Below are 108,437 nucleotides of genomic sequence, written 5' to 3' on the forward strand. Positions count from 1 at the left end.
CTTTCTTTGGTGCAATACGCCAATTCCAGTTCAGGTTCTACTTGTGTTTTCTTTTCTGATCTTATTTTTCAACTTCTGCCTGAGAGTGAGATCAGCCCATATTCATTCTGTTTCTGACTTATTTCATTTAACATGAATTTTTCAAGGTCCATTCAAGATTGGCTAAAAACGGTGAAGTCACCATTTTTTATAGCCGAGTAGTAGTCCATTGTGTATATATACCACAACTTGCTCAGCCACTCATCTGTTGTTGGACACCTGGGTTTCTTCTAGGTTTTGGCTATTACAAATTGTGCTGCCAAGAACATATGTGTACACAGATATTTTTGTATAGGTGTGTTGGGTCCCCTTCTCAATTTTTGACTGTCTCTATATAACAAATAAATAAAGATAATAAAAAATTTTTTAAAGAAATCCAATTTTATCATAGGCTACTTGATAGGAATCATAATTAAGCTCCTATAGCATAGAAGCATAATGAAGACATCACAAAAGTTCCATAATCAGTGCTCTGGTTTCCTCCTCTTCCTCCTCCTTCTTCTCTCCCCTCTGTATCTCTCTCTCATTAAAATAATTAAAATATTAAAAAATAAAAGCCTTTTAAAATTCAACTATAGGTGCTTTTAAAAGAAAAGATGTATTAATAACAGAGAAAGAAAGCCAGAGCATCATTCTGACATATGTGGTGCTAGGGAGCAAACTTGCTAGGAATCATGCTTGTAAATTCAGTACTCTAGCTATTATGCTATCTTCTGGGCCATGTACATCATCACAAAACTTCTACTTTTTTTTTTTTTTTAACCAGAGCACTGTTCAGCTCTGCTTATGGTGGTGCAAGGGACTGAACCTGGGACTTTGGAACCTCAGGTATGAGAGTCTCTTTGCATCATCTTTATGCTATCTACCCCCACCCTCCATTCACTCATTTTCAAATCCACGTGTTTATTCTAATTCAGGATAGAAGGCAGATAGAATCTATCCTGGCAGCTCAGGGTCCAGGCAGGACCCAGTCCTGGACGCAGTGCCCTTCCATCACAGGGCACTTGGGCACACGCATGCATGCGTACTCACTGACGTCCAGACTGAGACTACTGAGGCACACCAAGCAATCTCACATGCAGTTCGGTGGCTTACAACCTGAGCCCCCTTCTGCTGCTGTCCTGTCCCCCACCCTACTGTGACTACCCCCAGGCTGGTTCTATAGCCCAGGAGGAAGCGTGAATCCTAACTCTCAGTGCTAGCTTCCACTTTGGCTTTATTTGAATGACTCTGAGTTGGAGCTTTGTTTTGTCCTGGTGGTATTTTCTCTTTAGTGACCTGACTCATGGAATATTTTTACCATTTACCATTGCAGTTGGAATCATTCATATAAGCTTTATAATGAAAAGCATGGGTCTTATGTATTTAGTGTAGTCTACCTTTATGTTGTCATCCCTTTTCTTTTAAAATTATACAGGTGATACATGAGTATGTTCTTAGATGAAATTTAAATGTATACACGTCAAACCAGGCAATGTCCCCTTCACCTACCCTCTTCTCTGTGACTCCACCATCAGCTGCACTGTGTGCACAGCCCTCCTGGACACTTTCTGGGCATTTGAACATCTCAAAGTCATAACACTACATAGTTGAATTTCTTGTACATTTTTCTTCTTTATGTGAATATATATTAACTGCAACTTGTTTTCTTCATTTAAAAGTATATCTTGAAGATAGTATATCTTGAAGATAACTTTCTTAAATTTTTTAATTTATTAATGAGAAAGATGGGAGGAGAGGGAGAAAGAACCAGACATCCCTCTAGTGGTACATGTGCTGCTGGGTATGGAACTGGAGACATGTTTGAGAGTCCAATGCTTTAGCCACTAAGGCACCTGCTGGATCACAAGATAACTTTCATTTACTTTCTTTCTCTGTGTGTGTGTTCTGTTTTGTTTTCCAAAGCACTGCTTAGCTCTGGCTTATAGTGGTGCAAGAGATTAAACCTGGGACTTCAGAGCCGAAGGCATGAGAGTCTGTTAGCATAACCATAATGCAGGGAGCCGGGCGTCAGTGGTGCAGCAGGTTAAGTGCACATGACGGAAAGCATAACCATAATGCTATCTACCCCCACTCAACTTTTCTTCTTTTTTTTAAAGATTTTATTTATTTATTAGAAAGATAGGAAGAGAGAGAAAGAACCAGACATCACTCTGGCACATGTGCTGCCAGCGATCGAACTCAGGACCTCATGCTTGAGAGTCAAAAGCTTTATCACTTTGCCACCTCCCAGACCACCTCGACTTCTATCTTCTTAGCATGATAAACTTTGACTTATTTACTGCACCAAAAATGTTCTTTCTCCAGCTGTTCTAAATTTAGAAAATCATTTTTTTTCATGTGTTTGACAGTTTCTATTTTCTTTGTCTTATAACATTTAAAAAGTATTTATTGTATAGAGAAAGATCTAGAGGGAAGGGAAAGATAGAGATGGAGAGAGAAAATAAGACACATGCAGCACTGCTTCATTGCTCGCAAAACTTTCCCTCCTACATGTGGGGACCTAGGGGTTAGGCCCAGGTCCTTGCACATTGTAAAATGTGTGCTCAACCAGATGTGCCACTGTCTGGCTCAACATGTCTTTCTTATAACATTTTTATGGCTCAGTCTTTATTAATGTTCAGGTAGAGTTTTCTTGCACTGTATGAAATGAAAATATAATTTCCCCCCTGAAATTGACAGCCCAAACTAAATTTTAAACTAACTTTTTTGGGCTGGGGTGATAGTATAATGAAAAGAGACCACCATTCCCAAGATGCCATACTCAAAATCCATTATGGGGGAGTTGGGTGGTAGCGCATGTGGTGCCAAGCGCAAGGATGGGCGTAAGGATCTTGATTCAAGCCCCCAGCTCCCCACCTACAGGGGAGTCACTTCACAGGCAGTGAAGTAGGTCTGCAGTTATCTCTCTTTCTCTGCCCCTCCTCTCTCCATTTCTCTCTGTTCTGTCCAACAACGACACCAATAATAACCACAACAATAAAACAACAAGGGCAACAAAAGGGAAAATAAAAAATAAATATTTTTTACAAATCCACTATGGGTGGGATAGATAGCGTAATGGTTATGCACGAGACTCTTATTCCTGAGGCTCTAAAGTGCCAAGTTCACTCCTCCACACCACCAGTAAGCCAGAGTTGAGCAGTGCTCTGGTGTAAATAAATAAATAAGCAAGCAAGCAGCTAGGGTCCTCTCTCCAGCTCCCACAAAACCCATCACCACCATTAATCAAAATTGAGCTGTTAAAAGGGGCAGGGGGTGGTCCGGGAGGTGGTGCAGTGGATAAAGCATTGGATTCTCAACCATGAGGTCCTGAGTTCGATCCCCGGCAGCACATGTACCAGAGTGATGTCTGGTTCTTTCTCTCCTTCTATCTTTCCCATGAATAAATAAATAAATTTTAAAAAATCTAATAAAAAATAAAATAAAAAAGGGGCAGGGGATGGGAGTGGGAGGGTGGAGGGAAGCCTGGGAGGTCAAGTCAAGTAGCACTCTCAAGCATGGGGTTCTTTTGCATATGCCAGAGTGGCACACTGGTTGGTTTTGTTTCATGCTCCCCTCTCTCATTAATAACCCAGCTGATAAATAAATAAATAAATAAATAAATAAATAAATAAAATAACCCAGCTGAGCTCTTTTGCCAACCCAGTAAATAAACCTTTAAGGGGCGAGAAGTGAGGAGGCGGGGAAACAGCATAATGGTTACTTGCAGAGTCTCTGCAGCTTCAGAAGCCCCAGGTTCATCCTCCTACCCTCACTGCCAATATAAGCCAGAGCTGAGTAGTGCTCTAGTAAAAACAGTAAGTAAATAAAATAATAAAACTAGAAGTTGGGAAAATAGTCCGGTGGTAGAGCAGCAGACTTCAAAGCCTAAAGTTCCTGGTCTGACCCCTGGCACAACATGTGCCAGAGCAACATTCTGGATTCTCTCTCAGCTTTCTCTGCTTCCTGTGAATCTCTTCCATAGGAAATGAAATACATCTCTTTTTTAAGTCTTCTTTTCTCAAAGGTGGTACTTTATTGCATGTTAAACTAGTGTGTATAGCACTACCTCATTGTTAACTACCTATTTGAATTCTATTGGAAAAGCTGTATTTTGTACTAAGATCATACAAGCTTTATTTATTTATTTTTATTTTTTATTTTTTAAAATTTATTTCTTTATTGGGGAATTAATGTTTTACATTCAACAGTAAATACAATAGTTTGTACATGCATAACATTCCCCAGTTTCCCATTTAACAATACAACCCCCACTATGTCATTTTTCATCCTTCTTGGACCTGTATTCTCCCCAAGATCACACAAGTTTTAATAATATAATTTCCTTTTAAAATATATATATGTATTTCCAGCCCCTGGCTCCCCACCTGCAGGGGAATTGCTTCACAAGCGGTGAAGCAGCTCTGCAGGTGTCTTTCTCTCCCCCTCCGTCTTCCCCTCCTCTCTCCATTTCTCTCTGTCCTATCCAACAACAACAAAAACAGTAAAACAACAAGGGCAACAAAAGGGAATAAATAATAAATAAATATTAAATAAATATATTTATTTATTATTGAATAGAGACAGAGAAATTGAGAGGGGAGGGGGACAGAGAGTGAGAGACAGAGAGACACCTGCAGCCCTGCTTCAGCACTCATGAAGCTTTCCCCTGCAGGTGGGGACCAGGGGCTTGAACTTGGATCCTTGCACATTTTAATGTGCTTGCTTAGCCAAGTGCACCACCACAGGCTCCTATCATATTAATTCTCATTCTCTCTCTCTCTCTCTTTGTCTCTCTCTCTCTCTCTCTCTCTCTCTCCCCCTCTCTCTGCCAGGATTGCTCTAGGGCTTTGTGCCTGTGCTATTGCACTGCTCACAGGGACTCCTGTTTTTTCTTTTATCCAGGTCAAGGGTGAGACACAGAGAGTGAAGAGACATCATAGCACCGGACGCCATTCAGGACATTTCCCCTTTGCTCCCATGTGGTGCCAGAGACTTGACCCAGGGACTTGCACACAGTAAATTGTGTACTCCCAGTCCCCATCCTTGGTCTTATTTTAGAAAAGCTTCTTTGAAAACAAAAACAAAAATATGGGTGGAAGTAGACAGCATAATGGTTATGCAAAGAGAGTGTCATGCCTGAGCTTCCAGAGTCCTAGGTTCAGTCCCCCACACCATCATAAACCAGAGCTGAGCAGGGATCTGCTAACAAAAAAAAAAAAAAAAGTTTCCTTTAGATTTCAATTGTACATTCTGCCAAATTAATTTTATAACATTATTGTAACTCTTTAAAAACAAATCACATTCAGATTTATACTAAGCCTGTAAATTAATTTGACATTTCAGTCATTATATCAATCTTTGCATCAGGCAAGTCTGTCCACATTCAGGTATTCTCTGATAGCCTGTAGAAAAACAAACAAGAAAAACAGTTTTCCTCATGTAAAAAAAAATGCTGTTTTCAAGTCAGTGAAATAATACACTTGAATAGTATGCTACTTTTCCATGTGCTGGACCCAGGTTCGAGCCTACCCACCACTGCACTGAGGGGAGCTTCAGTTTCATTCACTCCATTTCTCGCTGCCATTTCTGTCTCGTAAGGGAGAGAGAGAAGGGGGAGAGCAAGAAAGAAATGCTATTTTCGGGAGTCGGGCGGTGGCGCAGTGGGTTAAGCGCACATGGCACGAAGCGCAAGGAGTGGCATAAGGATCCTGGTTCGAGCCCCTGGTTCCCCACCTGCAATGGAATTGCTTCACAGGCGGTGAAGCAGGTCTGCAGGTGTTTCTCTTTCTCTTCCCCTCTTCTTGCAATTTCTCTCTGTCCTATCCAACAACGATGACATCAATAACAACAGCAGTAATAACTACAACAACAATAAAAAAAATAAGGGCAACAAAAGGGAAAATAAATAAATATAAAAAAAGTTTTAAAAATGCTATTTTCTGCCTTAATTTGTGTAGTTTGGGGTTACCTATGCATTTAAACTTTAGAATACCTTTCCCCCGTAAACCATCTAGACACAAAAATTTTAAGAACAGGTTCTTGATACATTTGTTAAACTCAGTCCATTTAGTCATTTTAACTAGTATTCATTGAAACGCCTGTTATTTTCAAGTCCCAAGTCCCCACTTGCAGGGGGAAAGCTTTATGAGTGATGAAGCAGTGCTGCAAGTGTCTCTCTGTCTCTTTCACTCTCTACTCCCCTCCCCTCTCAACTTCTCTGTCTCTATCCAGTAATAAATATATATGTATATATTTAAAAAGAAAATTATATCATTAAAAAATGTATGATCTTAGTGCAAATAATAGTTTTTTCAGTAGAATTCAAATAGGTAGTTAACAATGAGATAATGCTATCTATGCATACTAGTTTAACATGCAATGAAGTACCACCTTTGAGAAAAGAAGACTTAAAAAAAAAGATGTATTTCATTCACTACATATGGAAGAGTTTCCCACGAGGCAGAGAAAGCTAAGAGAGAATCCAGAATGTTACTGTGGTACATGTTGTGCCAGGCCCAGTTCTGTGCAGAGGGAGAAAGCAACTAGAAATGCAGTTTTCTCAAAATAAAATGTTTAATTTAAAAAGAACAATTATCTCAAAATAAAAAGTGTAATTAAAAATCAAAACAAAATTCTCTCTCCTCGGGAAGTTCATATTCTGGTGAGGAGAGAAGATGGGACAGGAAACAAGTGAGCGATTCAGCATATGTTGTGTCAGACGGTGCAGAGCACTGGGAGGGGAGCAGGGCAGTCTGTAGAGAGCTGCCCGGGGCTTGTGGCAGAGGCTGCAGAGCTGGGCAGTATTTCTCCTCCTGACTCTTTTAAACACAGAAACTTTCTAACTGATACCCTAAAAGTTTAGTTTTTGTTGATGTTTTCAGATTTAACACCCATTTTATAGAATCCTTTCTAGTTGTTTTTGTTTGTTTTTTGTCAAGCTGGGTCCTCATATATGAGCAGTTATACTCTAGCTCCCACCCCTTTTCTCTTTTTTTCTCTCTTTTTCCTTTTTTTAAATTTTTCCCATTTTTTAAAAATTTATAAGCACTTCTACACCACACCCACCACCAAAGTTCTGTATCCCACCCTCCCGCCTCACAAATATAAGCACCACAGTTCTCACAAAGTGTTAGAAGCAATCTGTCTCTTCTGCTTGTTTGCTTGGTGTCAGATCTCTAGATTCCACATAAGCATGAAACCACCTGGTAGTTGTCTTTCATCTGCTTACTTATTTTGACAGCATAATCACCTCCAGTTCCATCCATTTTTGTCCCAAAGGATAAAATATCATCTTTTTTGATTGCAAAGTAATATTCTATGGAGTATATATCCCATAACTTCCTTATCCAGTCATCTTTTGATGGACATTTAGGATGCTTCCACTTTTTGGCTATTGTGAATACTGCAGCTATAAACTTAGGAGTGCATATGTCCCTTCAAATTAGAGCTTGCATGGGTATGATGTGTTAAGTGCAGGTGGTGCAAAGCGCAAGGACCAGCATAAGGAAACTGGTTCAAGTCCCTGGCTCCCCACCTGCCAGGGAGTCACTTCACAAGCAGTGAAGCAGGTCTGCAGGTGTCTATCTTTTTATCCCCCTCTGTGTCTTCCCCTCCTCTCTCCATTTCTCTCTGTCCTATTCAACAACAACGATATCAATAACAACAACAGTAATAACCACAACAATAAAACAACAAGGGCAACAAAAGGGTATAAATAAATAAATATTAAAAATAAATAAATAGTGCTCCTGGAGGTGGCCCAGTGGATAAAGCATTAGACTCTTAAGCATGAGGTCCTGAGTTCAGTCTCCGGCAACACATGTACCAGAGTGATATTTGGCTATTTGTTTCTCCTTCTATGTTTCTCATTAATAAATAAATAAAATCTTTTTTAAAAAATAATTAATTAAAAATTATAACCTGGGGATCAGGCAGTAGCACACCAGGTTAAGCACACATAGTACAAAACCTAGGAGTGGCGGGAGGATGCTGGTTCCAGCCCCCAGCTCCCCACCTGCAGCAGGGTCACTTCACAAGGAGTGAAGCAGGTCTGTAGGTGTCTGTCTTTCTCTCCCCCTCTCTGTCTTCCCCTCCTCTCTCCATTTCTCTCTGTCCTATCCAACAACAACGATATTGAAACAACAATAATAACTACAACAATAAAACAAAGGCAACAAAAGGGTATGAATAAATAAATATTAAAATTAATTAATTTTAAAAAATTGTAACCTGGGGGTCGGGCGGTAGTACACCAGGTTAAGCACACATAGTACAAAGCCTAGGAGTGGTGCAAGGATGCCGGTTAGAGCCCCCAGCTCCCCACCTGCAGAGGAGTCACTTCACAAGCAGTGAAGCAGACCTGCAGGTGTCTTTCTCTCCCCCTCTCTGTCTTCCCCTTCTCTCTCAATTTCTCTCTGTCCTATCCCAACAACGAGAAAAAAAAATGGCGGCCAAGAACAGTGGATTTGTAGTGCAGGCACCAAACACCAGCAATAATCCTGGAGGCAAAGAAAATAAATAAAATAGGGAGTCAGGTGGTAGCACAGAGGATTAAGCGCATGTGTTGCGAGGCACAAGGACCGTATTAAAGATCCCGGTTCGAGCCCCCGGTTTACCACCTGCAGGGGACTCGCTCCACAGGCGGTGGAGCAGGTATGCAGGTGTCTATATTTCTCTCCCCCTCATTCTTTCCCTCCTCTCTCCATTTCTCTCTGTCCTATCCAACGACGGCAACAACAATAATAATAACCACAACAATGATAAAACAACAAGGGTGACAAAAGGGGAAAAAAAGGTCTCCAGGAACAGTGGATTCGTGGTGCAGGCACCGAGCTCTGGCAATAACCCTGGAGGCCAATAAATAAATAAATAAATAAATAAATAAAGACAGTTACTTGTACTTGTTTTGGTTTTCCTTCCTTTTTGATAGAGACAGTAATACAGAAGGACAGAGATGGGGAGAAAGAGAGATACTTGCAACATTGCTCTATCAGTCCTAAAGCTTTCCCACTGCTTTAGGTGGGACCCAGGGGGCTTAAACTCATGTCCTCTAGCGTTAGCCTGTGCTCTCTCCCAGGTGCTCCACTGCCGGGGCATCTCTTTCTTTTCAGTCTCTCTATTTCTTTTCTTTTTTTGACAGAATTAAAAAAAAATTATACTTCTTTATTTTCCCTTTTGTTGCCCTTATTGTTTTTTATTGTTGTTGTAGTTATTACATCTTTGTTAGATAGGACAGAGAGAAGTGGAGAGAGGAGGGGAAGACAGCGAGGGGAGAGAAAGACACCTGAAATCTGCTTCACTACCTGTGAAGCGATTCTCCTGCAGGTGGGGAGGAGGAGGGCACGAACCAGAATGCTTACACCAGTCCTTGCGCTTCGCGCCAAGTGAGCTTAGCCCACTGCCTGACTCCCTCAATCTCTCTATTTCTATTGTCATAATTACTATTTCACCTTGAATTGTGAGCTGTTGCTTTTTTCTCCATTACATTTTCTCACTGTGCCATTGAGATCTTGTTTTTTATTTGTTTTTTTTTTGTTTTGTTTTGCTTCCAGGGTTATCACTGGGGCTTGGTACCTGCACCATGTATCCACTGCTCCTGGTGGCCATCTTTTCATTGTTGTTGTTGGATAGGACAGAAAGAAATTGCGAGAGGAGGGGAAGACAGAGAGGAGGAAAGAAAGATAGACACCTGCAGACCTGCTTCACCGCCTGTGAAGCAACTCCCTTGCAGGTGGGGAGCGGGGCTTGAACCTGGATCCTAATGCGGGTCCTTGCGCTTTGTGCCACATGCACTTAACTCATTGACCTGCTTCACCATTTGTGAAGTGACCCCCCTGCAGGTGGGTAACCTTGCACAGGTCCTTGAGCTTCACACTGTGTTCACTTCTTCTTCTAGCGTTTGCCCTTCTTCTGTAGCCAGTCAACAGCATCAGGTTGAGCCTGATGTAAAGTTTCGAGACCTCCTTTGAATCTGGAGAGGTGGCAGTCGTTGACTATGTGGGTCATAGTCTGTCTGGAGCCGCAGGGGCAGTTCGGGGACCGGGGGCTCAAACCCGGGTCCTTGAACACTGTAACGTGCGCTCAACCAGGTGCGCCACCACCCGGTCCCTTTCTGATCTTTTTTTTCAACTTCTGTCTTGAGAGTGAGATCATCCCATATTCATCCTTCTGTTTCTGACTTATTTCACTTAACATGAATTTTTCAAGGTCCATCCAAGATCGGCTGAAAACGGTGAAGTCACCATTTTTTATAGCTGAGTAGTATTCCATTGTGTATATATACCACAACTTGCTCAGCTACTCACCTGTTGTTGGACACCTGGGTTGCTTCCAGGTTTTGGCTATTACAAGTTGTGTTGTCAAGAATATATGTGTACACAGATCTTTTTGGATGGATGTGTTGGGTTCCTTAGGATCTATCCCCAGGAGAGGAATTGCAGGGTCGTAGGGTAGGTCCATTTCTAGCCTTCTGAGAGTTCTCCAGACTGTTCTCCACAGAGGTTGGACCAATGGACATTCCCACCAGCAGTGCAGGAGGGTTTCTTTGACCCCACACCCTCTCCAGCATTTGCTGCTGTTACCTTTTCTGATGTATGACATTTTCACAGGAGTGAAGTGGTATCTCATTGTTGTCTTTATTTGCATTTCTCTGACAATCAGAGACTTGGAGCATTTTCTCATGTGTTTCTCGGCCTTTTGGATCTCTTCTGTGGTGAATATTGTCTCCATGTCCTTCCCCCATTTTTGAATGGGGTTATTTGTTGTCTTGTTGTTGAGTTTGGCAAGCTCTTTGTATATGTTGGTTATTAAACTTGTCTGATGTATGGCATTTAAAGATCTCCCAGTCTGTGAGTGGTCTCGGTTTGGGTAGTGGTTTCTTTTGCTGTGAAGAAGCTTTTTAATTGGATGTAGTCCCATAGGTTTATACTTGCCTTAGTCTTCTTTGTAATTGGATTCATTTCATTGAAGATGTCTTTAAAATTTATGTGGAAAAGAGTTCTGCCAATATTTTCTTCTAAGTATCTGATAGTTTGTGGTCTAACATCCAAGTCCTTGATCCACTTGGAATTTACTTTTGTATTTGGTGAAATACAGTGGTTCAGTTTCATTCTTCTGCATGTTTCAACCCATTTTTTCCAACACCATTTGTTGAAGAGACTCTGCTTTCCCCATTTAATAGTCTGGGCCCCTTTGTCAAAGATTAGATGTCCATAGGTGTGGGGGTCTTTCTTTTTTTTTTTTCCAGAACTTATTTATTCATGATGAAAATAGAAAGAGAGAGAGAAAGAACCAGACATCACTGTGAGACGTGTGCTGCCGGGGACTTAACTCGGGACCTCTTGGTTGAGACTCCCAATGCATTATCCACTGTGCCACCTCCCGGACCACTAGAATTGTTTTCTTTGTGACTTAAAATATGATTCTACTTTTTTTTTCTTTATTGGGGAATTAATGTTTTACATTCAACAGTAAATACAATAGTTTATACATGCATAACATTCCCCAGTTTCCCATATAACAATACAACCCCCACTAGGTCCTCTGTCATCCTTCTTGGACCTCCCCACCCACCCACCTTCACCCCAGAGTCTTTTACTTTGGTGCAATACGCCAATTCCATTTCAGGTTCTACTTGTGTTTTTTGTTTGTTTTTTTTTCCTTCTGATCATGTTTTTCAACTTCTGCCTGAGAGTGAGATCATCCCATATTCATCCTTCTGTTTCTGACTTATTTCACTTAACATGAATTTTTCAAGGTCCATCCAAGATTGGCTGAAAACGGTGAAGTCACCATTTATTACAGCTGAGTAGTATGATTCCACTTTAAAAAAAGTATTTTGTCGATCCTGGAAAATATTCTAACTTACTGCCTAAGCCAATAGTCGTATAATAAAACTCCAAGAACTTGGGAGTCGGGCGGTAACTCAGTGGGTTAAGCACACGTGGCGCCAAGTGCAAAGACTCGTCTAAGGATCCCAGTTCGAGCCCCGGGCTCCCCACCTGCAGGGGAGTCGCTTCACAGGTGGTGAAGCAGGTCTGCAGGTGTCTGTCTTTCTCTCTGTCTTCCCCTCCTCTCTCCATTTCTCTCTGTCCTGTCCAACAAGGACGACGTCAGTAACAACAGCAATAATAACTATAACAAAACAACAAGGGCAATAAAAGGGAATAAAGAAATTAAATATAACATTTTTAAAAATAGCCTCCAGGAGCAGTGGATTCATAGAGCCCCAGCCACAACCCTGGAGGCAAAAAAAAAAAAAAAAAAAAAAAAACCTCAAGAACTGGAGGAAAGAACAGCCTGTCAACAGAAAGAGATTTTAATACTAAGGGGGGCAAAGAATTAGCCTTTTTCAGTATCTCTAGACTAGGTGCCATGCTAATTACTGAGCATGCATGTTCTTGCTCAGCTGTGAGGCAGGGTTCTAGAGGTCAGAATATGGGGACTCTGGGAAGTGAAGTAAAGGCAGTTCCCGAATTCTGCAGTGCTCCAAATTCTGTCCCTTTTGCTTTGTTCACAGGTTCCTGGTTTTCTTTCAAGTCTCCTGTATAAGTACGGGGCGCCAACCAATTGCTCCACTGGAGCTCTTCTCAAGTCTCTCCTAAGAAGGCATCCCAAAGAGGAGAGCTGGGTACCCATCTCCCATGCCTGTGTAAGCCATGGCTACTCATATCTGTCACCATGCTTAGTTTCCTTAGACATTCTTGAGGGTGGCAGACACACTGGGTTCCCCATAGATTTTTTTTTTTTTGCTTTTAGTTTTTTATTTTAGCACCGGGGTTATCACTGGGACTCCACTCCCAGTGGACTCTGTGTTTGCTTGCTTGTTTGGATAAAGAGAGAGAAAGACAGAGCAATGAGAGACACCACAGCACTGTTCCACAACTTAACTTATGAAGCTTCCCCCAGACAGGTGGCCCTGTGTGGTGGGCGGGGGATCAAATCCAGCTGTGGCAAAGTGTGTGTTCTCCCAGGTGAGCTATCTTCCAACCTCTCCATTAATGTTTGTTGATGAATGAAGAATAAAGGCAAAGGGAGAGGCCATAAAACGATACAGAAGTGTGAAGATTCAACACAGCAAAGCCTTTTCCCTGCAGTACCCCTCACCTATCCCACTTAGCAGGTTGGGCTGTTGGATTTGGGCTGTTGCAGGATATAGTACTAACATTAACAACTGAGTTCCTGCACAGTGACTTACTGGTCAGGATCACAGCTGGGAAATCGCCATAGCCAAGACCTCATACAACTTTCTCAATGCCACATTCAAACTTGAACCCTGATGCTAACGCAGACATACACACATGCACGCAGGCAGGCACATGTGCCTTGCCCTGCTGGAGAAAACTGAAAGTTCCTCTTCTGATTTGCTCATCATCATGGCTTCACAATGCAGTCTTTCTATTTCAGGTAACACATTCAATTAAGGCCTTAAAGGAAATTCAGGAGAGTGTCCCCGATTGTTGCAGGCTCATTCTTTCACTTATTCTTATTATATTTATTTATTTACTTACTTATTGCCATCAGGGTTATTGCCGGGGTTCAATGCCTGCACAATGAATCCACAGTTCCCAGTGACCATTTTTCCCTTATTTTTTATTTTATTTACTTTATTTATTTATGTCTGCCTCCAGAGTTATCGCTGGGGCTCAGTGCCTGCACTACGAATCCACTGCTCCTGGAGGATATTTTTCCCATTTTGTTGCTTATCATTGTTGTAGTTGTTATTGTTGTCATAGTTGTTGGATAGGACAGAGAGAAATGGAGAGAGGAGGGGAAGACAGAGAGGGGGAGAGAAAGACAGACACCTGCAGGGGAGTCGCTTCACAGGTGGTGAAGCAGGTCTGCAGGTGAAGAGCTGGGGGCTCGAACTGGGCTCCTTATGCTGGTCCTTGTGCTTTGTGTCGTGTGCACTTAACCCACTGTGCCACCACCCGGCTCCCTTATTTTATTTACTTTATTTGACACAACAAATAGAAATTGAGAGAGGAGGGGGAGAGTTTAAAAAATATAGGAGGCAGAAAGAGAGACACCTGCAGTCCTGCTTCATGACTCATGAAGTTTCCTCCCTGCAGATGGAGGCGGGGGCTCCAGCAGGGTTTCTGGAGCAGTGCTTAATTTGGTGAGCCACCATGTTGCCCCCTTCACTTATTCTATTTATTTATTTATTTAAAAAAGGAGACATTAACAAAACTGTAGGATGGGAGGGGTACAACTCCACACAATTCCTACCACCAGATCTCTATATCCCATCCCCTCCCCCGATAGCTTTCCCATTCTCTATCCCTCTGGGAGCATGGACTCAAGGTCACTGTGGGTTGCAGAAGGTGGAAGGTCTGGCTTCTGTAATTGCTTCCCCACTGAACATGGGCGTTGACTGGTCGGTCCACACTCCCAGTCTGCCTCTCTCTCCCTAGTAGGGTGGGTCTCTGGGGAGTTCCAGGACACATTGGTGGGGTCCTCTGTCCAAGGAAGTCTGGTCGGTATTATGCTGGCATCTGGAACCTGGTGGCTGAAAAGAGAGTTAACATACAAAGCCAAACAAGTTGTTGAACAGTTATGGACCACAGGCTGGAATAGTGCAGATGAAGTGTTGGGGAGCACTCACTGCAGACTATTGTGTACTTCTGCTTTCAGGTATATATTTTGCCCTAGTTTATGGATACGTGTGAACATATGTTCTATCTCAGGGGACCTGGTCTATATCTAGGTTTTGGGACTTTGTTAGGAAGTGAACCACCTGGAATAGAATTAGAGTTTCACCAGAGTAATGAAGCTGAAGGGTTGTCATTCCACACCTGAAGTCTCCAGACACAGTCTGAAGTGAAGCATGCTGGGGTGGCACTCGTTGCGTTGATTAGGTTGTGATCGGCGGATGCAATATTATTTGATATGAACTGAGAGAAGCATGCAGGAAAGTGTGCTCCACCCTAAGGTTCCAGGACTGGGGAAAATATAGGCTCTATGGTGGAAATGTGAGGTTCCTGCTGTCTTAGGGTTCAAGAAGACAATGGATAGTTATTGTTATCATCACATTATTTGGTAATTGGGTTAACTTTGAAAAGTCCCTTTGTTAGGATTTGCTGTACAATACCCAGCATCTTGTATATAGCGGTGCCACCACCCCTTCACTTATCCTTATGGGTGGTGAGCATTCACTGGGCTGCTGCAGTGGCCCAGACACTGCAACCCAGGTGTAGGTTGGGGAGGATAACTTAGGGGGGCTTTCAGGGCCTCTTGCCCACAGTCCCTCTACAGAGAACAGGTCTGCCCCACCTGCTCCAGCCTCTCAGTTCCCACCCCACACCCTTGTTTCACCTTCCTTCACAAAAAGCCCCATTCTCTTTTTGCACAATACACTTTCACAATAGCTACTCTATTCAGCTCAGAGCCTAAATCCTCAGCAACCAAAACACAGGTTCCTCTTTCCTCCCAAGTCTTCAAACACTTCCAGGGGAAGAAAAAGTCATACTCTGCAGTGTAACTTCCTGTTTGGTCTTTTCTCCTATAGACTAGGAGCTTCTTGAAGGCCTGGCCTAGGTCTGTTCACCACTGGCTATGGCATAACTGAGGAACCCAGATCTTGTTCTTTGAATATAAATGTTATTGTTTAAACATAATATGAAGGCAGGGTTGGTAGCATAATGGTTATACAAACAGACTTTCATGTCTAAGGCTCCAAAGTCCCAGGTTTAATCCCCTGCACCACTTTAAGCCAGAGCTGAGCAGGGCTCTAGTGAAAAAAAAAGAAAACATAGTATGATCATTAAAGAAACTTGGCAGCTGTGCATGGAAGCAAAGAAGAAACAGCAGCAACAATTTCAGAAAGTATTTTTGTTTCTTTATTGGGGGATCAACAAATAATTTTTAACTTGTTTTCATTTCTTTCTAATTATTGTCTTTGTATTTTCCAGGGTAGACATATATGTATATACAAAGTTGTACAAAAATAAATCTGATGGATATGCAATTTTGCATATCACTCAATAAACTAGAGATATTCTCATCATTAAACATTCCTTAAAAACACATTTTATTTTATTTTTTAATATTTATTTTATTTATTCCCTTTTGTTGCCCTTGTTGTTTTATTGTTGTAGTTATTATTGTTGTTGTCGTTGTTGGATAGGACAGAGAGAAATGGAGAGAGGAGGGGAAGACAGAGAGGAGGAGAGAAAGACCGACACCTGCAGACCTGCTTCACTGCTTGTGAAGCGACTGCCCTGCAGGTGGGGAGCCGGGGTTCGAACCGGGATCCTGACGCCGGTCCTTGTGCTTTGCGCCACCTGCGCTTAACCTGCTGCGCTACAGCCCGACTCCCCACATTTTATTTTTTAATATTTATTTATTTATTCCCTTTTGTTGGCCTTATTTTTATTGTTATTGTAGTTATTGTTGTTGTTATTGATGTCGTTGTTGTTGGATAGTACAGAGAGAAATGGAGAGAGGAGGGGCAGACTTAGAGGGGGGAAAGAAAGACACCTGCAGACCTGCTTCACTGCCTGTGAATTGATCTCCCCACCCCTGCTTTCTTTCCTTTTTTTTTTTTTGGTTTTTTTTTTTAAATTTATTTATTCCCTTTTGTTGACCTTGTTATTTTTTATTCTTGTTGTAGTTATTGTTGTTGTTATTGATGTCATCATTGTTGTTGGATAGAACAGAGAGAAATGAAGAGAGGAGGGGAAGACAGAGGGGGAGAGAAAGACAGACACCTGCAGACCTGCTTCACCACCTGTGAAGCGACTCCCCTGCAGGTGGGGAGCCGGGGGCTCGAATTGGGAACCTTAAGCCGGCCCTTGAGCTTTGTGCCACCTGCGCTTAACCCGCTGCGCTACCGCCCGACTCCCAAAAACATGTTTTAGTATCTATAGAGCTTTATATAGAACACACATGGCATACATTTAAAATTAAATATTTATACGATTTATTCTCATTATTTTGCTTTATTTTTATTTTATTTATTTATTTATTTTTACCAGAGCACTATTCAGCTTTGGCTTATGATGATGAGGGGGGTTGAACCTGGGACGTTGGAGCCTCAGGCATGAGAGTCTGTTTGCATAACCATCATGCTATCTACCCTCTGCCCCATTCTTTTGCTTTTTAGTCTGTATTTTTTTGTCAACATAAATGCCTTAATAAACATCCTTGGTTGCTTGTCTTGGGCAGCAGTGGGTTTTATAAGTGTACTGCCTTTTTTTTTTTTTGCCTCTGGTGTTATCGCTGGGGCTTGGTACCTACACTACAAATCCACTGCCCCTGTGGCCAGCCTTTCGATTTTTTTTTTTTAATAGGACAGAGAGAAATTGAGAGAGAAGGGGGGGAAGATAGAGAGGGGAGAGAGAGAGACACCTGCAGACCTGCTTCACCGCTTATGAAGCGACTCCCCCCCACCCCCAGCAGGTGGGGAGCTGGGGGCTTGAACCAGGATCCTTGCTTGGCTTCTTACTATGTGCACTTAACCTGGCATGCCACTGCCTGGCCCCCGGCCATCTGTGTTTCATCATTTTTAGTTCAGAGCGGGAGAGACACCACAGCACCAGAGCTCTCCCATTGCTGAGGCACTCCCACATGGTGCTGGGATGTGGACAAGGCCACACACTCAGTGTTCAGAGCGGGAGAGACACCACAACACCAGAGCTCTCCCATTGCTGAGGCACTCCCACATGGTGCTGGGATGTGTACAAGGCCACACACTCAGTGTTCTATATAAATGAGCTGTTTTCCACCACTAAACATCCTTAGTACACAGCTTTGTCCACATCGCTGATTCTTTTTCTCACTTAGATTTCTAGAATTAAAGGTACTGAATCACGGTGGGGGTATAGCATAATGGTATGTAAAGAGACTTTCATGCCTGAGGCTCTCAAGTCCCAGGTTCAATCCCCCACACCACCATAAACCAGAGCTGAGCAGTGCTCTGGTAAAAAAAAAAAAAAAAAAAAAAAAGGTACTGAATCAAAAGGTGTAAACTAATTTTTTCCTTACCTGTTTAACAAATTACTTCGCAGACTTTCTACCGGTTTACCCTCCCACAGCGATATAGTGTCATCATGGTAACTTTTTGTGTATTTATTTATTTATTTATTTTTTAAATTTAAGTGACTTTTTAAAATATTTATTTATTTCCTTTAGTTACCCTTGTTGTTTTATTGTTGCAGTTATTATTGATGTCGTCGTTGTTGGATAGGAGAGAGAGAAATGGAGGGGGGGGGAGACAGAGAGAAGAGAAAGATAGACACCTGCAGACCTGCTTGTGAAGTGACTCCCCTGCAGGTGGAGAGTCGGGGGGCTTGAACCAGGATCCTTGCCAATCCTTGCGCTTCACACCACATGCGCTTAACCCGCTGTGCTACTGCCCGACTCCCTGTGTATTTATTTTTAACATGAGTGAAAGTGGCAGTTGCTGTTTATTTTCAGTAGCCCGTGTTTCTTTCTGAATGTTTTTATTATTATCTTTATGTTAATAGAACTAGTGAACTTCCGGTTCAAGCCATGATGGAATAACACCATGCAAACATGTCCCCTCCTCACAAGATAGGGTCAAAAGTGGATTATTTGATGGACCTTCTCATTATTCCTGGTGAAATAATTTGCAAGTGTCAGATGTCTACCCCATCTGTCCATGTAGACTTGCTTTCTTTGGGATTTTCCCACAAACCATGAGTATGAGTAGATTTGGGGCTGCTGCTGCTACCATCCCTGGGGAAACTCTAGTCAATAACTTTGTCCTCAGTGACTCTGCTGGTTCTGCTCCCGAACCATCTCCAACCCCATCTTTCCGAGAGTCCTGTTCACCTCTGCTTTCTACAGTCACTCTAAGTTCAACTCTCGGCACCCCTTTTATTGAATAGATTCCAGTTGGAAGGTTTGCTACTAAAACCGAATTCTAGATATTGCAGATTTGCTTTTTTTTTTTTTTTTTTAAAGTTTGGTTCAGGCAGTGAAACAAATAGATTTTAGTAACTTCCTGTTAATCTCCCAGTTATTCCGCTGATCTGATCATGTCAAATAAAACACTAAAGAGCTGTTTCATCCCTTTATACTGGCATTATAAGATTCCTCAGATTTTTCAGAGATGGGTGTGAACATTCTAGAAAGTCTGTAGCATGGGGTGGGGGTAGATAGCATAATGGTTCTGCAAAGAGACTCTCATTCCTGAGGCTCCAAAGTCCCAGGTTCAAACCCCCACACCACCATAAACCAGAGCTAAACAGTGCTCTGGTAAAAAATAAATAAATAAAACATCATTAAAAAGAAAAAAGTGGTCAGGGAGGTGACACAGTGGATAAAGCATCGGACTCTCAAGCATGAGGTCCTGAGTTCAATCCCCGGCAGCACATGTGCCAGAGTGATATCTGGTTCTTTCTTTCTCTCCTCCTATCTTTCTCATGAATAAAAAAAAAAAAAAAAGGAAGGAAGGAAGAAGAAAGTCTGTAACATGAAGGCATTCTCTCTCAGAGAAATCATGTGGATTAATAAACCTTAGAATAATAAACCTTCCTCTCCATTTCAGCTCTAGGGGGCAACTGTGGTGTTTCTACAGTCTAAGGAATGTCTCTGCTTGCTTCTTCTGTATCAGAACAACTAATTTCTTTCTCACTACTTTGAGCCTGGAGACTCCTTCCTATGCTTGGGCAGATCAAGGACTTTGGCTAATTGGTGATGATTGACTTGGGCATTGGTCTTTGCTGGCTCCTTCTATACGACATCAGCATCTCTGTGTGTGAAGTAGTCTCATGCCTCATACATCATAGATTACCTGCTTTTATTCCTCCCAACAACCCTAGGAGGTGACTGTGACCCAAGTTAAAAAGAAAAAAGTGTCAGACTCACTGGGATAGTGTGGCTGCTTAGTCATACTCATGACCCAGGTTCAAGCCCAGTCCCCACCACACCAAGGGAAGCTTTAGATGCTGGAGTACCTTTCCCTCTGCCTCTCTCTCTCTCTGTCTGAAAAGCTATTCCCCCTGTTGCACACATCCTGCCCTCCACCCCTAGTGCAAAGCACCTCCATCTGGGAACTGACTGCAGCTTCTGGCTCAGTCACTCCATCGTTTTTAAAAATAGTATTTTAAAATTTACTTTGAATAGAGACATTGAGAGTGAATAGGAAAATAGATAGAGTGATATGATAGCTAGGCAGAGTGATTAATCCGCAGCACTGTTTCACTGCTCATGAAGCTCCCCTCTGCACGTGGGGACCAGGAGATTGAACCCAGGTCCTTGAACTTGGTGACATGTGCACAACCACCACCTGGTCCCTCAATCATTCCAAGGTTACCTTGCGAAGTTTCTCAACTTCTCTGTGCTTCAGCCTCCTGTTCCATAAATGATCCACCAAATCACAGTATGGTACAAGGGAACTGTGTTGGTACACTCACTAGACAGGACCTACAAACAGTTGGTTTAATCAAATCAGTTCACATACAAACTATGGAACATCTTTCATCGGATCGTGGATGTTTCCTGGCAGGGAAAGATACCCATGACTTCTTACTGGGTGAAAGTGGTTTCAATTCAGTAGGTACAGTGTTACACTATTTTTGTTAATTTTGTAAAGTAACATTTACATGTAGTTATTCATTTAATAGCATTTACTTTGTATCATTTTATTATCTTGTGCATTTACATGTCAAGTTTGTGGGTAGAAAATGGCCAAGGATATAAGCTAAAATATAATGTCTCTGCAGGGGTTCTCTTTCAGTTTTGCTTAGCTGATTTCAGATTCTTTCACAATAAAAAAATAATTGGAGTGTAAAATGTTTACAATGCAGCAACCTGAGCACTGCTATCTGCCTGGACTCAGGGGCATTTTGCTGGTGCAGAGTTCACTTACTGGCTGTTTGGAGAATAAGGAGTCTAAGCAAAGAATTAACAAGTTTTCAGAGATTTAATTCAAGCTTTGGAGAAGTCGGCCATCCTCTTCCTCCTCCCCTTTTCTCCCTAGTGTCCTCTGTTACGTCTGCCCTCACACCTGCTCCTGAGGATCCTTCTGGGTTTCCTGAGACCCACTCTCTTTTCCCTTGTTTTTAATTTTTTTTTTTCCAGGCAGAACCCAACTCCACTGATGAGGCCAGGCCATCACAAGCAGCTTGCACATTCCAGTCATGTTCCTAAGAGTGACACCCTGGCCATCTTGATCACACATAGTGGACACGGGCGTCTCTGAAAGAGTGCCTCCTCCGCTGCCAGTTTCTGGCCTGGTGAGTCACACTGGATTCATCTGGAACACAATTTCATTTCCAGGCTGCCAGGGCACCTCCCTGTCACTCCCTGATTTATAGTAACGAATCAAGGGCAGCATGCATGGGTGCTTGTGTGCGAGACGCTGTGCATGCGTGGTCGGGTGGGGCGCTTACAGCTCACATCACCCTGTGAGTGAGTCAGGGTTTTCATCCCATTTTACAGATGAGGAAACTCAGAGGTCAGCTGGTCAGGGAAAGGCCATCGTCCGGGACTTGAATCAGGACACAATCTCTACAGCTCACAGGTCCTCTGACCTGGTTTTAGAAGTGAGGAAAGGGGAGTTCAGCTCCTCTCTGGGATTGTTACTTCCCAGTTCATCAAGTTAGCAGTCCAGACAGGGTAATGCTGGATCCTCTCAACAGCTGCCCCTCTCCCCGTGCTCTGGCTCTCATCCTGTGCCCTGGCGCCTCTCCCCACTTGTGCCCTGGCACCTCCTCCCCCACCTGTGCCCTGGCACCCCCCTCCCCCACCTGTGCCCTGGCACCCCCTCCCCCACCTGTGCCCTGGCACCCCCTCCCCCACATGTGCCCTGGCACCCCCTCCCCCACATGTGCCCTGTCTCCCCTCCCTCTCTGTGCCCTGGTACCTCTCCCCACCTGTGCCCTGGCACCCCCTCCCCCACCTGTGCCCTGTCTCCCCTCCACCACCTGTGCCCTGGCACCCCCTCCCCCACCTGTGCCCTGTCTCCCCTCCCTCTCTGTGTCCTGGTACCTCTCCCCACCTGTGCCCTGGCACCCCTCTGTACCCTGGCATCCATTCCTCTACCTGTGCCCTGGCACCCCTCCCCTCCCACCTCCTCTCGTGTACTCTCCTCAGCATCAAATACTTGTGGCAGTTCCAAGAACCTGTAAGAATGCGCTCTTTTGCCCTGGGGCCTCTGGACAGACTGTTCCTCCCCATACAAGTACCTGGCACAGGCCTACTTATTTAAATGTAACCTCTTCCAGGAAGCCATCCCTGACCACCCTCTTTGATGCTTCCTTGTTTCATCTTGGCATGTCTCTTGCGGCAATGTGGTTGCCTAGGCATCTTCTTAGTTTGGCCCCCAAGTGAGGACGGTGTCTACTGCTGGTTTTTGTTCTGTGGTGCCCAGTATGGAGCTGGTGCAAAGTGGGTTCTGGGTAAGCATGTTGAATGAATGCCTGACTGCCAGAGCTGCCTCCGCTTTGTTTGGAGGCTGCAGCCTGGGTGCACTTCATGGGAGGGGGCAGGTAATGACAGCAGCGTGGTTTCCTGCATATCCTATTAAGAGGGCGTAGTGGGCCAGTGCTCAGGGTCACCAGGGCTCAGTGATCTGACGCTAAAACCACGGTGTCCCCCTTGCTGCAGCAGTCTTAGGCGACAGTTTTTCTCACTCCTGTCAGAAACAAATCAAAATCTGAGTGACTGCAGTCACTGCTCACGACACCAGAGCTGCTTTAGGGTGGGGCAGGGACAGTGGCCTTGGGGCTCCCGTGCCCTAGGGCCAGGCCTCTGGCTAGGGGGAGGGGAGAGGCGTGGCAGCCCTGTTTGGGAGGTGCAATCACCGAGGAGGGACAATGGGGCTCAGCATCTGCTCCTCACTGGGAGAAGGGACCCTCCAGTGAAAAGCCAGGGAGAGCAGGGAAGTGTGGGAGGAATTGATGAGGAGAAGGGGTGGAGCCAAGGAGATGCCGCTGGAGGAAGGGAGAGAAGGGGAAGGAAGAGCAGAGGGAGGGGAGAGAATCCGAGAATCCGGGCTCTGGTTCCTCTCCTGCCCTAGTCCTGCTGAGGCCTCCTCTGGCATTGTTCCTGGGGACACCAGGGGCCTAGGGCCTTCCCTCACTCCTGAGTGCAGCCCAGGCTGAGGGCCGGGCATCCAGCAGGTGCTCCATGCGTACTTGGGAGAATGAGAAATGTGACCAACTTTGCTCTGGGAACTTTTCCCTGCCTGGCCCCCACTTCTCAGCAAAGCAGAGGGCAGAGCAGGTCTTGGGAGCACGCCCAGGCGCCCCATGAATAATTGAGTCTCTGTGGCGGCTCTGCTCAGCTTGGTCTGAGGACTTAGGCCAGGCCGGCAAGTAGCCCCGAGTGGCCGGTGACCTGAGGTTGGAGGTTGGAGGCCTGCGACAGGGAGCCGAGGGTGGCCGAGCAGGACACCCCAGGGCTCTGGAGGGAGGCACAACTAGATAGCTTGCAGACACCCCCCTCCCCCAGAGCGCCTGGGGTCCTGAGATTGGAGGGCCCACCCAGCTGGCTCCTGGCAGCCCCTTCCCCAACCAGGCAGGGCCTTCGCCCCAGCGCCCACGCTCTGGCGCTCCCTGGAGCCTGTAGTCAGTCCCGGGGTTCTGCAAACAGCTGTTGAAAGCCTCTTTTACAGTTCAGTGCTCGGTGGGGATATTTGCTCCAAGCCCATCTGCCTACTTTAAAAATACATAAGTAAAAAAACACCCGGCCTGCCACCTCTGGCCAGAGGGGCTGACCCCCCACCTACCCCCAGCTGCTGTCTTTGGGGGAGGACGCCCCAGGCTTCCTGGGGAGGGGGGTGCCGAGTCCCCAGGCCTCTTTTGTAAAAGCCGACAGGGCTGCCCCCCCCTTCCAGAAGGGGGTTGTGGCGCTCCCCACCCCAGCTTCAGTTAATCTTTGTTCCCCTTTTCTGCTGAGAGGAGAAAAAAAAAGAGAGAGAAAGAAAGAAAAGGAGGAAAAAAGGCGTGACTTGATTTTCAAACGAAACTCCCACAGCAAACAAAATCCTTTTAGAGAAATAAGAAAGGAGGAAGAAGGAAGAAAAGGGGGAAGAGGGGGCAAAGACAGAGAGAGCAAACCCTTCAGGCTTTGCATTTGAGTGGGAGAGTTGAACCGAAAGAAAGAGAAAGAAAGGAAGAAAAAATATCCTCTCTGCGGTGGAAAGAGAAAAGAAAACTTGGGCTGACAAGAGGGGGGTGTTGGGGGGTGTGGAAGGAAGTGAGAAAACAAAAGAGAGATAAAAGGGCTGCTTTTCTGTCTCTCTCTTCCTCTGCGAGCCCGGTTAGGAGGAGCTGTTTTGCATCTCTTCACGTCAGCCCTGCCTCATTCCCTTCTTCCAGGGAGGGAGAGCGCGCAGCGAGCGAGAGCAGAGAGCAGAGGGAGAGAGAGGGAGGAGAGGGAGAGAGAAAGGGAGAGCGGAGGGAGGAAGGGAGGGAGCGCGGAGGGCGGGCGGGCGCGTGGAGGCGGCGGGCGGCGGGGCGCAGCGGCGGGCGGTGGGCAGCAGGACCCCGGCCCGACCGGCCCGCCGAGGCCCCAGCGCGGGAGCGGCGCGGAGCGGAGCGGGGTGAGTGTCCCGGCGGCCCGGCCGGGCCCGGGCCCGGGCCCGGGCCCGGGGGGCGCGCTGGCAGGGGCGCGGGGGGCGCGGGGCTGGGTCGCTGCGGCCGCGGCCGGCCCGCCCCCACCTCTCCCCGGGGACGGCGGCGCGCAGGCCCGCGCCGCGCCGCCAACATGTCGTCCGTCCTTTCGCTTCCACGCTCCCGGCTGCCGGCGAGCCGGAGGGAGCCGGGGACCCGGGCGATGGCGTCCGGGGGCGGGGAGGCGGGGGAGGGGAGAGGGCGCCCGGGCGGCCGCCCGCGGGGGCGCGGGAAGGAGAGATGAAAGGCGAGCGCGGCGGCGGCGGAGGCCGGGCCCGCACGTGGGGTCCCGGGACGCCCCCCGCCCCGGTCTGGACGCCGAGTTTCGCCCCCCGGCCGCGCCACCCCGCCCCGGCGGCCGCCCGCAAACTTTAGCGTCCGGGCGGCCCGGGTGGCCGCGCACCCCGGGGTGGGGGTGGGGGTGGGCCGCGCGCCCGGGTGTCCAGGCGCCCCCAGCCGGGTCGGGTCGGGTCGGGCGTCGGGGCGCCTCCTCCCCGGACCTGTTGAAGGCGCTGGCGGCGGGCGGGGTCCCCACGTCCGGTCCGGAGTCTCGGGACTGCCGGGCCCCCGCCTCGCCGCCCGCCCGCTCTCTGCGTCTCGGCGGTCATTTCCCTAATTGGACGGAGCCGTGGGGTGTGATCGCCGGCGTCAGATCGGGGCCCCCAGGCTTCCGGGGGGCGCGGGCACCCACCTGGGCACCGCCGGAGGGCCCCCGCCTCTCCAGCCCCGCGCCCCCGCCGCTGTGGCCGCGGACTTGCTCACTAGTGCGTGTCGCTCCTTCTCCAACTTGCTTTTTAAGATGACTTTTCTGGTCGCCGCCACTGCCTCCCTGCAGTCTGGAGCTGTAGTTTGGCAAGATTTAAGAGGCCGGCGAGGGGCCTCCGTGGGTTTTAACTAACCCGAAACGGTCGTTAATGGGTCTCCCAGAGCGGCAACCGTTCGACGACGTGCAGCCAATCCTGGGTGCGTTTTCACGGGGACGGGGACGCCGCGGGGCTCGTCCCTGCCCTTCTCAGCCGGCCTCGGGGGGACCTTCCTCTGGCTCACCCTGAGCTCGGGCCGGGCCCTGAATGCACCTTTATCTCAGTGCAGATGGAAACTCCCAAGTGGTGTCCACCTGGAGGACCTGAGGGTTCTGTGGGCGCCTGGGAAAGTCACAAACTTCCCCCACAGGTGTGCCGAGAGGAACTTTGCACCCGTGGGGGTCGTCGACCAGCCAACTTTGAAGCTGCACTTTCGGTCCTACCTTTGTACACGTGTAAGTAAAAACAGTCAAAGTTCTTTTCTGCCCAGGAGAGGGTCAGGGCCTCACCCCAGTGGTGCCCTCACCAGGGGCCTCAGCGACCAGCTGGTCCAGGTGTGTGTTGGGGGCGGGGGAGCAGCCACCCGTAGTGATCCAGATAACCTCGAAAACCTATTGGAGTGTTCTTGGTGAGCCCATCCCCACCCGCCCTGTCTGGGTTTGATTTGTGAGTTCTAGTATGGCTGTCCCTCATTTATTTTAAAGCAAATGCCATTTTCTAGAGCTTGTCCTGGTTTGTCAGATGGCCACGTGTCGCATTGTACCAGGCACCTGCCAGTCTTGGAGTGGGGCTTCTAATTGGTCACCTATAGGCCCAGCCCCAATAGTGCTCCAGTAACCTGCTGACGGCTTTCCTGTCTGAAGGCCTTGGGACCAGAGCTGCTTTCTTTGGGGAGGGGGTGGAGTGGGGCTTAAACCCAGGTATCACTCTTTCCTACATGCCTGGTTGCATGTGTGCCAGAGAGGGAGGGAGGAAGTGAGGGAGAGAGAGAGTGTGTGTGTATGATTGAAAGGGCAGTGTGCTCTCTCCTTAGAGCCCATTCCTGGCCGAATCCCTGTCCTGCGCTCTGTGGCCAGTGGCCATTTGGTCTGTTCTTAGGTCACTCTGTCTTCTCCCAGGAAGACTTATTTTAGACTCTGTTGAGACTAGGAGATAGTCGAGGCCTGGAATAATGTTCAGATTGAAGGAAAGGAGACTAATAGAACCACTAGAGATTTTGCACAACTTCTATTTTAGGTTTCTTTGTGGTCCAGAGTGTTACATAGAAAGCTCAAGTTTGAGGCTAGAACTAAGTAAATAAGAGAGAATCTCCTCTTCAAGCTTCTCACCTAGCTTGTTCACCCCAGATCCTAGGGCAGTTCATTTTGTTCAGTGAAAAAACTTTGAATCTGCAGAGGCTCAGGCTAATGGTGGTCAGTCCCAGCCCTTCCGTGGAGCTGTAAGGGCATGGGGCTTTGAGGCTGTCTGTAAGAATTTGAGGGGTTCCGGCCAGGAAGCTGGCTCACCTGCTTTGTTATATGTGCAACCCAGGATAGAGCTCAGCTCCCCCCAACACTGGGAAAGCTTCAGTGCTGTGGTATCTTTCCTTCCCTCTCTTCTCTTCTGTCTCTCCCTTTTTAAAAATATTTATTTATTTTTGACCAGAGTACTACTCAGCTCTGGCTTATGGTGGTGTGGGAGTTTAAACCAGGGACTGTGAAGCCTCAGGCAGGAGAGTATCTTTGCATAACCATTATGCTATCTCCCTTGTCCTCTTCTTACAGTCAGCCCAGAGCAGTGAAGTTCTGCATTGACAAATAAGTAAATAAAGAAGCTGAGGGGTGGGAAGAGCCCTTGCCCCTGGGAGTAAATGTGCAGTGCAGGCCAAGTCCATTGCTCTGAGCACAAGGCCGCTGCTTCTTTTCCTGATGGGGACCCCTGATCTGGCCCCGTGCGGTGTGAGAGCCTAAGACCATGGTTGTGAGCTCTCCACACGAAAAGTAGTAAACAGGGCACTTGATTCTCTTGGCCTGCTGCACATAACCTTTCTTGACTCAAATGACTCCAAAGTGGAACCAGGCATTTCTGGATGATTTAACACCATCTCAGTGTGCACCAGGGCAACAGTTAGGAACCTAGATTTCCAAGTCACAATCCTGGTTTTTTAAAGATTTTATTTATTAACACAGGTGGAGGTGGAGGGAGAACACCAGAGCATCACTCTGGCACATGGAATGCAGGATCGAACTCAGGACCTCTTCCAAGTTCAGGGCCCTACTCATTGCACTACCTCCAAGTCCCACAACACTCTCCCCCCGACCCCCAACCAGAGCACTGATCAGCTAGGGCTTATGGTAGTGTGGGGGATTGAACCTGGGACTTTAGAGTCTCAGGTTTGAGGGTCTTTGCATAATCATTATGCTATCTATTCCCAACCAACATTTTTTTTTTTTTTTTTTATTGGAGATGTTTTCTTCCTACTTTGTACTTATGTATGATCTACTTGGGGGAGGAGAATAAGGAGGCGAGGAAGGGCCTACGACCTGAACATCAGCGCACTGGGAAACCTGGTGTATGGAACAGGGCCTGACACGGTGGGCCCCACACAAATAAATGCTTGTTGCATCCACGTGGTAGACGCTAAGACAGACTGACCACCCAGAAGGAACCAGTGTGTGATATCCAGGGTCAGGGGAGGGGAGGTGACTCGTGGGAGCTACAAGGTTTTGCGGTGAGTCACTGCTTAAAAACCAGTAAGGCAGGAGACATTGGGCAGGGGTGGAGCCAGAGCCACAGGGTGGAGGATGGATGCATCAAGCAAGAGAGGTCCTGAATTAGAGTGGGTGCAAAAAGAACAAGAGCTTCCCGGAACCTGGACCAGGCCCGTTGCAGTGCTTCATGTGGTCCGCCACCGCCCGGCCTCGTCAGCGCTGCTCAGCAGGTTGGGGAGGGGAAGCTGGAGAGAGGGACGAGGCCATTCCTCCAGGGCCGTAGAGCTGGTGTGTGAATCCTGGCAGAAGAGCTTCAGATTCCCTGCCTAGATTAATGGTGAGGTCAGACATCTCTGTCCACCCCAGGGGCCAGGACCTGGAGAGCTTTGGGCCCCCACACAGCAGAAAATTTTAGGAAAAAAAAAAAAAAGAACAAGATTTATTATTTATTTCTTGAGAGATAAAGACCAGAGCACCTGTTTAGTCACTGGAGAAAAAGTCCTGAGCTGAGCTTCCCATAAGTCTGTACTTGGTAATGCCAGTGGAGGGCTTTTTCTTCTCAAAGTACTTTTTTTTAAAATGCTTTTTTAGATTTTTAAAAATATTTATTTCCTTTTTGTTGCCCTTGTTTTTTTATTGTTGTTTAGCCATTGTTACTTATGTCATCGTTGTTAGATAGGACAGAGAGAAATGGAGAGAGGAGGGGAAGAGAGGGGGAGAGAAAGACAGACACCTGCAGACCTGCTTCACCGCCTGTGAAGCGACTCCCCTGCAGGTGGGGAGCCGGGGGCTCAAATTGGGATCCTTACACCAGTCCTTGCGTTTTGTGCCACCTGCGCTTAACCCGCTGCACTACCGCCTGACTCCCTTTAATTTATTTTTTTGATCTTTATTTATTTATTTATTGGATAGAGACAGCCAGAAATGGAGAGGGAAAGGGGTAACAGAGGGGGAGAGAGACTGAGAGACACCTGCAGCCCTGCTTCATCACTTGTGAAGCTTTCCCCCTGTAGGCGGGGGACCGGGGCTAGAACCTCGGTCCCTGTGCATTGTAGCATGTGCACTCAACCAGGTGCACCACCACCCGGCCCCTCAAAGTACTTTTCTAACTGAAGTTTTGTTCTTAGTTTATTTATTAATTGACGAGAGAACCAGAACATCACTCTGGTACATTCGATGCTAGGGATCAAACTCAGGACCTCACACTGGACAGTCTGCTGCCTATCCACTGTGCCACCACCTCCCTGGCCACTCAAGCCGAAGTGTTGGTTGACTTGTACTTGATGCGGTGGGAAATGTAAAAGCTAGAAATGTCACTGTTGGCTGTGAGGCCTCTGAAAGGCATTTTCCTTGTGTGTCAAGCTTTCTTCCTGCCCTAAGTCTGGGCTCCTCCAGACCACAGCTACACTTTTATGACAGTCTGCCTGTCATCCTTGAGTCTCCCTGGGAGACAGACATTAAACTAATAATTATACAAATACTTTTTAATTACAGTTGTTAGAAATGCTTCAAAGGAAAAGGTACAGAGGCCATGGGAGCTGACAATCCGGGAGGACAGGACAGGGAGGCTTTCCTAAAAGAAGGGCAGCCCGAAAGCCCTGGACAGGGTGCTTCAGCCAGGGTGGGAGAGGGCAGCAGCAGCACTGTTCAGCTCTAGTGCGTTCATGCTGGGGAATGACCTGGGGCATCATGCCTGCAAGTCCTGTGCTCTGCTGCTGAGCGGTGAGTGCCCCCCAACCCCACCCAGTGACCTTGATGTAAACTCTTTGCTGCTGTCTGTGGTCTGCACACAGGGTGGGGCAGCAGCTGCGACCTTACCTGCAGCTTGTTAGAGATGCAGAGTCGGGCGGTGGCGCAGCAGTTTAAGCACACATGGTGCAAAGCTCAAGGACCGGCTTAAGGATCCCGGTTTGAGCCCCCGGCTCCCCACCTGCAGGGGAGTCACTTCACAGGCGGTGAAGCAGGTCTGCAGGTGTCTGTCTTTCTCTCCCCCTCTCTGTCTTCCCCTCCTCTCTCCGTTTCTTCTGTCCTATCCAACAACAACATCAATGATAACTACAATAATAACCACAACAATGTTAAACAAGGGCAACAAAAGGGAAAATAAATAGAATATAAAAAACTAAATAAGAAAAAAGAAATGCAGACTCTCTGGCCCCTTGGCAGACCTGCTGAATATGCACTGGAGCCAGACTGGTGTGTGCGGGAGAGTGTGAGAAGTGCTGATGGATCTTACAGAACAGGGAGATCCTTGGCTTTGCTGAGAATGAATGGTGGCCTCAGCAGGTCATTGCTCTGGGTGAGAAGGGAATTGGAATCCCAAGGACTCCTTCTGGCTTCTCAGATCTTTGTAATTTGTGCTGTCTCCAGATTGATGGCGGGCTCTGACCAGGCCTCGCCCAAGTCTGTGTGCATGCGTCTGGCACCCACAAGCACTAGCCGGCACTCCAGACCACCAGAGCTTTGAGAAAGACCAAGTCTAGGGAGCTTTGTGGCTCAGAGAGTGTAGAACCCAGGGAGGGTTTGGTTTGAGCAAAAGAAACAAGGCCTTTGGGGGAAGAAAGGTGTAACATTTCTACCAAAAGTGGGACGTAAACTAAGAGGAGGGAGAAACCTGTTCAATAGTTGCTTCCGCACTACAAGTGCAGCCCCTGAGCCTGGGGGTCTCGGCCTTGTCATCTGAGGTGGGCTTTCTATGCACCTGCCACTGTGGGTGTTTTCCTGTGATAGCAGCTTTTGCTAACTCAGCCTAATGTTCTCCAGAACTGGAGGCAAAAGCCTTTCTTACTAATCCCATAGCTGTTTTTTTTAAGCCACATTTTCTGTGCTGTGCGGTGTGTGTGTGTGTGTGTGTGTGTGTGTGTGTGTGTTTGTGTTTGCTAAGCTCCAGCTTATATTGGTGCTGAGGATTGAACCTGCGACCTTTGATTCCTCAGGTATGAAAGGTTTTTTGTTTTTGCTTAACTGCTGTGTTATCTCCCCAATTCTGCTGGGCACTAGTCTGAGCACTTGTGTGTGGCCAGTCATTTAGGACCCCACACCTAAACATCAGAGTCGGTCCTGGCACCCAGGCACCTGGCCCCAGAGACCTGCTCCCTTAACTCCCCAGAAGGCAGCATTGAGGACTAGCTGGCTGATGGGATGGGAATTGATGATAACAGAGACGCCCATGTTCAGGTTCAGCACCTCTCAGTCCTTCAGAAATCGACAGGATTTTCCCCAGGAAACTTTAGGACAGTGACAGTCTTCCGAGAGCCTCCTCACTGTAGGTGAAGTCACCTCCGTTTGCAAAGTGAGGAGTTAGAAAACAAGGTTGTACCTCTCATGGGCTCTTTCCCCACCCCATTGCCTGAAAGTACAGAGGTCTTCTGTCTTCTCTTTGTTTAGTTTCTGCCTTATTCGAATGTTTTTTAAATCAGGATGCACTGTCTTTATAGTCTGTGTGTCTGCAAATGGAGCAAAAGGGCAGTTAGAAATGAGTGACCTCTGTGGAGGTTTTGGTTTATTTTCCCACAACCATCATAAAGGAGTTTCTGATATTTAGTTTGTGTTCTCTGTTGTGTGTATAGGTTGGGCTCACTGGCTGAACTGAGAATAAGGGATCACATTGTGGGCCCTACCGTCTGTCTCCTTCCCTCCCAACCCTTCAGTGTGGAGTCAACAGGAGTCAAAATGAACCGTGCCTGGAAGCAGTAATGTCTACCCCCAGATTTTGTAGGAAGCCAGAAGTCGGCTCTATGCAGCTAGTCTTCCGAGTCCTGCCCTGACTACCACCCTAGGACTGAGCATCTCCACACCCAGCTACAGACACACCTCTCCTTCACCCCACTCTTCACCCTGGGACTCCATGAGGAAGGAGGAAGAACAGTCTTTTCTTTCCCTATTTCACTCTTCTTCCCACCCCTACTCCCCGGTAACTGTACTTCACCCTGACTGCCTCCTAACCCACTATGTGGCCCATTTGTGACCTCTCCTTAGCTGTCTTAACCATAGTGGTCGCTGTCATGGGGAGTCTTGCCCCCACTGGTTTTACCTCCTTGACCTCAGTCCTCACCCATCTCGCTGTTCCTGCCTTTCCTGCCACTCTCTTTGCCATGACCCGATGTTGATGCTGTTTAACTGTACAATTCAGGCCATTTCTATTTGTTAAGATTTGGGGCATTTCTTTCTACTGCCTTAATTTGTGTTTTCTGTTCCTTCTTTTTCTGATTCTTTGTCTAGTCTTTATTTATTTATTTATTTATTGAGAGACCAACCACCTCTGTGGCATATGACATGCTGGGAAAATTTGATGCCTTACCATGTACATGCAAGTCCTCCACTCTGTTGAATCACTTCCCCAGCTACTCAGATTTTTTTTGTTTGTCTGTTTGTTTTTACCAGAGCACTGCTCAGCTCTGGCTTATTATGGTTGGGAGATTGAACCTGGGACTTTGAAGTCTCAGGCATGGGTCTCTTTGCAGAACCATTATGCTATCTCCCCCCAATTCAGTTTTTAATTTTTAAAAAATATTTATTTGTTTATTATTGGATGGAGATATTGGGAAATTGTGAGGGGAGTAGGGAGAGAGACAGAGACACCTGCAGCACTGTTTCACTACTCGTGAAGCTTCCCCTCTGCAGGTGGGGACCAGGGGCTTGAACCTGGGTCCTTGCACACTGTAGTGTATGTGCCTAACCTGGTGTGCCACCACCTGGCCCCCCCAATTCAGTTTTTAATTTTTTTTAGACATTTATTTATTTATTCTCTTTTGTTGCCCTTGTTTTATTATTGTAGTTATTGTTGTTATTGATGTTGTCATTGTTGGATAGGACAGAGAAATGGAGAGAGGAGGGGAAGACAGAGAGGGGGAGAGAAAGACAGACACCTGCAGACCTGCTTCACCGCCTGTGAAGCAACTCCCCTGCAGGTGGGGAGCTGGGGGCTCGAACCGGCTTGTCCTTGTGCTTCACGCCACCTGTGCTTAACCCACTGCACTACCGCCCAACTCCCCTAATTCATTTTTTTTTTTTTTTTTAACCAGAGCACTGATCAGCTCTGGTTTATGGTGGTACGGGGATTGAACCTGGGACTTTGGAGCCTTGGGCATGAGGGTCTGTTTGCATAACCATTATGCTATCTACCCTATTCAGTTTTTTAAAAAGACAGTTTTTTTTCTCCTTTTCCTCACTACATTTTTTCTCTTTACAGCATTGGAGTTCAGACTCAGGTCACATAAGGTTTAAATGTTGGTGTCTGTATCTTTTCTCAAACAATGCAAGGATGTTGGGATGTTTTCTATAACTCTCCACTGACCCTGCTCACATTCAGGGTCATACAGTGGGTCTACTCTGCCCTATTTCTTCCTTTAGTCCTGTCCTTCTCTCTCTCTCTCTCTCTCTCTGGGGCCATTAATGGTTTACAGTTGACAGTCAAATGCAGTAGTTGGTACTTGGGTAACATTTCTCAGTTTCCACATCACACTCCAGGACCTGAACATTCCCACACTACCCCTGCCTCAGAGTCCATTACTTTGGTGCACTACACCACTTTAATCCTGTTTTTAATGTTTTGTGCAGTTAGTCTTTGCTTTGGTTTTCCGTGTACTTGCCATTTTGTTTGCATTTTCCATCTTAGGCAGTTGCTGCTGCCACTGCCTCCTCCTCATCCTCCTCCTCTTTCAAAAGGTTTATTTATTTATTTATTTATTTACCAAGAGCACTGCTCAGCTGTGGCTTATGGTAGTGCAGGGATTAAACCAGGGGCTTTGGAGCCTCAAGCATAACCATTATGCTGTCTACCCTCTGCCCTAAAAGGTTTATTTTTATTTATTTATTTATTTATTTATTTATTTATTTTTCAGAATTAATTTATTTATGAGAAAGATAGGAGGAGAGAGAGTAAGAACCAGACATCAGTCTGGTACATGTGCTGCTGGGGATTGAACTTGGGACCTCATGTTTGAGAGCCCAGTGCTTTATCCACTGCTTCACCTCTCAGACCACCTAAAAGATTTTATAAGCATGAGAGGGAGAGAGGAAGAAACAGTATCACTTTGGCACATTCAGTGCCAGTAATCAAACTCAGTGCCTTATGCTTGATGATCCAATGCTATATACACTGCCCCACTTCCCAAGTCACATATCTCAGGCCTTCTTACTGGGATCAGAGCAACATATGGCACAAGGTCTTTTAACCACACACTTTCAGTTTCTGTTTGGCTGAAATTCCATTTCATCCTTACTTTTAAAAGTTTGTTTTACTGTGTATAAGACATTAATTTGACAGTTATTTTCTCACAGGATTTAAAGTTACCCACAGTTTGACTTTTAATGTTGGTTTTGAGAAGTTGATAGACCCCTTATTGTTCTTAAGTAATTTCTTCTCTCTAGTCATTGTGGATGTGTGTTATGTAGTTCACTATGTCTCTAGTATCTTTTAATCCATTGATCCATTGCAGTTAGTATTTTTTATGTTTCTCCTTTAGTTTTTAATATGATTGATTGTATGTTTATATCTCTTTTATTAATTTTCAAACATATGATATTTAAGTTTTTCTTTTCTCCTTCTCCTTCTCGTGTAGGGAATTGAATCTGGGGCCTTAGAGCCTCAGGCTGCTATAGAATCTGTTTGCATAACCATTATGCTATCTCCCCCACCCAAGAAATAATTTATGACCTTGGAGCTAGTGAGATGGATAAAGTGTTAGGCTCACAAGCACAGGTGTCAGCTGTGATCCCCAGTATCACATGTGCCAGAGTGATGTTCTGGTTCTATCTCTCTCTTCTCCCTTTTCTGTTAATAATAAATAAATAAATAAATATATTTTTCAAATAATCTGTTACCCCATACTTGTATTTAAATACCCTTTTTATTTCTGTTAGTCATATTAAACTGGTTTATATTCTGTATCCAGTGGCTCTTAGATCTGAAGTATTTGCAGATCTAGTTCTCTTCTTTGGTGTTTTTGCTGATTCCCATTTGTGAGAGCTTGTTACATGTGTCATGATTTTTTATTCTGAGTTTATGTTTGTTAAAATAATGCCTTGAGAATGCTTTGAAATATAGGAGAGCATATTCCTTCAAGAAAAGTGTATGCCACTTTCTTCTATTCACCCAGAATCCCTATAGATTGATTTAATTTACTGAAAATTGTTAACTTGCAGTTTTGAGGACAAGAGTCCAAACCCACACGATGACCTGCCAATAACCACAAATTCTCAGAGTGACTTTTTTTTTTAATTAAAAAAAATACATTTATTTATTCTCTTTTGTTGCCCTTGTTTTATTGTAGTTATTATTGTTGTTGTTATTGATGTCATTGTTGTTGGATAGGACAGAGAGAAATGGAGAGAGGAGGGGAGACAGAGAGGGGGAGAGAAAGACAGACACCTGCAGACCTGCTTCACCGCCTGTGAAGCGACTCCCCTGCAGGTGGGGAGCCGGGGGCTCAAACTGGGATCCTTACACCGGTCCTTGCACTTTGCGCCATGTGTGCTTAACCTGCTGCCTGACTCCCTTTTTATTTTTTAACTCCATTCACAGCTAACACCAGGCCAGATTAGTTCCTTCCTGCCTGTACACCATTACACACCCCATTTGGTACCATTGTTCCATAATTGGCAAATGCCTTCCCTCCAAGTTTAGCCAAAATCCTAGTTATTTCGACCAAATTAAAACTTGTGTATCTTCTGAGCTTTCCCCTGCCAGGTCTGGCAAAATAAACCATTCCTACCATGTTCACCGGCTACTGTCACCTCACCTCTCAGTCTGTGGGGGGAGTGTGTTCAGATGCCACACTGGACTCTGAGCTGCATCAGATATTATTTCTGGAATTTTAGTGCCTGACTTATTATGGGGTAGAGTAGTTGCTTAATAGATAATCAATTGACTAAACAATTTATAGCAAAGTCAATGCTTGTCTACTTGAGTACTGATTAAAAAAGGGGGGGGGCTGGGCAGTGGCACAGCAATTTAAGCACACATGTCACAAAGCTCAAGGATCCTGCTTGGAGCCCCCAGCTCCCCACCTGCAGGAGGGGTCGCTTTCTCTCCCTCTCTCTGTCCTCCCATCCTCTCTCTCAATTTCTCTTTGTCCTGTCCAACAATAACAACCACAACAAGGGCAACAAAATGGGAAAAATGGCCTCCAGGAGCAGTGAATTCGTAGTGCTTGCACCGAGCCCCAGTGATAACCCTGGAGGCAAAAAATAAAAAAGTTATTAGCAGTAACTTCCCCTGGTTTTGGACACGTCCAGTTCACCTTTTTGGATGCCTTTTTTTTTTTTTTTTTTTTTGCCTCCAAGGTTATTGCTGGAGCTCGGTGCCCCGGAGGCCATTTTTCATTTTTTTTTTTTTTAAATTGAATAGGACAGAGAGAAATTGAGAGGACGGGGAGGTGGAGCGTGAGGGAGAATGACACCTGCAGACCTGCTTCATCACTTGTGATGAAGTATCTCCTCTGTGGTTGGGGAGCCAGACCCTCCAACCGGAATCCTTGCGTGGGTCCTTGCGCTTCGTACGATGGTGTGCTTAACCCAGTGCGCCACTGCCCAGCCCCTGGATCTCCGTGTTCTTAGCTATAAAATGAAAGGATGTTTTGAGATCTCTACATGCTCTAAGATACTAAGACCCAACATAACCTGTACAACTGACAGTCATCAGAACATGGGTCCACACAGAACAGAAGAGTCATGGAGAGAGAAAAGCATGATTCTGAAACAGCTGAACCTGATCTTGTGACCTGGGAGGGTTTGGTGACTGTCTAAAAAGATGGACACATGATAAAACTAAGTTGGGTTAAAGAAGGTAAATACAAATAGTGAACTATAAAAAAGTGGAAATAATTAAATATGGCTTAAAAACCACGATCCACAGGAAAAAAGTTAGCGTATTTAAGTCTACACAAAGAATTATTACGTGACAAAATCACACTAGCAGAAAAGATTCTTCTAGTTCCCATATATAGAGAGCTAGTTTCCTTAATATCTAGAGTCCCTACAGATCAATAAGAAAAAGATCATCTTGGCCTGGGAGATGGTTTAGTGGAAATAGTTTGGATTCTCAAGCATGAGGTCCTGAGTCCTGAGTTTGATCCCAGGCAGCATATTTGCCAGTCTTACTCTGTTTTTCTCTTCCTTTCTTTCTCTCTTTCTCATTAATAAACAAATTTTCAGGAAAAAGCTGTCAATCCGGTTTACTTGATGGACTAAGAAAATAGACATTGTGCAGAAAAGGAAATAGGATTGTTCTTAGCCATATAAAAATATTGCCCACAAGAAGTAAGAACAGTGCATTTTAACTCTACAGAAGTAGAAACACTTTCCAAGTGTAAGATGGCACAGCCTGTAGAGAGAGCACTTAGACAATACTGATTAAAAGCGCAATACTTATAAAATGAGGCGTTTTTCCCCCAAGATGGTTCATTAAATTATTGCTTGTAAAAGGGAGAAAAAAAAAAAAAAGGAAACCACTTTAATATCCATCAGTATAGAACTGGTAAATACATTATCATATACCTACCTATACCATGTAATTCTGAATTGTTAAAAAAGGGGGGGCATGGAATGGTCTAGAAGATATTAGTGAGAAATTGGGAACAATAGTGCCTAACTTTTCTGCACCCCTGTGAGAACTCCTAGGAGACCAGTGGTCTCCACAGCAGAGGCTCACTTTGCTCTACACTGAATTTTCTGCCAGGTGCATCTTCTATTTAAAAAAAAAACACTTTCAAAACATGAGGTTAGGTTGCAAAGGAGAGAGTAGCAGGTAGGGCAGCAAGAAGGATCTCACCTTTGTTCTGCACTTTCACACAGGCTTTGGGCTGCCCCTTCCTCAGGCTCATGTAAGCATCAGTGCCATTTTTATAGATCAAGAAATTAAAGTGCAGAAGTCTGAGATGACTTGCCCAAGCTTACAGAGAGAGCTTTGGAACTGGACAGTGAAGTCATTTTTCAGTCCAAAACCGTTGGGAGTCTTTGCAGATTAGCATTTTGTTTTCCTTCCTTTTTTTAACCGACAACTTTCTGGTTGAGGACTTCATCTGTACAGCCTGTCCCACTCTCCCATGGGAGCCAGTGTCCCATCCCACCTCTACCGAGCTCACTGGTCCCGAGGGGACAAAGCTTAGGTCATAGGTGGCAGAACTAGCCCTAGGGCCAATCAGTCACATCAGATACACCGAGGAGTGCCAGGGATGGGCTGTACAGGCCTGCCTTTGAAGTTCAGCTTTTATCAGAGTGTCTTAACCTTGACATTATTTCAAGGGAGCTTTTAGTACTGTCTGTGAACTGGCCTCAGGTAGGTGTTGGCTGCTATCAGGGGCCCAGGGAGCTATGCCTGATTCTCACTGTGTTTCCTGGGGAGGGCAAAAGGCACTTGTTACTTGGAAGATTCTAGAATAATAACTTTCTGCTTCTGTTCGTCTGTCCAGAGGTACAGTTGGATGGCATCTCCTTAATTAAAGGGAGGAAATGGTGCTTTTTGTTTATTTATTTAGTCTCATGGAAACACCTGTGCTGTTTTCAAACTGCTTCCTTGTTGATAGAGAGACACTGCTGGGGAACAAAGCTAAAGGTGTTGCTGTCTGTGAGATGAGACTGTAATTTATAGGATGCAACTTCCTCTGGGGGAAGAATGTGATGTCTTTTAGAGACACGGGATTACCCAGCACTACCTGGCCAGTGTGTCAAGGCACATTTATTTTCTGAGTTGGACTCACCATTTCCTAAGAAAGAGGGCCCTTTGGGGCTAAGCAGTGCCAGGGAGGTTGGAAGTCTTGGGGCTAAGCAGTGCCAGGGAGGTTGGAAGTCTTTCGGACCCATGGTATGACCAACACCTATCTTTACAGGCTTTAGAGGATGAGTCCAAAGTCCGCCCAGTCCTTTTTGCTTGTCTGGCTGGCAGAAGTGCTGTGCCCATGTGAAGTGTATACGCTGCTGAGTGACCAGGAGGCGCCTGATAAACACATTCCAGGCGGATGGAGCTTGATATCTAAGATATTTAGACTTAAAAGCATTTGATCTCAAAGAGGCCGGCTCCTGGAGGAATCTAGACATCTCCTGTTGCTCCTCAGATAGTCCTGCTGCCTGAATAATTCAGTCCACACCTGTGGGGTTTTCCTTCCTTGGACTCCAAGCCATCTCTTTACTCAAAGGCTGGCTTCTGTAAACGCGCTACATTCTGAGAACTCTACCGCTCTCTCCAGTGTCCCTCCATTATCTTGTGTTCTAGTGTATTATCTGGAAAAACTTCTGTATACTGTCAACTTCAGTTATTAAGTCTGTTAGGATTTTTGTTTTTGTTTTCCCTCCAAATTCTTCCTTGGGGGCTTTTATATCTTGACTATAAAAATTCATTCCTTCTCAGCAACTCAGGTCCTTCCCCGCCACCCTTTGAAGTTGGTGCTGGGGGATTTTGGAAGATTTTATTTCCTCTTCACTGGAAACCACCTCTGAGACCTTGAAATTAGTTTTAGGTGGTTTTAGATGGTTCAGTCCAGCGTTTTGTTTGTTTTTCCCCAAATCCAGTTCAGATTTGAATGTCCAAGGGCTGAATAGTCTCCTGGATCTTGGGTCTCTTCGCTTTTTGGAAAATAGCTTTTATTGATTATTTTTTTTCCCTCATAGCAAAGAGGTTTATGATTGTTGCAGAAAATTTAAGAGCTACAAAAAATAAGAAAATAAAAACCAGGTGAAATATTAATATTTCAGTATATTGTTTTCCCTCCCAGTGTATTCTTTATTGTATTTGCTGCTGGACTTTGTACTTGTGCTATTATTCCACCACTCCCAGTGGACTTTTTTTACTTTATTTTTTTCTCTTTTTCCTAGAGAGAGTGTGAGAGACACCATAATACCACTTCACCACTGTGAAGCCTCCCTTTTGTGTGGTGCTCTTATATGGTGGAGAAACATGAGAAAGTGTGTGTGCTCTGCTGTGCGAACTATCTCCTGACCCTCTCTGTTCTTCAGTGTCTAATATTTCAATCATTATATTTAGTACGAGAGACCAGAGCACCATTCTGGCATATGTGGTGCAAGAAATCCAACTAGGATGGTGGGGGAGGGGTGTCAGGCAGTAGTGCGCCCAGTTAAGCGCACATAGTAAGTACAAAGCGCAAGGACTGGCTCAGGGATCCCTGTTCCAGCCCCTGGCTCCCCACCTGTAGGGCGTTGCTTCACAAGCAGTGAAGCAAGTCTTCAAGGATCTTCCTCTCCTCCTCTCTGTCTTCCCATCTCTCTTGATTTCTCTCTGTCCTAGCCAACAATGGAAAAAAGATGGCCATCACGAGCAGTGGATTCATAGTGCAGGCACCAACTCTCAGCCATAACCCTGAAAGCAAAAAAAAAAAAAAAAAGGGCGGGGGGGGGGGGAGACAGCATAATGGTTATGCAAACAGACTCTCCTGCCTGAGGCTCCTAAGTTCCAGGTTCAATCCCCCCCACCACCACCACCATAAGCCTGAGCTGAGCAGTGCTCTGGTGTTTCTTTCTCTCTCTGCATCTCTCTCAAAAATAAAATTAATTTAAAAAAAATAAAAAACAAAAAAAAAAACCCAAACCTGGGGCTTCAGGAAGCAAAGCATATTCTACCAACTGAACTACTTATAGCCTTGAACATATATATATATATATATATATATATATATATATATATATATATATATAATTTTATTTATTTTATTAATGAGAAAGAAAGGAGGAGAGAGAGAAAGAACCAGACATCACTCTGGTACATGTGCTGCCGGGGATTGAACTCAGGACCTCATGCTTGAGAGTCTAGTTCCTTAACCACTGCTCCACCTCCCGGACCACAGAACATATATTTTTTAAATTTATACCATGAAGGTATACTGCACGTGCCATCATGCTATTTTCTTTCTTTTTTGTGTGAGCATTTGTTTTGTTTTGCTTTTACTAGCCAGTGTGTTATTAAAGTTAACATTTGGTTAGACATGCTCTGAGTCAGTCACTGTAGAGAGTGCAGTGCTCATTTGAGCAGATGAACTATACAATATCTGAGCGCACCCTTTAAAAATTTTTAAATTTTATTTTATTATTTGATAGAGACAGAAATTGAGAGTGAAGGAAAATCCAGAGAGGAGGGGAAGACAGAGAGGGGAGAGAAAGACACCTGCATACATCTACTTGCGACCCCCTAGGGAGCCGGGGGGACTCAAACCGGGATCCTCTCGCGGGTCCTCGCTCTTTGTGCAATGTGCGCTTAAGTGCTACGCTACCGTGGGGTCCCTGGAGTCCCCCTGAAAGCACTCTTAACCATAGCCTCGCAAGTGCTCCCAGCGGCCATGTTGTCACTCCCCCTCCCCCCAATTTTTCCTAGATAGGACAGAGGGAATTGGAGAGAGAGAGGACAGGGAGACAGACAGAGGGAGAGAAAAATCCATACCTGCAGACCTGCTTCACTACTCCTGATGTGGACCCCCTGCAGGTGAGGAACAGTTGCTCGAATTCCAGGTCCTTAGGCTTGGTAATATTTGCGCTTAGCCAGGTGCATCACCGCCCAGTTCCCTCCTCTTTTCCTTGGTTATAAAGAACAAAAGGAGGGCCGGGCGGTGGCGCAGCGGGTTAAGCACACATAGTGCAAAGCTCAAAGACCGGCATCAGAATCCTGGTTCAAGGCCCCCGGCTCCCCACCTGCAGGGGAGTCGCTTCACAGGCGGTGAAGCAGGTCTGCAGCTGTCTATCGTTCGCACCCCCTCTCTGTCTTCCCCTTCTCTCTCGATTTCTCTCTGTCCTATGCAACAGCAACGACAGCAATAACAACAATGATAAACAACAAGGGCAACAAAAGGGAAAATAAATAACATTAAAAAAAAACTTTATTATAGGATTTTTTTGCCCATAGCCTGGATTATTTCCTTGGGATTCGTTTCTAAAGGAGATTCATTGGACCAAGGACATGTTTGTTTGTTTTGTTTTTGTTTTGCCTCCAGGGATATTGCTGGAGCTCTAGGAATCCACTGCTCCTGGAGACCATTTTTTCCATTGTTGTTGTTGTTGGATAGGACAGAGAAAAATTGAGAGAGGAGGGGAAAACAGAGAGGAGAAAAGAAAGATAGACACCTGCAGACCTGCTTCACCACTTTTGAAGTGACCCTCCAGCAGGTGGGGAGCTGGGGGCTTGAACTGGGATTTAAAACTTAAAAAAAAATTCTACCACAGCAGTGCTCAGCTGTGATTTATGGTTAACCCTCAGGCATGGCATGAGAGTGTCTGTGTGTGTGTTTGTGTGTGTGTGTGTGTGTGTGTGTGTGTGTGTATGAACCTGCAGTGTTTTCAACTTCATAGATCTTTTCCAAATACACAGTCCAGCTACAAACTCAAAACACTTTTTACTACAGGTACAGTTTACAGGTCAGCATGCTAGCATATGCAGCTTGACACCTTACCAGAGTGGGGGGGTGGAGAACCTTTTTTCTTCCAAGGACCATTTGGGTATTTAAATTCTCAAGCCATACAAAATTATCAACTTAAAAATTAGCACTTGATATTTCTATGAAAAAAAAAACCAACTGGATTTATTGACTTGTGAGTGCTGCCTGCAGTTGCCATGACAGGGCCAGCCTGTGGGGACCCGCGTCCCCACCCTGCCTTGACCCTGCTTGTGAGCAGTCAGCTACAGCATGCAGTGACTTCTATTCCATTGCCATTGGTTTGAACACTTAGACTTGGAAAGTTATATCTTTTTTTTTTTTTTTTTTTGCGGTATTTTGTTCTGTTGTGAGGGTATGAGTGTAGGTGGGGATTATAATGAAGAAGAGTCAGTTCATTATAATAAGGACAGATTAGGAATTAAATAGTAACTAAAATGTCATTTGCCATTTCCTTACAAAAATGCATTGGGGTGGCCTGGGAGATGGCATGGTGGATAAAGTGTTATACTCTCAAGCATGAGGCTCTGAGTTTGATCCCCAGCACCACATGTGCTGGCTCTGATTTTCTCTTCTCTCTCTCTCTCATGTAAATGAATGAATGAAAAAATTTAATGCAGTGGGAACATGTGGTTAAAAGACAGTGGGGACTGGGGGCCAAGAGATAGCTCACCCTGTAGAATGCACATTTTACCGTATGAGAGGACCTGGGTCCGAGCCCCCAACCACCACATGGAGGCACTGTGCCAAGGGGGAGGCGTTGGGTACTGTATTATCTCTCCTCTCTGTTTCTCCCTCTCTGTCTCTCACTGTTTGTCTGGAAAACAGAAAAAGACTGCCGTGATTAATAGATTAGTGCAGGTTCCAGCAGAGCTGGGGGGGGCAGCAGCCAGCTGCGGGGGCGGTCTCTCTCTCCTCCCTCTCTCTCTCTCTCTCTCTCTCTCTCTCTCTCCTTCTGACTCCAAGCAGCAGGGTAGACCTGTGCTCCCCAGGGGTGCTCCTGGCAGAGCTGGATAAGCAGCTCTTTGTTGTTCAGGGAGGATGCTCCTGCTGGGTGGTTTGTGGGGGTGAGGATTTCCTGTTGGGGGAGAGGGTCCGCCTGGGGAGAGCTTCTGCCCAGGCCTTGTGTCCTGCAGCCTGACTCCTCAGTCATCTCTGGGGGGAGCAGGAGGGAAGTTGGATGGAATTTCTGAGGAAGTAACATTTGCTTCGGGCTGAATTGGGCCTTCCTGTCCAGCGACTAGCTGACTCTTCCTCCTTTTCTGCTCTCTTCCTCCTTCATACCAGCGCCTTCCTGGCAGCTGGTGGGGCTCTGCAGACCTTCCTCCCCCTTCTCTGTTCCTCCTTTCCCTCTCGGCTCCTCGGGACACCTAGGCTGGTACCCATCATTGCTCTTCCCTGCCCTGCCCTGCGTCACCACCCTCCAAGTGGCGCAGTTCCCCTGAGCCTGATCTCCGCCTACCTTCCTGCTGCAGTCCTGGTGGGAAGTTTGGGGAGGCCTGGGCTGGCTTCCCCAGGAGACTCAGCATGCCAGCGGCTGCCCAGTGGATTACTAACAACAAGCACAAGAGCATCTCCCCACCCCCAAGAGAAAGGAAACTTCAGTTTCTGTGAACCTGTGTGCTGGCAGTGAGAGGGCGGTTGGAGGGTCCCCCGGGGGTGGGCTCTGTTAAAATTTAATGTGTTCTCCCTCCCTCTCAATGCACCAGCTTCTGGCTCCTTTGCCTTTTCAGCCCTGTTGTTTGTCTGCTGGGTGAGATTTCTTACCTACCTGCTCTCTTACTTGAATGGCCATCTGCCCCCCATTTGTGACACAGACCCCTTCTGTGACCTTAGATTTCAATGAAACTTGTCACTGTGTTCTTAACCAACTACAATTTAGAAAAATAGGGTACACTTTCAATGGTGTTAGAATCACCAGACACAAGCAAGCAGTGAACTCTTTTGGTGACTGGTGGGAAGGGACAGGATGCCACCCACAGGTTAGGGAGCAGTTTAGGGAGTGGTGAGTCTGGGGTGAGGGCCACATCTCTGGGCACCGTGAGATGAATGTTTGCTCCGGGGTCTGTTTCAGCTTCTGGCCTCTGGGAGCTCTAGGATTGGTGGGGACAGTCCCTGGAGGCAGAGCTGCCCTTCCTCACTGTAGGAGTGGGTCTGACACAGGGCTCAGAGGCCAGCAAGGCCTCATTTCAGAAGAGCCTTCTCCCTCCCAGTCTAAGAAGCCGCTGCTTTCAGAGCCTGTGATGCGGGCTCAAGAGTCTGCTCTTCACAGCTGTGTCCTATCCTGCATGAGCTTTACATGTCTGTGTAGTGTGTCTGTGGAAGGTCATTGTTGCTTGTGGATCATGGAGCTGTGAAGCCAGGGAGAGGCTGGTGCCACACTAAATCCCCTTTCTCTTACATTTTTTCCTCTGTGAAACCTTTATTCTTTATTCAGTCAGCAAATGCTCATCAAGCACCCACCACGTGCCAAACAAACTCTGTTACTTAGAAAGGAACAGCATGGTCTGTGTCCCCATGGAGCCCTCTGCCAGCAGAGGTCTCAGAATGTAAAAAAGAGCACAGGAAGCTAGCTTTGCTAGTGCAGTGGGGACAGAAGGGTGCAGCGGAGACTGCCTGGTGGAGGTAGTCTTTAGCGGAGTCTCAGTAGATGCGGGGGTCAGGGAGGGGCATTCCATCCAGGGACTAGAACATGCCAAGTCAGGGAGACCAGGAGCATATGAAGAGTCAGCACTTGTTTGGTGTGCATGGAGGGAGGTGTGGAGGTGGGATGCCAGAGGTGGAGGTCAAGGCTGACCGGGGAAGGCATTCAAGTGCTTGGACTTCACCCAGTGGACTGTGAGCAAAGGAGCAACATGCCAGCACTCTGGCATACACCCGGGATGTGGGGCTGGTGTGGGTCTACATGAAGAAGTCGCTGGGGACATGCTGACCTGAGAGGTGAGAACCTGCTCAAAGAAATGAGCGTGCTTTTGCTTGGATGCCTTCTCGCTGCACCGAAAACTCCTGCTTTGTGGCAGCTACTTACAGATCATTTACAAAAGTGTGTCCTCTGTAGTTGATCACGTTTCTTAAAAGTTACCAAGAAATAACCCCAAGTAACACTTTCCCACTGGAGTGTGTACCCAATACATATTTATAGTCACCAAATTAACTTGAGCACGTGGACATCTTTGAAATGTTGCGTACTGAGTTTTTCCTAACCCCAGTAAAAGGAAAAGAACGAGGTTCCTGTGTTTGCTGAGACCCCAATTCAGTCCAGGCACTGAACTAGACATTGCATTCTTATCCTATTTTAGAAGTTTATGAAGAAGGCAGCTTTTTGTTTGTTTGTTTGTTTGTTTTTAAGGTTTTATTTATTTATGAGAAAGATAGGAGAGAGAAAGAACCAGACATCACTCTGGCACATGTGCTGCCGGGGATCGAACTCGGGACCTCATGCTTGAGAGTCCAAAGCTTTACCACTGCGCCACCTCCCGGACAACAGAAGGTAGTTTTTCACTTGTAAGGCACGTGGGTGGGATTGAACCCAGAGTTCATGAGCCATCTGTGGAACCCACTGTCACCCAGCTCTCAGGACACACCAGACAAGTACAGCAGTTGACACAGAGGCACAGAGGTGGATGAAATGGAGAGCCTGCTGCCTTCAGGTGCACATGAGGGCTGAGTGCTCAGGGAACAGGCTCAGCAAGTGCAGCTCTGCACGTGCCGGAGTGGGGCTCTGGCCTCTCTGTGTCGCGGGAAACTCTACCTCATGTGAAATAGACCATTTCGTAATTCATTTTTTAAAGATTTATTTTATTTTATTTATTTATTTTCCCTTTTGTTGCCCTTGTCTTTTTATTGTTTCTGTAGTTGTTGATGTCGTTGTTGTTGGATAGGACAGAGAGAAGTGGAGAGAGGGGGAGAGAAAGATAGACACCTGCAGACCTGCTTCACCGCCTGTGAAGCAACTTCCCTGCAGGTGGGGAGCCAGGGGCTCGAACTGGGATCCTTATGCCAGTCCTTGTGCTTCTCGCCACGTGCACTCAACCCGCTGTGCTACCACCTGACTCCCAACATTTTTTTTGGAAGATTTTATTTATTTATGTATTAATGAGAAATATAGGAGGAAAGAGAAAGAGCCAGACATTACTCTGGTACACGTGCTGCCGGGGGTTGAACTCAGGACCTCATGCTTGAGTGTCCGATGCTTTATCCATTGTCCCACCTCCCGGACCACAAAATAGACATTTTTTTTTTTTATAATCTTTATTTATTGGATAGAGACAGCCAGAAATCAAGAGGGAAAGGAGGGGGGAGATAAAGAGACACCTGCAGCACTGCTTCACTGCTCGCAAAGCTTTCTGTCTGCAGGTGGGGACTGGGGGCTCAAACAATCCACACACATTGTAACATGCGCTCAGCCAGGTGTGCCACAACTCAGCCCCTTAAATATTTAATTAAAATAGACATATTTTTAAAGATTGATTTATTCTCATAAGTCAGAGGAATAGGAGGAGAGAGACCAGATCACTGTTCAGCTCTGGCATGTGGTGGTTCTGAGAATTGAACTTGGAACCTCTGGGGCTTCAGGCATGGAAGTCTAGTTTGCTGCCTCTTTGCTCTCTCCCTAAGCTGGCAAATACATGTTTATTAATGGGGCTCAGTGGTGGTGCACCTGGTTAAGTGCATATATTACAATGCACAAGGACCCAGGTCCAAGCCCCCGGTCCCCACCTGCAGAGGGGAAGCTTCACAAGTGGTGAAGCAATGCTGTAGGTGTCTTTCTGTCTCTCTCCCGATCTCCCCCTTCCTCTCAATTTCTGGCTGTTTCTTTCTTTTTTTTTTTTTTAAGAATTAATTTATTTATTCATAAGGAAGATAGGAGGAGAGAAAGAACCAGGTATCACTCTGGTACATGTACTGCCGGGGATCGAACTCAGGACCTCATGCTTGAGAGTCCAGTGCCTTAACCACTATGCCACCTCCCGGACCACAATTTCTGGCTGTTTCTATCCAATAAATAAAAGATAATAAAAAGTTTTTAAAAAGTTTTATTAAAGTAGCAAATCCTTGTGTATGAGCAAATTTGAAAATGCAGAATGTAAAAAATGCAAAAAAAAAAAAAAACCAACCTCCTACTTTTGCCCACAAGAAATTATGTACACTGTCTAATGCCTTTGAATTTTCTAGCAGTCTTTTTCAGTGCACATATATAAATATACAGTGTTTTAAACATGGCTACAAGCCTGTTGAACTCTGTATCCTTTCACTTTTTCATTTGACATAACATTGTGGCAAGCAGAACTTCTAAAAAGCACTTGGGCTTTTGCAAGGGAGCATATGCTTTGCAAACATTCCTGTCAGCCACCAGTATCCAACTGTAAGAATTCACATCCTACCCAAAACAGAAACTGTGCCAGTCAGGGAGTCCTTTGATCACCAGGCAGTCAACCTAGCCAAAATGTTATAAATTTAAACAGACTAAAACTAAATCCCTACCACTTGAAAAAATGTAAAGCAGTCTCCTAAATTGCTGTTGGGTCAAGGAAGAAATAAAGAATATACTGACACACATTTAGAAAGCATTGAAAGCCGGGATGCCACATAGCCAAGCCTATGGGAGACAGCTGGCGCTATTCTCATAGCCTTAAATGCTTTTATTATTAAAAATAAGAAGGGGGGGGGGGAGAATAAGCCAAGCATTCAGCCCAAGATCTTAGCTGGGGAGAAAAGAAAAGAAATAAAATAAACCATCATTAAGGAAAATGGGGAAATAATAGTAAAGATAAAGGCAGAAATACAAGAATTAGAAAAACAGAAACCAAGTGAAATGAGTAAATATATCCAAGGGCTGATACTGGTTTAAACAAACAGTGAAATGGATCAACCTTGGGCAAATCTGTTTGAGAAATAAAAGAAAAATATTGGCATATAGGAATGAGGAAGAGGACACTGCGGTTGATAGGTTTTAAAAAATGACCGGAATGGAAAGCTTGACAGTAGGCCTACATTTGAAAACCTTCATAAAATGAATGCTTTTCTGAAAATGTGTATGTTGTTAATGAGAAAATCTTTACAATTGTTATTCAAAGCACTGCCCCCTCTATTCAAAGCAAACCCCAGCCCCAAGTGTTTCTTCGAGGTAATTATTTCCTATTTCATAATACTGATAATGTTAAGCTGTTCCATAGCTTAGCAAAAGATGGAGAGCTCTCCCAATTCACTCTACAAAGCAAAAGAAGCTTGATATTAAATATGGCAAAAAGATCATATTAAAGAAAGAAAATGCTACATCAAAAAAAGAATTCAATAATGTATTAAGCAAGTCATCCACCATAACCCAGTGGGGCGAGGGTTGGGGGATGGAACTGGGGAACTGTCAATATTAGGAATGCTTAATACAGTAATGACGTCATGATAATGGATTAAAGAAGTAAAAACGAATTGATTCCAATATATGCAGGGGAAATTGATTAAAATCGAACAGCCATTTCTACCTACTCAATACACTGTTTTTAAAAAGGGAATGGAAAGGAACATTCTTGGCTGACTAAGAATAGCTGTTTCAACCCAATAACCAATGTTATGGTTAACCATGAAAAACTAGCAACATTCCTGATGAAATCGGTAGTAAAATCTGGAGAGCCCTATTAACATTACTGTATGGTCTTGCTTTTCAAATTCTAGTCAATACAATTATGCAGAAACAAATACATTACAAAGCAGAGGTATTACACTGTTTACTGTATACCAAATCTTGAGTTGGAGATTGATATCGATATCAAAAGTGTAGAAATAAAAAAATGTAAAAATGGGGCTGGGTGGTAGGTAGTGCAGTGTGTTAAGAGCGCAGGTGGTGCAAAGCGCACTGCATAAGGATCCTAGTTCGAGCCCCCAGCTCTCCACCTGCAGGAGGGTCACTTCACAAGCGGTGAAGCAGGTCTGCAGGTGTCTGTCTTTCTCTCCCCCTCTGTCTTCCCCTCCTCTCTCCATTTCTCTCTGTCCTATCCAACAACAACAACTATAACAATAGTAACAATAACAACCACAAGGGCAACAAAATGGGAAAAATAGCCTCTAGGAGCAGTGGATTCGTAGTGCAGGCATCAAGCCCCAGCGATAACCCTGGAGGCAAAATAAATAAATCAATGTTTAAAAGAATGTAAAAACCATCAACGTATTTGACTACATTAAAAACAGTGACATTCACCGGGGAGGTGTAGTAGCATCAGAACTTTGGATGTGTGGGCAGGATAGCTCATTTGGATAGTGCACTTGCTTTGCCATTGACACGCCCTGGGTTCAAGCCCAGCCCCCACCTCACTGAGGGATTTCTGGTGCCGTGGTGTCTTTCTCTTTGGCTCTGTCTCAGTCTGGAAAAGTTGCCTTGGAGTGATGAAGCAAAGTGGTGACAGACCAACAACAACTTTGGTTTTATAAGCAGCTTTGGCCTTTTAAGTTCTGGCATTCAGTGCTGGCACTAGGAATCCACTGCTCCTGGCAGCCATTTTTTCCACTTTATTGGATAGGACAGAGAGAAATTGAGAGAAGAGAGGGAATAGAGAGGGAGAGAGTGTGTTTAATCGGGTGCTCCACCACCCGGGCCCTTGTACCGCATATTCTAGAGTGCTGTTCTAGTGTCTCTCTTTCTCTTTCTATCTCGTAAATTAATAAAATAAGATTATTTTTAAAAGTTGTGACATTGCTATCCGTCCTTTTGTTGCTGCATGTCCGGAGCAGAGCATCATGATAAACTGTGAGGTTGGGGCCTGATAGCTTAATAGGTAGAGAGCATACTTCCCCGTGGTCAAGTCCTGGGCTCTATCCCCAGCACTACATGGGAGCTCCATGGATGGTGGGGGAGTGCTTTGATTGCTGTTTCTCTTCCTCTTTCTCGAAAACAACAACACCACATACTTATATACTGAATATTTGGGTCAGGAGGCTGTTCAGTACTGTTACACATGTGTAAGCCTCTGGTTCATTTCCTGGCAGTGGAATTAAGAAAAAAAAAAAGTAACTTTTAAATTGTGGGTTCTCCAGAACAGTTGAGAACCTGGTGGGAAAGATCTTATAATAAATAAGACATCTCAGGGTTAGGGGAGATAGCACAGCGGCTTTATAAAATGCGCTGAGGAACATCTCAGGGCTAGGGGAGATAGCACAGCGGCTTTATAAAATGCGGTGAGGGACATCTCAGGGCTAGGGGGAGATAGCACAGCGGCTTTATAAAATGCGGTGAGGAACATCTCAGGGTTAGGGGAGATAGCACAGCGGCTTTATAAAATGCGGTGAGGGACATCTCAGGGCTAGGGGGAGATAGCACAGCGGCTTTATAAAATGCGGTGAGGAACATCTCAGGGTTAGGGGAGATAGCACAGCGGCTTTATAAAATGCAGTGAGGAACATCTCAGGGTTAGGGGGAGATAGCACAGCGGCTTTATAAAATGCGGTGAGGAACATCTCAGGGCTAGGGGGAGATAGCACAGCGGCTTTATAAAATGCAGTGAGGAACATCTCAGGGCTAGGGGGAGATAGCACAGCGGCTTTATAAAATGCAGTGAGGAACTGAAAGTTCCAGAATCAGTCCCCAGCACCATGAGCCAATGACTAAGCAGAAAAAAAGACATAAACAAGATGCATCATTAGTAAGAACTGACATTTTATCTAAGTCGTATATATATGATAGAAGCTTAAAGATAGAAACTAAACAAATAACGTAATTAACTAATAAGCATTTGAGCCAAAGAGATGTCTGATGATCAGAGACCAGGTCACTGTATACAGTTCCCTGGATGATAGAGCTAAACTAATATTTGCAGAACAATAAACAGATGCCATGTAAGTTTGTAGAGGTAGTTGTGTGTGTGCACACATGCATATGTACACTCACACACCTCAGCAGGCATGATTTCACCTCAGAGGGAGAGACACTATAGCACCAAAAGCCTTTCTGGTGTCATAGTACTTCTGTGTGACGTTTAACCTCGGGCCATGTGCTTGGTGAGGCAGGCACCCTACCAGAGGAGCTATCTCACCCCCCCCTTTAATAAAGATTTAATAGTGGTCCGGGAGGTGGTGAAGAGGATAAGGCATTACACTCTCAACCATGAGGTCCTGAGTTCAATTCCTGGTAGCACAAGTACCAGAGTGATATCTGTTCTTCCTCTCTCTCCTATCTTTCTCATGAATAAATAAATTCTTTTTTTTTTTTTTTTTTTTTTTTTAAAGCTGTGTCCTTCAGCGAGGGAACAGGCAGCAAATGGTGAGTTGTGTATTGTGCCTGTTGAGTGTATGTGAATATGGGTGTTTGATTGTGAACTTGCAATGCGGAAAATTGCTTGGGTCATCATCACATCATGCACACCATGACCAAAGACAGGTGAAAGCCAGGAAAGGACCAGGTGGCTGGGGTAGGGTGAGAAGGATAGTACTTTTCTTAATTATTTGCGATTAGTGGTCTGTTGATTTATCACAGTTCTGCTTTGTTTTTGGTTCTGGGGCTTTGCACCTACACGATTCTACCATTCCTGGCAGGCTTTTCTCTCCCTCTCCCTCTACTCCCCCTCCCTCCAGAGAGTGAAGGGCAAGATGAAGAAGATAATCACCAGAAAGAGACATCATCACAGCACTGCCCCACCACTTCTGAAGCTTCCCCTTTGCATAGCGCCTCTGCTTAAGCTCATGTGTGCAGAAAGCTTTCCTCTGTTGATTACTCATCGCTCATTTTCCAGTGCCCATCACTGAGTCTGGCATATGGGTAAATTCATGCTGAGTGGGTATCCCAAGAGGGCATGTTTGCAGACACTTCCACCAGTGGGTCTTGCCACGGGGAGGCCCAGGTCAGGTGTGTGTTCTGGGGTCAGGTCTCTGCAGGGTGGCAGCTGTCCTGATCCCGCCAGAAACATCCATTCCCCCAGCTTAGTGCTAATAAGAAACATGGGGAAATCTCTAGTTTAATGACAGTTTTGATGTCATCCTTGGACTTTGATCTTGATTAGATGAACAGTTACTACTTCTTCTTCTTCTAGCGTTTGCCCTTTTTCCATAGCCAGTCAACAGCGTCAGGTTGAAAGCTGTCAGGAGCTGCTTGTTGCTGGCTTTGAATCCACATGGATCCCAGTCGCTTTCAAAACCAGCAACAGTTACTACTTATCTTGTTCTTCAGAGGCCAGATGAGTGGCCTGGGAAGTGGCACAGTGAATAAAGCACTGGACTCAGAAGCATATGGCCACAAGTTCTACACCACCACTACCCCCTTAATAAATATTAAAACAAAATAAATAGGAGGCCAAGTGCATTTATAAACCTTTCCCTCAATTAACTTTCGTAGATCCAGTCTCTCTTTTTAAATTATCTTTATTTATTGGGTAGAGACGGCCAAAAAATCGAGAGGGAAGGGGGAGATAGGGAGAAGGATGCCTGCAATACTGCAGAGCTTTCCCTCTGCAAGTGGGGCCAGGGACATCAGTCTTTGTGCATGGTAACACGTGTGCTCAGCCAGGTGCGTCAGCACCCGGCCCTTTGTTTAACTTTCACAACAGTTTTAAGAGTTAGCAACTGTTCTCCCAGTTTTGTTTTGTTTTTTTCCTCCAGGGTTATTTCTGGGGCTCTGTGCCTGCACCACTGCTCCTGGAGGCTATTTTTTCCCCTTTTGTTGCCCTTGTTGTTTTATCATTGTTGTGATTATTGATGTCATTGTTGTTGGATAGGACAGAGAGAAATGGAGAGAGAAAGACAGACTCCTGCAGACCTGCTTTACCGCTTGTGAGCAAACCCCCTGCAGGTGGGGAGCTGGGGGCACAAACTGGGATCCTTGCACCGGTCCTTGCGCTTTGCGCCATGTGCGCTTAACTCGCTGCGCTACCGCCTGACACCCTGTTCTCCCGGTTTTATAGATGAGGAAACTGAGGCATGGGGGGAAGAGGTTTGAGTTTCAGCACAAGTCTTGGTTTTGCCCAGAACTAGACTCTCAACAAATCACAAGCCCTCTGAACTTTCAGTTTCCTTGTCTATGAATAGCAGCAACTGACATTATTTGGTTTTTGCTGAGCCCTGGGCCCTGGCCACATACTGAACACATCCTCTAGAAGGTCAGCTACCAGAGTGAGGAATGAGACTTAGTCCACCTTCAGCAAACTGGATTCATTCCATTAGTCTTTCTATGCCAGGGCTTCACCCAGCATTTGCCACCAGGGAATAAACCCAGTAGGTTTTGTTTGTTTGGGTTTATTATACTTTTAAGCCAGCAGTCACACCCGTCCCTCCTGGTTTTGCACAGTGGGGTGACCACCATTTGTTCATCCCTGCTGGAAGCTGGTTAAAGTACAGGCCCTGGGGCTCCTGTATCCTTAAAAAAATGAGTGGATTCCTTGCTATAGTCTGATTGGGCCAGCCAGAAACTTTCAGTGGCTTTTTAAAAAAATAATTATTTATTTATTTTATTGTCTTTATTTATTTATTGGGTAGAGACAGCCAGAAATCAAGAGGGAAAAGGGGGGGGATTAGAGAGGATGAGAAGCAGAGAGGCACCTGCAGCACTGATTCACTCGCAAAGCTTTCCCCCTGCAGGTGGGGAACGGGGACTCGAACCTGGGTCCTTGTGCATTGTAACATGTGCGCTCAACCAGCTGCCCCACCACCCGGCCCCGGCTTTTTTATATTTTTAAAGATTTTATTTATTGATTCATGAGAAATGATAGGAGAGAGAGAAAGAAAGAACCAGACATCACTCTAGTACATGTGCTGACGGGGATTTAATTTAGGACCTCATGCTTGAGAGTCCAGTGCCTTATCCACTGTGCTACCTCCCGGACCACGGCTTTTTTACTTTTAAGAATTTTTTGTCTATGAGAGTACAGTAATGCTTAGCTCTGGTGTAAGTTGGTGCTGGGGATTGAACCTAGGGCCTTAGACTTGCTTGCAAGTCTTCCGCTGTACCACTGAGCATCTCCCAGGTCCTCAGTAGCGTTTTCCCCCTGAGATTAAACCTGCAGATTGTGTCGCTGGCATAAACCACAGCATAAACCATTTTTATTCAGAGGACCCAGCAAAATTCTGAGTGTGAGTTAGGACTGCAGATCCGGTCCTCTGCTGAGCACTCATGAATTTCTCATTGACAGAACATTCTCTTCAGACTTCAGCTCAGTGAACTCAGCAGGCAGAGGGTAGTTGAATGTGAATCCCATGGACACTCAAGAAATGTAAATGTACTCTTCTCAGTTTTTGAGAAAGAGGAGAGACAGGTGAGATGACCATGGGAATTAAGTGCCTCGCCACCGGGTATTTGAAATATTAAAAAAGGACAAGTTAAAGGTTTTTCATTTAAGAGGAAATAAGACTCATCTGCATGAGCCTCAGCCAGTAAGCACCGCTAGACCTCTTCGCCCCGTGCCACACATGAGCATGGCCAAGGCCGGACTGCACAACCTGGCTTTGAAAACTGGGTGCTACTGGACAGCTACATTGAGCATGAGGTTTGGAAACTTCCATAGTTTAGTGTTGCCATGACAACATGAAATGAGTGATGGGTGGCTGCATCATGACCGGGTGTGGGCCAGCTCGGGTCTGGGGACCAGGAGCAGGCCGGCCTGTTCAGTTAGCCCTTCCAGAGATTCAGATCAAGTTGGTCCTGCCCAGCTGGGCTTTGCAAACCCAGTCTTTCCAACCCTTGCTCTGCTCTTGCAGTTCAGAAAATTGAGGGGTGGGGGGTGGGAATGATAGTCCCTTCTGGAGGGTCCCTCATGGGAGAGGGAAATGCAGTTACACACAAGGGAATCTGCACACTTGGAGCCAGGAGGCTTTGTGTTGTTTTGTGTACTTACTTGAAGGACTGGGTTGCATTGTGGGTCTCCAGGAAGTTGCCAGCTGCCCTCCCTGTTTCCGAACTCGTGTGTGTGTGTGTGTGTGTGTGTGTGTGTGTGTGTGTGTGTGTGTGTGTGTGTGTGTGTTTGGTATTCTTGCTTGGGGGGAGGGGGTGTCAGGAAATAGCCATCAGTTTCCTGCTGATTAACTCTGTTCTTGGAGGGCCTTTCCTAGCTGAGAGTGAGGCCTGGCTTCCTGCCTCCCAGGCTTTCTCTCCTGGTCCTTCCTCAGAGTCTATCTTTCCTTCCTTTGTACTCAAGGGCAGGGCCACTGGGCCTAGCTTTGTTCTGGCTGTGGATGATCTCCAGCCAGACTTCCAGCTGCCTTGGGTTTTGCCTGGAGGTGTGTTTCCTTGGCACAGCCAGTACCTGTGGCAAGCAGGCCTCTTCGTGTGGATCTGAACACCCTTGGGAATGATGCTGAGGAAGCAAAACTGGGGCACAGACCCCAAGATCACTTCACTGGTAGAAGGGTAGTCCGCCGAGTCTCTGCCTCTGGTCTTTCTTTCTTTCTTCCTTCTTTTTTTAAAAAATCTTTTTAAAAACATTTATTTATTTATCTATTTTTGCTTCCAGGGTTATTTCTGGGGCTCGGTGCCTGCACTATGAATCCACTGCTCCTGGAGGCTGTTTTTCCCCTTTTGTCACCCTTGTTTATTGTTGTTATTGCTGTCATTGTTGTTGGATAGGATAGAGAGAAATGGAGAGAGAAGGGGAAGACAGAGAGGGGGAGAGAAAGATAGACACCTGCAGACCTGCTTCACCGCCTGTGAAGCAACCCCCCTGCAGATGGGGAGCTGGGGGTTTGGATTGGGATCCTTGCACCAGTCCTTGCGCTTCACACCATGTGTGCTTAGCCCGCTGCGCTACCACCCAACCCCCTTAACATTTATTTTTATTTACTTATTAGATAGAGGAAGAGAGAAATTAAGAGGGGAGGGGGGAGATAGAGGGAGATACCTGTAGCCCTGCTTCACCACTTGTGAAGTTTTCCCACTGCAGGTGGGGACCAGGGGCTTTGAACCCAGGCCCTTGCACATTGTAATGTGTGTGCTTAACCAGGTGCACCACTGCCTGATCCCTCCCTCTGGTCTTTGAAGGGAGTGGACGAGGCCAGTGCTGTGCTGGAGTTGGGCTCCCTGGCCTTTGAATGCAGGCCAAGTGGAGGAGGGTGTGGCCAGAGCTGCTCGCCACTTTATTTGATCCCCACAGCCTTTACAGGGTGTCCCCATGAATGGTATAGGCTACAGAACCAGGCTGTAGGACTTGGTCCCAAGCACTCTAGCGCTCTCACTAGGGGTGCCAGTGGTGAGCTGAGGCTTCCTGCTTGGGCCTCTTGGCTCCCACAGAAGTGGCACTGTCACTCAAGATAGCAGAGATGGTACAGAGGCCTCCGCCAGCTAGGGTGGGAGGCTTTGTGCTTGCAAATACCTGGTGGCTGAGTCAGCATATACAGGTGTATTTGGCTAGCAGACTGGAGCACAGCGAAACCTGCCGCCTCCCTGCTCCCGCCTTTTCAGCAGAAATGCCCTCTGGAAAGGTCAGCAGGACCAGCATAGACTTTGTGAGGCCTGGTGCAAAATGAACATGAGGCCTCTGGTTTGAAAATTAGTAAGAGCCACAAGAGGGCTACAGCAGAGTGTGATGTCCCCCAGCCTGGGCCCAGGGCTACCTAGGAAAGCCTGCAAGTCTTTAGTGGAAGCGGACTTTCCAGCCAAGCCAGCTGCGAGTCCCCCTCTGTCCCAAGGTAGCTTTTTGTGAGAACGCAAGTGAATGGCACATCCACATGACAAGTTTTCAGCTTACCTTCTCCATTTTGTCTTTCCTTGGCCAGTTTCCCCTTTCTTTGGAAACTCAGAGCTTTGCAACTCTCCCTCCCATTCTTCCTCCTTCTTTCTTCCCCTTCATCCTTGTTTATTCCCCCCCACACTTCCTGTTTCCACTGCTTTCATCTGGGAGGACCCTCTCCTGTGTTTGCTGTAGAGCATTTCCTGGCCGTTCTGTTCCGGTTCACTCCCTTGGAGTGAAACAAGGAGCTTCCTAAAGCCTCCCCCAAAGCGGCTCAGTGAGTTCCGTCTGCCAAGGGTCTTCCCTTACGTGGCCTCTGGCTCCCTCCAGATGGCCTCTTCCCATTGTCAGCTTTGTCACTCCCCACATTCAGCTGTCAGCCCTGCTAGTCACGGTGGGAGGGCAGCCTACATCTTCCAGTGACACCCCATGAGCTGGTGATTGGGAGATGGGGTGTGAAGAGTTAGCCCAAGGGAGAAGTCTGAGGCCTTCCCTCATCTTCTCCACACCACAGCAGAAAGACCTTTAAACCACCAGTGGGTCGTGTTGCCACCAATGCCCAGCTGCCCGCGGAAAATGGCCTTCAAGGCCCTGCCTCTCTGGAGAGAGAACCTCAGGAATCCCTCACTGGATGGTTGCCTGCCCTGGAAGGGATGGGATCAAGGGAGACTTCCTAGGCCGACTCCATGAGGAAGCGAGGGATGGTCTGGGGGTGCTCTCTCTGCCGTGCAGATGGGGAAACCCTGCATCAGCCCACATTTTCATTGCTGTCACACCCCTTGGCTGTGCTTGCTTTCTCCCGCTCTCTGGAATGGCTTGGCTGCATTGTTGAGAGCAAGGTGCAGGCAGCTTGAGGCTCACCCTTAGTATGTTAGGAGCAAAGACCTTCCCAGTGACAATGCTGTCACCATCCCCTGGAAAGTGATCAGTCTTCAGTAGTGTCATCAGTTACACAGTCCTGCTCGGTTTTTCCCAGAGTCCTGCAAACATGTTGCTATGCTCTTTTCCCAATCCCTAGAGGCTTGTGTGTCACATTTGGTTGTTGTGTTTCTTTGACTTCTTTTAATCTGGAAGAGTCCACTGCTCTGTGTGTATGACATTGCTGTGAAGAGTCCGAGTGGCCAGCCATCTTGTAGAATGGGTTTCTGGCTTTGTCTGATTGAGCACCTTCAAATTTGCAGTTTTATGGTTTATTTCTTTCCTATGAAAAAGCATGCAACAGGAGGCAGAGAGGGAGAAGCCAGAGCACCGCTCCAGTCCATGGCTTCTCTTGGTCGCAGCATGCCAGCCAGGTGGGGTGCACCTTGCCTTCCTTTTGTAGATGCACGTGTGGAGGGTGTGGCCAGGTCCACGGTCTCAGGCAGAAATAGCCTAACCAGCACCCAGCCTTCCAGCCTCTGCTGTATTTGTTCTAGGACTGGGTGGGTGACAGACTGCTGTCTACTCATTTTTCATCCTCACTGGCAGTGAAAACAGCTTCCCTGTTCACCTGCCTACTCCTCCCTCAGCACGCGGGCCTGCGTCTGCCGTGGTCTGCGTGTTAGAGCCCTGCCTATGGCCACCAATGGGGGCCTGTCTCTCTGGAGGGACAGGTGCCTTTGGTCCCAAAGACCCTACTTCCAGGCACCCATATCAGACCCGCTTCTGGCTTCTGAGATTTCTTTTGTTTACTCCCCTTGGGGATTTGAGGTTGCCAGAGAGAGCCTATGGATGAGTGGGGTGTTGCTGTTTTGTGCTTCAAGGCCTAGAATAGACCACGGGGTATAGCTTGAGTAGCCAGAGAGAACAGTCAGCTGTGTGTGCACAGGACACCGGGTGAGGGGCCACGCACACATACATCAGGCTGCCTTCTCCCCACTGGCTGTGCTCACTGGGCACCCTGGTATTCCTGAGGCTTCAGGGCTCTGTGCCACCCACTGCATGCCAATATTCTGCATGTTTTATCCCCAAGATACTTGGCCCCCATTCTCTTCTCTGCAAATGGCAGGAATCCATTGAACTTGGTTCCTTCCCCCAAGAAACCTCCATTCACATCCATTTAAGAACAGGCGCCCACCCTTCAGTTGCCCAGCTCCTGGGAGTTCAGAATGATCGAGGTTTGACTTAACAGTGACTGCTTTGCCAGTCCTTTATTATCTTTATTTATTGGATAGAGATAGCCAGAAATCAAGAGGGTGATAGAGAGAGGAGAGAGACAGAGAGACAGACACCTGCAGCACTACTTCACCACTCACAAAGCTTTCCTCCTGCAGGTGGGGACTGGGGGCTTGAACCTGGGTCCTTGCGCATTGTACTATGTGCACTCAACCAGGTGCGCCACCACCCGGCCCGCTTTTAGTTTTTTCTATCAAAGTAATTCATATGCACTTTTTAAATGTCAAACTCTACTGCACGGCTTCTAAGGGTAAAGCAGCAGTCTCCCCGCCCAGCTCTGCACTGTAGCCCCCCGGATCCATTAACTGCTTTCAGTTTCTCCTTTCTGTAACGCACCTTCATATTTTGAAAGAATATGTTTATCCTGCTATTTCACAATTTACCAATTTGGGGCATTCTCTGTTGCCTCTGTATTCTTGCGTGTTCTGCTCATAGTACTCTGTGGGGTCAGATTCACACCGTCACCACCGAGCCTAGTCCTGAGCTGTTCTGTAGAGTTCTTTATTGTTCTCACCGGCTTCATTTTCTCTGTGTCTGTCTCTGATTCACCCCAATATACCAAGAGATCAAGAAAACATCTCTCAGCTGTTTTATCTATTAGTTCATTGATCAGTTCTATCTTTTTTCCCTTCGGCCTTGGGGAGTCTTGCCAGTAAAATTCTTTAAAGGTTTTTCAAAGCAAATGAAAATGTAGTTTGTTTGAATATATTAAAATAACTTTGTGTACCTCTACTGTAAAGGTTTCCCTGAACCCTTGCCTCCCAAGGCTGCCCTCCCAGACCCCTAGACCCCCACACAGCCCATAGCGCACAGAAGTATAATCACTTGTTTTCTTAGTGCTTGCACCCACTGCTCTGTAAATTCTGTGGCTCGTCTGCTGCCAGGAATGGAGGGCATTCTACATGCAGAGCTGGGACAGAGCTGGGTCTTGTTCTCCACTTTTTCCCTAGGAGTGTGCAGGAGTTTGCTGGCTCTTAGTAGGTGCCCAATAGATTCTGGCTGGGTTGGCAGTCAGGAGGCTCTTCTGGGTCTGTTCTACAGCAGGCTTTCCCAGAGCTAGCAAGGGAAGGTGGAGTTTTCTCTCCCAGATCTGGGGTGCACTGTCCACCCAACACTTTGCTAACTCAGCTTCAGGCATTCAGGGCCTGGAATTGAACCCTTTCCTCAGCCCCAGCCACACCACTGTGCTGCTACTCAGTCAGCAAGTGAGGCTGAGACTGGCTCCATCGATTAGTCAGTAACCCAATCAGTCTTCCCTCACTCAGCCTCTGCTCCCAGACGCCTCTCATTTTCTAGCGTTCGGGTGATCAAAAGGAAAAAAGAAAGCTTTGCTTAAAGGCGATACCGTTTTAGGTTTTGTCAAAAGACAAGAAGAGCAATGGAAGGAGAAGCAGAGAAAGGGGGCCTGGGCTGCTACCCAGTCTCAGAGTGACTTGTGGCCACCAGACTGAGGACTGTGTGTGTCCTGTTGGTGTGGTACTACAGAGGGCAGGACAGAAGTCCTCTCTTAGGAAGTCTGACCTGTGGTGTGACCTTCATGTCCTCACACAGCCCTTCCTGGTAAGGACACTGACCAGCTGCAAGCAGTCAGGTAGAAGGACCAAGTTCCCTCTTCCTGCCCAGAAATAGGGTCCAGCCTGAGAAGTCAGCTGGGCATCCTTGGAGCAGTCTCTTGTGTGAATATTTGGGGCCATTTACAGCATCATCTGTTATGTGGCTGAGAGGTGACTCAACAGTAGACGTGGTGCTTTGCAAACTCAGGCCCCACACTCAACTGCCAACACTGTATGCCGTCAGATCAGTGCTCTGGTCCCTAGATAGATAGATAGATAGATAGATAGATAGATAGATAGATAGATAGATAGATAGATAGATCTTTTTAAAATGTCATTTAAGATCTTCAAAAAGGCATTGTATGGCAGTAGTACAGCACCAGGAGAAACATCAGCACACTGGTGTCTCTCCTTCTTACTATCTCTGTCTAAAAAAAAGTCACCCCAGAGTTAAATTTGTGCATGCCCTGGTGATGCCAAAATAAATAAATAAAAGAGTAGCCTTTAGGGCCAGCAAGGTATGTACTCCCGCTCGAGGCCCCAGCGCACTGCAGGGGAAGCTTAGTGCTCTGGAGTCTCTCCTCCTCTGTCTGAAATTGCACATTCTCAAGATCCCTGGGCAGCAGGATAAAGCTCATCTCTGGGCATCGGTAAGATATAAGTGCCACACAGCTTGATGATGCAGCCAGCTGCACCCAGGCCGACCTCCAGCCAGGATCCTTCCTACCTGGTCTCCTGCTCTCAGAGTTGAGCAGACCAGGCCCCACCACAGCCCCCTGGGGCTTTTTCTGCTCTGCTCACCCAGGGCCCAATGGGAGATGGCCCTGAAATAAAGCCAGTGGCAGCTAGCCATGCTCCTTGACCCCGAAGAGGGTGTCATGAGTTTTGGGGTGAGGGGTACCTTTAAAGCTACTCTTTGGTGCTTCTCTGGTAGAACTGTTTTTTTTGTTTTGTTTTTTGGTACTTTTAGGAATTAACTTGCAGTCCTCAGCCTGTCCTTCCCTCACTTGTTCCCCCCGGAAAGGGGAGCAAGCACAGAGAAGAAAGGGTCAGCTTTGTGGCAGTGATTGGCACCTTCTGTGAATGGGGGTCACCACTCAGGCTGCTCCTTTTCAAGGGCTCCTTTCTGCCGGCACACAGTACTCACGCCAGGACATTCTTGCTTTCAAAGCTTCTGTCTTTCTCTCCCCCTTTGTATCTGCTTTCCTTCCCTTCCCTGTTTTGCTTTTCATTCTGAGCGCTCACCAGCTCCCTCGGGAACAGCTCTCCTCACGCTCTCTCTCTCCCCTTTTCTTCTTCTTCTATTCAGTTCCTTTTCACTCTTTTTTGCCTCTTTCTTCTTCTTCTTTTTGAATAGTGCCTCTGTTTTCAAGGGGCTGGGCCAGTAAAGAAGTCGTTTTTTTTTTTTTTTTTTTTTTTTTTTGAGGAAGAGGGAATGTGCATGTTTCCATTTTTCTCCATTGCTGTAGATGTGAGGAAGGTAAGGGGGGGGCATCACCACTGAGCTTTTTTCTGGCTGTGCCTTCCTTCAGGCTCAGATAACAGGGCCCCATCACTGCAGGCCAGGCACATTGCTTGGGCTACTCATTTGGCCCCCAGGGTGCTGGACCCCATGAAAAGGTGAAGCCCAAGGCTAGATAAGGGTTCTTTGCACATCCATTCCCAGGGAGTCTTGGGCTCCCTTGGGCCTCTAGAAGCCATGTGAACAGTGCACACACAGCCACTGTCTTCCATGGCCTATGCAGGCCTGCACTTGGCCAGGCGAATCCTGGAGAGGAGAACGGAGCAGCAGAGAGAAGGCTGAAAGTGGTGGGCAGCTCCTAGGAAGCAGGCCATGGAGTTCAGGCATTTGATAGATTTGGCAGGAAATGTTGGGGCAGCAGGGAGTCGGGCGGTAGCGCAGCGGGTTAAGCGCAGATGGTGCAAAGTGCAAGGACTAGCGTAAGGATCCCGGTTTGAGACCCTGGCTCTCCACCTGCAGGAGGTCGTTTCACAGGCGGTGAAGCAGGTCTGCAGGTGTCTTTCTCTCCCCCTCTCTGTCTTCCCTTCCTCTCTCCATTTCTTTCTGTCCTATCCAACAATAATAACTACAATAATAACTACAACAATAAAATAACAAGGGCAACAAAAGGGAGTAGATAAATATTTAAAAAGAAAAATAAATGTTGGGGCACCAGAGGAGCGGAGAAGCCACGAAAAAAGCGTTTCTCTTAGGGTCCCCCCAACGCACGTGCACGCACACGCACACGCACACGCACGAGACAAGAGAGCAGAGGCAGGTGGAGCCTGGGGCCACCAGAACTTAGGAGGCTGAGGAGGAAGGGAGTGGAGAGAAGCCGGGACATGGGGCCTGGCTGAGTGTGAGAGGGGCAGGGGCAGGGGCAGGTGAGCTGAGGATTTGCAGCTGCATCCTCTGAGGCTGCAGTCCTAGAAGGCCCTTTGGCCTCCTCAGCACTGGAGACCGGGCTGCTGGGGTTTTCACCCCTGGAGATGTGAAGTCTGTCCTGCTCAAGTTTCCCAGGGCTGCCAGGAAGAGCTAGGCACCTGGGGCACACAGTGGCCTCTGGGGTGTGGGTGGCCTGGCTGACGTGGCACAAGGACTCCAGACCAGCGTATGGCCACACAGGCCACTCAGTAATGTGGTCTTGGAGCCTCCTTTCTCTATTTATTTACTTATTTATTTATTTTTCTTATTGCTTTTGTAAAAATATTTATTTTCCCTTTTGTTGCCCTTGTTGTTTTATTGTTGTAGTTATTGTTGTCATTGATGTCATCGTTGTTGGATAGGATAGAGAGAAATGGACAGAGGAGGGGAAGACAGAGGAGGGAGAGAAAGATCTGCAGACCTACTTCACCACCTGTGAAGCGACTCCCCTGCAGGTGGGGAGCTGGAGGCTAGAACTGGGATCCTTACACCGGTCCTTGCACTTTGCGCCACGTGCACTTAACCTGCTGGCGCTACCGCCCGACTCCTGGAGCCTCTCTTTTCAAGTGCAACTTGAATGTGTCCCCAGCAGATGTGGTGTGAATGCAGCCCAGCCAAGTGCAGAGGGCAGCCCATCTCTTGCCTCCCACACCACCACCCCCTCCTCAAGGTACAGGGCCTGGAAGGCAGAACCCATGGTCATGCTGAGCAGGAAGGGGTGGGGTTCAATCAGACAGCAGGACAGGTGGGCACAGGAGCAGTCTTGTGACCAGGGCAGCAGAGTGGGCATCTCAGGGAGGGTGCCTGAACTATAAACGGACAGTTTACCCAGGAAACACATGTGGGCTACTTACTGTGTGTTCCACTGGTGCCAGCCTTCCCAGGAGAAGAGCCAGGGCTCCCAGGGCTGTGGGCAAAGGCTTCTGCCCTCCCTCTACATCTGGGTGACTGGGCCTCACAAGCTTTGGGTGAAGGCAGCGGGACAGAGGTCTGTGCTCCCAAGTACTCAGAGCAGGCCCTGTCCAAGCAGATTCCCCAGGCAGGACTTAGACTGAACCAGCTGGGCACCCTAGCTGCTCCCCTGGGCCCCACCTACTTCCAGACACCTGCTGGCAGACGCCAGCCTGCCAGGGTAGCCTGCCTATCAGGTTTTTCCAGTGTGGACAAGACCATCTCTGCAGCTGAAAGGGGCCTGTGAGGCAGCACTCCTGGAAGGCTAGATCTGCCTCTGTGGACAGGTTCCTGGGTGACCGTTCTAGAGCCCAGCACAAGGACTTACTGACTGCCAGTCCTCAGAGCAAACAGATGTAGCTGGTTCTAACTGGCCACGGGTGCTCCCAGCTCCCCACTGTGGTTAGGAAGGATTGTCGGCGTGGGGAAATAGCTGAGGCAGGTTCAGACTTCAGAGTCTGGGCTCTGCACTGGGCTTTCTTCTCCTGCTTTGCTCATCGTTATTATCTCTAACCCTCAGACTGACACCTTATCGGCCTAGCCTGGATGTCATGGCAGGTCACATCGTCTTAACAGTGCCTCCGTGTCACGGGAATACTGCTGAAAGCGTGTTCCCATCACTGCTGTGCCTCTGTTTATTTGTAGACGGGAGTGACGGCACTAGGGCCAAGCCCACAGTTGGATCAGTGTTGAGCAGCCCTACCACCCTGGAGGTGGCCCAGCCCCACCTGGAAATGGGGTCCTACTCACACAGGTGCTGCCACACTGTGCCTGCACGCCCTGCCCGCCTGTCCTGCGTCTGGTGTCTGGCCTGTACACCGGCTGCCTGGAGGTGGCTCTGCCTCCTGACTGTGTGGGGAGTGGGGTGGGGTGTCAGTGAGGTGTCCTGTGGTTGCCTCACCGGAGCTTCCAGACCTTTGAGTTTTGAGGAATTGGGGGGAAAACAGGGGCCTCAGCCTCTGCCCTGTGATTCAGTGCAGCCTCTATGTGTGAGGGACCTCTTGTGATCGCAGAAACAGACTCTACTCTGGTGAGGAGAGCTGGGTTTGAAATTCATGAAGGACTTTGGTCTTTGGAGACGCTCGTGTTGAGTTGTGACAGGACTTCATCCACCTACCGGGAAAGCACCCAACCCCAGGCAGCCCCGAAGCACCCGTCCCCTCGTGTCAAGCTGCTTATTTTTTCCCGCTTTTCCCAAGGCTTCTTGTTCCTGCCACTACCACTAGGATTTACTGCAGATGCCTGTAGTCGTGAGAGAATATACCAGATGTGAGGGTCGGGGTTCACACTGTGTGTACACCTCCTGCGGCAGCAGAAGCAAGAAATGCCCATTTAGCAAAGGCCAGCTCCCAAGCCAGGTGCTTTGAGAGTTTATTTAACCTCAGACCCCATGGGTGGCCCCCAAACTCTTGTAGTCCAGACATGTGTTTGTTGTCAAGTAGCCACCTCCTCTGAAGTGGGGGGGTGTCACGTGACTTCTGCAGAGGCCTCCTGTGTGATCTGGATGGAGAGGAAGCAGATTCCTCCACTCAGGCAGAGCTGGCCTCCTGGGCACCTTCTCCCTGGACTTCCCAGGCAGCTCTCGGGCCATCTCCCCAGGCCCTAGCTGGGCCTCTCTGGGGCCTTTCTGCCTCTGTCCTCCTGTCTGCCCAGCCTCTGTGACAGGCCACCTTGTCCCCCTAGTTCCCAGGTGGGTTCAGACTCCAGAGCCCTGCTAGTACTTCCCCAGCCTCGGCTCCATCTGCCTCCTGCTTTCTCTCTGAACCTGTCTTCTAGTGGGTTTCCCGCAAGCACCCACACCTCTGCCCTCAGGTGGATACAGGGTCCTCCCCCACTCCGTCCTGGGGAAGCTCCTGTGTGTGCAGAAGAAGCCCTCCCCACCCCACCCCCAGAATCCATGGTACTGGGCAGGGGTACAGGCCATCATGGCCTGCTTCAGGAGGCAGCACTGCCAGGTGTCCAATGGATGAATCAGCCTGGCTGCTGAGAGGACAGGGAAAGTGAGGGCTGTGTGCACAGGCCACCCTCGACGCCCTCCTCCCCTCCCTGCCACCTGCGCTTCTTGGCTCTTCTCCCCAGGCCTCTCCCTGTTGAGGGAGGGCTTCTCCCCAACCTGGTCCTCCCTACCCTCCATCGACCTTTGGGACTGGGACACCCAGGCCATTCCCCATAGACTAGTGGACTCAGAGTGCCCCCCCTCCCCCCCCGCTCGCAGAGTAGACTGAGACACAGACACACCACAAAGAGTCTGCTGCCTCCCAAAGAGCCAGCTGATGCAGAAGAATGTTCCTGACCCTGAAGCTAAAAACAAAAACACAGTTACTTTGTCCTGTGTGGGACCCTGCACATGAAAGCGTGTTACCTGCTTGATGCTTTGCTCTACTGTTCCTGGTCACACTGTTCAGCCCCTGAAGGATCAGCCCCCTCATGGAGTTAGACCCCGGGCCCAAGGCTCACCTTGCTCACATGTGAACCCGGGGACCTGGGCAGTCACCCAGCCTCTCTGCCAGTTTCTATCTTTCTCCAGAAGATTTGTTGTTGTTTTTAAATATCTTATTTATTTATTTATTAATGAGAAAGGAGGAGAGAGAGAAAGAGCCAGACATCACTCTGGTACATGTGCTACTGGGGATTGAACTCAGGACCTCATGCTTGAGTATTTATTTATTCATGAGAAATGATAGGAGAGAGAGAAAGAACCAGATATCACTCTGGTACATGTGCTGCCGGGGTTTGAACTCAGGACCTCATGCTTGAGAGCCCAATGCCTTATCCACTGTGCCACTGCCCGGACCACCACAAGATTTGTTTTAAAAGATTTATTTATCGTGGGAGAGATGGGGAAGAGAAAGAGAGAACCAAAGCTCTGACATTTATGATGCTGGGGGCTGAACTTGGGACCTCATATGTGAGAGTCCAAAGCTTTATATTGTGGTGCCAGGGACTAGTGATAGTGACCTCCTGGTCACTACATTCATTCTTGATTAGAGAGAGAGACCTGCCACCCTCCATAGAGCTCCCATGTAGTGTCAGGGCTCCAGCCCAGCACCTCACTGGTGCTTGGTACGTAGTGTGCTTTACCCAGTGAGCCATCTCCTACAGTGCCTGTCGTGTGGTTTTGTTTTCTCCAGTCCAAGAGGCTCTCTCCCATTGCCCCCTGCAAGCCTGTCCCTCAGCAGCTGGTACAACAGGCCCTTTTCCCTCCTATTTCCCACCACTCACCTGCAGATAAGGAAACCCAGGCCCGAGGAGGTTGAGGGACTTCCAGAGCTCCTAAGTGGTGGGGTGGGGGTGCAGCCAAGGCTGGCAGTGTCAGGGAGGCACTGTGCTTCATCATGCCCCCCATTTTTCTCTTTGGGGCCTGGTTCTAGGCCTCCCCAGATGTCAAGTCCGCTTTTTCTGAGAAGCAGCACTTCTGTGTCTTTGGCACCTCTCTGGGCTCTGCAGGGACTGGCTGCCTCCTAGCTTTGCCCAGAGTCCTCACTGGGTGGGCTGGGAGCTGTCCCAGGACTTCGGCCACCTCTGCAGGGCCTCCTGGATGTCCCAGCAGCACACCCCAGCTCCAGCATTCATCTGGCAGCCTGGGAACCTGGAAGGCCCAGGCCCCTCTACTTTTCATTTCCTGGAGGATTTGATACTATTTCCACCAGCCCTCTGAGCCTCTCTGTCCCTTTGAGGCACTGAGTCACAGCCATAATCGGCTTGTTTTCCTTTCTGTGGTAGATCTCTTTGTTTCTCCTGTCATTTCTGATCACTCCAGAGTAAACACAGAGCATGGAAGACTGGGCTGGGGGCGTTTCCTTCCTGGAAGGGGAGTGAGAGGGGAGAAGGTGATTAGAACCAGCCCAGCCCCACCTGCTGTGTGATGTGAACTTGGACAACATTCCAAACCTCAGCTTGCTCACCTGTAAGATGGAAATTTAAATGCCCTGGACTTTGTGCCCAGTAAACAGGGACTAAAAGGAAGTTGGAAGGAGTGGGAAACACTCACTTCCTGCCTTGAAGTGGAGGCAGGACAGGCCCTTGATGGGCACTTCCTGTCCGCATCACAGTAGAGCTTAATTGTGCTGCTTGCTCACTGTCCTGTTTGGAGAGAAGGTAGTTTGGCTGGGCCCTGTGGCACATTGAGGACAGGGCAGGAGGAGACATCACTGGGCATCGTGTGGGGAGGCCTCCTGAGCAGCCCAGAATTCCTGCGGGGGCAGCACTGGAGGTGTTCCAGGCTGGCTTCTCCCATGTTCTAGGCCCTGTGCTTGCTTTGTCCTGAGTGCTGCCGTCAGGAGGCCCTCAACCCCACACCTCCATCCATGTGTTCTGCCCACTGTCCACATCAACAGAGTCTGGGGCCTGTTTGAGGCTGAGCCTTGGAGAGAACTTGGCAGAAAGCTGGGCTGATGACACAGGGCTTCTTTCCCTCCTCCCTTCCCTGCTTCCTTCCTTCCTTCCTGTCTTTTACTTAAGCAAGAGATAAATAAGTGCAATGACAAGAGCACATTGAAAGGAGATAAAAAGAGAGTAAAAGGAAAAAAGAGAGAAAGAGTAAAAGGGTACCAGAGAGCAGAGGCAAAGGACAGAGGGGGCTGGGGCTGTGTGCTGTGATGAGGGGAGAGATGAAAAGGAGAGAGAGTGGAGAATGGGGTTGCCACGGAAACAGAAGGAGAGAGAAATGGAGGGAGAAGAAGATGGGATGGAGAAAGCTGATCAGGAGGGACCAGAGGCAGGCTGGAGGGGTGACCTGGAGGCAGGCTCCCGTTACAGGGGGGTGACGGACTGCCCCCTCACACCTCGGTCTCCACAACCACCAAATGGACTTGCTACCCCCTAGGCAGAGTGCTGCCTGGAAGTGGCCCAGTTCAAGCCCAGGTGGTGCTGCTAATGTACCTTTGCAGTTCAGATCTTCGTCCTTTGAACTTGCAAGGTCAATTCTGTTTGTTTTTCCCTGTTCCATTAAGCTAGTGGTCTTCAGAGCCAGCATGATGCACTTGCTTGGGAGATTAAGGAGCTCTTTCTTTCTTTCAATGTTTTTTATCCCCTTTTGTTGCCCTTGTTGGTTTTATTATTGTAGTTATTATTATTGTTGTCGTTGTTGTTGGATAAGACAGAGAGAAATAGAGAGAGGAGGGGAAGACAGGGAGAAAGACAGACACCTGCAGACCTGCTTCACTGCCTGTGAAGCGGCCCCCCTGCAGGTGGGGAGCCGGGGGCTGGAACCGGGACCCTCATGCCGGTTCTTGCGCTTTGTGGCACTTGCACTTAACCGCTGCAATACTGCCCGACTCCCTCTTTTTTTTTCTTTTTTTTTTTTTTAACCAGAACACTGGTCAGCTCTGGCTTATGGTGGTGCGGGGAATTGAACCTGGTACTTCAGACCCTCAGGCATGACAGTTTGATTGCATAACCATTATGCTATCTTCCCCCTCCCGAGGAGCCTTTTCAATTCTGTATTTAGAGGAACCTTGTGGAAGCCCATCAGTTCTTAGAAATTGAGTTGTAGTATCCGGAGGTGTTGGGAGCATCCAGCGAACAGGGAGCCTTGTACCCACGCCCAGAGGTTGTGGTCTAACTGGCCCAGGGAGGCCCAGGCCCTGGATGTCAGTTGGAGCCTGTTGACCAAGCTCTGTGCCCTCAGCTGAGCATGAATCTGAGTGGTCAGCAGAGCAGAGTGAGCCCCAGCCTACACCTCCTACCCTGGAGTCTCCCTCCCACCCCCTTGGGCTTAGGGGCCACCATAGCCTCTCTGTAGGAGGGGGCCTCGCACAGACCTCAGGCTGGGGAAGCAGCTGGTGGGTGGCTCCCAGGATGGGGTGTAGGCCTCAACTGTGAGAGTGCCAGGAGGATGGAGCTCCCTGCCCAGCCCAGGGCCCCGCCGGCCAGCACCTTCTCTAGCAGGCAGCAGGGCGCAGTAGGCAGAGCATTTGTGGTTCTCACCTAGGTCTCTTCATTTATTCACGCACTCGCTCATCCATTCATTCCTTCCCTCCCTTGGTGTCTTTCTGGACACCTCCCAGTCAGCTTCCCAACAGTCACTGTCACCTGAAGGGGACCTCTGGTGGGGAAGGGGGGTTGGGAGCTGGCCCAGAAGTGGAGACAACTAGAAATCCAGGTGACTGTATTCACTTCTCTGGAGAAACGCAGCCAGTGGGCTATAGACGCAGGTGAGACTTACTTTAAGGAACTGGCTCATATCATTTGTGGGGACTGGCTAGTCTGAAACCCACAGGATATGCTGGGGTTTCAGGCAAGAGTTTGTAAAATACAGAATTCTGAGGCAGAATTCCCTCTTCTCAGGGAAACCTGTTTTCTCCTGGGAAATTCACTCCAGTGGAATGAACCTCACATTAGAAAAAGGGCCTTCTGCCTGGGTCAGGGGATACCTCCCCTGGCAGAGCTGTGCGGCCCAGGTGCAAGCCCTGCCACCTCATGGGGGCAGCATGGCACAGGGAGCTCTACAGCTGGTGAAGCCGTGCTGTGGTGTGTGTCCCCCATCCCATTGTGCATATTTACAACAAAAAGGGAAGCAGTCAGCCTGGAAGTAGTGGAATCACATGTTATTTGAGGCCCCCAAAGTGTGGGGGGGGCTGTCTGATATAAAGTCTGGTGGGTGTCCCATGGGAGAGGTCGTGCCCCAGAACTGGAGGGGTGCTTCTTTCTTGAATCCGAGGGAAAGAGGGTGGCAATTCTGGCAGAGAATAGACCTGTGCAAAGGCCCTGTGATAGGAAGTGCCCGTGTGCATGTGGGGTGTGTGTGATGCAGAGGGGCAGGCTTCATGCGAACCTTTATCCTGTGGGGGGGTAGGGGGTGTTTCTGGGCTCTAGCCTCACTCTGAATAGGGCCAGTCTCTGCCCCTCCCTGGGCCTCAGTTTCCTTATTGTTAAAAGTCATCAGTGGGCTGGGGAGATAGCTCGCCAGGTAGGGCACTGGCATTGCCATGAACGAGCCCCAGGCAAAGTGCTCTGGCACTGGAGGAAGCTCTCCCCCTCTCTGTTGCTCTGTCTGAACAAGAAAGTGTGAAATCCAGGGCAGTGAAATCACTCATCACCGAGGCCCATGGTTTGTGGGTCTGTGGGGCGGTTGCCCTGTGTCTGTCTCCTGGAGGCGGACTCGGCAAATCTGTCCGTAGAGAAAAGGGGAAGCTGAGGCTGAGAGCGAGTCCTATGAGGAAGAGAGGTGCACACTTCCTCCTCAGCGCCCTGACACCCCGCTTCTTGGGCTGCTGACTTGTGGGGCCAGGGGGCGGGGCCTGCGGGAGATGTGGCAAGGAACAGCTACCTCCTGTTTTCATTTCCTCTTCCTCTTCCTCCCTGGGGACCAAGCAGAGCTTACCTTCATGTCTAACTGGGGACAACAGGGGAAGCGAGTCACAAATTGAGGTCCTAGGACATACCTGGGACTTCCCTTTCCCCTCTTGGGGCCCCAGATCTGTTCCCACACCACCCTATCAGCTCCTGCTGACACAGAGGCCTGGGCTTCCCAGGCCAGAGGATACATGCTCTGTCTTTCTCCCCCGCCAAGGACAAGGAGAAAGGGAAGCCAGAACAAGACCCTAGAGCCCAGACGAAGGCCTAGAATGAGACTTCCTCCATTGCCGCTCGCCTTGGCCCTTCCCCACACCCCCACCGCAACTTGCTCCCACAACCAGGAACAGTACCCAGCTCCTGGTAGGAACCGTGTGGTGTGAGTCAGTGATTCTGGGGTGAAGGGGACAGGGAGGAAACCTGCCCTCCCAGTAGGGGAGAGGGGTGCACTGTAAGACCAGAAAAATGACCACCCGGGTGGCTGCTGGCACCCCAAGCCCAGATTGGAAGAAGCTCCAGAGCTTTCCCGGGGGTGGGGCTAGTAGCTGGTCTGACCCTGCTGGTCTAGGGTGGACACTGGTCCTTCCACAGAGGAACACTGCCGCCCCCTTCCCCCGCAGGAGTGTGTGGAGGGGTCTCCGTGAGAGGTGCTGTCCGGTTAGCCCACATTTGACTGATGAGGTTAGGTGACCTGTCACTCCTCCGCTCCTTGATGAAGCAGTAGAGGAAGTCACAGTGAGTCTGGGGGCCTGGGTTCCTCCCCAGGCAGTGGCCTGACCCCCTGGCCCGGGAAATAGGACAGCCTGGCGCCTGGTGTCCCCAGCATCCCTTCCCCCTCCCCTGCTTTTGTTTCTTGGCCTCCACAGTTTCTTTCTCTCCCTCCCTCCTTCTGCTCTCTCTGTCTGCCCCTCCCCCTTCTCATTCCTCCTCTCCTTCCTGCTCTCCCTCCCTCCCTCTCTCTGTTTCTCCCTCCCTTTCTCCCCCTCCCTTTCTCAGCTGTGGCCTCCTAGCACAAGTCTACACAGCTACAGTCAGCAGCTACTCAGTGTCCTTGCTTCACCGTCTTCTCCCTGGAGACTGAGGAGGACCCCCCACTCACCTGTCCCTCTCACCCCAGGCCCAAGCACTGGGCAGTCTGTGCCCCAGAGCAGCGTGGGGAGCTTTTGTTCCAGCAGTACAAGGGGTGGGGAGAGGCCCTGCTCTGAGAGGGGAAGTGCTGGGGCCGGGGGAGGTAAGGAAGGGGCCTTGGGTGGAGGCCCAGGGCCTCTAAGGGAGCTAGAAGAGGACCCAGAAGGCAGAGTAGGCAGCCAAGCCGTGGCACCCTGCCTCTGCATGGCTTGCAAGATGCTCGAGGTGTGTACAAAAATGCAAGGAAGTGGGGTTCCTGGCTGTCTCACACCTGCTACTCACACCTGTGTGCACACACAGGCTTCCCTGGCTGCCTCTGTCACAGGGTGACATGTGACCAGCCTGCCTGCAGGTGGTGGAGGAAGACTTCCAGGAACTCTTGTTGGCCTCAGACCCTGGCTTTGGGGATCCCTGGACGAGCCCTGCCTTTTTCCTGCAGCACCTCCCATACAGAGGTTGCAGGGCACCGCTTGGGCCCAAGGAACCAGTGGGGACAGGCCTGATGCTTTGGCTTTGGCTTTTGCCCATGGGTGCCCTTGGATTCAAGCCTGGTTCCTGGACTGGACCTTGCTCGCACCCCAACCACAGGGTTTGCCTTAGGGCTGAGGGGCTCCCCTGGGGCCTGACCCCCACTCCCTGCAAGAGCCAGCTCTCCTTCTAGTTAGTGGTCACCTCTCCAAGTCTCCCAGAGACACAAGCCCTCAGCAAGCACTGGCCCTTCCTCTGTGACTCTTGACACAGAGAGACCTCCTGCCCTCCACCCCAGAGCCAGACCAGGCTTGGACAGCACAAGGGTCCTGGTGTTGTCTCTTAGAGGGACCCCCTTACTCTTCCATGACCCCCATTTGGGCTGCCTCCCTGCAGGGGCTGTGACTTTGCACCTGCATGTTGTCCCATCGAGCCAGGTTGTCAGTTTCTTTGGCCCAGTCTGAGGTGGCCAAAGTGGGGGTTAAGTAGCAGGAGAGGAGGGAAGTGACCACCTCACCTGCCCTGAGTGGATCAGCCACCTGCTCCAGACAGACGGAAACCAAGGCTCAGGACTAACAGGTTGGGCCAAGCTAAGAAGCCAGGGCCAGGACCAGCACAGCTCTGCCCTTGACTGCCTGCCCTTGACTGCCTGCGGGGAAGTCTAGAAACACGCTGAGCTCACCCTTTCCTCAAGCTCTAGCATGGTGACTGCTGGGGGCAGGTGGGTGCCAGTGTACCCTGAATTCAGATGGGGAGCAGCTGGGACAGAGACACTAGTGTTTCCCAGGAGCAGTTCCAACAGGTCAGGGGCCCTGCACCACCCCTCTCTCCCCTTCTCCCTTGAAGACTCCAAGCACAAAGTCTGAACCGCAGCAGGAGTTTAGTGAATATTTGTTGCTTGAATGAATGGATGAATGAATGAGTTCCTAATCCCTCAACCTTTGCTGGATTGAAGGCTGGAATGAAGAGGGGCCTGCCATGGACCCGGCTCCTCCATGCCTCTCCACACAAAGTAGGGGCTTTCTCTGGGGCGTAGTTACCACATTCAGATGGGGAAGCTGAGTCACAGGAGTGACTTCTCTTAGTCTTTGAAAGAGGCAGAGCTGAGTCAGGCTTCTCGATTCCCCCCACAGAGTCCTCTTCCATGGGGTGGGAGGACCCAGACTCAGAGCCAGCCCGTCCAGACTGGTCCAGGTGCACCCCAGCCCTGGTGTGTCAGAGAACTTGTTCTGTCCTACCCCTTCTGCGGGAGCTACACATTAAGCTCAGTAGTTTAATCTGTAGTATCTGTCTCGAGAGACTGAGTTGCAGTCTAGGATGCTTTATTTTTAGCTGGCTCCAGGAAGGGGAAGCTGTGCTGACCGGTGGGGGTGGGGCACAGGCAGAGCAGTTTCCTGAGGGGCCGAAGTGGACAGCAGGCAAGCAGGCCCTCCCCTCCCACAGGCGACCTCTGAGCTGCGGGAGGCGTCATTGAGTCCACCCGCACAGCTGGCAAGGAGGCCCTCCCACATCCGGGCTTCCCCATGCTGCCCTGGCTCTAGGGAGGCCCTGGGAACAGGTGGGATTTTGGAACTGCCTGGGAGAATGGTGGGAGGATGAAGTCTCTGGGAGGGCAAGAAGTCCTCATGCCAGGGTTTAAACCTAAAAATAGCACTGAAAAAGTTACTTATTGAGTCTGGGTGGTGATGTACTGGTTGAGCGCACATATTACAATATATAGGGACCTAGATTCCAGCCCCTGATTCCAGCTTTTCCCCACCTACAGGGGAAAGCTTTGAGAGTGGTGAAGCCGAGCTGCAGGTGTCTCTCTGTCTCTCCTCCTTGCTATCTCCCCCTTTCCTCTCAATTTTGGCTGTCTTTACCCAATAAATAAGGATAATTAAAAAAAAAATTTTTAAGTTACTTATTAACAAGCAGGAGAGAACCCAGCATCTTTCTAACATGTGCAATGCTAGGGACTGAACTCAAGACCTCATGCTCTTAAATCCAATGCCCTAGTCACTGTGCTCCCTCTTGGCCACAAAGCAGCACTTTTTAGGCCCTTTTAGCTCAGAGAAAGTGACTTGTGAACCCAGGAGCAGCTTCAGCCTTTTCTTCAGCCAGCTGACACACACACTAGTCTCAGGAGCCCTTCCTCTCAGTCAGCTCTTAGCATGGACTCCATTGTACAAGTCAGTTGAAAACTAGCTCCTCATGGGTTCACACTGATTGTTGAGTGCATGCTGTGGACAGCAGTGGCCTGTTGAGACAGACACCCCATCAGAATGGCCAGTGGCTGAGATCAACCTTGGCACCTTAGTTATTTTTCTGTGTGGCCTTAATTTTACCGAATATACTAATAAGCAAAAAACGTCTCAGTCATGGGGTCAAGCTGTTGGGAATGGTGCTAGTTGCTAACACCTTATTGTACAGTCTCAAGGCCTGTACAGAATTAATCACCTCGGCAGGAGAGCTGGCAGGGCCGCCGAGTGTGTTGGGATGATATATCACTCACATCTGAGTACAAGGGTTTTCTAAAATGTCATGTTTTTTTTTAATTTTTTTTTTGTTTTATTTATTATTGGGTAGAGACAGAGAGAAATTGAGAAGGGAGGGGGAGATAGAGAGAAGAGAAAGAGAGAGAGAGAGAGACAACTGCAACACTGCTTCACCACTCATGAAGCTTTCCCCATGCAGGTGGGGACCACGGGCTTGATCCTTGCACACTGTAATGTGTGCACTTAACCAGGTGCGTCACCGCCTGGCCCCTAAAATGTCTTTTTTTTTTTTTTTCCTCCAGGGTTATTGCTGGGCTCGGTGCCTGCACCATGAATCCACCGCTCCTGGAGGCCATTCCCCCCCCCCTTTTTTGTTGCCCTAGTTGTTGCAGCCTCGTTGCAGTTATTATTGCCATTGTTAACGTTGCTTTGTTGTTGGATAGGACAGAGAGAAATGGAGAGAGGAGGGGAAGACAGAGAGAGAGGAGAGAAAGATAGACACCTGCAGACCTGCTTCACCGCCCGTGAAGCGACTCCCCTGCAGGTGGGGAGCCGGGGGCTCGAACCGGGATCCTTACGCCGGTCCCTGCGCTTTGTGCCACGTGCGCTTAACCCACTGCGCCACCGCCCGACTCCCTAAAATGTCTTGTTTTATTAGACTTTGGAGGAATTCCTGGAGGGCATTCAGGGTACTTCTTATCTGGGAACCAGAGGAAACCCCCAGTTTTTAGTTGTGTGGCTGGACGGCTGGGAGGCTGAGGCTGGAAGGGGCCGGGCGCACCCCAGATTCCACAGGGAGATGCAGGAGATACACCCCGGCTGTCACTGCTCCATAACTGACATGTGTCTTGTTCCCCAGGCAGAGACAGCCACACCCAGCACTGGCTGGGCCCTGCTGAGAGTGTGTCAGTATGCTGTCTGTCTGTCTCTGCAGCAGTGAGCAGTGATACTAACACCCCCTCTTCTCCCACAGCGATGCCCTCCTAGCCAGTTGCGGGATGGAGGGCTTCATGGACTCAGGGACACAGACAGATGCTGTGGTGGTGCTGTCCTTGGCCCAGGCTGCTGTACTGGGCCTGGTTTCAGAAAATGAGCTCTTCGGAGCCACCATAAGCGCTGAAGCCTTCTACCCGGACTTGGGGTCTGAGCTGGCGGGAGCTGCGCTGGGGGAGCCGGGGCCCCCAGACCCCGATATCTACCAGCTTGCCTGCAATGGGCGGGCCCTGGAGGAACCAGCCGAGGAGGAGGTGCTGGAGGTGGAGGCGGCCTTTGAGAAGCACACCCGTAGGAAGACTCGGCCACCCGTGCGTCTGGTACCCAAGGTCAAATTTGAGAAGGAAGAGGAAGAGGAGGAGCAGGAGATCTATGAGGTGTCTGTGCCTGGCGACGACAAGGACCCCAGCCCCGGGGAGGGCCCTGACGAGGTGGCCAGCAGTGGCTGTGAGGCCCTGGTGCAGAGCTCTGCCGTCAAGATGATCGACTTGAGCACCTTCAGCCGCAAGCCCCGGACACTGCGGCACCTGTCCCGCACTGTGAGGCCCCCAGAGCTTGACGTGGCACCCTATGACCCCCACTTCACTGACCCGGCCCGGGATGGCTTCCCGGAGCCCAGTCTAGCCCTGACCGGCCCCGAGGCCTTGTCCACCGAGTGCAACTTTGAGTCGCCACCATCACCACCGCACCTTGGCCCCCTGAGCGAGCCCGAGGCCCCCAGCCTGGAGTCCCCGGAGCCCGTGAAGCCGGAGCAGGGCTTCGTGTGGCAGGAGGCCGGTGAGTTAGAGGCGGACGCGGGCGGCTCCACGGTGGAGCGGCACAAGAAGGCGCAGCTGGACCGGCTGGACATCAACGTGCAGATCGATGACTCGTACCTGGTGGAGGCGGGCGACCGCCAGAAGCGCTGGCAGTGCCGCATGTGCGAGAAGTCCTACACGTCCAAGTACAACCTGGTCACGCACATCCTGGGCCACAACGGCATCAAGCCGCACTCGTGCCCGCACTGCAGCAAGCTCTTCAAGCAGCCCAGCCACCTGCAGACACACCTGCTCACACACCAGGGCACGCGGCCGCACAAGTGCCAGGTGTGCCAGAAGGCCTTCACACAGACCAGCCACCTCAAGCGCCATATGCTGCTGCACTCAGAGGTCAAGCCCTACAGCTGCCACTTCTGCGGCCGCGGCTTCGCCTACCCCAGTGAGCTCAAGGCGCACGAGGTAAAGCATGAGAGCGGCCGCTGCCATGTGTGTGTCGAGTGTGGCCTGGACTTCTCCACCCTGACGCAGCTCAAGCGCCACCTGGCCTCCCACCAGGGCCCCACCCTCTACCAGTGCCTGGAGTGTGACAAGTCCTTCCACTACCGCAGTCAGCTGCAGAACCACATGCTCAAGCACCAGAACGTGCGGCCCTTCGTGTGCACCGAGTGCGGCATGGAGTTCAGCCAGATCCACCATCTCAAGCAGCACTCACTCACCCACAAGGTAAGGCTCCCGTGCCCCCACTTTCCAGGTCCAGCCCCCTCCCAGGACTGGAGGGCGTCGCCGGGGCTGGCGCTGGTGGGTCACAGGTGCGTATGTCTCTTTTTCATAGTCACGCTTTTATTTTCTTTTTCTTTTTTTTTTTATAAACTTTAAAAAAAAATTTTATATTTATTTATTCCCTCTTCTTGTCCTAGTTGTTTTATTGTTGTAGTTATTATTGATGTTATCGTTGTTGGATAGGACAGAGAGAAATGGAGAGAGGAGGGGAAGACAGAGAGGGGGAGAGAAAGATAGACACCTGCAGACCTGCTTCACCGCCTGTGAAGGGACTCCCCTGCAAGTGGGGAGCCGGGGGCTCGAACTGGGATCCTTACGACAGTTCTGCGCTTTGCGCCACGTGCGCTTAACCCACTGCACTACTGCCCGACTCCCACGCTTTTATTTTCATGAGAATTTGAGCACAATGTATACAGTGGACCCTTTAACACCACAGGACTAAGAGACATTCCCCTACTTCTGTGGTCCGGGAGGTGGTGCAGTGGATAAAGCATTGGATTCTCAACCATGAGGTCCTGAGTTTAATCCCCGGCAGCACATGTACCAGAGTGATGTCTGGTTATTTTCTCCTCCTATCTTTCTCGTGAATAAATAAATAAATAAATTCTTAAAAAAAATAAAATCCACTTCTGCTGGGGCTCACGTGTTCACATAGTCCCACACATTTCTGAGCAAAGTCCCAGATTCAAGTCGTCTGCGGGAGGAAAGCTTCATGAGTAGTGCAGGTGAGGTGTCGGTCTCCCTCCCTCCCCTTCCTTCTCAATTTCTCTGTCTCTATTCAAAATACATACATAAATAAATTATAAAAAATAAATAGCCGGGGTGGGGGTATAGCATAATGGTTACGCAAAGAGACTTTCATACCTGAGGCTCTCAAGTCCCAGGTTCAATCCCCCACACCACCATAAGCCAGAGCTGAGCAGTGCTCTGGTAAAATAAACAAATAAGTAAATAGCCAGGAGTTGGGCGTTAGCACTGTGGGTTAAGCGCAGGTGGCGTAATACGCAAGGACGGGCATAAAGATCCCGGTTCAGGCCCCCGGCTCCCCACCTGCGGGGGAGTCCCTTCACAGGCGGTGAAGCAGGTCTGCAGGTGTCTGTCTTTCTCTCCCCCTCTCTGTCTTCCCCACCTTTCCCCATTTCTCTCTGTCCTATCCAACAACGGCGACACCAGTTACAACAACAATAAAAACAACAAGGGCAACAAAAAGGAAATAAATATTTTTAAAAATTAAAAAAAAAATAAATAACCATTTTTTTTTTAAAAAAAGCCACATATGAGTTGATCTCTCAGACTTAACCGCTGCTTGATTGGCAGTCTCATCATCACATAAAGAGTCTGAGCACATATTTGGTGTGTTATGTATATACAGCCTTCAAGAATAGATGTAAAAGGGTTTTTTTTTTTTTTTTTTTTTTTTTTACAGAAAAGATGGTTAGTCCCAGAATGTAGCTCAACTAGGAGAGTGGTCTGTGCAAGACTAAGCAACACTGTTCCCATCACAATGTCCCTGGACATAACCATGACATCTTCTCTCCTCCCCTTCATGCCCCTTTTCTTCCAGCATGAGCTGCCCACCTTACAGCCATCCTAACCTCCTTCAGAGTCCTCACCGCAGGCAGCTGGAACAAGGCCTCTCAGTGCCACCCCCCTTTTATTCCACCTGCCCCATGGTCTCCACCCCAGTCCTTTGCAGCATCACCCTTGGAAGATAAATATGGCAGAGCCAGGTGGCCTGGTGCCCCTCTCTGTCTCAGTAGATTCACCTGTCTCCTACAAGTACCCTGGCCAGGCTCCCATCTAGCACTCCTCAGCCCTAGCAGGTGGGCCTCTTCAGCAGGGACAGAGCATAGGTTTCCTTGCAGGTCTCCTGCAGCTACTAGGTCCCGGCTAGAGGGCAGTGTGAAGTAGGACTCTGAAGCAGAATGGGGCTTGGCAGTAAAGTCGGGTAATTGATTGGTTCTCCGCGTCTGCAGGGATGAGCATCAGGAGGGCAGGTGCATTTGCCATCTTCCTCGTCACAAGGGAACGGATAAATCCTCAGTCTGCAGTGTTGAAAACATATAGTGCCATGAAGGAAAGCTGAAAGAAAAAATCAAAGGCTAGTAAAACTGAGAACATCCCCGTCCTCCTCCGAAAGTGTGCAGTGTGCACAGCTATTGCAGGACACTCCCATGGGGCAGGGCCCCCTGGTGGTCACATGTGTCTGTGTGTGAACACAGGGAGACAGTCGGTGTCTGGCAAGAGAAGTAGACAAGGGCAGCATTCAGTTAGAAAAGGAGACTTTGTACCAGACGTCCAGAGCAGCAGCTGAGCCCACAGACCCGAGTCTGTGCCATCCTCTGGCTCTGGGCTTCTGCTTAGTCACTCATGAGAGATCAGCTCCTAGCTAGTTTCCCAGCGTTACTCCCCAGACATTACAACCACTGCACCCCATCGTGCTCTGGGGTCACCTGCAGACCATGAATAAACATGGTGACAGTCCCCACCCAGTAGGCCTTAACTTCCTAGGACTGAGCACCTCCAACTCCATCACTGAGGGGGAACAGGGCCAGAAAGCCAGCTGAGCAGGCAGAGTGCAGGGCTTGCAAGTAGGAAAACCCCACAGATTGTGCAGCAGGGCTCTGGTCTTTCTCACACACACTGAACAAATCATATCACCCGGGGCCTGTTGACTAGAAACTCCAGCGTCCCTCTGAATAGACCTCTCCAGGGAGAGACACAAGAGGCTGTGTATTCGGTGGAACTGTGTTTCTTAGTGTTGGGGATACTTGGAAGACTGTCTGGGGGGAGGGACTGTGGCTGGAGGTGGCACAGTGCATAAAGCATTGAACCATAAGGCCCCAAGTTTGATTCCTGCTATTGCATAAGCCAAAGTGGTGCTTTGGTCCTTCCTCCATTTTCCTTCCTGTTATTAACAAATAAATAAATAAATATTTTTTAAAAACTGCCTCAAGGGTCAGTTGGTAGGTCTCAGGGGCATGAGAACTTAAAAAAGAAAAGAAAAGGAAAAAGAAACAAACATTTGTTTTCATGAAAGAGAGAGCAGAACCATGCTTGGCTCTAGCATATGTAGTGCTGGGCTTCTGGGGCTCCAGAGATGCAGGCTGGTGCTTTACCACCTGTCTCCCCCTCCTGAGGACTATTTAAATTTGACACAGATTTGCGTTTTTGTCATTTTTCCTGGACTGTAATCATATTCTCAAAGGTCCTGGGAGCCAAAAGGCCACTCAGAGGCTGCACAGAGGGAAACACAGCCACACATGTCCTTGACCTGACGGACCTTTTGCAGCCACCAGACCATGACTGTCGTCTTGGCCACAGACTCCTGGTGTCTAACAGGAAACTGGGGGGCAGGGGTGGTTACTGAAGGAACAGATGAACAAATTTGCCTCTGTGCCCTGGCACACTGACACACCTGCTGCCCTCTGAAGCAGGGGAACAGGTGTGTGGATAGGAATAATAGGGCCTGGGGTCGGGCAGTGGCGCAGTGGGTTAAGCGCACATGGTGCAAAGCGCAGGGAGTTCGAGCCCCCGGCTCCCCACCTGCAGGGGAGTCGCTTCACGGGCGGTGAAGTAGGTCTGCAGGTATCTGTCTTTCTCTCCCCCTCTCTCTCTGTCTTCCCCTCCTCTCTCCATTTCTCTCTGTCCTATCCAACAACAAAGCAACGTCAACAATGGCAATAATAACCGCAACGAGGCTGCAACAACTAGGGCAACAAAAGGGGGAAAAATGGCCTCCAGGAGCGGTGGATTCATGGTGCAGGCACCGAGCCCAGCAATGACCCTGGAGGGAAAAAAAAAAAGGAATAATAGGGCCTGGGGCAGGGTGGTAGCACATGCATTACAGTGTGCAAGGACCTTGGTTCAAGCCCTTGTCTTCACCAGAAGTGGGGAAGCTTCACCAGCAGTGAAACAGTGATGTGGGGTTTTCCCTCTCCCTCCATTTGTTTGTTTGTTTATTGTTTATTTTGGTTTTATTTCTAACAGAGCTCTGCTCAGTTCTGGCTAGTGATGGTATGGCAAGACTGAGCCTGGGACTTTGGAGCCTCGGGGATGAGTGTTTCTTTGCATAACCATTATGCTGTCTGTCTATCTACCCTGCTCTCTCCCTCCCTTTTTTTTCTCACCCTTCCCACTCAATCTTTCTGTCTCTATCCAAAATTAATTAATTAAACATTTAAAAAAGCAATAATAATAAGACCTCGGTAACCTCTGCCTGTCTATGGAAGACTTCTCAGAGTATGTGGCCTGCCACAGTCTTCTGGTGGCTTTCTGTAGTGCTGTATTTGGCCGGGGAGGTGCGTGAGCAGGTAGAGCAGAGCTCTTGTGAGTGTGAGCTTCCAGGTCCCATCCCTGGCATGACATGCCAAGACTAAGCCTTGCTCTAGTCTTGTCTTGCTCAGCATATAATCTTTAAATTTAAAAAGAAGAACACCCTAGGTGCCAAGGGATCACTTACCTGGTACAGCAGTTGCTTTACTCTGAAGAAAGCCCTGCATGTGAGCCTTGAGCCTTGAGGAGCACCTCAGTGCCAGGGGAAGTTCCAGGGATGGTAAAGCAGTGCTGTTCTATCTAAATGAAAAAAGAATCTTTAAATCACACCAGCAGTGCTGGTGTCAAACATGTGTAAGGCCCTCCCTGGCATTGTAAGAAGTAGTAGTAATAAAAGTAAGTAAAGGGAGTCGGGAGGTAGCGCAGCGGGTTAAGCGCACGTGGAGCAAAGCGCAAGGACCGGCGTAAGGATCCCGGTTCGAGCTCCCGGCTCCCCACCTGCAGGGAGTCGATTCAAAGGTGGTGAAGCAGGTCTGCAGGTGTCTATATCTTTCTCCCTCTCTGTTTTCCCCTCCTCTCTTTATTTCTCTCTTTCCTATCTAACAACAACAATAATAAAGCAACAAGGGCAACAAAAGAGAATATTTTTTAAAAAAATCTAAAAAAAGTAAAGTAGGGAACAGTGGAATGTGCCTGTGTGGACTAGCCACAGGAAGTCATTGCCTGGCGTTGTGCTGATGCTGGGCGCACGTGTGCACACACCCCTGGAAGAATCACTCCCTAAGGCTGCAGTTGAGTGGCCCTGACCGCCAGCCTTTCCCCACAGGGTGTGAAGGAGTTCAAATGTGAAGTGTGCGGCCGGGAGTTCACGCTGCAGGCCAACATGAAGCGCCACATGCTGATCCACACCAGCGTCCGGCCCTACCAGTGCCACATCTGCTTCAAGACCTTCGTGCAGAAGCAGACCCTCAAGACACACATGATTGTACACTCACCCGTGAAGCCGTTCAAGTGCAAGGTACCAGGGGCTCTGGCCGGGGGGAGGCAGACTGCAGGGACTCGGAGCCTACAAGTCCTGGAAACTGTGCTCCGAGAGCCTTGTGGGGAGGGGTGGTGGTCACAGTGCATCCAGAGGAGTGCCTGGGACTTGATGCAGCTGGAGAACTGTGTCCTGGGGGTGATTCCCTCAGTCCAGGGAGGGTGGGACAAATCGGCGGGAACAGTGACCTCCAGAAGTGCCTTGGCTGTCTGTGGCTTGAGCTCTGGGGCTGTGAAGGAAAGGATGGGGCGTGTGCCATCCACAGGATGGGGTCCGGCCCAGCTGTGAAGCTATGTGAAGAGTGGGCCGGTGCCAGGGAGGGCAGCTTCCCCAGCTGACCCCTTGACGGCTATGTCTGTCCCAGGTGTGCGGGAAGTCCTTCAACCGCATGTACAACCTGCTGGGCCACATGCACCTGCACGCGGGCAGCAAGCCCTTCAAATGCCCCTACTGCTCCAGCAAGTTCAACCTCAAGGGCAATCTGAGCCGCCACATGAAGGTGAAGCACGGCGTCATGGACATCGGCCTGGACAGCCAAGGTGGGTGTGGGCACTGGCTGGGCACAGCTCTGCAGGGGGCACCTGCTGGGATGATGGTGACAGGTATTGATGATCTCCAGCAACTTTGGGGCCCAACCCAGCCTCAGACCTTGAATTGAGTTTGCTGTTCAGAAAGCTCCCAAGAAATAGGTGTACGTGAGCCTAAGAGCTGGAGCTGGAGCAGATCCTCCTTGAGTACTCGAGTCAGCTGGAGGCTTGTTGGCATCAGTCTTTGCACCCACTGAGGGGCTTCCCTGCTCTGTTGGGGTGGGCTTTGAGAACTCCCATTTCCAGAAAGTTCCCATGCTGGACTCAAGCTGTCACTGGGGACCTAACTTTTGAGAATGCCTGAGGCCCTAATGTGCAGCTGACCTTGAACAAGGCAGGGCTAGGAGTCAGCTGTCACACACACACACACCCCGCCCCATTCAAAAATCTTCATCTAACTTATGCTCAGCCAGATATTTGGATTGTCACATCTGCTGCATCACCATCTGACATTTGTGTTTACATGTGAGATCTTCAGGTAGAAATATCCACACCTAGGTTCCTGTGCCATTCAAACCCGTGTTGCTCAAGGGTCATTGTACCTGATCTGTCCTTTGGCCTGGGAGTGTCTCAGGTGATCCGTGTGCAGTAGAGCTAGAGAGTTGCAGGGGTGGGGTGGGGAGACCTGGAACAGCACAGTCCTTGGGAAGTAGCAGTCCCTTCAGACATGGCGGTGAGGGGCGGACTCTGCTTCCTCCACATGAGGCCAGTGAGCAGCGATGTGTAACACTAGCAGCTTCCCTGTGGCCACTCGGGGTGGGGTGAGGCAGTGGCTAGCTCTGGAGCGGTGGGGCCTGCATCCACTGCCACCCACACTCAGCCTGGATCTGAGCTCAGGCCTGAGGCTTGTGTGGGAGGCAGACAGAGTGGCACACATTCTCCATGGAGCCACCCAATAAACACCAGGACTGGATTTGGAGGACAGGTCAGTGTCCTCCTAAAAAGTGGTACAGTTTTCCCTGGGGCCAATGAGACAGGACTATAGAGTTAAAGAATATAATAACAAGGAGATGACAGGTCCAGAGTGCTTTGCGTCATCATTAAAGGTGTTGAGGAATAATAAACTCAGGGCTCCACGGATGTTCAATTCCACTGAGTCACCTCCCCAGTCCAATTTTTCACTGTATTTTGAGGAAGAGAGAAATAAGCAAAGAAGAAGAGATACCACAGCCCTGTTCTACATGACGGACCTTCCCTATGTCCCATGTGGTGCCTGGGCAGAACCCAGGGTCTCAAACACTCGACTGGCTGAGCAGCCTCCCAGCCTCCATTTCCCAGGTTGCTGTAATCAAGCCTGTAATGTGAGGGTCTGGAGCTAGGATTTGAGCAGGAGGCAGGGTGGGTATCTGAGATCTAGGACACTGACTGGCCTTGTTTCCTAAAGCCAGGGAGACTCCCTGTGTGTCACATGCTCTGGTCACAAGTAACAGACACCCCGTTCAGACTGGCTTGAACAATAAGGAAATAGATGAAGAAATGGCTTGCCATCCAGGCCATCTTGAATCGGCTGATTCAGCTGCTCGGCCATAAGGGCAGGGTTGTGCCTGTTCCCTGTTGGTCCACAGCATTCTCTGTGGTTTTCCTCATGGTCACAAGATGGCTGCCTGTGGTCTACAGGACAGTGTGCTTCCTCATGCAGACGGGGGATAGATTCAAAGCCTGCTCCCATTTGCTCTGTGAGAACAAACCAGTGAGAATGCTCTGGCAGAGTTTCTCCTCCTTCTCTGGGTCTCATGCCTATTGCCTACTCCTGAGCCACTCATTGGCAAGGGGTGGGATCACCCTTAACCAGTGGTTCTCAGCTCTGTCAGAACTGGGGAGGGAAGGTGCTTCTGGCACCTAGCTGATGTCATCTAAGTAGAGAGAGGTCAGGTTGCTGCTCAGCATCCTGTGGTGCATAGGAATTGGGATTCAGATGTTAATAGTGCCTAGGCCAAAGAACCCTAGAGGCTGGACAGGTGGCTCAGTGGTAGAGTGCAGGGATTACTTGCATTCGGTCCTGGGATCAACCCTAGCACCACATTTACCAGAGCAGAGAGATGCTCTGGGGTCTCGGTCTCTCTCTCTCTCTCTCTCTCATACATTGAAGTAAATAAAAATACATTTTTAAGCATTGTTTTTTAAAAAATGCTATCCAAGCTATTCCTTGGCTGGGGTCTGGCTCTCTCCAAAACATTTGCATCTGCCTGGTGGATGGACAGATGGAGTAGACCCCACCTTGGGATTCCACCACTCTCCCAGGATCAATCCCCCACACCCCCACACCACCATAAACCAGAGTTGAGCAGGACTCTGGTAAAACAATAAATTTTTTTTTAAGTTTTTTTTTTCTTTTTTTTTTAATATTTATTTTATTTATTCCCTTTTGTTGCCCTTGTTGTTTTATTGTTGTAGTTATTATTGTTGTTGTTGTTGTTGGATAGGACAGAGAGAAATGGAGAGAGGAGGGGAAGACAGAGAGGGGGAGAGAAAGATAGACACCTGTAGACCTGCTTCACCGCCTGTGAAGCGACCCCCCTGCAGGTGGGGAGCCGGGGTTCGAACCGGGATCCTTATGCCGGTCCTTGTGCTTTGTGCCACCTGCGCTTAACCCGCTGCGCTACAGCCCAACTCCCAAAACAATTAATTTTTAAAAATTATTTTGTTTTGTTTTACAACTTCAGGATTATTGCTGGGGCTTGGTGCCAGTACTATGAATCCACTGTTCCTGGTGGCCTTTTTTTTTTTTTTTTTTTCTATTTTGTTGCTGCTGTTATTGTTGTTTTTACTGCTATTGTTGTTGGATAGGACAGAGAGAAATTGAAAGAGGAAGGGAAGACAGAGAGGGAGAGAGAAAGACACCTACAGAGCTGCTTCACCACCTGTGAAGCAACCTATCCCCCCCACGTCCACCATAGGTGGGGAACCAGGGGATTGAACTGGGATCCTTTTGCCAGTCTTTGTGCTTCATGCCACGTGCACTTAACCCAGTGAACCCAGTGTGCCACAGCCTGGCCACCTTCATTATTTTATTTTATTTTTTAATAATAGTTTTTAATATTTTTCAAAGACATTTATTTATTATTGGATAAAAACAGAAGTAGAGTAGAGAGGGAGAGAGACACCTGCAGCCCTGCTTCACCACTTGTGAAGGTTCCCCCTGCAGGTGGGGACCGGGGGCTTGAACGCAGGTCCCTGTGCACTGTGATGCGAGCACTTAGCCAGGTGCACCACCGCCTGGTACCTATTTTATTTTATGGAGGGGAGGGAAGAGAGGGAGAGGGAGAGAGAGAGAGAGAGTGAGAGAGTGTGTGTGTGTGTGTGTGTGTGTGTGTGTGTGTGTGTGTGTCTTAATACTTCTTATGGTGGTACAGGGGATTGAACCTGGAACCTCAGAGCCTCAGGCATGAGAATCTCTGCATTATGCTATCTCCCTCACAAGAATTTCCTTTATAATAAACTTTCTTTCACTTGATAAACGTTTTCCACTTGATGTAATTTCATCAAGAGGTGGCACAAAGTTTTCCCTTTGTGCATCTTTGTTCAGTTGTCTGGGTGTCTGTCCTTGGAGAAGTGGGGCCTTAGACCAGCATTGGTTAAGGGTTTCTGGCACTACCAGGACAGGACGGGAGAGAGGCTCCTGGCAGCCCAGCCACAGCCCTCGCCAGTGCCCTCCGGCAGGTTGACATACCTCTCTGAGCTTCAACTCAGTGCTTTGAGCATTCCTGGAAACGTGTGTGGGTTCCTGGCACACAGCAGGGTCTATGGGAGGGGCACCTCAGCAGGGAAGGGGCCAGCTTTCATGTGACGGGTCCACTGAGACCGTACAGAGAAAAGAAAAGGCTTAGTGACTTAGCAGGGCCCATAGGCAGGACTGCAGGCAGCTTAAGTCCTGCAAGGTACCTCACAATAAGGACACACTGTCCTAGGGCTCAGGTCCAGTGACCCACCTGGAAAGCTATAGACACACACACATACACACACACCCTGTGTTATCAGAAGACTGAAAGGCAGGGGAGACTCCTGGGAACAATGACTTTCTTAGGAAGACTTTGTGCTCCCTGCATGGGGCCGGCCCTCTCTTGCAGACCCCATGATGGAGCTGGCAGGCACTGACCCCACGGAGCTGGATGGCCAACAGGAGATGGAGGACTTCGAAGACAACGCCTACGGCTACACAGGCGTGGACAGCAGCGCTGAGGCCAGCGTCCTCACCGAGCAGGCCATGAAGGAGATGGCCTACTACAATGTGCTATAGCACCCCGGCTGTCCAGGGAGCCTGTGGGTGCTGGGCATGGGGCTCTCTGCAGCTCCCACCCATCCAGGTGTCTGCACCACAAGGGACTCTCAGACCAAATGGACACTGTACTACTGGGCTCTGCTGCACACAGGCACAGACGCCAGGCATGCAGGGAAGGAGGACACAGGCTGATACTCCTTGGCTTGCTGTGGGAGGGGGGTACCCAGGGATCATGTGGGCCTAGGGTCCTGATGTGGAAGGAGGTGGCCTGAGCCATGCCTTGATTCCTCCTCCAGGGACGCTTGAGCTCCTGTGCCGGTCAGCACTGCCTGCCCCTCCCTCCCCGTCCATGGACACCAGACAGGGCCCTTTGCCTTCTACCTCCTGGGGCCTCCATTCACCAGGCCTGCATGCACCCTGATCCTGTCCCCTCCACGCCCTCCCCCCATGTCCTCTGCTGCCACCCCAGACAGCCCTGTCTGGGAATAGGTATCCCCAAAGTGGACATCAGCAATGGCATCTGGCTCTGACTTGAACTAACCTGAGCTGGAACAGCCCTGAGCAGGCACCCAGCAACAGGGGCAGGTGGTCTTCCCTTGAGTGAGGGGACAGGGCACAGAGAAGGGGTCGCGGGGGTCAGGAGGGGCTGTCCTTCAAAGAGGATTGACCTTGGGGTGGGGGGGAAGGACCAGAGCATTTTCTCACTTAAGGAAAAGCAGGCATCACTGAGGCCAAGGCAGCAGAGGAGTCAGGCTCCAGGGAAGAGCAGCATGATTTTAAAAGGAAAATGAAGACCATAGAAGAAAAACACAATTTGAGTAAATGGGGGTGCTTTGGAGGTAATTTATTTTATTTTCAACTCTGTGTCGCCTACAGTCCTTTCCGATGAAAGTGGTTTTCCTTTTTCCTCAGTGTGAGATTTCTTGTGTGTTGTGCGTGCTTTGTGGCTTCCCTACTTGGCTACGCCAGTGGGACATTCTGAGGGGACAGTTGAGGGGCTGTCACTCAAGCTGAAGGTGCCACTGCTGGCAGGACAACCCCAGAGGCCTCACAAGGCAGAGAACTGGGGGACCTTCACCCACTGCCCTGCCCGGTGGGCCTGTCCTTCCCTGTACTGCCTGGGCCTACAGAGCCCTCGGGCCTTCCCTCTGACCCGCTATCATCGCCTCTGATCCTGTGCCCTGGGCTCCTGGAGACAGGAGCCCATGTTGTAGGCCCAGGGCCATGAAGCAGCACATTCAGGAACATGGGTTCCCCTGACAGAGGGGGAGCCAGAAGCCAGGAAGAGGGGGGGGCTGCTGGGGGGAGGGAACCAGCTGAAATGCAGGTCCCGGGTCCAAGCTGTATCCTCAGTGAAGGACCAAGCCACACCTCAGGGTGGCCAGGATCAGGATGGAGGGGACCGGGTGCCCCGCCTTCTGCTCAAGCTCATGCTACGCAGCATACAGAGGGCTGGGGGGCTCCCCAGGCCTGTCCCCACATGGCTCCAGACCCCTAGTCCCCCAGCCCTCCAGGTATCCCGCCATGACGACCCTCAGGTGGCAGTGACCCGTCACTGTAGAAGACATTTTCTCCTGCTGAGCAGAAGCAGCACCCCTGCAAACTACCTCTTCCCACAACGTCTTTCTCCCCTGGTACCAAAAAGAACCCTGTACCTCCTCCTCCTCCTCCTCCTCCTCCTCCTCCTCCTCCTCCTCCTCCTCTTTCCTGCCAGCGCAGTGGCCTTGGTCTTGGAAGCCCGAGGGAGAAGTTCTGGCCCCGAGTGAACGGGTGCCCCTTTCCTCCCAGCCCCGCCATCAGCAGCCGCCCTCTGCGAGGCTGACACTTGAACGCCTGGCCCTGTGCCTTGGAGCTGGGCAAAGCGGAGCGGGAAGCAGCCCGACCCACGATCCAGTCCAAGCTGGGGGTGGTCCTGGCCCGGCGCCCATCCTCACCCCCTCCCCAACCTTTTCAAAGGAGGCACTCGGCCTCTCGGGTGACTTGGAAGCTCCTGGACAAATTCCATTCTAACTTATTTTGATGTGTATACAAACCAACTGTTTAGAAATTCCACTTGTGCAAAGCCCTACTGTGTTTTTATGTTTCTGTTTAAAAGAGAGGTTTACTTAGCAATAATTATAAATAAATGAATATTCTTTAGTGAAGTGACTGAGACTGCTTTCTTCCATGGCTCTAGGGGACCTGTTTCCCACCCCTCCTCCTCCTCCCCAAGTTCTGGAAGGAACTCTAGACCTGTCCTCTTAGCTCCACTCTCCAGGGGCCCAAGGGGACCACAGCCTTTACACTGGAACAGCCACATGCATGGCCGCCAGCTGCTCCAAACCCATGAGACGGGCACAGGCCAAGCCCCAGAACTCCCACCACTGGCAGAGAGAAGCCGCTTCCTCTCCTCACCAGCAGGGCACCAGGACAGAAGCCAGCCCACCGTGCGACACTTTGTGCCTGGGAGCTGCCAGCCCTCTGCTCTTGCGGACTAGAAGGGGCTGGAAACCGTGAGTTCCCCGGGGTTGGACCTAGTGAGCAGCATCCAGGCTCTTCCCCGGGTGAGCATCTCCAGGTGCCCGACCCAAAGCTGCTAAGGTTCCTCAGAAGCCATGAGAGCCCCTGGCCCAAATCTGGGAAGTGGATTGAGCTGCCAGATGTTTATTAAGTAAAGGTGGTGTTCTCAAGGACATCTCAACTCCAGAAATCACAAATAAACCCTGCCCAGAGCTCTGCGTGTCCTGTAGATTAGGCCCCTGCTTCTCTACATCTGCCCAAAAGCAGTGAAGTTGAGCCCAGTCTGGGACCCACTCGCACCATACCCACCAGCCCCAGGCAACCATGGGAATGAGAGCTAGCGCCAAAGAGGGGCAGATGAAGAGGCCTGGGGAAGCCCACCCCAGAAGGAAAGCTAGATGGGACCCCCAGTGGGAACTGGGCTGGGGGTAGCTCAGTGCTTAAGTATATGCCCGTGTGTGTGAGGCCCTGGGTTCTGTCTTGGCAGGACATTAAACAAAACAAACAGGATAGGAGCCTGATGATGCCAACGTGTCCTCAGACCCCGCAGGCCAGCACCTTGGAGAGGACACTCACTGCTCACTCTTTCCCCCTGACAGGACAGAGGCTGTGAGGCCACCACCTGGGAGCCCCAGCTGCTGCTTCCCCACAGGAACAAACACCACAGAGCAGATCCGTTTTATCAAGAGCGTTTTAGTAGCTAAATAATGGCACCGTGTGTTCCTAAGGCAATATAAAGGGCAGCATGCAAGATGTACTGCCCACTGAGGTAAATCACACTCTCCCTGCCTCCTTACTCTGTGAAGGGAGACAGTGTAAAAAACCATCTTGGTTACAACAACCTTCCCTGGTAGGCCTCCAGTGAGCCTTGAGGTCCACCCCCCCCAAGTTGTCCGAGCTGTTGACCACAGCCTGGGGCACACTGCCCACAGCACTACTGGCCCAGGGCCTTGTCCAGGTTGCTCTTGATGGTGTCCAGGAAGTCAGAAGTGTTCAGGAAGTGCTCATTCAGCTTCACACTGCAAGAGAGCAGGGCCGGGTGAGCCAGACAGCAGCCCCAGTGGAGCCTGTCTGCTTTCCTGCATGACTGGGCTGCCAGGAGCTGCTCCCCTTGGGGGAACTGGGAGGTGCGTGCAGGGGGCAGGCAGAGAATGGAAAGGCTTGGTCTCAGCTGACCTCCCACCTGGGCCCAAGGCCCAGAAGCCCCCTTCTTCCCCCCCCCCCCAACACTCCTCCCCTGATAAGGCACGAACTTGCTGAGGCCATGGATGCAGCCAGCCAGGTCCTTGGTCATGGCTCCACTCTCCACTGTGTCTACACACACCTTCTCCAGGGTCTGGGCAAACCTGCAGGGGAGAGGACAGGATGATGCTCAGCTGAGCAAACCCTTTCTCCTTCCTAGCCCCAGCTGGGGGACCCTGGCTCACCTGACCAGGTCCTGGTTCCCGTCTAGCTTTCCCCGGTGCTCCAGGCCCCGTGTCCAGGCAAAGATGCTGGCGATGGGGTTGGTGCTGGTGGGCCGGCCCTGGGCAGGGAATCAAAGGGGCATCACGGAACAAAGCCACCCCCAAGGGGGCAGCCTGGACACAGCTGTCCACCCAAGATGGCTATGGCCAGGCCCATGTCCTCAACCCCCAGGGCTGGGTGGTCTTGCTGCCCACACTCACCTTCTGGTGCTCCCGGTAGTGCCGGGTGACTGTCCCATGAGCAGCCTCTGCCTCGATGGTCTTTCCATCTGGGCAGACCAGCACAGACGTCATCAGGCCCAGGGAACCAAAGCCTGGAGGCGGGAAGACCCTCCGCTCAGGTTGCCAGCCCACCCATCTGCCTGAGCCCTGAGCCACTGCCAGGTGGCTCACTGCCTCTGGGAACTTTCCTGACCCCTGCTGCCCTGGCTCAGGACAGGGCAGAGACGTGGTGGCAGTCACCTGCCTGCTAGCCTATCTCTCGGGGGCCTGAGTTCAGGGCCCAGGCCTCCTCCAGAGTTTTTGGGGGGACCCTACTGGGGAGGGTCCTTCAAGTAGAATGAAGGCACTGCCCTTTACTGTTTGTGGCTCTTTTAAGCTACTTGGAAATTTAGTAACTGATTTCTAAATGCAGACTTTTTTTTTCTGACATGGTTGGGGCTTCACTGTTCCAGTATGACTTTTTTTTTTTTAAACCTCAGATAGAGAAGCAGTAAGAGACCCCGGCACTGAAGCTTTATTCAGTGCAGTGGGGGCTGGGCTCAAACCTGGGGTGTGCACTTGGCAAAGTAGGACTCTATCAAAATGAGTTATTCTGGGGAGTCAGGTGGTAGCACAGCAGGCTAAGCGCACGTGGAGTGAAGCATAGGACCAGCGTAAGGATCCCAGTTCGAGCCCCCGGCTCCCCACCTGCAGGGGAGTCGCTTCACAGGTGGTGAAGCAGGTCTGCAGGTGTCTGTCTTTCTCTCCTTCTGTCTTCCCCTCCTCTTTCCATTTCTCTCTATCCTATCCAACAATGACAACATCAATAACAACAACAATAATAACAATAATAAAAAACAAGGGCAATAATAAAAAACAAGGGCAACAAAAGGAAATAATAAAATATTTAAAAAAGAAACCAAAACGAGTTATTCTGACAACCCAGATCTTTTTTTTTTACAAGCCAATAATTTTTAGTTATGATTAATAGTGGTTCCCAGTTCTTTTTAAAAATTTAAATATTACTTAACTTTGACTACAAGAGCACTGGTCCAGCATATGTAAAATAAGGGCTTGAACCCAAGCCCTCATGCATACAAATCCTAAGCTCTGTTCACTGAGCCGTCTCCCCAGCTGCTCTAATACAGATGTTGACTTTTTAAAAAAAATTTTATTTATTTATTTATTTATTCCCTTTTGTTGCCTTTGTTGAGATGTCGACTTTTTCTCTTTGTCAGGGTCTCCTGGGCTTCAAAAGCAGCCTGTGTCCTCAAAATCAGAAATGAAAGGTGGACAAACTATTTGTCTAGGAACTACTAACTGCTAACTGCTGGATGAAAAGTTCTCTAGATGGTGGAGCCATGTGGTGTCTCCCTCTTCCTCTAAATAGAAAATGCAGGTGGGTGTAAACAGCATAATGGTTATGCAAAGAGACTTTCATGCCCAAGGCTCTGAAGTCCCAGGTTCAATCCCTGCACCACCATTAGAGCTGAACAGTGCTTTAGTAAAAAGTAATAATAATAATGAATATGGAAAAAAAATGGAAAAATCTGGGTTTGGAGGGCTGTTCAGTGGCACTGCACATGGGAAGGTCTGGCATTCAGTCGCTGAAAAAGACTGCTGCTGGGAGTGAGCCCTTCATGCTCCACACTGAGGGATGGGAACAACCAAGCTTTTCCCCCTCTGCTGGGCCCTCACCCCTCCTTCCCAGCAGGGGAGTGTTGTGGGGAGGAGCATCACTGAACTTGAAGCAAAGCTAGAGGTTGTCACAAAGCAGCAAGACCCTCACCTGTCCTGGGGCCTGGCCGGGTCCTCACTGCCCCATCTGGAGGTCCCTCCACCCTGCACAGAACCCGGCTCTCTCCCCTCTCCAAGCTCTCAGGTGGTGACTGCACCACTGTCCCTGTTCTTGTTCCTAGTCAAGTTGTTTCTTGTGATTTTTCTCAGTGCCTCTCCCATACTTCTGCTGCAACACAGTTTATCTCAGGACATTCCGTGTCCTTCCATCTCAAGAATCGCCACAGAACGAATCCTCTGTCTGTTCGCCTCACTCTGCTCAGCAAACCCCCCTGTGGTGCTCAGTGCCTGTTTCCCCGCTACAGCCAGGCCTCGTCCTCAGGCCTTCACGGACAAGAATCACCTCCAGGTCCTTGCGCTTTCTTCCCCAAAGGGGCTCAGATCCCCGCCCCCCAGCAGATGAAGAGCAGCAGTCCCTCCGCAGGGCCCGAGGTGCTGCCCACTCACCTTGCGCCAGGATATCAGACTGCACGTCCCCATCATAGTTCTTACAAGCCCACACGAAGCCGCCTGAAGACTTGAGCACCTGAGCCACCATGTCGTCAATGAGCCGGTGCTCATACCAGATCTTGTGCTTGTTGAAATCCGTCTTGTAGTGCCTGGGAACAGAGGGACCTGTTGTGGGCAGGCAGCAGGCAGCAGGCAGCTGGCGGGCTGGGAATCCCTCCTTAAACCACAGAGCTGAGCCCAGTGCGCAGGGGCAGTGGCCTCCCCGGGAAGGAGGGGACTAGGGGACAGGGCGAGGCTGTTACTTCTCAAAGATCTCCTGGAAGATGTCCTTGAAGCGCCCGTCATAGGCTTTCAGGATGGTGTTCTTGGTGCTCAGGTACAGCGGCCACTTCTTCTGGATGGCATATTGGAAGCAGCTGTGTGCAAAGCCTGAGATGGACTGTGGAGGGGGGGAGCTCAGTCTGTGGGGGAGACTGGGCCCAGGCTGGGCACAGCACCCTGTCCTGCACACAACCTTTCTTAACTAGCTTCCTGGGGGTCGGGCGGTGGCGCAGCGGGTTAAGCGCAGGTGGCGCAAAGCACAGGGACCGGCGTAAGGATCCCGGTTCGAGCCCCCGGCTCCCCACCTGCAGGGGAGTCCCTTCACAGGCGGTGAAGTAGGTCTGCAGGTGTCTTTCTCTCCCCTTCTCTGTCTTCCCCTCCTCTCTCCATTTCTCTCTGTTCTATCCAACAACGAATTGCGTCAACAAGGGCAATAATAATAACCACAACGAGGCTACAACAAGAGCAACAAAAGGGGGAAAAAAATGGCCTCCAGGAGCGGTGGATTCATGGTGCAGGCACCGAGCCCAGCAATAACCCTGGAGGAGGAAAAAAAAAAAACTAGCTTCCTGAAGCGAGTATCAGCCATTTCTTTTTTCTTGTATGTGTTGCTGGGGAATAAATTGAGGGCCTCACATATATATGCTATACCACTGAACAACCCCTCTAGCCCAGGTGTTTTTATTCTCAATGCTTAGGGGAAACGAAGAGAAAGGCACAGGAGGAGGGAGAGACACCATCATACCACTCTGCCATCATTGGAGCGCCTCCCCGTGGTGCTGTCTGTGGTGCCAGGGCTCCAATTCAGGCCCTCAGGCACTGCCTCTGCCCTTTCTGGGAGCTGGCAGCCCCCTCCCAACCTCTGGGGAAGGCAGCCTCCCCCTCCCTGATTCTTAGGCCAGAACTCTGTGCTGGGACAAATCCCCACCCTGGTGACAACACGTCCCTGACTTATCTCACTCAGCCCTTCCTCCCCTGGGTCTCCAGGATTGGCTCAGGGGTGGTCATGTGATCCCAGCCTGGCCCTGTGGCTGTAGTCCAGTGACTGCTTCTGCCACCCCGTGGCCTGAGAATGAGAATGACAGAGGAAAACAGAGATGGGGTGGGGCAGGAAAGTGCTTAGCCTACTATTGTGGTTTTTGTTTTGTTTCATAGAAAAAACGGTCTTCTTGGCAAGAAGACAGCTGGAGCTGGGGAGCCAGCCTGGCCGGCACAGCCTGTGAGACCAGCCTTTTTAGCCCAAGGTCCTGACAGCCAGCGAGGCCCAATGAGGCCTTCACAAGCACCTGGAGCAGGAGTCCGACGCCCCACTCTGCCAGGCCCCATACACCCCCAACACATCAGGGGTGCCCTCACCTCATCGGTGTTGTACATCCCCAGGCCCACACCACCGCCGGGGAAGCTGTACACCTCCCACTCCTGGGCCCCGCTGCCATCCTTCGGGGTGAAGACCATCTTGAATGTGCCAGCACGGTCCACCACAAAGTCTGTGCACTTGTACTGCAGAGACAGGCGAGAGGGGCTCAGACCCGGGCTGCAGGTCCAGCATGGGCCCAGCCCCCAGCCCCACTCCCCCTAGCCAACCTGGTCGCCATGGGCATGCCTGCCAATGGTGATGGGCTTGGTCCAGCCGGGGACCAGGCGGGGGATGTTCTTACAGATGATGGGCTCCCGGAAGACAGTCCCCCCAAGGATGTTCCGGATCGTTCCATTGGGACTCTTCCACATCTTCTTCAACTTGAACTCTGTGGGGGACAGAGAAGAAGTGAGCCAAGGGCAGCCCCTGCTGTCTCAAGCTTGGGAAAGGCTGAAGGGACAGGAGGCCTGGAGCTTAAAAACCTAGCAGCTTCCTTCCCACTCTGTCTACAGGAAGCAGGGAAAGATGACACTGCAAGCTCCCCACCACCGCTTCAGGAATCACCTGCTTCACTCATATTCCTCATGGCCATGTCACAGAACCTTCCTTCCAGAGTAGCCCCAAATCTCTAGGACCAGCAGTCAGCTCAAGCGGGGGAGTAGGGGTGGGCCTGAGACACCCCCCCCCCCGCCTTGACCACAGGGCAGGGGTGTGCCTGCAAGGCCAGCATAGTGGCACAGGACACTAGCTGCATTCTCTGGAGCCCTGAACAGCTGGGAAAATTCAAGGCTGACACACAGCTCTCCCAGGGACAAGTGGACCAAGTCCTCAGTGAAGCAGCCTGGAGGCCCGATGGAGGCCATCGAGACTGAGCTGTGATCTGTGACCGCACCAGCTTCAGCCTGTTCCTTCTCCCACCACTGATGACACTACTATGCTGGAGCCACACAGCACAGCAGAGCCCCAGGGACAGCCTCACTGTGCCACCACCACTCCCCCCAACCCCATCAACTTCTTCTTCAGGGATCTCCAAGGTTCTGCGTCTGCCAGAAATTCCAGAGACCTGGGGTTATGCCCCAGCACCCCCACCTTCCACGCGGGCCTCATCAGGGGTGATGGTGGCACACTTGACAGCCACGCTGTACTTCTGAGTGGCCAGGGCGGAGTCGATGGTGACCTGGTCATTGGTCTGGTCGCGGTTGGGGAGTCCCAGATCGAAGTACTTGAGCTGAACCTCCACATGAGGCAAGATGAGCTGGGGACACAGCAAGGAGTGTCGTCAGCACTAGCCATGGTGAGTCGGGCATGAAGGCAAGTCTTCAGGCTACGCTGGGGGTGGGGGGACAACAGGCAAGGGACAGGGAAGGCCAGCAGAAGACTGGGACAGCCATTCATTCCTTAGTGGGGCTGTGGAGTGAGGTGGGCAGGCTGGTTCGTGGGCTGGAGAAGGCCATCAACTCGGCCAACCTCAAGTCCTGATGCAACTGGCTGTCTTTGCACTGTTTGTCTCGTCCTCCCAGCAGGAGTAGTTCTCTCTTTCCCTAAGATCAATTCACTTATTTTATTTTTTGCCTCCAGGGTTATTGCCGGGGCTCAGTGCCTGCACTATGAATCCACTGCTCCTGGAGGTTTTTTTTTTTCCTTTTGTTGCCCTTGTTGTTTTATCATCATTGTTGTGGTTATTATTATTGTTGTTGTTGATGTCATTGTTGCTGGATAGAACGGAGAGAAATGGAGAGAGGGGAAGACAGAGAGGGGAAGAGAAAGACATCTGCAGACCTGCTTCACTGCTTGTGAAGCGACCCCTCCTGCAGGTGGGGAGCCGGGGGCTCGAACCGGGATCCTCACGGTGGTCCTTGTGCTTCATGCCTTGTGTGCTTAACCCGCTGCGCTACTTACTGCCCAACCCCAATTCATCTATTTTTATGCACACGTAAAGACACAGACAAGAGAGAGACCAGAGCACTGCTCAGCTCTGGCATATGGTGGTGGTGCCTGGGATTGAAACTAGGACTTCTGGGGCCTTGACATGCAGATTGGTGCTGTCAGGCTAAGCTGTCTCCCCAGGCTCAAGGGAAATTCCCCCACTGGTCCTGCCTCACTTCCTCAAGGAAGCAAGTGGGACTCAGGGGGCCAAGGCAGCTCTGATGCAGGAGCAGCCCTGAACGTGCAGACTGTGGCGGCAACAGATTTAGAGCAGGCTCCTGCCGCCGCCTCGGTGCCTGAGGCCTGAATGTGACAAGAGTAGGAGGCAAAGAAGAGAGGCCTGATGCTGCTGGTCTAGCAGGGCCCTGTGCCAGTGGGAGAGCCGCCGTGAGGGAGGACCCACCTTCTCCTTGATGAACTGCCAGATGATTCGGGTCATCTCGTCACCGTCCATCTCCACCACTGGCTTCGCCACCTTGATCCGCTTGTCAGCGTCTAGAATGAACCCGCACAGTGTGTCATACTTCTGTGATGGCCTGAATCTCCTCTTGGCCAAGAGTCAGTTTGAGAGGTTCCCTGCAGTTTTACAAGCTACCCCACATCTTCCAGGTAAATTCTTCTGAGCCTGCTGGTCCCTCACTCTGCCTGTTCCTGGCAGCCCAAGAGCCTCTGGTGGCCTTAAAGTGAGGAAGGAGACCTCCAGATCAGTGCTGACAGCCCTCTGTGCACCTGCGGGCACACACCCTTCCCAGGGTTCCAAGCAGTGCTCAGAGCAGCCTGGGCATTATCTTTTTTTAAAAAAGAATTTATTTACAGCTAGGCAACAAAAGGGAATAAATAAATATTTTTAAAAATTTATTCATGAGAAAGACAGGAGAGAAAGAAAGAATCAGTCTGGTACATGTGCTGCCGGGGATTGAACTTGGGACCTCAGAGTTGAGAATCCAAAGCTTTATCCAGTGCACCACCTCCCAGACCACCAGCATTATGCATCATATTTCATTCTCTTATATTTTGTTGCTTTAGACCACTTAGGTGTGCAGCTTAGAGAAATTAACTTATACGTTCCCGCTGGCCTGACGGACAACCCTCCAGACTCCATTTCACTTTTTTTTAAAGAACTGAGACTTTTTATTTACGAGTTAATTATTGATTTCTAAAATTCTGGATAGACAGAAGTTGAAAAGGAAGGGGAAGATGGAGATAGAGCACTGTTTCACCACCTGTGAAGCTTCCCCCTGCAGGCTGGGGACCAGGGGCCTGAACCAGGCCCTTGCACACTGTAATGTGTGCTCTCAACCAGGTGCTCCACTGCCCAGCCCCTATTTATTTACTGAGAGATGCCAGAGTGTGTCTGGAGTATGTGGTGCCAGGGGTCAAACCTGGGGCAGACTCTCCTAAGAAAGCACTGTGTTCTATCTACTGAACCACCGCCAAGGCCCCCTTGGCCCCATTTTAAATTGGAGAAGCACACTGAGAGAAGTCGTAGCTCACCACCCTCAGTGGGGCAGGCATGCCACAGTGTCCTAGGGCACCTGCATGCAGAGGGACTCAGCTGCTAGCCCTGGCCCAGAGCAATGCTGGAGGGAGCAGGGAACTTGAGAATGGTCTGACTCCTGAGGAAAGCAACCATCTGAGAGTGGATTCCAAAGCAAATGACCTGACTGGGGAGTTGATGCATCCACCTGGGACGAGACTCCAAGGACCTCAGCCGAACCATGGCAGATGGGCACCCAGCCCCAGCTCACTCCACTGCCGTGTCCTCTGTGGTCGGGAGGCCTGGTCAGCCTACCCTCCCCCTCTATCACACAACCCTTACACAGCTCCAGGGCTCCCCACACCAGGTCCTATGCAGCCAGTCTACAGGGCAGACAAGACTGGCGGCCACTGGAAAGCACCAGGGTTGGAAGAAGTGGCATCTGCTAGCTTGACAGCCAAGGGCAGAAGCCAGTGATGAAAAGTAGGCCTGAAGCTAGAAGAGCCCAGCCCCTGAGGCACACTGGAAGCAAGTGTGACCGGAGCCCAGCGAACCCCTGTCCTGCCCACGACAGCCTCCACCCGCAGGGACAGCCCTCCTGAGCTTACCAGGACAAAGGTCAATTATGCTTAGCAAGAAGACCGGCTTTCCAAAGATGTGCAAACAGACCTTTTTCATCTAAGAATAACCTTACAGTTGATTCAGAGAGAAAAATGAGACGGCGGAGAGTGGGTGGTGTCAGAGTAGATTCCAGGCCCGGGGTAAGGGCACCCTCTGGATGCCCTCCTGGCTCAGACACAAAGAAGCAGAAAGCAAAGGTGACTGAGGACATGGCATCCCCTCTGGAACGTGGAGGACACTGCCAGCTGCTGTCACCAGGCGTCCCAAGATCTGACCAGATTGGAGACCCAAGTTTCAAAATCTATTCAGCCTTTCTGACTTTGAATCTAGAGGGAAAAGGACTTGGCAACCTGCAGAAAATGCACCATGCTGTGGGGCCATAAGACTGGTTCTTAGGAGCATTTCCTATAATTCAATGACAGCTGAACAAGATTTTTTAAAAGTATTTATTTATTCCCTTTTGTTGCCCTTGTTTTATTGTTGTAGTTATTATTGTTGTTGTTACTGATGTCGTCATTGTTGGATAGGACAGAGAGAAATGGAAAGAGGAGGGGAAGACAGAGGGGGGGAGAGAAAGACAGACACCTGCAGACCTGCTTCACCGCCTGTGAAGCGACTCTCCTGCAGGTGGGGAGTGGGGCTCAAACCGAGATCCTTATACCAGTTCTTGCACTTTGCACCACCTGTGCTTAACCTGCTGTGCTACCGCCTGACTCCCTGAACAAGATTTTTTTTAAAAAATCATTGAAGCTACCATGATCAGGACTCCTAGGGAAAGATTCATTGTGGGATTGCCCCTGAAGGTTTCTGTCTCAGCCACTCAAGCTTCTTCTTCTTTTTTTTTTTTTAATATTTTATTTATTTTTGAGAGAGATGCAGACAGAGAGAGTCACAGAAAGAAACACCAGAGCACTGCGCAGCTCTGGTTTATGGTGGTGTGGGGGATTGAACCTGGGACTTTGGAGCCTCAGGCATGAGAGTCTGTTTGCATAACCATTACGCCACTCAAGCTTTAAGCTTCAGGCTCCATGCTCTGCGGAGGGTGGTGGTGGCCAGGGGCAACCCTCCCTCTGTGGGTCCAGCTGCCTAGCCTTCAGAGACCACAGGACCCAGCTACCTGAACCTAAGGCAGGTAAACACGCAGCACAACTAGGGTGCAGGCTCTATTATTATTATTGCTAATGCTGCTGGGGTTATTTATTTATTTTACCCGAGCACTGCTCAGCTTTGGCTTATGGCGGTGCGGAGGATTGAACCTGGGACTTTGGAACCTCAGGCATGAGAGTCTCTGCTTAACCATTATGCTATCTCCAGAGGAGACGGTGGCTCTGTGTTAGGCCCAGTTGATATTTTCTCTGTTAATGATCACTGGTGACCAAGATGTAAAAATCAGGTATCAACAATACCAACAAATAGTCTAAAGACATAATAACAACCAAACAGCTCAAATGCATAATGGGCAAAGGAACTGAACAGATGCTTTCCCAAAAATGAAGGGAAATGACCAACAAGCATGTGGAAAGACATTCACTGTCCCTAATCACCAAGGAAATGCAATAAAAGCGCGAGGAGACAACATCTCACGCCCATGAGGGTGACTAACGTCCAAAAATATAGTGGTAAGACTGGCCGAGATGGAGCGAAACCTGGTGAGAACAGAAACCAGCACCACGGCACCACAGACGTTAAAGCGAGAGATGCCATATGGCCCAGCAAAGCCACTCCTAGGTGTAGGCCAAAGATAATGAAAGCGGGGGGGGGGGGGGGGGGGCAGGAGGCAGGAGAGGGCTCGCCCAGTAGAGTGTCCACTTTATCATGTGCAAGGTCAGGGTTTGAGCCCCCAGGCACCACATAGGATCTGCATGGAGAAAACTTCACCCTTTCTCTCTTTCCCCCTCTCTGCTTTTCACTCTCTTTAAAAAGTGGGGGGTGGGAGCTGGGTGGTGGCACACCTTTGAGCACACATGGTACAATGTACATGAACATGGGACTGAGCCCCCAGTTCCCACCTGCAAGGGGAAAGCTTTGTGATTAGTGAAGCAGTGTTGCAGGTCTCTCTCTTACTCATTCCCTTTCTATCACAATATCTGGCTGTCTCTAGCCAATAAATAAAATTTTAAAAAGACAGAGAGAGAGAGGGGGGGGGGCAGGGGTAGATAGCATAATGGTTATGCAAACAGACTCATGCCAGAGGCTTCGAAGTTCCAGGTTCAATCCCCTGCATCACTGTAAACCAGAGTTGATCAGTGCTCTGGTAAAAACAAACAAACAAACAAATAAATAATTTGGGGCCAGGTGGTGGCGCACCTGGTTGAGCGCACGCATTGCAATGAGCAAGAACCTGGGTTCAAGTCCCTGGTCCCCACTTGCAGGGGGAAAGCTTTGCAAGTGGTAAAGTAGGGTTGCAGGTGTCTCTCTGCCTCTCTCCTTCTCTATCACCTCGTTCTCTCTTGATTTCTGGCTGTTTCTATCAAACAAAATAAAAATAATAAAAAATTATAATAAAAAATAAAATTAGAGAGAGAGAGAGAGGGAGAGTATACCAATATACTCTTCCTAGAGGGAGAATAGAGGAATTGTACAGGCACAGAGCCCCAGAGATAACCCTTGGAGAAAAGCACAGACACACATAAAAACAAGAGTCTCAAATTGCTATTTGCTCTCGAATTGCAGTTTGAGAAAGTGTGTTCAGCCAATAGTATGGGGACACTGCATTGACCAGCCCTCACAGAAGACAAAAGACCTGGAACCACTTCAGGGCTCTGCCAGGACCTTCGGTACATTAACAGGCCTGAGGCCAACCTCACAGTAACTGCCCTCCTCACCTTCCCGCCTGCCTGCTCTCACTCTGTCCCATGGGGTGGGGGCAAGGGGGACACAGTCCTTGGAGCTGGAGAAGACGACAGGGCAGGTTTTGGAGGAATGCCCCCCTCCCCCAGGTACCATTGTCACCCAAATCACAAATCTTATTGGCACTTTTCTTCAAGCAGAGACATTCAGCATCCTAAAGCCACCACCTGGTCACAACACCTTCCTCTCACTCCCTTTTTTATATTAACTTTATATATCATTTTTTTCCTACCAAAGTTATTGCTGGGAATAACTCTACTGTTCCAGGAAGACTCCCCTCCACCACCCCCCATACACATTACACACACACCTTTTTTTCTCTCTCTTTTTGATAGCGGGTAAGACAGAGAGGGAGATACAGTCTAGGAGACAGAGTAGTAGGGAAAGCATTAGGCTCTCAAGCATGAGGTCCTGAGTTCAATCTCCAGCAGCAACATACCAGAATGATGTCTGGCTCTCTTTCTCTCTCTCCTCCTGTCTCTGTCATGAATAAATAAAATAAGTTTTCAAATGAGAAAGAAACAGAAAGGAATAGAAAGACAGAACAGGAGAGACTCCTGCAGCACTGTTCCACCACTAGTGATATTTCCCCCTGCAGGGTGGGATGGGGGCTTAAAGCAGGGTCCCCACACAGTAAAGTGGCAAAAATAAATAAATAATAAAATAATAATAAAAATAAGTAAAATGGGTGAGCCATGGTGGATGGAGCTAGAAGGAATTATGTTAAGTGAGCTAAGTCAGAAAGATAAAGATGAGTATGGGATGATCCCACTCATAAACAGAAGTTGATCGAACCCCGGCTCCCCACCTGCAGGGGAGTCACTTCACAGGCGGTGAAGCAGGTCTGCAGGTGTCTGTCTTTCTCTCCTCCTCTCTGTCTTCCCCTCCTCTCTCCGTTTCTCTCTGTCCTATCCAACAACGACAACAATAATAATAACTACAACAATAAAACAACAAGGGCAACAAAAGGGAATAAATAAATAAATAAACAGAAGTTGAGAAAGAAGAACAGAAAGAGAAATTCAAAGCAGGCATTGACTGAATTTGGAGTAGGGCACCAAAGAAAAAACCCTGGTTGGAGGGTGAGGGTGAATGCTCAGCTTCATGGGGTGGGGGTGGGGGGGACGGGACAGAGTCTTTTGGTGGTGGGAATGGTGTTTATGTACACTCCTATCAATGTGCAGTCATATAAATCACTATTTAATTAATATGAGAGGGGGAAATTGATTGAATATCTCAAACTAAAAAAAAAAAATGGGTAAGCCACCATCTGGTCCCTAACTTAAAAAAATTGACTTATCTATTGCATATGAGGATAGAGCTTCACACAAGAGAGAAGCCAGGGCACCACCCAGTGTGATGGTGTCAGCCAGGAGCACCAGGCACCAAGTCGCAAGCTCTGTGAGTTGTACCAGCTGAGCTGTTACCCAGGCCACACTGCTTTCCTCTCTTGCCAGAGTGGGCTCTGCCAGGGACTCTGCCAGTCCCTGGGGCTAGGAGCTCCTGTTAAGTGTAAGTCAGGGCACACCATCCTCTCAAAGCCCTGCTAAGCCTCCAGAGCCGCCCCCTTCCCCCCATGCAGAACAGGTGCAGGCTGTCTGTGGCCCAGGGGTCACTTACCACCATGCCCTCAGAGTCACTTCCCATACCCCTTTCTCCCTGGACCAAGGTGGGCCCCTGTCCCCTGCAGCTCTAGTCTGGGCCCGTTCCCTTCCATCAAGCCTGCTCTGACCCTACCTGCCCCACGCTGCTCATTGGTTGTGATTAGCTCCTAAGCCATCATCTCACTGGCACCTGATTTGTCCCCACGCCGGCCTCTGTCCTCCAAGGGGAACGTCATCTCCAGTCCCAGCACCTGCAGTGCACAGTGCACAGCACACAGCACCTGGGAGTGAATGTCTCCTTCTCATTAGGAAGGGCTGCACTGCCCTCTCCTCCATTATGATGAAAATTGCTCCTCCCCTGCAGCCTGTGTGCCACCTCGGCCCAGGACAGGCTCACCACTGACAGGATTTGAAATCTGCAGGCCCTCTGGACATGACTTTACAGAAGCCTAGTTCCCGGAGCAGCTGCATACGCTGGCTTCCCAGAACAACTTGCCGATACCCTGCATCTCAAACCAGCCTGATTCATAAGGCAGGATTTGGGGGCTAAGTTGTCCACTGAGTTTTTCCCTCAAAACCTACTGAGCTCACTCTCAGGCAGAAGTTGAAAAACAAGATCAGAAAAAAAAAACAAAACACACAAGTAGAACCTGAACTGGAATTGGCGTATTGCACCAAAGTAAAAGACTCTGGGGTGGGGGTGGGGGGGGAGAATACAGATCCAAGAAGGATGACAGAGGACCTAGTGGGGGTTGTATTGTTATATGGGAAAGTGGGGAATGTTATGCATGTACAAACTATTGTATTTACTGTTGAATGTAAAACATTAATTCCCCAATAAAGAAATAAAAAAAAAAACAACACCTACTGAGCCTACAGGACCACCCCAAATAGCTGGGGGGGGGGGTGTGGGACAGTTGTGGTCAGACTGGATGTGGCTGAAAGTGGGTCTGCAGCCCAGGAGGTGGCACAGTGGACGATACTGGACTTTGAAGCATGAGGTCTGGAGCTCAATCCTGGCATCATATTGCCAGAATTATGCTCTGGTTCTCCCCCTCTACACACACACACCTTCATTAATAAAAATAAATTCTTGGAAGGAAGAGGAGACACTAAAGAAACTGGACTTGCACCTCTGAGCATTAAAGAATCTGACCTAGAATGTCAGTGTACACTGGAGGCATCTAAAAGTCACCAAGATTGAAAATGCAACATGGAAGCTAAGTGGGCTGGGGCTGGGGCTGGGGCTGAAGCAAAGGACAGCCCCAAAACTCTTTCCCTTGGCTGGTCCAACTCAGCACTAACTAACCAGAACCACCACCGGCCATGGGCTGGGGCTGGACTGCCAAACTGGGAGGAGTCACTGGTGGCAACTACCCCTCAGCAAAGACGCAATACAGTTTTAACAAAGAAAAATTTAAAAAGAAAATCCTTGGGAGTCGGGCGGTAACTAGCAGGTTAAGCTCACGGGGCGCAAAGGGCAAGGGCCGGCGTAAGGATCCTGGTTTGAGCCCCCAGCTCCCTACCTGCAGGGGAGTCGCTTCACAAGCGGTGAAGCAGGTCTACAGGTGTGTCTTTCTCTCCCCCTCTCTGTCGTCCCCTCCTCTCTCCATTTCTCTCTTAACAGCAACGACATCAATAATAATAGTAACTACAACAATAAAAAAAAACATGGGCAACAAAAGGGGAAATAAATAAATATACAAAAATTAAAAAAAAAAAAAGAAGAAAATCCTTGTCACCAAGGTGATGTTTTGATGCTCATTCTTCAGCAGCCTTGCCAGGGCTGTCTGTATCACCTGTGCAGAGTACTGTGTCCAGCCAGGCACCCACTGGCGACATGGGAACCTCTGGAAGGCACTGCCACCAGCCAACCACTCTTTCCAGTGTTAGCAAATTCAGGTCCTAAATGGTTTTGTTTTCTTGTTTCTGTGTGGGTTTGTTAGTTTCCTTTCCTAAAGCAATAACCGGGAAGAGAATGTCTACCTTTTTTGGGAACAGTAACCAAAGATGTATCTGACATTTTGCGGCTGAAGATGTTGCCACGTAGGAAACTCTAGAGGGTTTTTTTTTTGGTGCCTTTGGGTTGCAGAGCTGTCCCCTCAGCGAATTCTCAAAATGCAGAAGCAGAAATGCCCCCCATCTTCCTGGCAGGGTTGGAGCGATCAGCTAGCTGCTCCCACACTGGGTTAAAGATTACCTCCTGTGGCAGGGAGGCCTGCCAGCCCGCCTCACACCCCCCCCCCTTTCTCACTTCTCAGGCCCCACCACAAGGGGCCCCCAGCCAGGCCTCTCGGTACAGTCTCCGAGGCAACAGGCAAGGTCACGGGACCTACACGGCGCCCTCCCCGTGGAAAGCCGGGCGCACGCGGCCGTGGGGGACCCCGCCTCGGAGGACCCACGACGGGGCGCAGCGTGCCACCCAGGCCGTGCCAGCCTCGCGGGAGAAAGGGACCCTTTGCGCGGGCTGCCAGGTCTCCACGGGGGGAGGGGGGAGTCAGCTTGAGGCCAGAGGCCCGAGGATGGGGCCGCAGGAAGGTGGAGCCGGGTGGGAGGTCCAAACAAAAGGAGAGCTAGGAGAGGACGTTGCTCCAGCTGTCGAGTAAAAGTCTCCAAAAATAGCCGCGCAGGATCGGGGCGCAGACGCGCGCCTGGAGGAACGGGAAGTGCAGTCGTCCCCCGCCGCCTGTGCGCGCACCCCCACCCGATCCCGCGGACTGGAGGCTCCCGGCCCACCCCGACCGCAGGGTCCGCAAACTCCCATCCCCACCCCCATCTCGGGCCGCCCCCCTGCAGCAGCTGGCGGGGGTGCGGCGGCCGAGGCCCCGCCAGCTCGGGCCGCAGGGCCACCAGGTGCCACCGCCCTTCCAGTCTCCACCCGGCGACTCGGAGGCGCGGGCTGGGGGCGCAGGGTCCCGCCCCCGATCGCCCCCCGCCCGGGACTCACAGTGGCGGCGCGGCTGCGCGTGGGTGGCGAGGGCGGCGGGGGCGCAGAGCGCGCAGCCCGGGGCCCTGCAGAGCGCGCGCGTCAGCCGCAGGTAGCCCGCCATCCCGCGAGGTCCAGCGCTGGCGGCGCGGCGGGTCGGGGCCACGGCTGTGGGGCGGTGATGTCAGCGGGGCGGGAGGCCGGGCCGCCTCCCCATTGGGCCCGCTGCGAGCTGGGCCCGCCTCCCGCCCCGCCCCGCGGCTCCCGCGGCGGGAGCGGGACTGGGCGGGGCGCGGCGCAGGCTCCTCGGTTCCCCGTGACAGCCGGGCCCTCGGTGCCGGCCTGAGCGCGGAGCGCCGTGGCTGCCGCTGGTGCTCCAGGGCCCGGGGCCCCGCGCGGGTGTAGACCAAGTCGGGAGCGGACCCAACCCCTACCCTGCTGTCTGTCCTGCGAAGCCTGGGCAGCCTCAGGACGCGCTTTTTCTTCTGCGGTTCTCACCAGAAGGCCATGCGTGCTGTGCTGTGTTGTAGCGATTCTTCCCTAAACGACCCAACACCCATTACTTCCTCCTTTTTCTTTTCTTCTCTTTCTCTCTCTCTTTAAAGATTTATTTATTTTTCATTTCTTTTTTAAAGTATTTTGTTTATTTTATTTTTAATATTTATTTATTCCCTTTTGTTACCCTTGTTTTTTATTGTTGTCGTTATTATTGATGTCATTGTTGTTGGATAGG

At 49.4% G+C, this 108,437-nt stretch overlaps 2 protein-coding genes and 2 long non-coding RNA genes across 9 annotated transcripts; 3 read left to right on the top strand and 1 right to left on the bottom strand.

The window, feature by feature from the left end:
• The first annotated feature begins 24,089 nt into the window (after positions 1-24,089).
• Positions 24,090-90,353, top strand: ZNF710 (zinc finger protein 710). 6 transcript variants are annotated; one of them, XM_060179444.1, is made up of 6 exons: positions 24,090-24,535; positions 25,779-25,863; positions 76,532-78,032; positions 83,191-83,382; positions 83,768-83,942; positions 88,058-90,353. In XM_060179444.1, exons 3-6 carry the CDS (start codon positions 76,557-76,559, stop codon positions 88,225-88,227), a joined length of 2,013 nt encoding a protein of 670 aa, XP_060035427.1. In that variant the 5' UTR covers positions 24,090-24,535; positions 25,779-25,863; positions 76,532-76,556; the 3' UTR covers positions 88,228-90,353. The 6 variants fall into 6 exon arrangements, with proteins under 6 accessions (XP_060035427.1, XP_060035428.1, XP_060035429.1 ...); XM_060179443.1 differs by lacking the exon at positions 24,090-24,535 and adding an exon at positions 25,137-25,568; XM_060179445.1 differs by lacking the exon at positions 25,779-25,863.
• Positions 36,400-39,781, top strand: LOC132534879 (uncharacterized). Its single transcript, XR_009546628.1, has 2 exons — positions 36,400-38,845; positions 38,880-39,781. It is a non-coding gene; the product is annotated as an uncharacterized LOC132534879 (long non-coding RNA).
• Positions 90,354-90,617: 264 nt separating the features above from the next.
• On the top strand, positions 90,618-91,711 carry LOC132534880 (uncharacterized). Its single transcript, XR_009546629.1, has 2 exons — positions 90,618-90,701; positions 91,308-91,711. It is a non-coding gene; the product is annotated as an uncharacterized LOC132534880 (long non-coding RNA).
• IDH2 (isocitrate dehydrogenase (NADP(+)) 2) lies at positions 91,382-107,885 on the bottom strand. Its single transcript, XM_060179447.1, has 11 exons — positions 107,726-107,885; positions 98,630-98,721; positions 97,390-97,555; positions 96,528-96,688; positions 96,300-96,443; positions 94,925-95,061; positions 94,620-94,771; positions 92,376-92,488; positions 92,136-92,233; positions 91,962-92,054; positions 91,382-91,727 (listed from the first exon to the last, which is right to left on the bottom strand). The coding sequence occupies exons 1-11, from the start codon at positions 107,826-107,828 to the stop codon at positions 91,643-91,645; spliced, it is 1,344 nt and encodes a 447-aa protein (XP_060035430.1). The 5' UTR covers positions 107,829-107,885; the 3' UTR covers positions 91,382-91,642.
• Between the last annotated feature and the right edge of the window lie 552 nt (positions 107,886-108,437).

The sequence above is a fragment of the Erinaceus europaeus genome, chromosome 20 (genome assembly GCF_950295315.1).
Source record: "Erinaceus europaeus chromosome 20, mEriEur2.1, whole genome shotgun sequence".
NCBI lineage: Eukaryota > Metazoa > Chordata > Mammalia > Eulipotyphla > Erinaceidae > Erinaceus > Erinaceus europaeus.

Bases quoted from the DNA above. Each gene is read 5' to 3' on its own strand.
- ZNF710 (XM_060179440.1), top strand. From the start codon at position 28,192: ATGGATGCATCAAGCAAGAGAGGTCCTGAATTAGAGTGGGTGCAAAAA. The intron at 78,033-83,190 runs GTAAGGCTCCCG...CTTTCCCCACAG, and splicing joins AGCACTCACTCACCCACAAG to GGTGTGAAGGAGTTCAAATG. The intron at 83,943-88,057 runs GTGGGTGTGGGC...CCTCTCTTGCAG, and splicing joins CATCGGCCTGGACAGCCAAG to ACCCCATGATGGAGCTGGCA.
- IDH2 (XM_060179447.1), bottom strand. From the start codon at position 107,828: ATGGCGGGCTACCTGCGGCTGACGCGCGCGCTCTGCAGGGCCCCGGGC. The intron at 94,772-94,924 runs GTAACAGCCTCG...CTCTGTTCCCAG, and splicing joins TTCCAGGAGATCTTTGAGAA to GCACTACAAGACGGATTTCA. The intron at 91,728-91,961 runs GTTCGTGCCTTA...GCTCTCTTGCAG, and splicing joins TGCATCCATGGCCTCAGCAA to TGTGAAGCTGAATGAGCACT.